A 140,879-nucleotide genomic window follows, 5' to 3' on the forward strand; every position below is an offset into this window, starting at 1 on the left:
TGGTTATACACAAAGATCAACAATTGATCCAGTACTTGTACCAGAAATACCTTGGTACCTTTTTTAATTGATCACTAATGTAATCTGCAGAAATCAGTGACACAAAAATAATTAATACAAATAATTTGATTCGAACTTTTAGTTTCATTTTCACTGTGTGTTTTTATTTTCAGCTTGAAACGACAACTGACAATATAATGTCGTTACTAATGGCTTTATTTGCATTATGCTTTGCATGCATACGTATAATTATTAAATATTTAATTTTTAATATAAAAAATTATCAATGCACTTAGTGAAATAATTTTATTTTTTTTTGTACTTATGCTGTATTGCATTGATTTATTTATATAGATTTAACTTGTGATAAAACCTTGAAAATCAATAATTTAATTATTCTTACGAGCAGTAGAAAAAAATAAATATTGCAAATTGTTTATTATTTTTGCTATATAACAAACATAAATCTATAATTCTAGTGAGTATTTTTGTTAGATAGAGTAATAAATCATTTTTTTAGTATTATGTCAATAAGCTACAAAAAAATCATCTAATTTTTTTTCTGGAACATTTGCCAAATATTTAATTTTAAACTATATAACTTACCAAAAAGTAATTACTTGAAAGATTTTGATGTTATTTCTTTACCAGCTATAAAACTGAAATACTAATTATTTTAAAAATTCACAAGATAATAACTTGTTCACATTCTAATCACTTGAGGCACAAATAGCACTGTATGAACTATGTCATTTTTTTTCGATTTCTATGTTATTCTATTTCTAGTAATCAAACGGTTCGAAGAATTGTCTCAGAAATTTACAGGATAACAAAGGGAAGGATTTCCGAATATTTAGGTACAAAAAGTTTCGAGAAATTAATTTTTTTCCGGAGTTATAAATTTTTCAAGCCAAATAACACTATTTGCACTAGTCATTTTTTTGATTTCAATGATGGTTTTTTTCTATAGTAATTGAAGGTCAAGAAGAATGGTTGCAAAAATTTACATGATAATAAGGAGTAGATTTTTCAAATTTTATCAATGCATTTACAATAATTTTCATTCGTATCATTTGATAGCTGATGAATCAATACCCATATTCCATTTCTACAAATGAAAACAAAATAATCATTACAAAATTTTATTAATCTGTTTTTTTTTTTTTATGTTTAATTTCTTTTTATTATCATTATATTATCAGAACTTTTCATTCTTCATTTGCTATACAAAATTTTCGTTTTCAATAAAAATGTTATACACATAGCGATGAAAAGCACGTAAGCATTAAAAAAAAAAAAAACTGTTTAATTTTTTTTCGTTTCAATTTAAAAAAAAAAAATAAAATAAAACTAACAATCGATTATAATTTACATGAAAAATTATTTAAACTTATTTTCGTGTGTGAGTATGAATTAATAGGGTTTCATTTAAAATTAACATTACTCTTTTAATTTGATTTTTTTTTTGTGTATGTGTGGATGATTATAGCATGCGTTAATATCAACCAACGACCGCAATACGTGCAAGAGTAATTATAATAAACGTTGTACAATTTACACTAAATATTTTCGATTAAAAAAAAAAACAAAAAAACTAGCCGTTCTGATTTATCTTTAAATAATTTGGATAACTTATTGGCTTGTTATTTTAATCATAATATACATGCTGAATTATTTTTATTAAACATTATAGCTTTCCCATTTCAATCATATATTTATTTTCAACAAGGTATATTTTAACAGCCTGCCAGCAGAGCAAAGACTTGTAAAAATTTATTAGTTTTTTTTTTTTTTTTTTAACTTCAAATGTCTCATCCATTCGCCCAAATAACTATTCAATTTTTCCAGAAGAAAATTTCGAAAAAAAATAACATAAAAGCATTTTTATTAATTACAAGATTTGAAAATTTTTATTTTATTTTTTCAGCTTCAAGCACACATATCTACTTGTCCAATGTTTTTTTTTTTTTTTTCTTCAACTATAATATGCTTATTATTAATGTTATTATTATTATTACTATATAATTTTGTTTTTTTTTTTTTTAATTAAAAAAAAGATTGCTCAATTGGCGTTTATTTGATTAAATTTTTTTTTTTTTTTTAACAAAAGGCATGTTTAACGTAATTCGGTCCGACAATACATAAATTTCGTAATTAATATTTTGTTTAAATTCATTCAGTCATCTGATGCATATAGCTATTTAATATTTTTTTATTTATAAATGTCAAGCATGGCTCTTGGCACCTTTGGAGAGTGCTCGACACGAGAGGCAGTCGATTGGCTAACCCAAATTAAATTTTGGCAATATCAATACCAAATATATCATTATTATTTTAATAAAATAAAAATATAAATTTTTTTTTTATTATTCATTTATAAAATTGAATTTAATAATTCAACAAATGTATATATTTTATTTATTAATTAAATTTTAATTTTAATTACCAAAAAAATAATAAGACTGAATTTTTTTTTTATGTTTTTTTTAAATTGAATTTATTTTAAACAACCCCATTTTATTTATATATATAAAAAAAAATTGTCTTACTAAACACATTGCATTGTTTGTCACAATCGTGGCAAAAAAAAAATGAAAAAAAAAACGCTATACATTTAGTCTTGTTGTTCGAAATTTCCAAACATACTTAACCATCATAATTTGCACCGTTTTATTATTTTTTTAAAAACTTCCGACATTTACTAATGAAAAAAATTATATTTATAATAAACATTATTGTATTTATTTTTTGTATATTTTAATATGTTTTTTTGCTTATTTATTTTTAGATTATTATTACACTCGAGAAAATGAAAAAAGAAAAAAAAAAATATATAGAAATAGATAACCTGCATCCGAATGAATAGTAAAATTTGCCGGCCTCTTTTTTTTTATGTTTTTTTGATGAGGCCCTGCCTCGATAGATGCGATTCCTCGATCCATATTATGTAAATTTTTTATTATCTTTTTTTAAGCATCAAAATAAAGGATATATCGGAAGTTAATTAGACAGGGACTAGCAATTATTCGGATCTGGTGGTGTTTCAAGGTATTCATCAGCACGTTTATGATCAGATAATGCACGCATTGTATATGAATCTTGTGGTAATTCACTTTTTCTTCGTAAAAGTGGTTTAACTTTGTTGACATTTGTTATTTTCTTAGCCTGTTTAAATAAAAATATTACATATTTATAATTTATTATTTATCAATAAATCAATGTTTGATAAATATAAAATAATATTAATACCTCATTTGCCTTGGCTTCAATTTTTTCCAGTGTCAAAGGAACAGTATCATTTTCACCATCATCATCTAATGGTGGACTGTCAAGTGTCATTGTTGAATTATTCAAATTATTTTGACTTCCATGTGGAACTATATTGTAATTTGGATGTTTCATTGCCAATGTTTCTACACGATTCCATGCTTCATCTCGATCTTTAACTAATCGTTTTTCTTTTTGTCGATCCTAAATTTTATTCAATTAATTAATTATTAAATAAATTGATAAATTTTTATAAATATTAATTACCTGTGTATATTGTTGGGTACATTCATCAAATACTTTTTGATTCATTTCCATTAAACGTTTTAATGCATTGTAAATTAATCCATGAATTGTTTTGTTCCAATGATTACGTGAATTTTTATACAATGCAGGATACATTATTGGCAAAATTGAAGAATAATTATCAGAAATTAAAGACATTATGTACTCATTATTCCAGTAATAAAGTGTTCTTTCAGCAACCTTTAAGAAAATATATAAATTATTGATTATTGATTTTGTTTTAACTTTGTTTGTGTTTTTTATTTTTATACCTGAAAATGTGGTGATGATACACATTTAGCTAGCTGTCTAAATAATGGATCCATTATTTTTTGAAATTCAGCTGGTTCAATGACATCAAGTATTTCTTCAAGTTCATTTAAAAACATAACTTCCTTGGGTGAATGAGTTTTTGGCCAAAATTTAAGTAAATTTTTAATAACTGGCTCAGTAAGACTTGGATCTTTTTCCAAAAATTGTACAACACAATAAGCAAGTTGTGGATGATAAACAGATAATGATTTTGCTTTATGTAATGGTAGTAGTACTTTTAATAAAAAAATTTTATGTTCTTCTTTTAATGGAAGAGCAAAACCATTGATAATACTGTTAAAATAAAAAAAAAACATTTTATTAATTTATTTTTTTATTAAATAATTATTTTATTAATTACCTTCCAAGTATTTCCAATAATTCTGAGATACCATTGTGATGTTCTGTTTCATAGATAAATCTATAAAATACATTATTTATTTGTTTTCTTATATAAGCACGAAGACCAAGAAATTTTCCATAAATTCTGTGTAATGTTGTCTTGAGAAAATCTCTTTCTCTTGGATCCTCAGAGTCAAATAGCTCCAGTAATTGTAAAACAAATTTATGATCAATATAACGTTTTGCAATTGATGGTTGAAAATCTGGTGATTCAAGAAGTCGAAGAAAAAATTCATAGACAAGCTGAAGATGTGGCCATGCTGCCTCCAATGTTGGCTCATCCTTAAAAATTAAATGAAACAAAAATCGTCATTATAAACAAGACAATTAAATTATTAATTTATAAAATAATTATTAAATAATTTAAACAACCTCTTCAGGATCAAATTCAGCACCATTTGGATTTGATGATGGTGGAAGAGTTCGAAATAAATTAACTGCAAACTAAAGAAATAACAAATTAGCTTTCATCTTTTTTTTTTTTAATGCAATTAATTATTTATATAATAATTTACCATATTAACAGCTTCTGGATAAATCAATTCAGTAATAACACCTTTATTTTTAGTAACATAATCAACCATTTCCATTAATGCACCACGTTTTACCTCTTTCCATTTTAAATCAGACAATGGATCAGCTTCAAAATCAAATAAAACACAGCATTGTCGAAGCTTTTGTATAAAAAGCTCTTCTCTTTCATTTGGCTGTTGAGCTTCTGCAAAAAAAAGGAGAAAAAAAGAGTCAATCAATAATAAATATCAAAGAAAACAAAGAAATTATTTAATGAAAAAAAATATATAAAATTGATTGTTAGTTTAATTGTTTTTGTTAGTTGAATTTTACCAAGAAGTAATGATTGAAGTGGTTGATATTGAAGAGCAGAAATAGGTTGACGTTGTTTATTATTCATATCATGAGGTAACACAGCAGCATATGCAAGACCCTGATGAAAACTTGGACTTTTAGGTAAACCACTACCCACTGAGGGATTCATACCACCACCAACATGAACCATCGTGTTGGAATATTACTTTTTTTTAAAATTCTCTGTCGGTCAATGACCTTTTTGTTATTCAATAATTCATTCAACCAAACAAACCCTAAGTTTTTTTTATTTTTGTATTTCAACTTTACCAATTTAACAATGAAAAAAAAATATATAAATATAAACAAGACAATTTTGTTTCTTTTGATTAACAAGTTTCGTCGTTTTTTTAATTATAATTTTTATTTTTAATATTTAATCAAGTTAAACCACAAATAATATCGCCAATATAACGCAACACTCAAGGTTGCCAACAAAACGTCAAAGTGCCATTTTCACTTGAATATCGATTGGACATTTGTCAATTATTTGTTGAGCGTGGAAAATGCCAAATGTTTATTTGCATTGATTATATTATTCAAAATAAAAATCAATGAATTTTCAAATAAAAAAATATATTTATTATAAATAATCGTTGTTTATTATTGAGCCACAATAACAATTGATATTGTTTTATTTAAATAAAGAGTAAAAATAACAAAAGTATTGGTCACTTTGAATATTGATATGATAATAATCTTGGTCAAGTAAATTTACGTTTTGTTATAAATTTTAAAAAGACATACACAATTATATATTATTATAAATATAGTAGTAAAAAATAAAAAATAATTAAAATTCAAGTAGTAATAACGATAGCAGACTTTTGGGGTAACTGTTTACTTGAAGAACCGAGGCCAGGGACCAGAAAATAAAACGAAATATACATCCGGCGTCTGCGCGACCCCATGTTCTTATAATCGATATTCTCTGACGTAGGTAGAAAATATATATTCATGTTGAAATAACACCAACATTAATCTACCAACTGGGAATTTGTTGATGGTATTATTTAAACGTTTATTTTTTTTATTTATTATCAAGTTACGTAAAAACATTGACAAAGGACAGGGATGAAAGCCCCAATCGAATTATCTATCACAATGAAATTTTGTTTCGTCGGTTTCGTCATTAATCAAATCGAAATAATTATCAATTCAATTAAAATTATTTCCATTGATATTATTGATAAATATAAATTTTATTTATGTTATTTAATTGAATGTCTATGAATGTTTTTTAATTGACAATGATTTTTTAATTGACACGTGGAGATAATAATTGTTTTTGTTTGGTTTTTCTTTTTCGAAAAAAAAAACTCACCGTTTAAACATGGCAATTTAGCCAGTTCACGATTCTTGGTAATGTTGAATCTTGAGCTGCTTTGACGTTTGTCTTTTTTGATAACAGGACCACCTGCTTGATACTTGATTTTGTTTATCAACGTTGGTGGTGGTGGTGTACTACCACCCGGTGATCCACCTGCGGCTTTGTTATTCTGCTGCTAAAAAAAGCCAATAAAAAATTTATAAAAATTATATCATCAATCTGTGTTAATTTTTATAAATTAAATTAACAATCCTTTTTTTTTGTTAAATTTTATGCGTAAATTTACACGTATAATCATTGATTTATCTTATCAATCACTAGCGTCACTTAAAAAGATTACAAATGATAAAAAAATTGAAAATTAAAATAAATCAAAAAAATATAAAGTCCAAATATAAATAATTAAAATTAATTATAAATATTTATATTTTTCTTCATTAATAATTATAAACACGTGCCTTTTTTTTGAAGACATTTCCAAATGCAAGATTAGTAAATGTTTGCATTTTCTTATTTTGCATAAACTTCACTTGATCAACAACACAGAAAAATAAATTTCTTTTTTAAAAAAATCAATAAACCTAAATTAAAAATAATTTATTGATTTTTTTTTTTTTTTAATCCAACAATGATTTATCATTTCAAATGAGCAGTATATTTTTTTAAATTTACCAATAAAACTATCAACTTCCATACAAAAATTTAAACTAAAAATAGAATAAAAATAAAAAACAAATTAAAAAAACAATAATATTGTTGAGTAAAAAGATATTAACACTCGCGTATAAAAATAAAAATAAAATAATAATATAATGTCAGTGTTAATCGTTAACAAATGAGTTAACAAGACCACCGCGTGATTGTTGTTGTTATTATTATTTTTGTGATTGTGATCAAGATCGTTGTACCCGGTAGAAATAATTGTTGCGTATTTGATGATGTTTAAACAACAACTGTCGTTGTATTAATTATTTATCATGATGATGTTGATGTGAATGATGAAGATGATGATGTTGTTGTTGATGTTGATGATGATGATGTCAATGTTGTTGTTGATATTGATGTTGATGATGATGATTATTATTGTCGTGGTCTTGATACAAGGTCGTCAAGTGGCACTGGTCAATTATAAAAATGACAATCACGCTCGTGACCGAGAATCGAATTACTTGCGACACGGTTTGGCGAGCAATCGGCCAGTGGCACGCTGTTGACGACGCGTTTGTCATTATATCCGTAATGAAAAAATTTTTTTTTACCGGAGACTATTCAACATCAGCCGACTTTCGTTGTCGTTGTATCGTTGGACAATATTATTCTCGATGAATACACATACAAACTTACATTTATTTTAAATACATATATATTTTTTTTTTATATTTATTAATATCACTTGAAAAACTATCTAATCGATTTAACCTGGATCAAAAATATATTTAATTTTTGCAGTGATTTTTATGTTCTCATTTATATAAATATTCCTTTTTCCTTTTTTTTTTGTATCAAGCTATTTACACGATGATATAATTATTGACAATTAATAAAATAAAATAATAAACAAATTAACTGTTTGATAATTTTTTTTTAAACAATGCTATTTTAAATTGTTGTAGTCAAATTGTCCCTGAGATGAAGAATTGCGTAGTATGTCAAAGATGATACTTGATAAAAAAAAAAAATTATACACGTAGATGATTTTTTTTTTTTTTTTTATTATATGCTGGAACAATCAGATTGAATGATTACATATCAAGTGTTATTCAAATTCATGAATTATTGTACGAGCTAATCACAGCAATTATTTGTTTTTTAATTTCATCGAAACTCTTTATATTCTTCATATTTTTTTTCTATTATTTACAACGTTTGCTAATCATTAATAATTAGTAGTTAAATGTAAAAAATTAAAAATTTAATATCATATTTTTGATGGATAAATCATTGTGTTTACAATTATCATTATTTGTTTTTATTTTTTTTTTTTATGATAAATACGAGTATGGTTCAATGTAAAAAAAAAAAATTGAAGAATCTGAGACGTGGGTGGGTTGGCATGCAATGGCATATATTATTGGCATGCTTTCTATCTGCAAAATACTCAAAATAGACTCGTCGCATTTTTTTTTTATTTTTTCAATTCAAACTGATCAAGTGGGGGATGATTTTCAGTCAAACACTCGTTCATATTTCTTGCTATTATTTTTTCAATCGAAATTTTTCTATTTAGTTTCGATTTGAGTTGGAATATATTATTTGTTTATTTATTATATCAGATTAATATTTATTTATAGATTTATTTATTAAGTTTATCATCAGGATTATCACTGTTTACTAAAAAAAAAAAATAATATTGTTATTAAAAATATAAATATGGTATTTTTTAACTGTAAAAATATTATTTTATTCTATTTGTTTTTATTGTTTACTCTTGGTCAATAAAATTCCATTTGAATTCGCGACTGTGCTGATATCTCACATGAATAATTTGAAACTTTTAATATAACTTTTGATTAATTAATTAATCTTTTTTTCAACTCGATTGATAACGTTGCTCGTATTGAATAAATTATTGGAGATTAAATTCAACTGATAATATTTGCAGTCATTTGTGAGCATCTACAATTATGACAAGCCATTACTTCAACAACTTTATTATGCAACTAACTGTGATAACAACAAAAACAACAACAACAATTATTTACAATATACATTCTCAATATTATTACCGCAAAACTTAAAACTGTATTAAATTTTAAATAATTAAATTCACCATAAATCAAATAAATCTAAAAATAAATAAACCTAAATATAATTGACAATTATTTATAATTATTAGGCATATTAATTAATTGTCAATTCGAAAAAAATAAATAAATAAACGAAAGAAACTGACAAGACCGACATTGGCTTGTCAAAACAAACCCTAACCTCAAAAATCACAGCGATAAAATAATGATATAAATAAACAATCCTCCTGTCAATATACTGCAAACAATTTTTTTATAAATAAATAAATTATTATCAGTATAATTATTTAAATAACAACTCCAATAATTGTACTGTACACAAATATAATTTTTAAAAACCGTACAACTTGTTGAAGCAATTGACAGTTTAAAAAATTCAACAAGCAAATTAACAATAATAGTAAATAATAATTCAACTAATAAACAAATTATTTAATTATTTAGTTTATTAATTAAATTAATTATCTCACCTCATCAGCAGTATCTGGATCCTTGCCATCCTTTGATTTTTCTTTGCTCTTAGCAGCATCCTAGAAATTATGAGCAATTAATTAATTTAATAATAAACCAAGTTATTCATTAACAATAAAATTAAATAATTAAATATCAATACACTCAATAAATAGCTAATTGAATATTTAAAAATTGAATGATTGTTGGAAAAAAAAAAAAACAAGTTGTAAAGAATTTAACAATACCATTATGTGGATGTGTCTATGTGAGTTTGTTGATTGAAGGTAAACTAATTATTATAAATAATAATAATATTTTTAAAAAAATAAATATAAAACTACTGGTTTATTATTGTTAATTATTTTGATATATTGACACCAACACTGGGACCCATTTTTAACACGGGTAAACGGGTAATCAAATATTACGTTGATTTTTTTTTCTTTTTTTTTTTTAAACGTGTATAGATAATATTGTGTGTGTATAAAGATGAGAGACCGCTAGGATTGTGTGTCGTTTCCCTCTTCCTCTCTCCGATTTCCTCTCTAGAGGCCCTCTTTTTTTGTATTTTTTTTTTCAATTTTTTATAACTTTTTTTTTCTCTTCCGCTTTAGAATCGCCGCCGTCGGTCGCCGCCGCCTCCGTCTCTTCCTCTTGTTACCCTCTCAGAGGGGGTTTAAGAGAGCACGAGAGAGTAAAAAAATTATTGTCAATATTGTCAAGAAAGAGAGAGAATTAATATTCAAAATATATATTAATTTTGTGTGTATTTATATTTGCAATCACAATGAGAGCAACTAAATAAAACACATTCTTAATTTTATCATATGCACCTTGTTATTTTTCTGGCTACTTAACATTATTTAATTTATATTGTTATTATTATTTCATTTTTGTAATAATTAATTTGTATATTAATATTGTTTTTTGGATTTATTCGGTTATTTTTTTTTTTTATTTATTGCTCATATTTTTTTTAATTTTAATCCTTTTTTTTATTTTGTTTTTACACAGACACTTTACGGACGGATATTTTTTTTTTTTTTTTAATTTTAATTGTTATTAATAATTGTTTATTGAAATTTTTTTTTAGAAATATATTTTGTAATAAAAACGAGTTGGCAGCCATACCAACACTTAACACACACACATGCACACACACACACAGTTTGCATTTGAGTTAAAAAAAAATTTAAAAAAAAATATATATTTTAGGTGGATTTTCAATTGTCGTTGGAGTTTTAATTGAACGATTTATTTATAACCGCGGGAAATTTGAATGAGAAATTTTTATATATTTTTGTAATTGTCTAATGAAAAATAAATAATTAAAATTTAATGAATAATTAGTTTTTTTTTAATAATTAAATTTAATTAATTGCAAAAATATATTTTAATTTTTTTGTTGTTGTTTTTTTTTTTATTAAATATTTATAAATTAAATAAATAATTTATTATTAAAAATTAAAATATTGTACCTATGTATTTTTTTATCTAATAAGAATTATAAATAATTAAACTAATAAATACTAAATAATTAAAATTTTGGCATTATTTTATTTTTTTGTTAAATTGTTTTTGTCTAATTATTTATATAAAAATTAATTTTAAAATTGAAAATATATATTTTATTCGGTTGTTTGTTGTGTTTTTTTTTTTTGAATATTATAAATAATTATTTATTAACAACAACAACTTGCTTTTTAATTAATAAATTATATAAAAAGAAAAAAAATATTTTTTATTTGGGCCGTTATGTTTTTTTATCTCTCTCGCTCTCTTTCAACTTTCAAGTGTCTCATATTTTTTTTCCGTGAAAAAAAAGAGGGCCCTTTGTTGCTTTTGTTTACATTTGTGTGATTTGGTGACTTAGTGTGATTCATTTAATTTTTTATGCCAGTTCAAGCAAGTCCACAGCCTAGGCAACACCAACCGCCGTCCGCCACCACAAACTGCGGTATTAAAAAAAAATTGGTTCTTTGTTTTTTATTTGTAATAAAAAGTTGTTAAAAAATTAACAAATTGTTAATCAATTCATCTTACTAATTAAAAGTAAATTAATTATTAATTTTATTTCAATTATTCTTATAAAATCAAACAATCAATTAAACTGTGTTCTTTTTTTTTTGATAAAAAATTTTCAGGATAAAATTAAATCTCATCAAAATGCCAACAGCCAGCCAATACGTGATTTGTCCACTTGATGAAAGTCATAGAATATTGAAGCACCGAATGCAACCACATCTTTTAAAATGTGAAAGACAACATGACATGTCCAAGAAGTCAAAGTGTCCATACAACATAACACACATCGTTGACACAATTGTCTTTCCTGTAAGTTTTTAATTTTATTTTTAAACAAATAGATTATTTTTTTTTTATTCATCTCCATCACAAGCCAATGTACCACTTGTTTTTTGTTGATTTTATTTATCAAGAACATTACTTGAATTGTTTTTACTTCAACAAACAAGTAGTTGGCTAATTATTTTCTTTTTAAATAATTCATTCATCAAGATGTATCGCTGTTTAATCATCTAACTAATGTTGCATTTATATTTTTATTATCAGCATCATCTTGAGACTTGTCCAGATGCAAAGAGTGTTCATGAATACGCTTACACTACTGATGAAAAACCATTGGCTGGTATACTTTCATTGGAAACCATCATGAAAGAACGAAAAAATATTGACTTTGGTGATGAAAATTGGGACACTGTAAGTACCACTTGAATTGAAATTTTTTTCATAAAATAATCATGTGTTGATTTATTTATTTTACAGAAAAGAGTTGGACCAGGTTACGATCCCAGTAAAACAATTGAGGATAAATCTGTATTTCGACATTTGGCTGTTGCATCAAAAAGTGAAAGAAAAGCTTTTCGTGAAGCTGAACGTAAACGTCATGCTAAATTAGAAGTTACAAATGTCGTTCCACCATCACGTCATCATTCAATGTTAAAATACAACAACAAATCTTCATCGTCTCTTGGTGGATCAGCTTTTCAAATAAATGAACCATTGAGACGTCCAATTTCCGAATCGAAAACAATGTCTTTGGAAAATTTATCAATGGGTGCAATCAGAAAACAAATGGTCTTGGCATCACAACAAAATTTACCAAGTACAACAAGTATTGCTGAAGAAGATCCACATCATGATAATCAATTAAAAAGCAATAATAACAGCACTATTAATATTATTGCTAAAAATTTACAAAGTATTAAATTGAATGATCAAAAAGCTAATGAAAAAAAATTTGATAATGATTTTCCAAGACTTGGACGTGTTACACAACATTTTGAAAATGATGCAAAACAATTTCCTGCTATTGGACGTGGAACTTCATTTAAAAGTTTGACCAGAATACCTGGTGATACATCATCAGCACGTGGTGTTTCTTCAGCTTGGTCATCAGCAAAAGTTATTAATTATTAAACTTTATTAACAACAATTTAACTTTGATATTATTTTTTAAAATTTGATTCTTCTTTTTTTTCGTTTTTTTTTTTTCTAATTATTGATTTTGAAACTTGTAAGTGTGTTTTTTCTTTTGTTTTTTTTTTTTCAATTATTGATCCATTTTTCTTTAATTTTCTTTTCGTTTTTTAATCAAGAAAACAATGGGGTTTTTTATTATTTTATAATAATTAAATTTAACGATAAAGCCATTATGCATGAGACAAAAAAAAATTTTTTTTAAATGTCTAATCAACACTAATGTTTAAATAAATAAAAAAAGCATGAAAAATAAATTTGTGTTATTTTTTTTTTTTCTATACGAAGCTGATGATAACTTGAATTATTTTATTTGTTTTTATATATTGATAAATTAATTATTATTTAATATTTCAAGTAGGAAAAATATCAACGTTTGAGGAAATAAATAGAAACAATATTTAACATGTGTCACTTGAGCTCCAACTGATCCAGTGTGTCATTGTCATTTAACTAACAAGTAGACAAGAGAAAAAGTTTGTCAATTATTTTCAGCCACACCCTGTTGGTATATTAATATTATTTAAAAAATTATTTATACTTCCACGCAGTGATAAGCTAAAAAATTATTTAAATTGTTAATTTGTGGTAAAAAATATGTCAGAATTTGGTGAAAAATATAATATCGTTACGAAATTTCGAACAACAAGTAAAATAGAAAATGATGCATTCGAGTGGTCGATTGAACATTTTACAGTGCATTTTAAACATGGCTTTGTTTTTATGTCACCTGAACTTATATCTGGCAACAAATCAGTAGGCATCTGGGGCTTGACAGTTGAATCAGTTAAACCAGAGAGTCATGATGATCCAGAGCCAGCTTGTATTAAAATAACTGTTGACAGCATAAGAAAATTTGGAAAACAGAATTTTACAGTCTCCTTGATCAATCAAGATAAAGATAAAAAATATACATATTCTAATGAGTATATCAATAAAATATCTGTCGGTGGTATCATTGATGAATCCATGAAACTTTTGCCAAATGATACTTTGACAATTTTATTTGAAGTCTGTACACTTATTGAGCCTGTTTTAATATCTGAAAATGGAACAGAAGAAATACCGTGGAGAATGCTGAATAACATTTCGGAGACTTCTCTCTGAGAGATAGAAAATATTATCAGTGAATTTTCAATACTTAAAACTTGAATTAAAAATAAAAATTTTGCGTAATAAATAATTGAAATTTAATTTTATATTTGAAGGCATATTGTATATGAATTAAAATTCAAAATGAGCAAATGTGTATATGATTTGTTTTCGTTTCGTTTTTTTTTTTTTTTTTTTTTTTGCACTATTATTCTGTAATAATATTATTATTTAAATAAAATAATTATTAAATTATTTTGTTCGGTAAAACTGTATACTCGGTTCTTTGTTTTATTGGATTATGTATAATTTTTTTTTCGTCACCGTTTCCTTCACTCAGTCAAGTCATCATAACATTTATCATTTTTTTTTTTTTTTTTGATATAAAATTATCCTGGACTTGGTGATGAATCATTTTCAATAAATATCCATATTTTCGTTGCCTCTTTTCCGTCTTTTTTTTTAAATTGATTAACAGAGAAAATATTCATGTTTTCTTCGTCTTTTTTTTTGCCAATAAAAATATAATTTTCATATAAAAAAATATTCCTTTAAAATTTTTATTAATTAAAATAAATAAGATAAATATTTTTTATAAATTGCTGTTATAAACATAACGTGGCGAACACGTTGGTAACATATGATAACTTTTGTTCTAAATAAATTTGGACTTTAAATTGTAATTTAAAAACTATTGACACAATTTTACCTGAAATACTGAAAAAAATCACGCGATGCTATTATAAAATACAAATTGTTGGACTTTCATCTGAACGTATGATTTTTTAACTACCAAATTTTAGTTTCTCACAGTTTCTTAAAGCATCTAGTCAATGATGGATTTAAAAATATTCTTGGTATTTTTTTTACTGATGAATCTTTTTTACCAGGTACGTAAATAATATTTTCAAATATCAAAAATATATAATATTATTTAACAAAACTATGCTATCAATCAGCAGGTTCATGGTGACACACTTGAATATTTATATGAAAATCAAATGAAATATTTATCAACCTCAATGTCAACTCAATGGAACAATTTAGAAAATTTTTATTCAAACATTGTTGAAGAATTTGATAAATCAATTAAAAATAACAAAAAAAATTTAACTGAATGTCTTGAGGAACCAAAAAAACAAGTAGTGGAGAAAATAATTAGTGCTTGGGATCAAAATAACAGATGTCAAAATGAAAGGAAATTTAAATATGAAGATTATATCATCACAATGATGAATGTAAGTATTAAAAAAAAATTATTTTAAAAGTATTGTATTTAAAATGATTAATTTTAATTATTGTTTAGAGTTTTAAAAAATCACCAATGTTTCAATCTTGCTATGATCAAAAATATTCAACACAAAAATCTTTAAAATGCATTGATGAAAAGACTTCAATTATGGATAAAGAAATGATGAAAAAATATGAAATTATTCAAAAATATTTGTATGATTTTAATGGAATATTGTCAACTGAAATTAACATGTGTTGGAATACTTTTAATAGTACAATAGAAAATTTATTTATTAATTCAAAAAATAAATATATTGCATGTGTTGAAAAAGTAAATATATTATTAAAATTATAATTTAATAATATTGTTTGTAATTAACTTTAATTTTAATTGTTCCAGGTAAATAGTGTAATTGATTTGATAAATTCAAATCGTTATACTAATTATACAACATTTAGAAATTTATTTATTTTTCGTGATCATTTATTAAACGACATGAAAAAAATAAGTATCCAAAAAATACAACAATTTGCTGCAATAAATGACAACAGTCCAGCCATGAAAATTTTTCAAAATATTAATTCAAAAGAACATACAACTTGTTGTTTAGAGCTATCAAAACAACGAGTTGATATTGCAACGAAAGCTGCATTAAATCAGACAAACACTTGCTTCGAAGATCAAAGAACAAAACTTGAAAATATTTTAAATGAAACTGTTGAGGTAAACATATAAAAAATACTTTTAAAATTTGATTTTAGTTATTAATTAATTAATTTTTTTTTTCAGAGTGATAACGTTAAAGAAGTATTTTCAACTTGTTACCAAGAAAATCCACCATTAAAAGTGGTACTTTTATGTTTCGATTGGAATTTATTAACACAAATAGAACAAGTTAAAACAACACATAAAAATATTTCAGATAATATTAAAAAACAAAATGAATTATTGCCATCATTATTATATCATTGTTTATTCAATACAATGGATAATTTAAATGCGTTTATTGTAAATTCAAACAAACACCTTGATAATTGCATAAAAAAAAAAAAAATTATTGGAAATTGTACTGATGATTTTATGGAAAATAAATATTCATCAAATAATAATAATAATAATAATAATATTAGTGATATTGTCAAAGAAATTATTAATGTACATTAAAAAAAATATCATTTATTGTATCAAGAATTAAATAAAAATTTTCGAAGGGATTAGCTTAATTATAAAAATATTTTTAAATTTAATTTTCCTTGTTTGGTAAATGTCTAGTAAAAATTATTTTTACATTTTGCTTGATTTATTTGTCGATTTAAATTGTCAACAAAATAAAAATAAAAAACATTTTTAATTCATCGAAACAAAGTAACGCTGATAATTTTATTGATTTATTAATTTATGAATTTATCATCAATAAATATTAATATTCAAAAATATTTTAAGTTGGTTTTTTTATCTATCAATTTTTTATTACACGAAATTTTTATTATTAATTTATTATATAAGAAAAAAAAAAATATATCGTCATAATAAAATTTTTAAAAAATTAATTTTATTATTTTTCAAAAAATAAATAACATATCACAGTTGACAAATTTAAAAATTAATTTGATAAATAAAATTTTTAATTCATGGTAATCATGATTATGTATTTAATATTGTTTGATTTTTTTTTTTAATTGGAATAAATTTAAAAATAAAATATTCTTTTAAAAATAAATATGAAAAAAAAATTTATTAACTAATATCATTTTTTATAAATTTATTTAATTATACTGTTATAATATTTTATTTATTTATTTATTTATTTGCATAAGCCCGTGGTGTGAAACCATGATAGGACTTCAGTACATTTTGTTTCGAATTTTTTATTATTATTAAATGTTGATCACGTTGGCAACATATGATTAATAAATTTGGATTTTAAATTGTAATTTAAAAACTATTAACACAATTTTATCTAAAATACTGAGAAAAATCACGCGATGCTATTATAAAATACAAATCGTTGGACTTTCATCTGAACGTATGATTTTTTAAATTAAATAGATAAATTTGTCATTTTAAATTGTCAACAAAATAAAAATAGAAAACATTTTTAATTCATCGAAACAAAGTACTGCTAATAATTTTATTGATTTATTAATTTATGAAAAAATGCATCAAAAATATATTATTAATATTATCAATAAATATTAATATTCAGAAATATTTTGTGTTGTTTTTTTTATTTATCAGTTTTTTATTACACGAAATTATTATCATTAATTTATTACAAAAAAAAAAGATCTAAATGAAAAATAAAATATGTCGTCATAATGAAATAAAAAAAAAATTTGATTTTATTATTTTTCAAAAAATGGCATATCACAGTTGACAAATTTAATAATTAATTTAAATAATAAAAATTATTAATTCATGGTAATCATGATTATGTATTTAATATTGTTGGATTTTTGTTAATTGGAATAAATTTAGAAAAAAAAATATTCCTTCCAAAGTACATATGACAAAAAATTTATTTACTAATATAAAATATTTCTTATAAATTTATTTAATGGCTGTTTTAATATTTTATTTATTAATTTATTTATCTCTTTGCATAAGCCCAGGGTGTAAAACCATGATAGGACTACATTTTTTTGAATTTTAATTTTAAATGGAACATTGGGCAACGTATGGTTAATAAATTTGGACTTTAAATTGTAATTTATAATCAATTAACACAGTTTTACTGACAACACTGGGAAAAAAGCTAGCTGTGGAATTTTTTTTTTAGTTTTATAACATCTTCTAAAATCACGCGATGCTGTTATAAAATACAAGTCGTTAGACTTTGATATAAACCCTGAGGTATATAAGGTGATGTTATTGAATATTAACTATATACCAAATTCAAGTCTCTCACAGTTTGTTGAAGCATCTAGTCAATGATGGATTTAAAAATATTCTTGGTATTTTTTTTGCTGATGAATCTTTCATACCAGGTACGTAAATAATATTTTTAAATATCAAGAATATATCATATTATTTAAAAAAAAAACTATGCTATCAATCAACAGGTTCATGGTAACTCACTTGAATATATATATGAAGATCAAATGAAATATTTATCAACCTCAATGTCAAATCAATGGAACAATGTAAAAAATTTTTATTCATACATTGTTGAAGAATTTGATGAATTAATTGAAAATAATAAACAAAAAAATATAACTGAATGTATTGAAGAACCAAAAAAACAATTAGCGGCAAAAATAATTAGTGCTTGGGATGAAAATACCAGATGTCGAAGTGAAAAGAAATTTAATTATGACGAATTTATCATCACAATGATCAAGGTAATTAAAAAAAAAAATCTATTTAGTTAATAATAATAAGCAAAAATCTATCAAAGTATTATGTTAAAAATAATTAATTTTCTTTATTTTTTAGACTTATAAAAGTTCGCCATTGGTTCAATCTTGCTATGATGAAAAATATTCAACACAAAAATTATTAAAATGTATTGATGAAAAAACTTCAATTATGGATAAAGAAATGATGAAAAAATATGAAATTATTCAAAAGTATTTGTATGATTTTAATGGAATATTGTCAACTGAAATTAATATGTGTTGGAATACTTTAAATAGTACAATACAAAATATATTTATTAATTCCAAAAATAAATTTAATGCATGTGCTAAAAAAGTAAATATTATTAAAATTACAACTGAATAATATTGTTTGTAATTTAATTAAATTTAATTGTTTTTTTTTTTTCAGATAAGCACTCCGCTGGTAACTTTGATAACTCCAAATCAGTATATGAATTATACAACATTTAGAGATTTATTTATTTTTCGTGATAATTTATTGGACAACATGAAGAAAATAAGTATCAAAAAAATACAACAATTTGCTTTCATAAATAGTAATGCTCAAGTAATTAATATTTTTAAAAATATTGATCCAAAAGATAATGCAACTTGTTGTTTAGAGCTATTAAAACAACGAGTTGATATTGCAACGAAAATTGCATTTAATCAGACAAACACTTGCTTTGGCAATCAAACAACAAAACTTGAAAATATTTTAGATGAAACTATTGAGGTAAATATAAATACTACTCTTAAAATTTCATAACTAAATTATTAATTAATTTAATTAATTTTTTTTTTACAGGGAGATAATATTAAAGAAGAATTTTTTATTTGTTACGAAAAAAATTTACCATTAAAAGTTGTACTTTCATGTTTTGATTGGAATTTATCAACAGACATAGAAAAAGTTCAAATACCACATGAAAATATTTCAGATTATATTGAAAAAAAAAATGAATTATTGTCATCATTAATTTCTGATTGTTTACTCAATGCAATGAATAGTTTTAATGAATTTATTATAAAGTCAAACAAACACTTTGATAATTGCATTGAAAAAAAAAAATTTATTGGAAATTGTGTTGATGATATATAAATGATGATTTTATAGTGAAAAATAAATCATCATCAAGTACTAATAATACTATTATTGGTATTGTCAAAGAAATAATCAATGTACATTAAATATTTTATTTTAAAAAACGTCATGATTTTTATAAATTTTGTTTTAATATTTTTCATGATGAAAAATTAATATTTTAATTTAAATTTCAATTTATTTTTATAAAAATTATCGCATTTATTGTATCGAGAATTAAATAAAATTATTCAGAGTGTTCAACTGAATTATAAAAATATTTTAAAATATTATTTTAAATTTAATTTTCATGTTTACTAAACTGTACCTATTTTTAGGATAGTTTGGTTTATTTTTCCTGTTCAAGAATATTTTCCAGTCAGTTGAATTGAAAGCGTTGTTTGTAAACAAGATGACTGAATATACTCCAGTTGAACATATGTACATTAAAAAAAATATCATTTATTGTATCAAGAATTAAATAAAAATTTTCAGAGGGATTAGCTTAATTATAAAAATATTTTTAAATTTAATTTTCCTTGTTTGGTAAATGTCTAGTAAAAATTATTTTTACATTTTGCTTGATTTATTTGTCGATTTAAATTGTCAACAAAATAAAAATAGAAAACATTTTTAATTCATCGAAACAAAGTAACGCTGATAATTTTATTGATTTATTAATTTATGAATTTATCATCAATAATAAATATTAATATTCAAAAATATTTTAAGTTGGTTTTTTTATCTATCAATTTTTTATTACACGAAATTTTTATTATTAATTCATCACAAAAATAAAAGATCTAAATTAAAAAAAAAATGTGTCGTCATAATAAAATTTAAAAAAAATTAATTTTATTATTTTTCAAAAAATAACATATCACAGTTGACAAATTTAAAAATTAATTTGATAAATAAAATTTTTAATTCATGGTAACCATGATTATGTATTTAATATTGTTTGATTTTTTTTTTTATTCGGAATAAATTTAAAAATAAATATGAAAAAAAAATTTATTAACTAATATCATTTTTTATAAATTTATTTAATTACTGTTTTAATATTTTATTTATTTATTTATTTATTTGCATAAGCCCAGGGTGTAAAACCATGATAGGACTCCAGTACATTTTGTTTCGAATTTTTTATTATTATTAAATTTTGATCACGTTGGCAACGTATGATTAATAAATTTGGACTTTAAATTTTAATTTATAAACAATTAACACAGTTTTACTGACAACGCTAGAAAAAATCTAGCTGTGGAATTTTTTTTTTTTTAGTTTTATAACATCTTTTAAAATCACGCGATGATATTATAAAAATACAAATCGTTGGACTTTGATATAAACTCTGAGGTATATAAGGTGATGTGCGAATACTAATTATAAAAATTAGGTCTCTCACAGTTTGTTGAAGCATCTAGTCAATGATGGATTTAAAAATATTCTTGGTATTTTTTTTGCTGATGAATCTTTCATACCAGGTACGTAAATAATATTTTTAAATATCAAAAATATATCATATTATTTAAAAAAAAACTATGCTATCAATCAACAGGTTCATGGTAACACCCTTGAATATATATATGAAGATCAAATGAAATATTTATCAACCTCAATGTCAACTCAATGGAACAATTTAGAAAATTTTTATTCAAACATTGTTGAAGAATTTGATAAATTAATTAAAAATAATAAACAAAAAAATATAACTAAATGTCTTGAGGAACCAAAAAATCAAGTAATGGAAAATATAATTAGAGCTTGGGATCAAAATACCAGATGTCGAAGTGAAAAGAAATTTAAATATGAAGAATTTATCATCACAATGATCAATGTAAATATAAAAAAAAATTATTTCCAAAGTATTTTGTTAAAAATAATCAATTTTTTTTATTGTTTAGACTTATAAAAATTCACCATTAATTCAATCTTGCTATGATCAAAAATATTCAATACAAAAATCATTAAAATGTATTGATGGAAAAACTTTGATTATGGATGAAGAAATGATAAAAAAATATGAAATGATGCAAACGTATTTATATAATTTAAATGGAATATTGTCAACTGAAATTAATTTGTGTTGGGATACTTTTAATAGTACAGCAGAAAATTTATTTATTAATTCAAAAAATAAATATAATGCATGTGTTAAAAAAGTAAATATGAAAATTTTAATTGAAAAATATTGTTTGTAATTTAATTAACTCTAATTGTTTTTTTTTTTTTTTTCAGATAAACACTCAGTTGCTACCTTTGATAACTCCAAATCAGTACATGAATTATACAACATTCAGAGATTTATTTATTTCTCGTGATACTTTATTGAACAATATAAAGAAAATAAGTATTCAAAAAATACAACAATTTGCTTTCATAAATAGTAATGCTCAAGCAATTAATATTTTTCAAAATATTAATCCAAAAGATAATGCAACTTGTTGTTTAGAGCTATCAAAACAACGAGTTGATAATGCAACGAAAGCTGCATTAAATCAGACAAACACTTGCTTTGATGATCAAAGAACAAATCTTGAAAATATTTTAAATGAAACTGTTGAGGTAAATATAAATAATACTCTTAAAAATTGATAACTAAATTATTATTAAATTTAATTAATTTTTTTCTACAGAGAGATTATTTTAAAAAAGAATTTTCGATTTGTTACGACAAAAATTTACCATTTAAAGTGCTACTTTTATGTTTCGATTGGAATTTATTAACAGGCATAAAAAAAGTTGAAACAACACATAAAAATATATTAGATAATATTAAAAAACAAAATGAATTATTGCCATCATTAATTTATAATTGTTTACTCAATGCAATGAATAATTTCAATGAACTTATTATAAATTCAAACAAACACTTTGATAATTGCATTGAGAAAAAAAAATTTATTGGAAATTGTGCTGATAATATAAATGCTGATTTTATTGCAAAAAATAAATCATCATCAAGTGCTAATAATACTATTATTAACATTGTCAAAGAAATGATTAATGCAAATTAAATATTTTATTTTAAAAAGTATCATGATTTTTATAAATTTTGTTTTAATATTTTTCATGATGAAAAATTTAATTTAAATTTCAATTTATTTTTATAAAAATTATCGCATTTATTGTATCGAGAATTAAATAAAATTATTCAGAGTGTTCAACTGAATTATAAAAATATTTTAAAATATTATTTTAAATTTAATTTTCATGTTTACTAAACTGTACCTATTTTTAGGATAGTTTTGTTTATTTTTCCTGTTCAAGAATATTTTAGCTTTTAGTGTGTATTTTCCAGTCAGTTGAATTGAAAGCGTTGTTTGTAAACAAGATGACTGAATATACTCCAGTTGGTAAAAATAATAAAAACATATTAACAAGTACACCATCACCAAATGATCTTTCTCATAAATTGTCTTGGTCAAGTGAACTTTCTTCAATTAAAAAATCAATAAGTGATAAACAAGCTGCTCGATTTATTAAATATATTCGACAAGAAGATATAGAAAATGATTCATCAACTCTTCATCCATCATCAACTGATTCTCCACAAGATGGTAAGTCTATCTAGAATTTTAAATAAATCATAATCAAGTTAAAATTTATTTTTACATTTAGCTTGATTTATTTGTCATTTTAAATTGTCAATAAAATAAAAACAGAAAACATTTTTACCTCATCATTAATTTATGTTTTAGATAATAATTTTAAACAGCATCATTATGGAAGTGGTGACTCTGATCAATCTGAAGCATCAGGTACCAGTTATAGTTTTGATAGACAAATAATTATCACAAGAAAATATAATGAAAATAAAAGCAAAAGAAAACGAAGATATGTTGGTATGTCAACATGTCTACCAGATGATTTTGATCAACAACAACAAAAACATCATCAAGAAAGTCATGAAGGTGATAAAAATTCTGAAACATTAGTTACCAATCATATTTCTGATGATGAAATAACACTCAACAAAGAATCTAATAAAAGAAAATACAAAAAAATACGTCGCGTGTCATCACCAAGACGTGAAATTTCACCACCAAAAAATATACCTGAATGCTTATCACCAATAAATGTATATCATAAAATTAAAATTGATCTAATGTTTGAAAAAATAAATGCTCTAAAAAATAAAAACAAAAAATCTCTAATTAAACATAAAAAAAAGGAAACAAAGTTTAATAAAAAGTTATCAGGAAATGGATTGCTAGGTTTTTTATCAAAAAATGGTAAATAATTTTTTTTTTTATCTAGCTATTATCATTTTTAATTTGTTAATAACATAATGATTGTAATTTTTTTTTTACTGTAGGTTTATACAGAGAGCCAATATCTGAAATTGCATTGAACAAAGTTATAAAAGGTTTGTAAAATAATAAAAATTCTAATAATGAATTTTAAATTTAAAAATATTAAACAATAATTAAATTTAATTATAAAATTATCAATTAAATATTTTGGTATTGTTACAGAGTATCAGGGTAGATACAAAAACAGTGGACAACGTCAGAAGAGATTAAACTTGAAAAAAAAAAATGAAATATTGAAAAAAAAAATCAGTAAGTTTATAAAATAATTAAATTAATTTGTATTTTCATTTTATAAATTATTTTTATTTGTTTAGGAGAAGCTTATGATGGATCTGATGACAGTGCAAGTGAATTGTTTGATGCATTTGTTGAAAAAAATCCAAATTATTTTCATCAAGAAAAAAAAAATACTAGACAAGTAATTTTAAAAACAGCTGATAGTAATAGTGAGTTAAATTATTTTTTGTTTATAGCTTGTATAATTAATTTGTTGGTGTTATTTAATATAACATTTGTTAATTTTCTAGACACCACTGAGTTATCAGAGGCCAGTCAAAGTGATGAAGAAACCAATGAAGCCAGTGAAGCATCCAACGTCTCTTTGGATTCATCAAAAAATCGAGTTACAAGTTCAAATACAACTCAGAGTGATGCTGGTACATTAAATTCTTCAACTGGAATTTCTACAAGTCGTAAAGAACAATCCAGCTCACCAGATCCATCACAAAGTTTATCCCAGGTTGATGAAATGACAACAAGTCATCAACACCAAATAATTCAACATGAAAAATCTGAATCTTGTGTTGATAAATCAGAGAATCATCACAGCAAAAGTCTACCAACTATTAGATCTGTTGCTATAGTTAACATGATTTTACACAACTTCAAAAAACAACAAGCATCAACAAATTAAATTATAAATTTACAATAATTTTTGTAAGCTTGAATTATTTATTTTTAATTGTTTTTTTGTTTGTTTACTATTTGTTAATTTATTTACAAGTTATAATGAGAAAAGAAAATTAATTTATTTTGTTAAAAATTAAAGAGAAAATTAATTTATTTATTAATATTTTTTTGTTGATAATGTTTGATCGATAATAAAAAATATCCAAGGTAACATTATAGCACAATATAAAACTGTTGAAATTAATTTTTGTTTATTGCTAAATTTAAATAAAAAAAAAAAATATATCAGCAAAATATATCATTTGTTTTTTCTTTAAAAAATAAATAAAGATTAGTTAATTGAATAAAAATGGTAAAAAGACTAGATAAATAATTTTAAAAAAGTTTAATAATTAAATTGTTGTTGAATTAGGCAAAAGCAACAACTTGTCGTGAGGCAATACAAAAATGGGAAGAAGAAAATGGAAAACCAGCAAAAGAACAAACTGAAATGATACTGTCATTTCGTTGGCCACCAATTGACAAAATGGACAATGGTTTATCTCTTCTATCAAAAGTCGAGTAGGTTATTAAATAATCAATCAAAATGTCAATCTTGTTGAATAATAAATAATTAATTTTAGAAAACTATCTTTATCAACAAACATGATTGAAAAAATATCTGGTCTTGATTCCCTCAAGAATTTACGAATCATATCATTGGGAAGAAATTATATAAAAACTTTCTCAGGACTAGAAGTTGTTGGTGGACATCTTGAAGAGCTTTGGATATCCTACAATTTAATTGAAAAAATAAAAGGAGTCAATGCCTTTAAAGCTCTCAAAGTACTCTACATGGGAAATAATCTTGTAAAAGATTGGTCAGAACTTAGCAGACTCCAGGAAATTCCAAACCTTGAAGAGCTCATGTTTATAAATAATCCAATATGTGAAAATTTAGATAACGAATCATGGAGAACTCAGGTTATTCGTAGACTTCCAAAACTTAAAAAACTTGATGGTGTACCAATTGTGTAAGTAATCAACTTGCTTAACATAAATTATTTCTAAAAAGAAAATATCTATTAATTGAATTATAATTATTTTTCTAGACATGCTGAAGAATAATTTACAAAGAAAAAAAACCAAATAAATTTAATTAATAATATATTTATCAATCAAATATTAAAAAAAACAATTTAATTGTTGATTATTTACAATTAAAAAATGAAAATAAAGTTTTAATAATTTTCAACTTTCATGTCATTCAATCCAAGCTCTTCATTTTGATCATAATTTCTTATGTAACGTGTTATTTTTAGCCTGTCATCACATCCAGAATCAGCTAAACTTTGAATATAACTATTACCAGCTGGATCATCAAGTACAAGTGTAATTGAACGTTTACTATCAAGTATTTCATCAAGAATTTTTGTAAATTTATCTAATCTTTTACCAGCAGATATATCGGCACTATCACCATCAAATGTTGAGCTTGATATTAATTGATCTTTTGTTGCTGTTAATAAACCTTCAACTGTTGTAAATCTACCACCAAGTGCACCAGAACCAACTTCAAAATCTAATTCTGGTATTTCCATAGCACATGTTTCAGATTTTAATACATCACGACTAAAATCTTCTCTGTCATTTATTTTAACTTCAATTTTAATACCTTCTGGTTCAATACCACTGCCACTTTTAACTTCATTTGTTCTGTGTCCACATATATCACAAACAGTTGCCATTATAACGACTTCTTTAAAATGTGGTATGTTTGTCATTTTCATGTTTGTCGAGCATGGATTATTACACTCTGGACAATTTGTTGGGAATGTCAATACTTCACCTTCTAGCTGTTCAAGTGTAAATGTACCTGGTGCTATTGGTTTTAATAATTCATCATTATTTGCTTCAAATATTCCAAGCATTTTATTTTGTTCTTCAGATCTAACAAAATGACTTATTTTAACGTGATGATCTCTTTGAGGTGAATTTGGATTTTCAACATGACATTCACCAGTTATATCCTCAAATATTATTTTATATGGTTCATCAATGATTTTTAATGCTTTTAATTTTATTATAAATAAATCAATTTCAGCAGCAATGTCAGGATTTTCTTCACGACGTTTCGATTGATCTTGAATCAAACCAGCTATTACACGATCAATAATTCCCTCGACAGTTGTTACCTCTGTTAAAAATATAAATTAAATTAATACTTGTTAATTTTTTTTGATTGATTTGATTTAATTATACCTCCTTTTTGTGATTGTGGTGGTATTTCAAAATCAATACTTGGAATTTTAACACAAGTATAATCAGACTTGACAATTTGACGATTTAAATCATTTTCATTTGTCATTTCAAGCTCAATTTTAATTCCATTTTCATTTATTTTACCACCATTTTGTATTTCATTATTTTGAAAACCACAATGTTCACAATCGAATGACATAAGAATGACATCCTTGTAGTGTGGTATTTTAGTTAATAATAACTTTGTTGTACCCTGTCAAAAAAAAAAAACTGTCAGTCAATATTTTTGAGTAATTATTATTGTTTACATTTTGAAACTTACATTTTTTTCACAATTCATACACATGCTCTCAATAACTGTAGCTTCAGCATCAGGATCATCAGCAGTTAGTTCTTGAAATATTGGTTTTTTAACAGATTCAATTTGTTGACTCATTTTTAATTGTAATATTGTTCAAGTTGTTTAACGTGGATCCAACCTGATCGAATGTTCTAGAATGTTTTTTAATTTTTTTTTTTAGGTTATAATGCCGGTTGACAAACAATTCAATCCTGATTTTGAGTGAACGATTTTTTTATAAAGGTTTGTTTTCACTCAATCATATGTTGACGACTTAAAAAAAAAAAAAAAAATACACACACATGTTGTCAGTTGTTTATAAATTAATTGACATTAGAAATGAGCGGGAAATTTTTACAGGTGTGTAGTCAATAAAAACAACAACATTAAATAAACAACAACAATAAAAAACAACTGTTTATTTATTCAAGTAAGTAATATATTATTTGGAACAATGAGTAATCTTCTCAAGACAGTGCAAAGCACATTTTCCATGTATGGTTTCATAATAAGAAGGTGAGTAATTATCTAATGTTAAACAAAAACATAAATAAACAATAAATAATAATAACAAAAATTTCTAGAGACTTGAGTAATTATGTTGTTGGACAATTACAATGTGTTGATGAAGATGAACGAGATACATGGTTAACAAAAATAACAGATCAATTAACAAGTCTAAATCTTACTGATCCCCACATCACCAAGGAACACATTGATCAAGCAATAAGAGAATGCATAAGACCAGATACAAATTTAAATGAAAATGAAAAAATATTTAATGTCATTTCAATAATTGACATACCAAAAATAACATATGATATTGTTAGAAAAAAATTTCAACTTGAAAAAATAAAACCAGATTATTATTCAGATGCTGATTGTAAAACAAATTTATATAAAAATAGATTAAATCTTTTGAAATACAGGACACTTAGACATGAAGCATTTGAGCCAAAAAAATTTGGTGAAACAGATGTTGATAAATTTAATCTTGTTCCTGTTGAATATTTATTAACAAATACTAAAAATGGTGAAGTTTATGTTATGGGTTTATTATCACAACTTGTTGAGGGAAAATATTTTTTAGAAGATCAAGGTGGTGCTGTACAATTGGATCTTAAAAAAGCAATATCCTTTTTATAAAAATTTAAATGATAGCTTTTATATTTTTGTTATATGTTAAATATTATTTCTTAATTGTTTTTTATTTATAAATTTTTGAAGCAGGTGTTATAACTGAAGGTACTATTGTCATTGTAAATGGATTATATGAAGATGGAATATTGGAAGTTAAAAAAATTGGTTTACCACCAGCAGAACCATCAGAAGTATCAAGAGCACCATTTGGTACTGAAAATACATTTGGTGGAACAAGTAAAATATCATTAAAGCTATCAGAAAAATTAAAAAATCATGAAGAAAGTCGTATATCAGAAATGATGGTAATTTTATCAGATGTTTGGCTTGATGATCCAGTTATTCTTAGTAAATTAAGAATAATATTTGATGGTTATTCTGATGATGCACCAATAGCATTTATATTGTGTGGTAATTTTTTGTCATTTGCACCAAATGTAACAAGTGCTGATAAACTTAAAGAAGGTTTTAATAAATTAGCTGATATAATACAAGATTATCCTGATATTAAAAAATATTCAAAATTTGTATTTGTACCTGGACCACAGGATATATTTGCTCCAAAAATTTTACCAAAAGCTCCATTACCAGAATATCTGCTGGATACATTTATAAAATCTATACCAGGTACATTTCTTGCTTATAATCCATGCAGGATTCAATATTGTACAAAAGAAATTGTTGTTTTTCGTGAAGATATGATTGCCAAGTTATCAAGAAACACACTTAAATTTCCTGAGAAAGGACAACTCTATGAACATGTAAGTTTAGCTACATAATATCTAGCAATTATTGTGTAAATTTTAATATAATATTTTATATTTTAGTATGCAAGAACAATGGTTTGTCAATCACATCTAGCTCCAATGACACTTCCAGTTGTACCAGTCTACTGGAAACATGATCATGCACTTCAATTATTTCCAACACCAGATCTAATTGTTGTTGCTGATAGTTCACAATCTTATACAACAAGTTATGCTGATTGTAAAGTCATCAATCCAGGCTCATTTCCTAAAAATAAATTTTCATTTAAAGTCTACAAACCAGGTATGGATGAAATTGAAGACTGTGAACTTCCTGATGATAATGATGACTGAATTAAAATTAATAATAAAAGGATGATAAAAAAATTAATATACTATTTTGTAAATATATTTATTTATACCAGCATTTTATTGAATTTAAAAAGTTTTTTTATAATATTTTAAATGAGCTGTGTTATTATTTTTAAATTAAAATTAACATATTGAGGTAAATTGTTCTTTTTTTGAATTTAATTCAAATTTTCATCCAAGTTTATTGGCTTTTTATAAAAATAATAATTAAAGTACGTGAGATTGTTTTTTTTTGAATTTTAGAAGTTAAATTATTTATCAAAAACGAAGCATTTTTAATTATTAATTAATTGTTATTTAAAAAAAGCACTCAAATTTCATTGAGCCCAACAAAATCCATTAAATTAATTATTATTTTAAAAAAATATAGCTACAGATTTATATATAATTTAATTATTTTTTTTCCTCTCATAATTTTCTTTGTATAAATAAATAGATCAATTAATAAAATTTTCTTTTTTTTTATTCAATTTCATTTATACCTTATTTAATAATTAATCAATACATTCTTTACAATTTTTTTTTTTCTTTTCATTTCATCTCGTTCACACATAATTTAAAAAAAGAAAAATTAATTTACAATTTTACAGGTAATTTAAAAAAATCTTTTTACCTTGTAAAATATTTAACTAAAAATATAGTTATTATTTTTATTTATAAATTATTTCGTGCATAATTTATAACAAAGAAAATTTATTTTTAAAATAAATTCAAGATTTATATGAAAAAGAATATAAAATATTCAATTTTTTTTTTTTTTTTAATATCATTATAAATTCTGGCAGACAAATTTTTATTTATAAATTTTAAGATATATTATAATTATAAAAATCATGTGGATTTTTGATAAATATATTTTCCACTTAAATCAACAATTTCCACTAATTTTGCGCCAAAAATTCATTGCACTTGTGGTTTGTTATTATTTAACAGTTTTAATAATTTGTTGAATTTTTTTTTCTTTCTTTTTTTTAATACATACACAATAATACATGAAATACAGGTGCTCTCATTTACAAATGCCTCATTAATGAAACGGAGAAATTAATATAACATGAATATATTTATAAAAAAAAATATGAGGATTTATCAGACACAATTGTCCACTGTAATATTATTATTAATTAATTTAACTATTATTATTATAATTATTATTTGATTTTATTTGTCCGAGATGATGGTGTTTTAATAATGTGATTGTCAATTTTTTTTTTTGCCTCATTTTGATATCTTTTACATGCTTGACTTCTTTCTTCAGCATCAAAATACCATAGTGTTATGGCATATCTTGTTTCAAATGCTGGCTGTACCTCGTGAGGATTTCTTCTGTCTGACCAGAAAAATAATATTCTATCAAATAAAGGCTCAATATCCGCTACTTGGTCCCGCCAACCTTCCGGAAATATCCTTAATAATCCACCATTTTTCTGTAAATTAAATTATAAATTATTTGAGAAATATTATTAATAGTTTTAATTGTTTAACTAATATTAAATTAATTTATGGTAGAAAAAAATGTAGAAAAATTTTTGTTGTTGAATTTATTTTTTTCATATTAATTTATTAATAACTTATTCATTGTTTAAACAATTAAATTCAATTTTTAAAAATTGAAAATTTACACTAAATAAATTTTAAATTAATGAAATTATTCAAATTGATATTTTAAATTGTTTAAAGGCAAAAATTTATTAATCGAAATTTGCTTGTGGTGAAGAAAAAAAAAATCTATTTATTTTTTTTATATTAATTTATTATTCATTGTTTAAACAATTAAATTTAATTTTTAAAAATCATAAACTTACATAAACGATATGTAAAATTAATAAAATTATTAAAAATAATATTGTAAATTGTTTAAAAGTAAAAAAATTTAATTTATGATGAAAATGATGAACAACTTTTGTCAATTAATTTTTTTGAGACATAAAATTGACATAAATTAAAATGAACTTGTAAAAATATTGATTTAAAAATGATAAAAAATAAATTACCTTGATATCCCAATTAATGTTTAAATAATAAATAGCTGTTATACATCTTCCATCACGATTTGGATTGTCAACATGTTTAACGTAGTGTGATCCATGTCCAGGGTAACACGCCACCATTGCCTGTAAAATAAATAAAAAAAAAATATTATTAAACAAACGAATAACAAATTAATAAACCGAAACTAATTAACTATAAACTATAAAATTATAAATATCATCAAGACAATAGACTCGATGGTAACATGAATCTTTATTCATAAAAATTTATCATCAAAAAGTCACGTGTGTCGGTGACAACGTCCTCATTGAACTTGAGTCTTGACAAGTATGTAGCAGTGTAATTTAAAAAAACCAGCTAATGACACAGATACTAAAAATTTATAAATATAATTATCAGGGACAAGATATCATAATGATAACATATTTAATTTTAGTTACATTTGTCAATTTCTTTTTAAATACGTTAAATTCGTCACGTAAGCTTTAATATCAATTTCTTTTTGTTGTTATTTAACAATAAACATGAATCATTTATTCTTATCAAATTTCCAGTTTAAAAATAGATATTTTTAGAATCGAATATTTATTCTAATGAACTTTTTTATTTTTTTTAATTTTATCACCGGTATTGATAACCCTGGCAATTCCAAGATTAAAATATGATAAAAAAAAAAATAAAAAATTTCATAGAAATATATTTTTATAATACTTCAAGTAGGTATTTATAATATAATTTTTTAAAGAAAAATTTATAAACTATGTTTTACTCAATTTATATATTCTATTTTTAACAAATAATATCCATTTTTTTTTTTTTTTATATATTTAAAATTAGATAAAATAAATTTTAATTTATCAAAATTTTTTTTTTTTTCTTTTTCATTAAATAAACAATTTAAAAATATTTAAATTAACATTTAATAATAAATATAAATTAATATCTATTATTTGACAATGTCACCTTGGCCGAATAAAAAATTTATAAATTTATTAAATAAACAAACAATAAAAATCAACAAAAGAAAAAGAGAAAAAAAAAATTATTGATTTCATAATTTTTTGTTCAGCATATTTCCGCGTTTCAATAACAAAATAGTTAAAAAAAAATTAGCCTATCAAATAATTAAATAACATGGTTTAAAATTTGATTAGGTAAATTATTAATTAATAAAATTAATAATTATTAATAAATCATGACCATGACCTAGTTGATCAATCATCAAATTATTCATTTTAAATTTTCTAAAAACTCCAGTATAAACAAATAAATTTCCATTGATTCTTGAATGATGAATCATTCAATCATTGGTGGTTCAAATTGCAATGGATCATCATCTTGGTAGATCCACATGTAAACTATTTTTAAAATAGACACTGTTAAATTGGCGTGGCAAATATGTCTGGGTTGCATGAACATCCTCCATGCCAAAATAATTTCGTTCCTGGTATTTTTTTTTTTCCTACACAATAAACTCAATTAACTATTATTTTTTTTTTTCTTCAATTAATAACTTACTGAGAATATTTTACAAACAACCGGATGTTAGTTATAAAATTAATTCAATAATAAATTAAATAATATTCTAGAAATTTCAATTTAAAAATAAAATTATTATTTCTTTTTTTTTATCAACACAACATTGTGTTGTTTAATTTAACAAATATTATGATTCGAATATTTATCATTACAACAAAGCCTAATCATTTTTAATTCTTATCTAAAAAATATATATTTACACATACCAAAAATGTTAAATTTTAACACACTGTAATATTTATTTGTACAACACAAAAAAAAAAAAAAATATTTGATAATTTATTTTTCTATTTTATCTCACAAATCAATGCTACTTTATTTATTGATTTTAAAAATCATTTATACGTTTCACCTTGTTGAAGGTTACACGAGTTAATAGCACAATTTATTTATTTATATTTATCAACAATAAATATTACTTTGTCGTTGCTGTTGTTTGTGTAGTTTTTCTAAATTTTTTAAATATAAAAAGCAGCTGTGATAGGTGAAATGAGAAAAAACGGTGGGAGAAAAAGGCGTACGTGACTCGAAGCACTTGGTGATTTGAGTTTTTTTTTTTTCTCTACATAATTGGTAAATTATATTTTTAAAAACAACATGTGTGTCGATATAATGACACACTTGATTTAAAAAAAATATATATTAATCAATGAAAGAAAAATGTGACAATTAAATGAATTTTATTGTTGATAATGATTTAATGATTAAAAAATAAACTTTACCTTTGTTCTTCCATTGATTGTATAATTTCCCATTTTTCCATTATTTTTCATTTTATTAGCTCTCATAATAATAGCATCAACTTGTGATATAAGCATACCAATATTAATACATTGTTTTTCTTTACCATCAATCCAAGTTATTTGATCACCACGAATTGTTTTTAAATCATTAACACTTGCTTTATTTGATACCAATTGTCCATCTTTAAACATACCAGCACTATACATATCAAGTACTTCATTTAACACTGTACAACCTCTATCAATACCAAGAAAATTATCAACAACACAAACACCAAATTCATCCATGTCTTTAATAACATTACGGCATATATCATCAATAATAAATTCATCAATATTTAAACGATTACGATGTAAAAATGGTGGTAAATAATCATCATCATCATTACCATCACAATTATCAACAAATTTTATTTCTGGAAATGTTTTCATTTCGTCGTGATGTTGTTGTAATGATGTATCAGATACAATTATATTATTTTTATTATTATTATCTTGTATTGGATTTAATAATTCAGCTCTAGTACCAAGTATTATATCTTCAGAACTTCCTTCATATGTTATTGGTGTTATCCAATTATTATTTATTTTTAATTTTGATGTTTTTGTATCTTTGTCAATTGATGTTGCACCAGTATTAACAATTTTTGTTTCTGTAAATTAATTAATCAAGTACAATTAAATAAAGGAATAAATTGAAGAGATATTATTATATATTTATCTTACCAGTGTGACGTTGTGAGTTTGTCACTGGACTAGATGATGCCTCAATATTTTCTAATTCAGTTGCAATATTATTTTTACTTAAATTAGAAAGTGGATCAATTCTTTTGTTAAGATATAATGATGTATTCAATACATTTATCTGATTATTAATATCACTAGAATTTTTAATATCATTTTTTTTTACAGTTAATGATGATGAAGATGACGATGATGATGAGGAAGATGATGATGATGATGAGGATGATAATAATAACTTTTGTTCACGACAATATTTTTTATGATTTTTCCAGTCTAATTTTTGATGTTCTTTGGTACAATATACAACTTTTTTACAACGTGAACATCTTAATAAATTATCAACTCTTTTACAAATTACACATTTTTGATTATTCAAGTCAGACACACCACTAACACTGAGTGACTGCGCAAGACTGACGTTGACTAATGGGACGGACAACGGAGTAGTAGACATATTTCTTTTCTTTTTTTTTTTTTTTTTTTTCAGTTTTTATACACTGAGTTGGACGACATCTTTTTATATATCACTATTTTTAATTTAGAAAATAAAAACACACACGGAAATTAAACTACGTCTTTATTAATTGTTGAATATTTTAAAATGAAAATTTTTATTTTTGCACAGAAAATATAAATATCTATTGTTGTTATTATTTTTTTTTTTTTGTTTAATTTTTTTTAGGTTTTTATCACTTTTGTATTTTTAAAGAGACATGATTGTTTACCTCGATTCTTTGACGAATTTATTATTAATAATGTAAATATTTTTAAAATGTGTTTTTTTATTGAGACGATTATTATTTTTAATTATTTGCATTGTTGTTTATGTGTATTGATATTATTTACTTGACGTACGTGTGCAATTAGAAGAAAAATAATTCAGCATTTCTATTAAACGACCTTGCGATTATTTGTCTCTCTTTCTCTCTCTCTTTGATACATATATTTTTTGTTTTTAACCCGTTTACTATTTTACGCAGGCGCAATAACTAATTAAAATTATTGTTGTTATTTTGCATTTTTTTTTTTTTGAGAGAGGAGAAGAGCGAGATAAGAAGGAGATTTATTTAACCGACATTTTTTTTTAAATTTAAAAAAACTGTAAATATTTTTATTCTAATTTGGATTACGGTAAAATTCGGGGAAATATTTTTATTATTAATTTAAAAAATAATTATTTTCTCTTTTGAATTTCTTTATGTTTTTTTTGTATATAATGTTTAGAAGAAGAATGAATTTACGAGTTTTTCAAATAAATCGCACTGAGAGCGACAGAATTAATCAGCAAACTGAATGTGAAGTTGACTTGTATTCTAAAAATTGACCGTTGTTTAAAATAAATATATGTGCTTGATCGTCTTCTTCCATAAAGTTCACGTGTATTAAAACTGGTTTATTTTATCATGTTTATCACGTATATTGTTTGAATTTAACGCATCATTTTATCAATATTTTTTAATTGATATTTTTCCTAGCAAATGATAGCCACATATTTATAATTTTGAATTTTTTTACATAAAATAATTCTCCATTATTTATTTAAATTACAATTAAATTTTTACTTGAACATTACTTAATATAACAATAAAATAATTATAAAAACTAGGAAACCAAAAAAAAAAACATATTTTATTTAGATCATTGAACAAAATTCATAAAATTTTTTATTTAATTTTAATTAGACCTGTTAATTGATAATAATAACATTGTACATTTTTAAGCATAGCAGAGTTTTTTTCATCAAATTAATATACTGTTCAAGCCATAATTTAAATAGTATTATCTTCAAAATATCGTCATAAATAGTACAAGATAAATAGAGTGAGTATTTCACAATTTAGACGTTAATATTTATATAAATATAACAAAAAAATAATAAAAATTTTATGGAAAAAAACTTTGTTAAATTTATTTTTTTGATGTCACATTAATGATTTATAGTGATTAATTATTCATTTAATTTTACAGCATTTAAAGAATTTTTTCAATACTTACTTGGTTTTATTATTATATTCAAAATATCATCATAAATTGATTTATATACGCGTAAATCTTTCAATAAATATATCATTTGATTTAAAAGCACGAAATAATCTTGAATAAAAATTAAAAAAGAAATGATTTCAGCTTATAAAATAATTAAGGAATTATAGAATGAAAATTATTTTTTATTTATTAATTTCAATATGACATGAAAATAAAATTAATGAATCATGTTTAATTGTAAATTAAATGATGAAAATATTTTATGATGGTAAATTATAATAGAACAATTAAAGATCAATAAAATAATATTTTATTATTATTATTATTATTATTACATGTTTATTCATTAAAAACAATAACATTTTTTTTCGATTTCAATTAAACAGATGAATTGCATTGTTGATTTCAAAATATAATAGATGTTTAGAAATAGAATGATTTACGAGTGAGAAACATTAAAAAAATATTCGGCTATTTTATCTTCTTTGCAAACAGTTGGTATATTCGAGGCTACAGTACAAGTTTTTGTACAAGGATGACAAACTAAATCGCCACAACAAACTCTTAAACCTTGACACTGAAAAAATAAAAAAATTCATAGTATTAAATAATTTATTAATGTAATTGTTACAAAAAAAATCATTGTATGATGATGATTAATTTTTAATAATACTTACTGACTGATTGCTCAATTCGCAAAGTGAAGAATATTGCACTCCATTAAGTGGATAAACAAAATTATTAATATTAAAAATAATAATAATAAATATTATCCATTTGCAGCAATTTTTTATTGTCATTTTAAATAATTATATAACTTTATTTACTTGATAAAGAAAAAATTCTGTAATTAAAATAAAATATTAATATCAATTCATTGATATTTATTAAAAATTTAAGAATAAATATTTTCATATTTATATTTTGAATAAATAAATTTAATAATTAAAATTTTCTATGTGATTTTTTTTACCTTCTGTATATATGGAGCTATTTGAATTGACTTGTGGGCACAGCTCTGACATAAATTCAAATGGGATAAATTTAAAAAATTATAAAATAGTTATTAAAATAAAAATTATTGTTCATGTTGATTAACTTGATCGTCTTATCTTATCTTTAAAATATCGCCATAAATAGTACAAGATAAATAGAGTGAGTATTTTACAATTTAGACGTTAACATTTGTATAAATATAACAAAAAAATAATGAAAATTTTATAGAAAAAAAGATTGTTAAATTTTATTTTTTTGGTGATTTATAGTGATCAAATATTTATTTAATTTAACAGCATTCAAAGAATTTTTTCAAGGACTAAACGAGTAACTATAATAAATATAAATTATTATCATTTATACTTACTTAAAAAAATTAAAATTTTAAAAATTATTTTTTATTTCAATCCAATTTAATATGGTATGAAAAAAAAAAACTAATAAATCATATTTCATTGTAAATTAAATGATAAAAATATTTTTTGATGGTAAATTATAATAGAACAATTAAAAATTAATAAAATAATATATTATTATTATTATTATTATTATTATATGGTTATTCAATAAAAACAATAAATTTTTTCTTTCAATTTCAGTTAAACAGATGAAATACATTGTTAATTTAAAAATATAAATAATGTTTAGAAGAAGAATGAATTTACGAGTGAGCAATTTTACCAAAGTGTTGGTATATTTTATCTCCTTTGCAAAAAAGATAAAATATACGATTATTTGAGTAAAGTTGCTGGCATCGCGTCAGATAAACACATTCAAATTTAACACTCGCGTAATAATACAAAAAAATAATATTAATAATAAAAAAAAATAATACAAAAATTTACACAAAAAAAATACAAAAAAAATGAAATATTATAATAATAAAATTTAGCTTAGAAAATTTGTAAGGGATTTCAACGCGTTTTCGGCGACAAATTATTCCGTGTGGGCAGCTGAGTTACCAATAAATTATTTAATCTAAAGTCAAAATAAAATAATTAATAATAATAATCAATATAAATTAAAATCAGAACAAAATCAAAAAAAGAAATAATATATAACAAGAAAATTCATTCTACATCGCTGAGAAACCTTGGATAGTAAAATATTAACAATCAATAAATTTTCAATAATTAAAAATAAAAATAATATTTTTTTTTTTTAAACAATAAACAAAAAAAAAACGATAAATTTAATATTATTATAAATAATTATTACAATTAATAATTATTATAGAATAAATAATTTATATACAGTTTGTGAAACAAATAACAATAGATGAAAATTTTTTTTTTTTTTCAAATTTTAATTACATATTTTTAAAATAAAATTTACATAAATTTATTTTTTAATAAAAAAGAAAATTTATTTACTGTTGATAGTTATGCTTATGTGACCAGAGAATATTCCAGTCTGATTCATCAGTTCCACGATGAAGGCCCAGTCTGTCCAGGACAATGATTCACTTTTGAACTAGAAAAAAAAAAGAAGTTATTAAAATAATTAGAAGTAATTATTGTTGTTTTTTTCTTTGATGATAATTTATATTAGTTATATTTTAAAAACTGCTCTAGTTTTTGTAGATAAAAAAAAAATGGCAATTAATTATGTGTTATTAAACTCAAGGATACAATAGAAAAAAAAAAAAAAATTATTAATTGTTTGTTGAATTATTTATTTTTACCATTGAGTAATTAATTTTTGTTTTTTTTTGATAAACTAAATTAATATTATTTAATTTATGAAAAAAAATTCAAAATTTACATCATTATTTATTCAAATGATATAAATAATTAATTTCTTGGAAAAAAAAAATTTTCAAATATTTATAATAATAAAAATAATAATAATTGAAAATTCAGTAAATTTTTTTTTTTATCAAAAAATAAATTCAAGTAAATTTTATTTAAATAATAAGTAATTTAAATTTTTTTTAAAAAAAAGCTTTATCTATATTGTTACACAAATTGTATATAAATTATTTATTTTTTTGAAAAACCAAAAAAAATATATTAATCATAAAAATTAAAAATTAAGAAATTATGATTTTTTTTTCTTATCATGTAAATAAATTGAGTTAAAATTTTTTTATTTAAAATAATAATTATTATTATTACATTGCGTTTGATAATTATTTTATTGTAATTTTTAATATATATTTTTTTTTTTCAAATAAATCGCACTGAGAGCGACAGAATTAATCAGCAAACTGAATGTGAAGTTGACTTGTATTTTAAAAATTGACCGTTGTTTAAAATAAATATATGTGCTTGATCGTCTACTTCCATAAAGTTCACGTGTATTAAAACTGGTTTATTTTATCATGTTTATCACGTATATTGTTTGAATTTAACGCATCATTTTATCAATATTTTTTAATTGATATTTTTCCTAGCAAATGATAGCCACATATTTATAGTTTTGAATTTTTTTACATAAAATAATTCTCCATTATTTATTGAAATTACAATTAAATTTTTACTTGAACATTACTTAATATAACAATAAAATAATTATAAAAACTAGGAAACCAAAAAAAAAAACATATTTTATTTAGATCATTGAACAAAATTCACAAAAATTTTGATTTAATTTTAATTAGACCTGTTAATTGATAATAATTACATTGTACATTTTTAACCATAGCAGAGTTTTTTTTCATCAAATTAATATACTGTTCAAGCCATAATTTAAATAGTATTATCTTCAAAATATCGTCATAAATAGTACAAGATAAATAGAGTGAGTATTTCACAATTTAGACGTTAATATTTATATAAATATAACAAAAAAATAATGAAAATTTTATGGAAAAAAACTTTGTTAAATTTATTTTTTTGATGTCACATTAATGATTTATAGTGATTAATTATTCATTTAATTTTACAGCATTTTAAGAATTTTTTCAAGGACTAAACCAGTAACTAAAATAAAAATTCTTATCATTTATACTTACTTGGTATTATTATTATATTCAAAATATCATCATAAATTGATTTAAGTATATACGCGTAAATCTTTCAATAAATATATCATTTGATTTAAAAGCACGAAATAATCTTGAATAAAAATTAAAAAAGAAATGATTTCAGCTTATAAAATAATTAAGGAACTATAGAATGAAAATTATTTTTTATTTATTAATTTCAATATGACATGAAAATAAAATTAATGAATCATATTTAATTGTAAATTAAATGATAAAAATATTTTATGATGGTAAATTATAATAGAACAATTAAAAATCAATAAAATAATATTTTATTATTATTATTATTATTATTATTATTACATGTTTATTCATTAAAAACAATAACATTTTTTTTCGATTTCAATTAAACAGATGAATTGCATTGTTGATTTCAAAATATAATAGATGTTTAGAAATAGAATGATTTACGAGTGAGAAACATTAAAAAAATATTCGGCTATTTTATCTTCTTTGCAAACAGTTGGTATATTCGAGGCTACAGTACAAGTTTTTGTACAAGGATGACAAACTAAATCGCCACAACAAACTCTTAAACCTTGACACTGAAAAAATAAAAAAATTCATAGTATTAAATAATTTATTAATGTAATTGTTACAAAAAAAATCATTGTATGATGATGATTAATTTTTAATAATACTTACTGACTGATTGCTCAATTCGCAAAGTGAAGAATATTGCACTCCATTAAGTGGATAAACAAAATTATTAATATTAAAAATAATAATAATAAATATTATCCATTTGCAGCAATTTTTTATTGTCATTTTAAATAATTATATAACTTTATTTACTTGATAAAGAAAAAATTCTGTAATTAAAATAAAATATTAATATCAATTCATTAATAATTATTAAAAATTTAAAAATAAATATTTTCATATTTATATTTTGAATAAATAAATTGAATAATTAAAATTTTCCATGTGATTTTTTTTACCTTCTGTATATTCGGAGCTATTTGAATTGACTTGTGGGCACAGCTCTGACATAAATTCAAATGGGATAAATTTAAAAAATTATAAAATAGTTATTAAAATAAAAATTATTGTTCATGTTGATTAACTTGATCGTCTTATCTTATCTTTAAAATATCGCCATAAATAGTACAAGATAAATAGAGTGAGTATTTTACAATTTAGACGTTAACATTTGTATAAATATAACAAAAAAATGATGAAAATTTTATAGAAAAAAAGATTGTTAAATTTTATTTTTTTGGTGATTTATAGTGATCAAATATTTATTTAATTTAACAGCATTCAAAGAATTTTTTCAAGGACTAAACGAGTAACTATAATAAATATAAATTATTATCATTTATACTTACTTAAAAAAATTAAAATTTTAAAAATTATTTTTTATTTCAATCCAATTTAATATGGTATGAAAAAAAAAACTAATAAATCATATTTCATTGTAAATTAAATGATAAAAATATTTTTTGATGGTAAATTATAATAGAACAATTAAAAATTAATAAAATAATATATTATTATTATTATTATTATTATTATATGGTTATTCAATAAAAACAATAAATTTTTTTTTTCAATTTCAATTAAACAGATGAAGTACATTGTTAATTTAAAAATACAATTATATTTACGGGAAAATATTTTCTAGAATTTTTTTTTGTATTTTTATGGGAAAAAATTTAAATTTTTATTTTTTAATATTTTTATTAAATAAAAAATTTTATTTATAAAAATTATAAATTAATTTTAATTCAGAAAAATTAAATGAAATTTTCAATAGTTTTTTTTGATATATTTTATGGAAATTATAATTATTGGTAAAATTAATCTAAATAAATTAATTAAAACGTCAACAAAATCAAATTTATAATTTAATTAAATATCTGTCAATTATTTTCCAAAAATTTGAATAAAAATTTCTTTACGAAATAAATTTCCCATCACACAAAAATAATCCATAAAAAAAATTGCATAAATTATAATTTTTATAATAATAATTTAATAATAAATAAATAAATTCAATGTCAATTTCAAAATCAACAATAAATAAATATTAAAAAACTGTAAAAAAATATTTTAAAAAATTGATTAAAATTATAATTTATTTAATAAGTAAATTTAATTTGTCAAAGTATACTGTTCAGTGCTGTCAAATGTCAATCATTTTTTCAACACGAAATATCATGAAAATATATCAGGAGTACACGACGACAAGCAACATGCGAAATCTTCAATCAAAAAAAAAAAGGAAATAGATAATGGTCATGTTGTACTTTCTTGTCTATTTGTATTGCTTGATACAATATACCGTTAAAAATTTTCCTAGAACAAATCATACAAATAATAATATCAACTAAATAATTATTGACCAATCCAACATCATGTCATCATCATGCTGAACCAAGTAATCTCAAAATAAAAAAATCACAAGTCAATGAAGATAATGAACAAGAATTACATTTTTTTTTTTTTTTTTTCTACAAAATCATCTGCCCGACAATATTATCTAAGTCATATATTATTATTATTAATACCCTTGTCTCTTTTTATCACTCTTTCACAGCTACGCCTCAAAAGCAAAAATAAAATGAACAAAAAAAAAATACTTAAATAAATTCTGCGAGTCATGATTAACGTATATATGTATATGCAATTATTATATACATACAAGTATACAGCTAAACACACAGTCAAGATGAACTCAACTTGTAATACCCTTCATCAAGGTCTTGGTTGATTTTATATATTTTTAAAACAACGACACAACATCGGAATAAAACTAACCGGTTATATTAATTTTTTATTTTTACTGTTTGAGTTTGTTGATCATTATCAAACTGGTCATTTCATCTATTTTAAAAAGATGATTTTTTGAGACGATATAAGACGCTGCATCGTATTCCAAGACTTCATTCGTGTATAAAACTTTGACAAGTCTTGTATATTTATTTAAGTTTTAACATTTAAAATGCAGAGTAAGTATTAATTAATAAATAATATTAATATAAACAATGTAATTAATGTAAATTTTATATTTTTCTAGAATTAACAATTGTTTTATTGTCAATTGTGGTGGTTGCATCAGCTGGACCATGTGAAAATGGTAAAGACAGCCATTGCATGTCACAAGATAGTCCATTTAATCAAGACACTGATTGGGAAAAAGCAACAGATATTTATCAATTTCATGCAAAAGATATAATGGGAAATGATGTGTCACTTGATAAATATCGTGATAATGTATTAATTGTTGTTAATGTTGCTAGTGAATGTGGCTTGACTGATACAAATTATAAACAACTAGTTGAATTATTTGATAAATATGAAAAAGATGGTTTAAGAATATTAGCATTTCCATGTAATCAATTTAATGGACAAGAACCTGGTACACCACAACAAATTATGGACTTTGTTAAAGGTTATAAGGTTAGATTTGATATGTTTGAAAAAATTGATGTTAATGGTGATAATGCACATCCACTTTATAAATGGCTCAAGAGCAAACAAGGTGGTACTCTTTTTGATCTTATCAAATGGAATTTTACTAAATTTATTATCAACAAAAAAGGACAAGCTTTTGAACGTGTTGGACCATTTTTTGAGTAATTATTTTATTATTTATTTTTTTAATTATTTATTACAACTATTGTTGATAATTTTTTTGTTTTTTTTTCTAGACCAAAAAGTATGGAAACTACTATTCAACTTGCTCTTCAAGGGAAAATGGACTAACTAAAATAACAAATACATTTTTTTTTTTTTTTTCAAAGCAAATACAGTCTCTCTATTTAAATAATAATTTTTTTATTTGTATCATGTAATCAGAGATCAAATAAAAAACATTTTAAATAAATCTACTTGATTTTTTTATTTTTTTTTATTTTATTATTAAATTTATTTTTATTTTACTTGTTAATACATACATTCTGTACAATTTTAATTTCATCTACCCACTAAGGAAGACAATGAAAAAAAAAAAAAAAAATTATATAAAACTTAAAATATGTAAAATATATAAATGTATTTTTTATTTTTTAATTTTTAATATTTAAATTGAGAACACTTAGAATAATAGTAACTCGACTTGAAAATAAAAATTATATTTTTTTTTTTCGAAAGAAAAAAAAAAAAACAAGCTGCCATTATTTCTATAGAAATTTTTTTATAGAAATTTTTTTTCGTAATTTTTCAGTCACTCAATAAAATGTGCCTAATATAAAAAAAAATAAAAAAAAAATATTTATTGCACATGAATCGTATATACAGGCAAACATTTATTCATTAAATTTAAAAAATAAAAAATAATTTGATAAAAATAATATAATGCATGAAAAATATGACGAGTCGTTAATATCCAGTAATAAAATTCGAATGTCACAATGTAATAAATGATTATTAAATTTGTTTTTTTTTTTTTTTTAATAAATGGCAGTATTAATCAAGAATAATTTGATTTTCCTCAACTTCCTCAATTGTTGACATGATTTGCATATCATGGACGGATTATTAATAATAGTCATATAATTTTATTGATTATTATTTTAAAAAATAATAATTGACTTATATAATTTGTTAAATAAATTAATATCAATGCAATTTATCATGCACTTTCCTTGGCATCGGCGTTGTTTGAATTAATTGTTGACAATTCATGTTCAGTCACTTTGTTGTGTCCATTTGTTATTGTCACTGCATCTTCACAAGTCTTGAATAAAAAAAAAAAAAAAAAATACATTATAAATAATTGAATAAACAAATTGACAAGTACAAGACAAGTAGAAAGATGTTGAAAATAATGAAATGAAATTAGTTTTAACAACAAGAAGAGGAGAGACAGATCAAAGTTTGAAGGAAGAATTAATTACCCATAGTTTCTTGTTGTATTTCTACCTTGTAGGATGGATTGTCATATGCCGATGTTGTTTTTCTTGGTGATATATCAGCTTTACTACTTGATCGTCTTTTCATAAGCATCATTAATAATATCAATGTTGATAGTATTGATAATGATGCAACAATAGCAACAATAACAAGTGGTCCATAATAATCACCATCATGAATTTGTACTGATGCTAATTTACCTTGTGCACCAATACCAGCAGATAATATTGTACCTGGTTTTGTAACAAAATCTTTAACATTACTTTGTAATGTTTTACCATTTTTTAAATAAACCATTAACCATAAACTATATCTTGTTGCTGGTTTAAGACCAGATATTATTGTTTTAGCTGGTGAATCTCTTTTAGCTATTTTAAATGTACTTGTATCTTCAGTACCTCTATCACTTTTACATATTGCACGATAAATATTAACATAACGATCTTCTGGATATGGTATACCACTCCATGATATTTCAACTTCTTGACTTTTAACTGTTTTAATATCAAAATCAATTTCAAAAGCCCATGGATTTGTTTCAATTGTCGTTGTAACAAGTATCTAGAAAAATAATTTTAATTATAAATTTGTATTATATTTATGTTAGAGTTTTTAATTAATAATGTTAACTTACTGTTTTTGGTGTTTTTAATTCAGTTTTTTGTCCTGGAAATGGAATAATTGATATACCAATTTCATATGTTGTACTTGGTGCTAAATTTTCAATGACATATGATGTTATTGCACGATGAATAAGTGGTGTTCTAACAAATGTACTTGCATTTAATAATCTATATCTCAATTGTACACCATCAATAAATCTTGTTTCATTATCAGAAAATTTACGCCATATCATTTGTATTAAACTTGAATTTGTTTGTTCAACTTGTAATTCAGCATCAATTAATATTTCTGGTGGTTCATATGTTTTAACAGTATAAATTTGACTACTTGGATGATTTGTAAGATCACGAACATTAACAATAACTTTAACTTTGTATATTGTTGCTATTTCAAGATTATCAAGTTCAACTTCCATTTTTTGTGTTGATATTAATTCATCTGGTGGTAAATATAATTGTGAGCTCCATGTTGATGGATCAGTATTTGTTTGATTACTTGTATAACGTAATTCAAAACGTGCTTGAAGACCAATTAATACTGCTGGTACTGTAAATACAACACGTACATTTCTTGGTACAAGTGCTTCAAGTTCTTTAATAACAACTTCATCAGATGGTGATTGTCCAATAACTTGATTTGGAAAACCAGGTGGAAAATTATCACGATTTCCTATAAAAAAAAAATCAAACAATTATAACAATAATTTAAAAAATAAACAAAAAACTAATTAAAATTAATAATAATAATTTATAAAAATATGATAAAATGATATGTGATATTATAATTATTGTTTTTATTTTTTTGGTAATTCAGGAACGAACCTGACTGATTGGGTGTTGGTATTGCAAACGGATGGTTCAAATATGTATCTCCGTTATTTTCTATCCTAGGTGGTGGTGGAGGTGGTCCGTTTGGATAATTATTATTAATTTGTTGTTGTTGTTGTCTATTTGGATATTGTTGTTGATAAGGGCCTTGTTTTGAATTTTGTTCAACAGCACTAATATGTGCTAATAATTCTTCTAAATGTGATTGGGAATTTTGTATATCTGGTGCATGTATATGATATGTCGTTTGACCATCTTCATTTTCTTGTGCAATTATTTGTGGTCTTGGTTTTTTTGATGAAGACGCTGATGATGCTGATGATGATGATGGCGGTGGTGGTGGTGGTGGATTGAAAAAACCATTTGATATTCCATTAATTGGTACGTCTTTTTGATTTGATATTTGTTGATGAAATTCATATAGACCAGGATGTCCTTGAGCTGGTGGAAGATCTAATTGTGTTAATCCTGGATGTTGATTATGAAATATATTAAGTAAATCACCTGGTAATATTTCTTGTTCTGGTTTACGTTGATTTTGTTTTATTTTACCAGGTAAACTTGGTTTTATTTTTATATTTTCATCATTATTATATATATCAATTGGTGGTGTTTTTTTCTTTGAATATGATGTGCCAATATCTGTATTTTCAAAAGTATTTGGATCAAATCTTGTTGGTGGTATATTATCACCATTATTTGGTGAAAATTGTGAAAAACCTGAATTATCATGTTGATTATTAAATGGTACATATTGTTGTTCATTATTATTCACTTTTTTAGATGGTGTTGAATGTTTATTTGGATATTTACTTGATGGAACATGTGATCCATCTGTTTCTTTACCATTTGGATAATTTTGATTAATTGGAAATTTATTTGGTGCAATTGGACCAGGAAAAGATTGAGAATTTATTGGTAATTCTTTATCATCACTTTCATTTTCATCCTCATCATCTTCATCATCAATATTATGGTTGTTATCAAGTTGTTGTTGATGATGATGATGATGATTATAGTGATCATGAGGTGTTAATTGTTGTTCAATAATTTCTTTATGTTGTTTAAATGGTTCAATTGGTTTTTTCATATCAGTTTTTGATTTTGATTTATCTTTTAATGGTGGTGCCATTTTTTCTGGATTACGTTCAGGTAAATGGAATAATTCCTCAACACTTGATTCAGTTGGTTTGTAATCTGGATTATATGGACCATTATAATTATTCAAATGTTCCATTGGATTATTTGTTATTTCAGATATAACTGGATGTAAATTTGACATGACATTGTCATTTGATGTTGTTGATGATGATAATTCTTTTTTATTTTTATTCATCTGATGATCAATTGGCATGTTGTTGTTAGTTGTATCATTTGCTGTATCAATACTTGGATGAATATTCATGTCATTTAAATATTGACCGGGATTCGCGCTTGTTTTGTTCATTCCTGAAAACGCAAAGTAAAGTCCATTGTCACAGGAATAATTGTCTGTCTTTTTTCTATTAAACTAAGTATTTTTTATTTTTTTTATTTTAGCTGTTTATATGTCTGATAGTCCATGCATAATATTTACATTAAACGCATCCGTTGGCTATACACACGCAAGCATCAAAAAATATATATTTAAAACATGCATACAGACTCAATTTTATTTCTTCAACAACACCTTGTTACTGTTATTATAATTATACACTACTATTATTATTATTTATGTTATTATATTGATAATTATTCACGTCACGAAATTTTAAAAACGATAAACGAATAAGAGAATTACAAAAAAATAAGAAACGCTTTGATGAAAGGGTTTTTTTTTTTTTTTACTTGAAACAACATCCCAATACCAAATGATAAGTATAAATAAAATTAACTGTCACCATGAATAACTGGTATTTATTAGTAATTAAATATACCAGAAAAATAAGTGTTAGGTATTATTAAATAAAAAATTAATGAGGATGAGAATGAGGATGAAGATGATAGTAAAAAAAGAAAAAAAAATTTACCATTTGTTTTATGAATAGTACGATCACACATCCATTCCTTGCAACATTCATGATGTGGAAGTGAAACAAGTACTGCTTGATATGCTGGACAATTAAGTGTTGATGGTGGTAATGCTGTTACTGTTGGACAAGTTGGTGTACAATTAATTTTACCAAATTCACATGAACATGTTGTTTCACATCCAGTTTTATTTTTTGGTATTGTTGACCAATTTTCATATGTTGAACCTTCATATTCACATGATCCATTATTTCTACATCTCATTTCCTAATTAAATTTTAATAATATATTAATTTTATATATGTATTGATAAATTGATTAATTTTTTTATTACCTTTGGACAACAATCTGGTGCTTTAGCTGTAAAATCAGATGGTACTGGTTCCCAATCAAGACAAGTTGGATCTAATACGTCAAGACCAAATTCAGTTGGACATTGGATTGTTGCACATTCAATTTTAGCACTATTATTACATACACAAAATGATATACACTCATCATACCATTCATCACCAATTTTGTATAATTTACCACGATGATTACAAGTGTTTTTATCAAATTTATAATCCGTTATATTTGTTTTTATCACTTCCGCTGGTAAGATCACACGAAGTGATGGTCCCGTTCGACCTCCTTCTGTTATTCGCACATGATAACTATGTGCTGGCTCAAGATTTGATAAAATACCATCTGTTAAATCAATAAATTAATTAATTTTCTATTTTATTTATTTAATTTTACATTTTACAACTTACTATTGTCAATTTTTCGTTGCATCCAAATGCGATTATCTTCTGATACTTCAATAACAGCATCACTTGATAATTCAGATGATAATTTTAATTTTATTGCTGTTGAATTTATAACTTTTACGTCTGTTAAATTAACAGTTAAATCAGATATATTTTCTGATTTTATTTCATGCTCACCAAGGCTAACATCACACAGTGTTATTGTACAGCATGAATCCCTTTTTAAAAGAAAAATATTTAATTTGTTTAAACTGTCTAAATTTGTTGTATATATTAATTTAAAAAATAAAAATTACCGTGGATCAGGAAGAGCAACACATCGATCATGTTGTTTCATTCCAGTTGCTGTTTCATTTGGTGGACATCTTGGTTGGCATTTTAATGTACCACCAGTTTCACAAATACAAACACGTGAACAACCATCCTCAACACGTTGTCCTCTATTTATTGTTTTATTTTCAAATACACAAGTTTCTTCTGCCTCAGTAGCTATTTAATAATAAATTTATAAAACATTAATAATACCTGTATTATATTGAACAAGAAAAAGTACTAAAAAGTAAATTAAATTTACCAGAATCAGAGCATTCAAGAACAGCACAACATCCATCAGTTCCAACAATAGCTTCATGACAAAATGGATCAGTATTTTCACCTCTTCCAGCTCGTACATATGGTGACATACATATTGGTTCACATCTTGTAATAATTCCATCATCACCGCAAATACATTTTTCATCACAACCATGTATTATTCTTTCACCAGGATTGTAAGTTTTATTTCCATCGTGACATATAATTGGTGGTAATAATGTTATTGGTAACACTGTTGTTGTTGTTGTTGTTGTTGTTGTTTCGTTATGCTTGACGACATACTCAACTCCTATTTATTCATTAAATTCATGTAATAAAAATTATGATAAAAAATAAAAAATAAATCTATATACAATATAAGTGAAAGAGAAACATCAATGCAAAAAATTATACAATAATGTATTTTAGCATTAGAAAGTTGTGCTCTTTTTATTATATAAAATTTTTTTATTTTAAAATGATTTTTTCTACTGACCTTCAGGTTCCTTGTTTTCATCATTATCCATACTGACATCACTGAGATCCGTTATATTTGCTTGTAATGAATTGGTTGGTTCAGATGCTGAGATATTTAGTGCACGTGCACGTGACATAGTTTCATCTTCCATTGCTACTTGACTTGTTGGTGGTAATTCAGTTGTTGATGTTGTTGTTGTTGTTGTTAGGTCAACAATTGGTTCACCATCAAGTAATAACGGTGAATAAACATCTTCATTTGTTGTTTGACTATTATTTTGATGAACACTCAATGTTGGAATTATAAATGTTGATGAATCATTCATCATTGTATCAATTGGTAATTCAGTTGAAGCTTCATCAACAGATGGTATTGTTGATGATATTAAATCAACAATTGTTGTCATTGTTTTAATTGTTGTTTCTGGTATTATTGTTGTTTTAACTGTGTCATCTGTTGGCATCATTGATGGCATTGTTGTTATTGGAATTGTTAATGTTGTTGTTTCATAATTATCTTTATCAGCTATTAATTCTTTATCATCTTTATCTTTTTTTGTTAATTGATATTTTGTTATATTTTTATATTTATCATTATTTATTGTTAATTTTTTTTTAATATCTGTATCTTTTGATGGTTTTTGTTGATCAATCATCAGTGTTGAATTTTTAACATCATCATTATTAATGACCTTGGGAGTGATCGTTTCAATTGACAGCACTTGAGGAACTATTCCATCTGGAAAAAAAAATATACCGTTTTATTTAGTAATCAAAGTTTTATTATTATTTTTTTATGTGTTTTATCAACAGGATATTGTGATAAGTTTATCATCTAAAAATTGAGGTGACCTTATGGAATGTCCTCAAAAATAAATATATACAAGTGGGAAATACCAAAGATATATGTAGACACTTTTTTATTTTTTATTTTAAAAAATGTTTCTTTTCAATTTAACGCCACGCAAACGAAATTTAACGGTACAATTTTTTGAATCATTTGGTCATGCGTAAGAAGACACGCTATTTGAATTAAATATTTTTATTTGTCATTTTATTTAAAATGTTTATTGATTTTTATTATTATGTATATAGTTTTTTTTTTTTTGTTGTTGTATGAATTTGTTTGGGTTTTTTTTATATCAAATTGTTGGATTTCACGCTGGCAGAAGACACTGTGCAGTACGTCATGGTTTTACACTTGCGGTAATGTTAATTGGAAAATTGTGCAGGCATAAAACAGGAAATCCTTCCTCTTTGATAAATATAAAAAAAAATATATTGTAAATTTTTTATTTTTTTGTGGTTTGTTTACCTTTTTTTATCACTATAATTTTTGTTTAAATTTTATGGCAATTTTTTAGATAATCATTTTTCAATGACCTTTTATATATTAGTTTTTATTGAAAATTAAAATTATTAATATGTAATTTTTAATTGAGCTGTTTGCTAAAATGCCAACTTGTTTTTTTCATTTTTTTTTTCAACAATTTAATTTCCATGACTTTTATTTCGAATCGAAAAATAATTTCGATTTGACATTTTTTTTTTAAATTTAAATTTCTACTTGTTTATTTATTAATTAATTATTTAATCAATTTATTTATTGTCTAATTGATCAAATAAATGAATGAATAAATAAATAAAAATATTATTTTATTGATTTTTTTTATAATAAATTTTAAATAAATATTTCATTAAATTTTTTAAGAAATTATATAACAATTTTTCTGTAACTGTTTGAATAGTTTAAAATAAAAAATAATAAATTCATATAAATAATATATAATTAGAAATTTAAAAAATTTAAATTTATAATTAATAAATATTTGAAATGAAAAAAAAATTATGTTAAATTTAAAAAGTACAAGTGTTTTGATAAAAAATATTAAATTCCCTTTCGACACCAACGCAGTAAATATCCGTTAAATAATAACACACGCATAAAATAGCCTCCAACTAAAATTATAAAATAAATACATAAATAAATAAATAAGAAAAATAAAAAAAATAAAAAGATTCTAATCTATGTTGCTGGCAAACTTGGTTCTCAACAAATCCTTCTACTTTTTATTTATTTTTTCTTCTTTCATTTTCTTCTCCTCTTTTTATAATATAATATTTTTTTTTTTAAATATTTTATTTCATCTTATTACAGTAGGCATTGGTATATACCAGTTGCTGTTTTCTGTTTTGTCTGATTCTCAAGGTTTGTGGTGGTACTATAGACATATATAAAAACCCTGCGGTGCGTTGATCTTTTGCAATATAATAATACTAACTTGTTGGGTATACATACATATACCACAATCATCATCAATAATAAAATTTACATAGTTTTCTATAACATGCATGTATTACTTATTTATCCAACTAAATATTTTGTTTCATTTTTTATTTATTTATCAAGGTATATTAACAATTATTTAAAATTAATATCAAATTTATTTTTTAGTTCTTTTTACAGTATAAATACATTTATTATTTTATATTATTTATACTATTTTAATTTCAATTTGAAAAATATTTTTTTATCCATTTATTAATAAAATAACATTAAAAATAATTTTATGGTTTTTGTTTTTTTTTTTTCGATAGAAAAAAAGCATATTTCTATATCGAAAAAATTTGGAGAAATTACAAATCGAAATTTTTTTCGATTAATATTTCTAAAGCTATTTTTTTTTGTAGAAAAAAAAGAATATTTCTATGGAAAAAATTCGGAGAATTAATAAATCGAAATTTTCGTAATTAAAATTTCTATATAGAAATATTTTTCTTTTCATATTGAATTATTGGTTTATATTTTAAGTTTTAAATTTTGCATTTTATATACTGTGATATATTTATCAGGATGAATATAATCCTTGTCCTCCGAAATTCTCTTTCATATTATTTTATTTTTTTTATCATGAAAACAGGTATCTCATATATATCTACCTGCCAACAAAGTAGACACCACGAGAATTTATATTTTGATATTTATTTTTATTATTTTTGCAAGGACAAACTGTGGTTCTAAACTAAATTCCAAATTCCAATTCAAAACCTCTAAACACAGTGCATTTTTCAGACATAAAAAAATTAAAAATAAATTAAAAAAAGGTAGGTCGAGGTATCATTATTATTTACACTACAATCATCGAAATAAAAAGTACATTATTTTTACGATTAGATTTATTTTAGCTAGATTTTATGACAAGGATATTCGCTCAGTTTGCCATAAAGAAAATTAAAAATAAAAAAAAGTAAATAAATAATAATTATTGGTTAAATAATCTAAATAAGTTATACAATTTTTCAATCAATTTATCAATAATAATTATTGTTCAAATAATAATATTCTAATTATTATTGTTTTCTCTAAAAAAAAATTAATTTATAAATTATTTTTTAAATATTTTTTTGTCTCTATATTAACAGTTTATTAAAAAAAAAAATAATTATTGGTTTTATAAATAATTTAAATAAATAGTACAATTGTTTAATTAATTGTTTAAATAATGCTATAACTTTAAAGAATATTTAAAAAAAAACCAAAATTAAAAATACAATTATTAAATTAATTTTAACTCTAGAAAAAATTTAAAAAATTTAATTTAAATTAATTTTTTAATGTATCTTATTTTATAAATAAAAAAATTAATAAAAAAAAATCATTTTTATAAATACAATTAAACAATATTTTAATTTAAAAAAAAAAATTCTGTTGAAATTACTCCAAATTTTATTGATAAAAAATACTCCAAATTTTTACTCAACAAATTTTTTTTCATCAATAATTAACAATATTTATTATTTATAATATTATAAATTAATATTTTTTTTTTGTGTAATAATTAATCATTGTTTGAATAAATAACATTTTTCAAATTTAAAACAAATAATTCAATTTAATTATTCAAATATTTATTTACTCAAAATAATTAAATTAATAGAAATGAAATTATAAAATAATTCAAATGAGTAACACGGTAAATAAAAAATTACCTCCGTATAAACTTTAAAAATAACAATAAAAAAATCAAACAATATTACCCTAAAAAAGTAAATTTTAAATAATTTTCACTATTAGATTTATTTTTGGCTAGATTTCATGACAAGGATATTCGCTCGGTTAGCCATAATGTAAATTAAGAATTTTTATACAAAATCAAGAATTGTTTCAAGCCGGAAGTCGATATCTTACATGTATTTTTTCTACCTGCGTTAAAATCACCACACTATGACGTCAGCCATTCAAATGATGAAATTATGCAAAAAAAAAAAAAGAAAAAAAAATCATTCGTTTATTTTTATTTTCGACTATATTACTCACGTTTGTGAATGACCAATCTTTATGAGTCTATTGTACCCTTGTAAATTCCATTTTATTATTATTAAATAAAATTATTATAAGAAACATTTTTAATTTCTCGTTGCGGATACAAGGCAAACACCAATTACAATACATATTTTATATCATAAATTTAATTTATTCCACCCAGTTAAAATAATAATAATAATAATAATTTTTTATCTAGTTTGATAAAGACTGGTATTTATCTAGCAGCTTGCTCTTACTCTCATGGTTAATGTGCGTTTGTTTGTGTATATTATAATCCAGAATATCCAGCTTCACATAACCGGATCGTTACGTTTCATCGATCAGCAGCCAACACTTGGTTGACCACATAAATTTAAACAACAACAACAACAACATATATAAAATAAATAAACCAACTATTTCATGTCACCAAAGTGAACGCAAAATTGCAATTTATATATATTCTCTCTCGTTTGATATATAAAAGTTGTACGAAATATTTTCACTTGAAGAAAGTAACACAATTTTTTTTTCAACAAAATTTTCTTTTATCGAAATTAATTTCTTGTGACCAATATGGCATTGTTCGATGATGGAAATTGAATGTGGCAATGATAAATAAATATGAAAGTTGATTTAAATTTTGTTTTAAATAAATATAAAAATATATCAAAGCCTCCAAGGGATTGTGTGGGTGTACTTGCAACAATATAATATAAAGTCAAGTTTATGTATTTATATTGTACTAGAAGGGTTTTGTATACACGCTGTGATTTTTGTATATTATTTCTCGTGGGACAACACACGATTGCTACTTCCATCATCATCATCATGATTTTTATTTTCCTTTTCTTATTATGTTTTTTTTTTTTTTCAAAGATGATGATGGTACTTCCTTCTCGCCCTGTTGAACATGTATAATACCAAAGGTATGCCAGCTAGCTTCTTGTATATATAGTTCGACGAGTTTACTGGTCAGTAAGCAGTATCGGGGAATCATACGCTTCGAGGAACAGTCGTGAAGATGCTCATGGTTAGTATCAACTTGTGTATAATCCTCGTGAGGTAGGTGGATATATAAAACTCCAAAAAAAAAAAAAAAAAAAAAGTAACAAGTGGAAGACGAAAAAAAAGAAATATAAAAAAATATATACGAGAGAGAACTTGAAAGAAAAAAAGGGAGGAGGAGGATGAGGAGGAGATGGAGCAGAAAGAGAAGAACAAGAAGGGATATATTGAAAAAAAAAATAAACGGATTTTTAATACTTCTGGAATTCAAGATGAAGAAAAAAAATAAAAAATTCCAAAGCCCTTTCAATATCTTGATTATACTGCGTGTATAGCCAATCACCATAGCGATAATAATTTCCATTTGAAAATGAGGAAGAAATAAAAAATTCGATATTTCTAAACTGATGAAGAATGATGATGTTGATGTTGATGATGGTGGTGATGATGATGGTAGTGGAATTATAAATTTAACAATTCATACACATACACAATTTCTGACGTTTCTCCATTGTTTAAAATACCGCCAATCAACTTTTACCACTTTATATTCACCTTTGTTTTATTATTAATATATAATAATAATAATAATCATAATAATAATACAATTATTATTCTCATTAGGTCTGATTTCATGAGACACTAACGAGCATTGTACATTTCCGTCAACCAGGTTTCATGTTTTTTTTTTTTTTTTTCCTTTTTTTTATATTTTTTTTTATACAAATATATAATTTTATAATATTAAATTGTATGTAGTAGATTGTTATTATTTTTAATTATCACTGTGAATTATTTCTTTGAGATTATTTTCGAAATCTTTCTATCGAAATTTTTTTCGATTATGGAAAAAATTTTTCGAATGTAATTTTGGATATTTTTTGTGAATGAAAATGTTATTTGTAAAAAAAAATAAAAATATGGAAATTTATTATAAATAATAAACATTTAATAATAGTATTTTAATTTTTTATTTAATTATTAATTATTAATTTTTAATGATTTATAATTAATTTATAAAAAAATCGAAAAATTTTTTTTTTATTTTTTTTAATTATTAATAATAAAAGTTGTTTAAAAAAATAATAAAAAATAATTTCATTTGTTTATTTATGTATTGAATAATACTGTTGATGAATTTAAATAATTAATTAATAAATTGTTATTATATGAATTAATTAATAAAAATAATGAAAATAATTTGAAGAAAAAAAAAAACTGAAATTAATTTTGTTTATATATTAATCAATGTTGTTAATTAATTAATTGACGGAATTAATGTAATTGTATATTGTTGAACAATTGTTGAATGAATAACATTGTTCATTACTTAAAAATTAAATTAATTACAAGTTAAATAAAGAAAGGGTTAGAGCTAAAATCACATGTGTGTGTTATGACTAAGAAATAAAAGTAAGTCAAGACTCAAGAATATAATTCCCAAATGAAATTCCCACGGGTTAAATATAAATTATCTGTTTGTTATAAGTATCCTCTCTTGAACGACACGAAAAATAATTTAAAAAATAAAAAAAAAATACACACATATTTAAACCAACAAACTTTCTTCATATAATTTTTAAAAAATATTTTTCTTTTTTATTATCATTTATTTATTTTTTTCATTATTATATATTTATTTATTTTATTTTTCCGTTATTTTATAAAAATTTAAAAGAGATCACGAGATGAGTAGAGAATCAAATGAAAAAAAAAAAAAAAAGGGAAAAGGAATGCAAAATGATGATGATGATGATGAGAAGAGGAAGACACAAAAACAAGTCTGCGTGCATGAATAAACTGCAGATTGAAGAGGCCATCGAAAATTGGTTATTTTGTGAGTGTGATGGTTTTTAAAAAATAAAATGAGATGAAAAAAGATGAGGATATATTAAATTGAGTGATAATGAAAAAGATAAAAAATACTTTCGTATTTTTCTGAGTCATTCTCACCCATCAGACAAATCCATCAGACAGATATATATTTTTTATTTTTTTTATTCACAGTAGACCTTGGCCATCAGGGACGATGCAAATAATCATTATAATAATATATATAAAATTAACAAAAAAGAAACCATGCAAGTCTGAAATTCCATTAGTAATAAAAAAGTAAAAAAAAAACAAAAAAAAATCATATTGTCTATACATGGTAGTTTTATTTTTTTTTTGAAATAAAATAGCCAATTTTTTAGAATAGATTGAATTAAAAAATATAGATATTATTTTTATAAATAATTTAATTATTTCATTGGTTTATTGATAATTATTATTCAATTAATTTATCAGTAAGAATTATTGTTTTTTCTGAAGAAAATTAATTTAATTCAGTTTTCTAACATTTTTTTTTCTGTATAAACAAATTGAACAGAATGAATAAATAATAATTATTGGTTTTATAAATAATCTAAATAAGTTATACAATTTTTCAATCAATTTATCAATAATAATTAGTGTTTAAATAATAGTATTCTAATTATTATTGTTTTCTCTAAAAAAAAATTAATTTAAATTATTTTTTAAATGTTTTTTTTTCTCTATATTAACAGTTTAATGAAAAAAAAAATAATTATTGGTTTTATAAATAATTTAAATAAATAATACAATTGTTTAATTAATTGTTTAAATAATGCTATAACTTTAAAGAATATTTAAAAAAAACCAAAATTGAAAATACAATTATTAAATTAATTTTAACTCTAGAAAAAATTTAAAAAATTAAATTTAAATTAATTTTTTAATGTATCTTATTTTATAAATAAACAAATTAATAAAAAAAAAATAACAAAAAATCATTTTTATAAATACAATTAAACAATATTTTAATTTTAAAAAATAAATTCTGTTAAAATTACTCCAAATTTTATTGAAAAAAAATACTCCAAATTTTTACTCAACAAATTTTTTTTCATCAATAATTAACAATATTTATTATTTATAATATTATAAATTAATATTTTTTTTTAGTGTAATAATTAATCATTGTTTGAATAAATAACATTTTTCAAATTTAAAACAAATTCAATTAAATTTTTCAAATATTTATTTACTCAAAATAATTAAATTAATAGAAATGAAATTATAAAAGTTGAAATATTCTTTTATAAATAATTCAAATGAATAACACGATAAATAAATAATTACCTACGTAATACTCTACTCCATAAAACCTATTTAAATTAAATTTTTCTAATTTAAACAATACTTAAATAAATTAAACACTTGTTATCTTCAAATAATCAAAAAATAAAAAAAACTCCTCAACATTAAAATTCTAATAAAATGAAATTAATATTAAAAAAAAAAATTAGTTTCGCTGATTATCGATGATAAAGCATACTTTCCTTATAAAATTTCACGGTGCTAAAATTTTTAGTTATTTAAAAAGAAAAAAAATAATATTCGCATGACTGAATCACGATTATTATTCAGTGATCAAATACAGGAAAAGTATACGTATACATATTACGAGTGTTTTAATAAAAAGGCAGTTGACCTTTTTTTTTTATTTTACATTGTAAAAAGTAAAAAAAATAATAACAAATTATGTATTATATAAATTCCTGACGATGGGATTTTATATGTGCGTCATCAACCAGCGTGGGTTAAATATTTATAAAATCAAATTTGAAAAACATCGCACCTACAAATGTGAAACACGCGATTGCGTTTATAATATTGTTGCGCAAAATGGTTTAACCCATTCAATGGAAATCGATCGTTGCGTAAAAAAAAAATATTTAATAAAAAAACAACAACATACATGTACTCGTCCCGGAAGTCGCGTTTTTCGATTAAATCTTTTCTTATTCTTTGCAATTTTATTTTTCTCTACCAATATCCTCTTTTTTTCTTTGACCAGTGTTTTTTAAAAATTTTTTTTCATTTCTTTTTTTACCTGTATGAAGCTGTGAAATATAATAATAATCATTTAAAAAAAAAAACCGGTAATTTTGTGTCATCGAGAAGGAAGTGCTTTCTATAAGTCACAAAAAAACTATTAAAAATCTTGTTTAGATGAAATTCAATGTGGTATAATGTCCACTATATTTTATTTTTTTATTTTTTCATAAATTTTATGATACAATTAAAAAAATCAATGCGAAATTCAATTGATTATAATGAAATGGGTTTGTTGGTTTAATAGTTGGTTAAAGATCAATATTATTATACAACACATTATTTACTTTTTTTAAATGTTAACAGTTGACAAAGTGAGATTCGATTTCCCCTGTGAAATTTAAACCATCATACGTTGTCGTCGTTATTTTTATAAACTTTCCACACCGGTATACTTATTTGTATATGCCCATGAAATCATTGAAAAATCATTTTGTAAAAAGTAAATGATATCAATGTGAAAAGTGATCGATAAATTATGGAAAATATCCAGAAAATTATGGAGAAAAATTTATAAAAGTTAAAAATTTCTCTAGTTTAGAAAAAAATAGGTTTATATGGAAAAAATTCAGGTAAATTATGGAGAATAATTTGGAGAAAAATTAAGATATTTCTCTGATAGAAAAAAAATAATTTAACTCACGAAAAATCCATCAAAATTATGAAAAAAAATTTAAAAATTTCTCTGGATTTTTTTATTCTAAAAAAATACAATTTTATTCGAAAAATTATGAAGAATTTACGGAGAAAAATCCAGATATAATTCCAGGAAAATTCTCCGTATTTTTTTGAGTAAAAAAAAAATTTTTAAGTCTAAAAATCTTTGACTTTTTCTATTTTTCTAAAAAAAATAAAACGTCAATAAAAAAAAAAAAAAAAAGATAAATCAATAAAATAGATAAATAAAAAAAAAAAATAAATTAAATTAAAACTGTATTTTCAATTATCATATAAATTGATAAATAAAAAACTTGTTCAAGTATAAAATAAAAAAATAAAGTGAATGTATGATTTCTTGAGGAATTTATAATATTTATTATATTTATTATTTGCTATGTCTTACCAGATTTGTCGGCTGTTGGTGTTGGTCGATGAAGACTTGTTACCTGGGTGAATGCCGAAGCATATACATCCCCGCCTAGGAGGCTAAATGCCACCAGGGCAAGGTACGTGATTCGTATTTCCTGGCTTTGCATCCTACCGCATTATTTAATACCAAAAAATAAAAAACTAAATTTAACAATTCTAAAAAAATATTTTAAACAAATACACCACTTGTCACAATTCTCAATAAAATTATAGTCAACTAATAAACTAACTAATTTCACATATAAAAATAAGAGACTACAGCTAAATCCTCAGCCAATATTTTTTTTTAATTTTTTTCATAAATGATTTATAAAAAACAAGTTCAACACACACTATAAAATTCAAGATTCAATTAAATTTATCTCACAATTATTGCAAAATTAATACAATCACCGTTTTAAATATTTCGAAACATTTTTTTTTTTATATATCCACCAATGTGTGTTATCGAAACACTGATTCGAAATAAAAAAAAAATATCATAAAAATGATATTATCTAAACGAAAAACAAGTTTTTTAAATTAATTTTTTTTTCGCAATTTAAATACGAAAAAAAAAAATAATTAATAAATAAATAAATAAAAATATTGTGCGAGAGCAGTGAAAGAAGGTGCAATGCCGATGAATGTCGACGACTAAAAGCGGGACTTAATTTTTCCTGCTCACTAGTGGTTTGCCACACACAACCACCGTCATCGTCTTGCTGGACGATCATGGTGAGAGGGATATATCTCTTCTGGCAAGACTATCATGTGCTTGAGCAAGAAAACAACATTAAAAAGAAAGACATAATATAAAAAAAAAAAGTCTTGAATAAATTGTTAAGGTGTATATACCTGAGTTTAGTCCAATACCTCTCTCAGCAACCAAGCCAGGAGAAAACTTTTTATTTTTATTATTTTTCAAACCATCCATTTTATTCTTTAGTCTACCTTTCGGTTTTTTTCTTTTTTGCATCTTTTTTATCATCTCCTTCTTTGCAATGTGTTCCCCTCTTTTCTATTTATATTATAAAACAACAACAACAACAACAACAACAACAGCTTAGTCCTTTTTTTTTTGCAACAAAGATGATCATATATTTTTTTTATTTTACTGCAACACACACAGAGACCACCAGTTTTAGATTTAATACTTGTTATCCCACTCTGGCATTTAACTTTTTTTTCAAATCTATCCTTTTCTGTTTTTAATGCGGTGTTTTTTTTATTTATTTTTTATTTATTTTTAAATCAGGTACTTCTCCCCTTTCACTTTGTGTGTTTTGTTGTGTGCATATATGTGCAACCTGATGAAGCACTGGAGGGCACGTTCTTCAGGGGAATCATTTGAAAATAATATACAAGAAGATGAAGTAAAATATGATGAAGGATTTCTAGATGATGATGATGATGATGACGGTGATGGAGGTAGTGGTAGTGGTGGTGATGAATCACCAATGATGAGCTTTAGAAAAGAAAAAAAAATTTTTTTAAATTTATTTTCATATATAGGAGCCAGTTGAATCCTGGTCAAAGCAGAAAGTGGATTATATTCCTGGCAACAAGTGTGTATTGTCTGTTTTGTGTTGCATTTTTTTTTTTTTTTTTTTTTATTTAGGATCATTGTGTATTGTTACTTTTAGAGCGAGATGAGTTTGCAGCACTCTTTGTAATTTTTAAAAGGAGATTAAGAGTGCTAGATCCTTCGCTCGAATGAACTTTTCAAATTCCAATTTATACTTTTTTTTATATTGCATAATGTTGGATATTTTTTTTGAAATTTTATTTCATTTAAATAATGTATGATTCATTCATGAAAACTGTCACTTTGGTTACCCGATCATTGACCTACTTTCATAATGTTATACTTGTTATTATTTTAATTATTATTATTTATGAAAATTTATTATTATTTTAACAACAAGAATTATTAGTCAGTCGTTATTTTAAATTTATAAATTTTTTTATTTTCTTTACTTCAGTTTTTTTTTTTTTAACACAGATGGCATGACGATGACCTTATCCTTGCTTATCCTGTTTTGAGACCTTATCCTTAAAATTTTTTGACAGGTACAGGTTGACACCTGACAGATTGTAAATTGCTCATTTTTTTTTAGAAAACAATAAAAATAAAATCATTTCAACAAAAACAAAAAAAATTAAGTAATTGATAATTTTAAAAAAGGAATGGTGCTTATGGTGAACACCCTGCTCATATTAGACAAACAGGTATTAAATTTGACAACATAAATTATTTATATAGGTATATGTACTAATAGTAAAATTATTTTTTAGATAATAAATAATATATAAAATGGAGCATCAACGTGAAATTTTAGGTCATTCTCTTTTTATAGAAAATCCAACACTATTAGAATCAAGTCAACTACGTCCTTGTTCAGTAATTGCTCAAGGTTCAACACCAGCACCAATTGAACATGTTGTTAATAATGATAAGACTGAATGTTCAAAAAGTCGTGGAAAAATTAGACTAGCAAAACCGACACGTATGAATGTGAGACAATTAAGAAAAAATCTTGCTGAAGGCAAAAAGCTACTGAATAAACAAGAAAAAAAAAACGAAAAAAATATTACAACACAGATGATAATGAAGCGTGTTAATGATGATTGCTTAGCTGAAATATTCATGTATGTGCCAGTATGTGAGAGACCAAAAATTGCACAGGGTATGATAATTATAAATTATTTCATTATATAAAACTATTTATTTATTTATGGTATATTAATTTATTCTTTTAGTATGCAAAAAATGGAAAAGAGCCCTTAATTATTCTTGGTTTAATGTAAAAAAACTTGAATTAACTTGGCGATATCAGGGATTGCCAAATTGTTTAAAAAAATATCAAACAGTTGATGGAAAATTAAATTTTTTAAAGTCACTGCTTGATAAATGTGGTCGTTATTTAACAATATTAGACTTGACAGCTTATGGTTATTGTAACATTGTGCCAATTATCAATGATTGTTGTCCAAACCTCGTGAAACTTCGATTGAGATTCATCGATACTGACGACACAACGTTATCCAATGCATTTACACGTCTATCTAAACTAAAATCTTTGTCAATTATATTTGAAGTTATGAAAAATTAAATCAAATGACGGTGTAGTAGCACTTTCAATGATGAATTATTTACAAATTCTTTATTTAAACGGTCATAATAACGTCATTGATTCTTCAATAAAATTGCTCAGAAATATAGTAAAATTATCTTTACCACGAAGCAATAAAATTAGAGATGTTTCAGTCACGAAACTTCTTGAAAATTCACGAAAAATTGAGTACCTTCTTCTACACTACACAAGTTTGACTGCTAATTTTGTCAAAAAAGCAGCAAAAATATCAAGTTAACGCGAAGACAACTTTTGAAAATCACCATTCATTCATTAATACCTGATGTAAAACAATATGAAACACCGTATTTTAAAATAGATATTATTGAAAATAAAGAAAAATAAAAAAAACATAGTATATTTGCATACACATGCCCACGTTGGATTGCATTTATATATGGATTTTTAAAAATGATAAAATGATGCATTAGAATATTAATTTATTATAATAATTAAATAATAAAAAATTTACAAATTTTAATTGATAATTTGAGCAATTTATAATAAAAAAAAAAGAAAATATTTTTAAATGATAATAATAGCTTGAATTGATTATTTAAATAACGAAACTTTTTATAACTTAAATATTAAAAACAATTATTATTTTATAATTTCAATTTTTAACAATTATTTTATAAAATAAAACAAAAAAATTTACATTTAAATTTTTTTTTATTATTAATAATGACTACCAAAAATAATTTTATAATTAAAAATAAAAAAATTATTTTTTTTTATAAAATAGATATTTAACAAATTCATTATTGTTAATTATTTTTAAACAATAGTAATTTGTTTAATTAATCATTTAAAATAATAAATTTTCATAATTATCATTAGCATAATCACAATTAATTAATTCGAACACATTTAGAGAGATTTTTTTCAGATTGACTATTTTTTTTTTTTTTTTTTTTTTTGGAAAAAATCATGGCTTTTTGGATTTACAGTGGGGGTATAAACAAGTTATATGTTATTATATTTCAGTCATGTTTTGTATATTTATTAAAAAATGATTGTTTATTAGGAAAGTGATATTGATATACCAATTAAAAGTTCAAGTGATCAAAAACAATTTAAAGTATAAAAAAAAAATTCTTGTTCATTTTGAAAATACAACAACAGACAATTATTCATCAATTACAAATTGCTAATAAACATAACCATCAAACAGGTATTAAATTTGACAACATAAATTATTTATATATATGTACTAATAGTAAAATTATTTTTTAGATAATAGAAAATTCCTATATAAAGTTAGGCATCGTCAAAGTAAAATGGGACGTCTGCGTTCAGTAATTGCTCAAGGTTCAACACCAGAACCAGCACCAATTCGTAGATCACTCAGGCTATCAAGCAAAACACGTAGAGATGGTATTGCTAAATGCATGAAGCTAAATACACAAAATAAAAAAAATATAAAAAATGCAATACTATTAGAATCAAGTCCACTACGTCCTCGTTCAGTAATTGCTCAAAGTTCAACACCAGCACCAATCGACCATGTTGTTAATGATGATAAGACTGAATGTTCAAAAAGTCGTGGAAAAATTAAAATATTAAGATGGAAACGTATGAGTATGAGACAAATAAATAAAGATCTTGCTGAAGGCATAAAGCTACTAAATAAACAAATAAAACAAAATAAAAAAAATATTAAAATTGCAGCACAGATAATAATGAAGCGTGTTAATGATGATTGCCTGGCTGAAATATTCATGTATGTGCCAGCATGTGAGAGACCAAAAATTGCAATGGGTATGATAATTATAACATATAAATTATTTCATTATAAAAAACTATTTATTTATTTATGGTATATTAATTTATTCTTTTAGTATGCAAAAAATGGAAAAGAGCCCTTGATTATTCTTGGTTTAATGTCAAAAAACTTGAATTAACTTACTGGCGATATCATGAACTTCCATGTTGTTTAAAAAAATATCAAACAGTTGATGGAAAATTAAATTTTTTAAAGTCACTGCTTGATAAATGTGGTCGTTATTTAAAAACATTAGACTTGACAGCTTATGATCGTTGTAACATAGTGCCAATTATCAATGATTATTGTCCAAACCTCGAGAAACTTCGAGTGAGATTCATCGATATTGACGATACAATGTTATCCAATACATTTACACGTCTATCTAAACTAAAATCGTTGACAATTATATTTGAAAATATGAAAGGTAAATCAATACCTGTGACTTTAATAAATTCATTGAAAAACGTTGCTGGTACATTGACTGAACTGAATTTGTTGAATTTTGTCAATCACTTGGATGAAAGCTGTGATTATCCAAAAGAATTTGATTGTGTAAGTTGTAACTTTTAATCTATTATATAAAAAATCAAAAGTTTTTTTTTTATTTTTTTAAAATACTTATTTATAATTATTGTTTTCTCAGGTGATTCGTGAACTGAAAGTCATGAAAAAATTTGAAGTTGCTGGTGTACGAGATTCCAAAAATTCATTCAAGTATTTCAATAATAATGAAATGTCATTTTATTTCAACCATAATGAATATCTTAAAAAACCTCCTTATCTGGGAGATTGGTTTAAAAATATTAAGTCATTAGATTTAACAAGTTACTTTATTAAAGATGATACTTTGTATACTATTGCCAATACCATCAAAGAATTAGAAGTGTTAACTATTAATTGTGCTCAGATAACCGATAACGGTGTAGTAGCACTTTCAAAGATGAATAATTTACAAATTATTTATTTAAATGGTCACAGTAACATCACTGATTCTTCAATAAAATTGCTCAAAAATATAGTAAAATTATCTTTGCCACGAAGCAATAAAATTACTGATGTTTCAGTCACGAAACTTCTTGAAAATTCACGAAAAATTGAGCAACTTATTCTTGACTTAGCAACAAGTTTGACTGCTAATTTTGTCAAAAAAGCAGCAAAAATATCAAGTCAACGAAGACAACTTTTGAAAATCAGCATTCATTCATTAATACCTGATGTAAAACAATATGAAACACCGTATTTTAAAATAAATATTATTGAAAATAAAGAAAAATAAAAAAAACATATTGTATTTGCATACACATGCTCAGGTTGGATTGTATTTATATATGGATTTTTAAAAATGATAAAATGATGCATTGGAATATTAATTTATTATAATAATTAAATAATAAATTAAAATTTGATAGTTTTTAGAATTATTTTTCTAATGATATAGATTTGCTAAAAAATCTTTGGAAACGTCAAATATTTTTAATTTATGTTTATTTATGATAATGATGATGATGATGAGTATATGTACAACGGAATGAATGGGTTTTTTTTTAAAAAAAAACAGAAAATCTATATAAGTAGATATATTAAAATCGAAAAAGATTATCAGACATTTTCTTCGTCCTGTTTAACTCGGTCGAAAAAAATAAAAAAATATTAACGAAATTACTATTTCTTTATTTTTCACGACAAAGAAAGAAAAAATATTTTTTGAAAATCATGAAGGTTGAGTTAATTTTGTGTGTATAATTGGTCAAGAAAGAAGATTATTAAGGCGTGGCTTCAAAATTTCATATATTATTTTGAAAATTTTAAATAGTAAATTAAAAAAATGAGAAAAATCATATAATTGCCTGTTGTATTTTCAAAATGAACAATAATTTTTTACGTTACGTTCTATGAGCAATTTTTTTTTTACCGGGAGTTGGATACTTGCATGACATCTTCAGGTTTTCATTGGAACATATTTTATTTTGTATTTTATTTTATCAAGTGCTGTTTCTATTTTATCTTTAAAAAATTTATAATATATCGAAATATATTTTTTTTTTAATAATTATGTTTAAAAAAATCAAATTGAGGAAAAAAATAAGAATGAAATCTCGACAATTTTAACAGCTTTAAAAAAATATATATTTAAAAAATTTAAATTTTTTTTATATAGACAGTTGGTTTGGCCACTTGTGGCCTCTTTTAAATGTACTGTAAATAATTAAAATTAAATATTTAATCAGTTTTAAAAGTACGCTAAATAAAAAATCAAATCATATAAATTTTTTTCCCATATTTTTATTTGTTATTTTAAAATATGATAAAAATAGAATAAAAAGAATATATTTTTTTTTTTTTGTCACAATATATTAATTATTTATTATTATTTATAATAAATTAAAAAAATTTATAATTATTTATTATTATAAATATAAAATACTATTTATTATTATAAATTTTAATTTATATTTTATTTACTTTTTTTAAAAAAATAATTCCACTAATTATTTTTACAATTAATGAATAATAATTTGTTTAAATTGAATGAGTAATGTGTTATTTCCAGATTGACAAATGCAAATATTAAAAAAATTGAAAAGTGATAGTGATGATGAGAATGATCATAGTGGGGGGATATCCAGTTGACCCTGATGATGTTAACACTCGTCTTCCTCACTTATTACCACTAAATGATTAAACCATAATTCCCAACAGTCTTACATTTGCTCTTGACTATCAACTACTCATCCCAAAATTCAATAAAAATTCTCAATAATCATTTAAAATGATTTTAACAAATTGCCAGCTGTTAATCGTACTGTTGGCATTTTTATTTAAAAATACATCATCACGTAAGTATAAAAAAAAAAAAATTAATTAAAAATCCAATATCTTTTCAAAGCTTATAATTAATTTTCATTTTAATTTATAATATTTTAACAGAAAATTGGTCAGATTCATGTATAAATCCCGAAGGTAACAATGGTATTTGTATACCAATTCGTCAATGTGCACCATTAGTCAACATATTATTAACTCAATCTGGATCTGAAAGAGCAATGCAGTTTGTACGTTCATCGAAATGTGGTTTTGATGGTAATAATCCACTTGTTTGTTGTGTCAATAACAACAACAATAATTTACCAAATAATGGACAAACATCTGGTGGTAATAATAATGGTTTTAATGTACCTGGTAATGGTGGTTTTAATAATCAACAAGTTCCAAATAATAATGGATTCAATGATGGATTTAATTTTAATAATGGATTTAACAATCAACAAAGACCAAATGATAACGGATTTAATAATGGTAATGGTTTTAATAATGGCAATGGTTTTAATAATGGTAATGGTTTTAATAATGGTAATGGCTTTAATAATGGCAATGGATTCAACAATCAACAAAGACCATTTGATAATGGATTTAATAGTAATAATGATGCTGATAGTGGAATATTTAATGACAATAATAACAATGGTTTTAATAATAATGATGGTAGAAAAAATAAACCAAATGGATTTTTTAATGGACCAGATAATTATGGTCAAATAGTACAAGAAACAAATAATGAAAATTTATTACCAACTGAATGTGGACGTGATTTATCATTGAGAATTGTTGGCGGTGAAAAAACTCAACTTGATGAATTTCCATGGATGGCATTGTTGGAATATACAAAACGTAATTATTTTATTTTTTATTATTTATGATTTTTTAATTAATTTATTAATTTATTTGTTTTTTGTTTTATTAGCTACTGGAAAAACATTGAGCTGTGGTGGAGCATTAATAAGTAGTCGTTATGTAATGACAGCAGCACATTGTATTGTTGGTAAAGATTTACCAAAAAGTTGGAGTTTAAAATCAGTTAGACTTGGTGAATATGATACATCTACAAATCCAGATTGTATATCAGATGGTTATAATTCAGTTGTATGTGCACCACCAGTTGTTAATGTTGATATTGAAAAAACAGTTGTACATGAAAATTATTCTCCAACAAATAAACATCAAATGAATGATATTGCGCTATTAAGATTATCACAAGATGTAAAATTTACTGATTATATTAAACCAATTTGTTTGCCGACAAGTGATAATATTGCATCAACATTGTGGGTTGCTGGTTGGGGCAAAACTGAAAATCGTAGTGAATCAAATATTAAATTAAAAGTATCATTACCATTAAGTTCACGTGATAAATGTGAAAGAGTTTATGGTGCACATGGTATTAATTTACGTAATAGTCAAATTTGTGCTGGTAGTGAAAAAGGTAAAGACACATGTCGTGGTGATTCTGGTGGTCCACTTATGTCTGTTGAAAGAACAGCTGATAATATTGCTAGATGGACGGCTGTTGGAATTGTTTCATTTGGACCACATCCATGTGGAATGCCAGACTTTAGTGGTAATTATTTTACATATCTTTTTAGCAATTTATTTTATTATTTATTCAATTTTTTTTATTTCTATTTTTTTTTTTTTTTTTTTTGCAGGTGTGTATACTAAAGTCTGGGATTTTACCGAATGGATACGCAGAAATATGAGACCATAAATTTCACATCACATGTATTATTATTATTGAAACAATATTTTTTTCTAAAAATTATGTAACATTTTTTTTTTTTTTTTAAATGCTTATTTAAATAAAAAATAATGAATTTTAAAAATAATTTTATCGGTACGTTTTTTTTTTTATTCGTTTTATTATTTCGCTGGTGAAATTTTTCTCCGATATTTCTTGATTTTATCGGATATTTTTTTCGAATTTCTCCGAGGTTGTAAAATCGAAAAAAAATCGAAGAAAAACGGAGCCAGGGTGTTTAAATAATTATTACAATTTCATTCGTTTTGTGTTTTTTTAAAAATTGTTTATTTAAATGAAAAACAATTAATTTCTAAAACAGCATAATAGAATTTTTTTTAAATAATTAAAAAATAATAAATTAAATTAATTTTTTTTTCCTTCGTGACATAGTTTAGATAAGGGACTGCAGCATTATATATAAATCTATCCAATGTTTTAGTATTCGATAAAACAAGGGATCTTATAAGTGTATATTTTTATATAAATTGATTTGTGATAGTTTCATTCGATACATTAGCGTCTAAAGACCTCATAGAAACCACGAAAAACCACCAAATGCACATCAAATGTCAAATGCTTATAAAAAAAAAAATAATATCAATGAAATTTGATGTGCGTTTGGATTTTGGACGTTTTCAGTGGTTTCTATGAGATTTTTTTAATGAGGGGCATAATAAAAAAATGTATTGTCTGTAAGCAAGCCCATTTTTTCAATTAAACATAATTTAATTTGCGTAATATTATTGCATCCTGCAGTAGCACAGTATCTCCAAAATTTTCGTTCATGATGAAGGTTTTTATGATCAAGAAAAAATATTAAAGGCATTGGCTGTTTATTTTTTTATTTTCTGTTGGTCAAGAGTTGGAGAGGTCAAGGTTTTTCATCATCTTGTTTTTATCAGTCTATTTTGTAATTTTTAAATGAAAAATTGCGATAGTTTTTATTATCATTGGCACAGTTTTCCGTAATTATTGATATATTTAAAACGAGTAATCGAAAAAAGAATATAAATATACATTTTATTTTGATAAAAAAAAGTTGATAAATCATCAGTATTATTCGACATTCGACCTTATTTATTTGATAAATATTTTTAAATGGAATTTTTATAAAACAAACAATTTTTCAATTATTTATTTACAAGATAATTATCAAAAGAAAACAGCATTATATTTAAAAAAAAAATATACATTTCCGGGTTTAATATTTAATTATAAAAAAATAATAATCATGAGACAATAATAAAAATATAATTTTTAATAAGACACATGATTTATCAAGGACAAGTTGCAGATGGCAGTGTAAAAAAATATTATTCTTTAATCTCATCAGAACCGGTATCTAAAACTTGATATGTTGCAACTTGCAACGCATCATATAAAATTATTTTCACAAACAACTATACTGTATGTTTAAAATATTAAATGAAAAAACCACAATTGTTTATAATAAACAAATAATTAATATGTTGATAAATAAATAAACCACAAAATAATAAAATTAAAAAATTTATCAAAGAAAATAACTATACCACTGTGTTTGATTTAAAAATGAATTTAATAATAATAATTGGAATTATTTTTACAAGTGTTGTCGATGCACGTAAGTATGATTTTTTAAAATAAATAATTTACAATTAAATAAATACCTTGAAAACATTATAATAATATTAAAAATAATAATTTAAAAACAAAAAATATAGTTGATAAATTTTTTTCAAGTTAACAGTGTTTAAATCATGAAATAAATTTTTAATTCTAGAAGAAACTTGTAAGACACCATGTAATCAACCAGGTGAATGTATAAACTTGCGAATTTGTCCAGCTTTAATGGAAGTACTGACAAAACCAGGTCCACGTATTGAAAGTGAACTACAACTTTTGCGTCAATCACAGTGTGGATTTGATGGTGCAACACCAAAAGTATGCTGTCCATTAAAAAAGGTAAAAATAATAAAATTATATTTACTTTACAATCATCAATTGATGCCAATTAATTTTTTATACATAAATTAATAGACTTGGCAAGCATCAACATCAACAACAGAAGAGCCAACAACATCAAATTACTACCCACCATTGCCACTTGATACATCAGCATCACCAGATGTAACAGGACATAAAAATCTTCGTCTTCTTGATCATCAATTATGTGGTCATATAAATCAACCAAAAATTGTCGGTGGAAATAAAACTGGTGTATTTGATTATCCATGGATGGCACTATTAGCTTATCGTATTGGAAGTAAAACTGATTTTCGTTGTGGTGGTACAATAATTAATAAAAAATATATTATAACTGCTGCACATTGTGTAACTCAACTACCCTCAAGTAATTAAAATATTTATAAAATAAAATAATTATTATTCTATTATTTAATAATAATTAAATTAATTTTAGATGCTGAATTGATTGGTGTTAGAGTTGGTGAACATGATCTCAGTACAGAACGTGATTGTGATCATGATCCTGATGGTCTAGAAGATATATGTGCTGAAAAATATCAAGATTTTGGTATTGAAAATATTGCATATCATCCAGGCTATGTCAAAACAAAATTACAAAATGATATTGGTATTATTCGTGTTGATGGTGAGATTGATTTTCGTCCATTAAATGTCCGGCCAATATGTCTACCAATTGGTACAGCATCACGTATTAGCCAAAAAAAATTAACAGTTACTGGATGGGGTAGAACAGAATACAATACTGGTAGTCTTGATTTATTGAAAATAAATATTCCACTTGTTGATAATGAACAATGTGCAATAATGTATCAAAATAAAACACAAATATGGCATAAACAACTGTGTGCTGGTGGAGCAAGTGGTATTGATTCTTGTAATGGTGACAGTGGTGGTCCATTACAATCACCATCATTATATCAAAATAATCCACGTTTTGTTTTACATGGAATTGTCAGTTTTGGTACACGTAATTGTGGTGCTGGTTTACCTGGTGTCTATACAAAAGTATCTGAATACACTGATTTTATATTAAACACAATTAAAGAATAGACTGTACGGAGAATAGATGGTGTTTCATTTTTTCTTGTATTATTATTTTTGTCATAAAAAAATTAAAATTTATTTAAAAAATAAATTGAATACTAAATCTTCATTTTCTGGTCCATGTAATATCTCCTAGTTGTAGATGTACCTGCATACGTACTTTTCTATACGCCAGATTAAACCTTCAACATCAATACTTATAGATTTATAAATAAATGCCAATTAAACAGATATATTTAGAATAATCAATAAAATTAAATTTAAAAATGAATGAACCCGAGATTATTTATATTCATGAATAATAATAACCTTTTTAATTAATGTTTCAATAGTAAATTACATAGTGATATTTTTATATAATCAATTGAGTGTTTTTTTTTCCATTGAATTATATTTAATTATCCTTTGTTTTAATTTTGCAAGTTATGATATTTTTTTGAATCATGTAGTATTGTTATTAAATATTGTTGAACTTTTTTCATCACTTGGACATGTGTATCGATCATCATCATCATCATCATCATCATCATCATCATCATCATCTTCGTCATCTTGAATTAACTCAGCTTTTTCATTGATTGATACTCTCAATCCTCCACGTGTACTTTTAATTTTATTTCTTTCGGGTGTTTGTGATGATGATGATGGAAATTTATTTACAACTGAACCAGATGACTTTGATGATTGTCCCGGTGATACTCGGATCATTTGTTCATCAGGTAAATTCAACAAATTCGAATGACAATCATCAGATTCTAAACTACTTGAATTATCAATTTTCTTTTTACGTTTTTTTTTTTTACGTTCTAATTTTAATACTCGTGATTGTAATTGACGCATTGTTTGATAACCCTGATTAATTTTATTATAAAAAAAATTAGTATATATTTTATATGAATGTAATTTTAATTGTTATTATTTCACTGGAGAAATAATCTCTTTGGATTTTCTCTGGATTTTTTTGGATAAAAATTTCTCTTTAGAGTCTCAATCACGTAGAAATCTGGAGAAACTCGGAGAAATTCAGAGAAAATCCGGAGAAATTTTTTCCACCAGGGTTATTATTTACCTGAGAATGACGTTCAAATAGAGTTGGAATTTGTGTAACTCTAGTCAACATCATTTCCATTTCTAGACGATGACGTTCAGCTTGTTCTCTTGCTTCATCTCTACGTAATGATACTCGAAAATCAAGTTCTCTTGAATGTTCATTCCTTTAATTTTTATAAAATAATAATAATTATTAATATAATAATTTTATTAATATATTTTTTATAATTTAATTTATATACTTTGCAGCTGTTCTCATTTCTTTCCAAGCTGGTTTACGACTTATCAAAGTTTTTCTCATTTTCATTGCATATTCCTTGGCCTTCTCCTCCATTCTTTCTCTAATTTCACGTTCAAATTTATCTCTAAATAAATAAATAAACAATAATTAAATGTACTATTAACAGATAAAATAAAAATAATATTTATACCTTGTTGCTTGACACCTTAAAATAGCAGCTAAATTACTTCCTCTTGTTGATAAATCTGTCATAGCAGATCTTGATCTTTCAGATATGGCTGGTGTTAAACTACACAGTCTACTTGATGATTCATCATCAGCATTTATTTGAAATTCATTATTTGTACAATTACGTGATCGTGGACCACTTGATGTTGCTGATTTTATTCTTTCTCGTCGAGCCATTGATGGTGGTAATGATGATGATTTCATAAGCTCAGCTGCTCTTATTTTTTTTTGTAATTGTCTAAAATATTCATCCTCAAGCATACGATCATATATCTCAGTGCCAAATAAATTTTTTGGTACTGGTTTAGCTTTAAATCTTGAGCTACATCTACTGCTTGATAATTTTTTTGTTCGTAATTCAGGACTTGAACGACTCATTATTTTAACAGCTCGACGATCACACTCAAGTCTAAATGGCTTGACCTGTGACATCAGACTCCAAGCAGACTCTTCACGTATTATTCTAGATCTTTCTTCTTTAGCTGCTATCAATTTATCATACAATGGTATTCTCGATGTCAATGGTATTGGTCTCACTCGTTTTTTTTTTTTAAAACCACATTTTTCTTTTAATTTTTCCTCAGTCTCTGTTTCAGTTTGAGTCATGTATTTTTCAGCTTCATCTCTAGAAATATAATCATTATTAATTTTTAAAAATTACAGTAGAAATATTTAATTACCTCAATGCAAATGTAAATGGTTTTGGAACAGTTGGATGCCATCTTTTTGGACTTCTTGATGGTAAACTTCTTGTCTCAACTGTGTTATCTGTATCACTATTGTCACTGTTACTTTTTGATTCACTCCAATTACTCCAACTTTTACCAGCAGAATATATTTCTTTATTACGAGCTGTTTTACTTGCTTTATCTTTGGACCTTTTGAATCATAAAAAAATACATATTTATTTTAAATTAATTATTATTTTTTAAATTTACCTGTAAGTTAGGAGATCTTGATCTTCTGCAAGACCAGCAAATGTATTTGATGAGCATAACCATGGACTTTCAGCTCTTGAATCTTCAAGATAACATTTTTTACCAAAAAGTTTTAAGCCACTATTTTCATTGTCATATTTTTTGTATGATGATTTATCAGGTATACTTGGTGTTGATGTTGTTGGTAATAATATTGTTGATTTGTTATCAATAGTATTAATTTTTTCATCAACATCAAGATCATCATTGTCATTGTCAAAACAATTTTTTAAATTTTTTAATAATAAACGTTGTTTTCTTTTTAAGTAATCTAATTTTTGTTTAAATTGTTCATTTGATAAATGATTAACTTGACCATAGTCTGGTATACTTTCAAGAAAATCAATAAATGTATCTACATTACTGTCGTCTGAGCTTGTTGTTTCAATACGATTTGAGTCTTGTTGATGTTGTCTCGATGATTGAATTTGTGAGGTAAAATTAATTTTACGATTACTAGATTTATCAAGTTTTTGTATTCTTGGTCTTTCATATGATGGTGTTGGTTGACGACTAAATGGATCCAATGGTACTTTAACACAAGAATGAACAAATGATGAACCACGATGTTCAGTCATATTTTTTAATATTAATTTTACAATAAAAATATTGTTTATTATTTTCTATAGGTTGATGACTTTTTGATATAGTGGCAGTGACCTCTCCCTCTTTCCCTCTCTCTTTCATACTCCTTTACATGGTGATTGATTTGTTGTTGTCCAGAGGGTAGATCTATCACCACCGGTTACTAGGCCAACGGTGTGTTTTGAACAGAAACTCGGCGTGAGTCGATTTATTTTTTTTCTACGTCGAAACTGCGCATGAATCTATTCAATAAATGAAATTTCTATAAATTTAAAATTTCGAATTTTCGATCGTGGTAGAAATAATCTCTCCGGATTTTTTCTGGATTTTCTCTGGATGGTCTCAGGATTTCTATATACGTAATTGAGACTTCCGGAGATATTTATCCGGAGTTTTTTCGGATTTCTTTTCTTTTCCTTTCTTTTATTTTTCGTATGTAAACTCCGCAAGTCTCAATTACGTAGAAACCCGAAGACCATCCGGAGAAATCTGGAGAGATTTTTTCCACCAGGGGATATTTAAACTAAAAAATGGATATTTTGTAATGAAAATTATGCTAGAAAAATTAAGCAATTCATCAATTCTACATTTTGATTTTTTTTCTTCATGATCAATAAATTATCTCCGGACATTTGATATACCAGTTGCACATTGTAAAAAAAAAAAAGTTAATAAACAACTACAGTATAAACTATAGCAGTAAAATAATATTCCTTTGACATCCCGTTTCTATTTGACTATATTGTTGAGCCTTGCGGGGTAGAAACTATATTGCGAGCCTTGGGGGGTAGAAAAAAAAAATAACAATTATAGGCAGTTTCTATGTGTGGTGATGGTTAACCACGGCAGAGCTGGTAGAGGATTATTTTTTTTTTTTTCTCAAGACAACCAGACAACCAGACTAAATACCAGGACTGCCAGGCTCACTTGTTGTTGAGCTTTCGCCGAGTAAACTTGCTCCCTGACACAAGTATTACTGTAATATATTTGTTAATATTTATACTGACTTTAATAATTATTTTTTTGTGTATAATAATATTCAGTTAATAAATTATAAAGTTTAATATGGGTCTAATGTTTATCAACTTGTCTGAAATTGAAAAAAAGGGCGAATGTTATTATAAAAAAAAGGACACTCGTACTAGACAGCTGAAAGATTGTTACTCAAAAATGTTTGAGTACACGTGGTTCAATGATCTTCTGTCATCTTTGGACTCACAAGATGTCGACAAACTAAAAACAGGTATTTTTATACTCCATTTATTTTAATTCTCAAGCATATTTAAATAAAAAATTTCTATCATATTTGAATATTAATTTCTGTTATTTATATTTATTTACAGAATGCAGCAAAATAGATGTAACAGTGAAAAAAGGTATCTTAAAATATCTCAAGACATGCAATCGAAATGACCGTCATATTAAAAAACAAATGGATCCCTGTTTAATTCAGCAAATTATGATTGAAAAGACTCTATTATTATTCGGAAGTAGAATAAAAAGCTTAACACTAGATTCATCTTATGATTCTGAAATTCTTCCAGTGTTGCGTAAAAACTGTGAAAATTTAAGAACCATAAAACTCGAATTAAAAAATTATAATAAAAAAAATTGCTACAATGTTTTTAAAGAAATGTTTAAATTGAAAGAAATTGAAATTTTAAATTATCCACGTGATGCTGGGAGTTTTAAATTATTAAAAAATCTTCCATTTGGAGTTAAAAATTTAACACTAATTCCAAATGATTTTGGGCTACTTTTGTCTGACAAATTTTCTACTGTAAGTATATATAATTATTTTTTAAAATCATGTTTCTAGCTGTTTTATTTTTTTTTATTAATAATAATTAATTTTTTTTTTTAGATTATAAATGACTTGAGTGATCGTTTGACTAGTTTGACAATTGAAAATTGTGTAATTGATAAAAAAGTATTTAAAAGTATAGCTCACTGTTGTCGTTTGACTCGTTTGAGTCTTGAAGGTTGTCATTTACCAGAAAATCAGTCATCAATTTCATGTCTCATGGGCTTGGAGTATGTCAACTTGAGTCGTACAATAAATATAAAAAATTGTATATTTATTTCAATGGCACTTTATTGTACAAGAATAAAATGTCTTAAATTGAATTACCTAAATTCTAGTCAACTATCAAAATGTGCTATTCAACAGCTTTCATTAATAAGAAATTTAGAAGATTTTTCAGTCATTGGATTGACTCATTTTGACAATGATTTTACTTGTAGATTGGTCAATCTTAAAAGACTTGATTGTCAAGGATGTGATAAAATTAATGATGCTTGTGTTAAAAATATTCTTCGTAAAAATTATGATATTGAGCATTTAAATGTCATTGGAACTAGTGTAACAAAACACATAAAAAATTTTACAATTAATCATGTAAAAAATCGACAAACAAAAATGACACTTTTTGTTAATGATGAATTGTTTGATAAATATTTTGGATTTGCAAATCCATCACCTGAAAAACATGGAAACGTTATAATAGCATCAAAAAAATTATAATTTTGTTTTTATATAAATTTTATAAAAATAATTGTAAATATAAATAATTTAAATTTTTTTTTTTTTTTTTTTAAATAATTAAATCAATTATTGTACATATTTTAATATGTATGTGTGGGTGTCTAATCATTTTTTTTTATTATTTGTAAAAATTAATTAAAAACAGATTGTAAAATTAATTAATAATAAATTGTAAAATTAATTAAAAATAAATTGTAAAATTAAATAAAAATAATTTTTTTTATTTCAATATTTTTTGTTTTTAATTATTTCTCTTTTAATTTGATTTAAGAATTTATTTTTCTACTAAATTATTTAAATAATTATTTATTATTGAATATTAAGTTTCAAATTTCACCGCCAAGAAGTGAGTGTAGCACCATCTGTCAAACAAAAAGTGCATTTTTAGGTCAACCATATTAAACATGGCGTTCTCCATAAAAAATTAAAAAAAAATAAATGGCTGCCATGTCAGTATTAATTAAAAAATATTAATTTAATTATATCAATTAAATAATAAATGTTCATGTTGTTTTAGATAATAAAATATTTTTGTGTCAATAAGGTATTTTATAATTAATTTTAAAAGTTTTTTTATAATTTATTTATTCAAAAAATCAAAGTTTTGGAGGGAACTACAGATGCCTTGTTTTTTTTTTTTTTTATTAATTTTTTTGTCATCTGTTGAATATTTGAAATATATTTGTCCGTTAAAGTGTGTGTTGTTGTTTATCAAATTGTATCAAATGTTCCATTAATTAATTGATATAATTAATTAAAAGTATTTGTTTTTAATTCGACTCAAATTATTTTTAGTTAATCAACAACAAACCTGACAATTATTGGAGTCCAAAAACATAATTTTTTGCTCAAGTTTATAAACAATAACAATTGTTGTAAGCTTTGTCAAAATAATAAAATAATTTGTTGATTAAAAGCTGTATAAATAAAATTAAAATGACAACAGCTCTTGGAAGGTTTCAAATACCAAAAATTGTATCAGATCAACATCGTCCTGGTGTTGTCAAAATAATGAATGCCATGGAGGAACACATTGAAGGTTCTGGTGGCAGGTAAATAAATAAATAAACGCATATGATTTATCAACAAAATAATTAAATATACTACTGATTTTTAGTTATACATGGAGTCTTGATGATTTTGAAATTGGTGCACCACTTGGTCGTGGTAAATTTGGACGTGTTTATTTAGCTCGTGAAAAAACAACTCACTACATGGTGGCATTGAAGACTCTATACAAATCAGAATTAGTCAATGGACGTGTAGAAAAACAAGCACTACGTGAAATTGAAATTCAATCACATTTAAGACATCCAAATATTCTTCAGCTATTAACGTATTTTCATGATGAAAAAAAAATTTTTTTAGTACTTGAATTTGCTGCAAATGGTGAACTGTATAAAGAAATGAAACGACAACCTAATGAAAGATTCAATGAGCATTTGTTAGTATTTAAATATCCACTTAAATTAAAGTAATATTTTTATTTTTTTTCTAATTTTATTAACGTTATTATTTAGGTCAGCAAAGTACACTTATCAAGTTGCTGATGCTCTTATTTTTTGTCACAAAAATAATGTTATTCATCGAGATATTAAACCAGAAAATTTGTTGATTGATGCTGATGGTAATATCAAGCTTGCTGATTTTGGTTGGTCTGTTCATGCACCATCATCAAAGTAAGTTTAATATTTTCGAAATTTATTTATCTAGTTGTCATGTTGATTGTTCGTGTTAATTTTTTTTATTAGACGTAATACATTATGTGGAACACTTGATTACCTGCCACCAGAAATTGTTCAAGGTCAAACTTATAATATTTTTATTGATCATTGGTGTCTGGGAATTTTATGCTATGAATTTCTCGTTGGACGTCCACCATTTTTGAGTGATTCTCAACAAGAAACATATTCTAAAATAAAAAGTGTTCAAATTAAATGGCCAATTCAAATAACACCTGGTGCTAAAGATCTCATATCAAAGGTAAAAATATAACAACACATTAATTAATTATTCTAAATATTAAATTTATTTATTTTTCGATATTTTTAGCTCATTAAAAAACACAGCCACGAGAGAATTCCTCTTCCTGCTGTTAAAAAACATTACTGGATCGTTGAAAATAAAGATAAACCAGCTTAAATTTTAATATAAAACATTTTTTTTATTATAAATAAACTAGTAATAACAATGTGAAAGATTAATTTTTCTTTTTTATTAAATAATACACATTCAATTTTTTAATCAATTAATTAACTTGATTATATTTTCTGTTTTTTTTTATATATAAAAAAAAATGACCTGTAATTTATTCAATTGTAATTTATTTAATTGGAATTATTAATAAACAATTTAATTTAATAATCAAAAAATTAAGTTTGAAAGGTTTCATTTAATTTTTTTTTGAGTTAATAATAATTGTTAATTAAATTTTTGGAATTAAAATTAAATGGAAATGTTAACATGAACATATCAACATGTTTGCATGTGTGTTGGTCGATGGACTATTGGAGTACTGGCCAGTGCTGCCAACAAGCTCAAATAAATTTGTTGTTGTTTGTTTTTTATTCATTTATAAACAACTAGTTTATTTTCAATAAAAAAAATAATGATAACTCAATAATAACAAGTTGTTTTATTTGACAAATAAACATGTAAAAAAAATTAACTGTAATGATATTAATTAAATAATAAACAAAATATATTTTGGATAATAATTGTCAACAAACTGGCAGATAAAAACAAGAGTAATTATAATTTATAAATATATATTTATAAATGTTATTGATAATAAATTGTTGGTTATTATTTTTGTTGATTTTTTAAAGATAAACATGGCAGAATCATTGTTGACACTTGATGAAGGTCCCCAATCACCAGATATATTTTCTGATCATGATCAAACATTAGATTCAATTCCATCACCAAATTATGATGAAGGTAATAAATCAAGTGTTAATTAAAAATATAAATTTATATAATTATTAAAATTATCATTTGAAGCATTTGATGTTGATCAAAATGAGCCAGAATTATCAGACAACACACCAGAATGGAAAGGCATTAGTATGGATGAAATTCACAAAGGTCTTGGACCTTTTGGTTTGCAACAACATCCACCAATTGTACCATCAAACACTCATGCTGTTTTATTTCGTGTAAATATCAATACATCATCGAAATTTGATAAAACAAAAATATTAATAATTACATTTTTAGTTACCACTTGATAATCGAGGACCACCGAAACCATATCCAACAAATCCAATTGACAAATGGTCTGTAAATTATGTCAGAATGCCAAATTCAAAACACAGTCTTTATCCAATTGAACATGTAAGTTTATCATCATCAAATTTAATCAACAACTAGCTATTTCTTATGTTAATAATTTCGTTTAACAACAGGAAAATAAACCACGTGAATTTCGATTGAGATGGGAAGTAATTCAAGAAGCATTATTACAAAATTTTGTTTCTGTTTCACAACTAGAAACAGCAATATTTTCTTACAATGATAAATATGCCCTGAGATGGGATTTTAAAGCACTACATAATTTTTTTTTTGATGTAATGGAAGAAGGTGAAACTGAAATATTTTTTCAACATTTACTTCCAAAAATAATACAACTTGCATTACAATTACCAAGGCTTATAACTGGTCCAATACCATTATTAAAATGTCATATTAATGCATCAATTAGCTTGAGTCAGTTACAAGTTGCTTCATTAATTGCAAATGCATTTTTTTGTACATTTCCAAGAAGAAATTCAACAAATCCACAATCAGAATATTCACATTATCCATCAATTAATTTTAACAGGTTAATAAATTATACAAAAATATAAATTAATTAATCCAAATTACTATGATATTTATTGAAAAATAATAATGTATTTTAATTTTCTAGATTATTTTCATGTTTCAATGAAGAAAGACCAGACAGATCATCAGCTGTTGTTGAAAAATTAAAAGCAATTTGTCACTATTTTCGTCGTGTAACAGCTTCAAGTACGTTTAATTTTTCTATTAAAATTATCAGTTGTTTATTATTAAAAAAAAATGTTTTTTAATTGTTAATTATTATTTTATATATATGTTTAGCTCCAGAAGGAACAATAACAATTCAACGTCGTTATATACCAAAAGAAAATTGTCCAAGATGGGATAAATTAACAGATCAATTGAGTCAACTTCATATTACAAGTAAAGGAACAATTGAAGCTGAAGGTGCTGGTCTTCTTCAAGTTGATTTTGCCAATAAGTATGTTGTTTTATTATTTTAATTTGATATTATATTTACTGTATACTTTGATATTAATTTGTTATTGATTTTTTAGATATTTGGGAGGTGGTGTATTGGGTTGGGGATGTGTACAAGAAGAAATAAGATTTGTTATTTGTCCAGAATTAATGGTGACAATGCTGGTAACAGAGGCACTTGATGATACTGAAGCATTAATTATAACTGGTGTTGAACAATATAGTAAATATAAAGGCTATAGTAGTACATTTAAATGGGCTGGTGATTTTATTGATGAAACACCACGTGATAATTGTGGAAGACGTAGAACATCTGTTCTTGCTATTGATGCATTATGTTTTTCACAAGCTGAAGCACAATTTAAAAGTAGAAATATTATTCGTGAACTTAACAAGGTTTGTTATAATTCAAATAATATTAATTGGTAATGGATTCATCAGCCTGAATGAATAATTTTTTAAAAGAAGATTAAATTAATGACCAGTTGATGAGGATATTTATTAATTTTCTTTGCAGGCTTATGTTGGATTTAGTTCTTCAGAAATGCATCATGATGATTTATCAGCAATTGCAACTGGTAATTGGGGATGTGGTGCATTTCGTGGTAATCCACAGTTAAAAGTACTGATACAATTAATGGCTGCTGCTGTTGCTAAAAGACCTATGGTTTATTTTACATTTGGTGATAAAAAATTACGTGATAGTGTTGCTGAAATGTACTGGCATCTTGTTGATCGCAATATCGAAATTGGTATAATAATTTTTTCTTGTATTATTATTGTTGAAAGATACATTTTAATTATTGTGGGTTTTTTTTTTTTAGGCAATTTATTTTGTTTACTGAGACAGTATGAAGATGAATCATCAACGACAAATCATTTGGATTTTTATCGTTTCTTGTTTAATAGAAGTAAAATTAAACCGTTGACAAAATATTTTAATATTTTACAAAAACCAAAAAGTCCTGAAATCTATGAAGTACCAATTGAAACGAAAAATTTAAAAGAAATTAATAATTTAAAAAAACCAACTGTTAAAAATACCAGTGAAGTAATTGTTTTAAAAGAAGTTGATAATTTAAAAAAACCAATTGATAAAAATACCAGTGAAGTACTTGAAATTAAAAATTTTGATGAAGAAGAAAATTCAAAAGTACGAGATTTAATTGATAATTATTGTCATGAATTTGATGCTGTTTTTGATAAAGATAAAAAACAAAATGATAAATTAATAACTCCAGTAGTTAAGAAAAAAGAACGATCACTTTGGAATGTCATTGCTGAAAATGAATCAGTTGAAGACAGAGTTGATAACAAGCCAACAAACCAACGTTACTCTAGTTTAAATTTATTTGTCAAAAAATCACCATCAACAATAACAAGCCCAGAAAATAAACAAATAAATTTCGAAAAACCATCATCACATAAAAAGAAAAATCCATTTAAAAAAAATTCAATTGTACAAAAAAGTCCAGCTGTTTATAAAAAAGGTCAAACAAAAATAATTGATTTTTTTACATTAAAAAATGTTAATAATTAAATTAATTTTGAGTTACTATTAGTTTTTAAAAAAATAATTAAATATACTTATTTATTTTGGAGTTTAATTGTTATTATTTCAGCCAATTCAATTATTTTTTTTTAATTAAAATTAAGGACATTCATAGCTACGTTCCAACAATCCTAAAAGCATTTCTTAAAATTTATTCAGTAGATAGTTGATATATATTATAAACCTTTTTTTTTTAATAATTTTAAAAGTTGACTACTTTTAGAGAGGGGCTATACATCGGCTAGGTTGATGAGAGGCTATGCTTGAGCTTTCTTCAAATATATAACTATTTTTTATTTTTAACAAACACTTTTGTTGCAAAAACTAATTAATAATAATATAAATAATAAGGAATTTATTAATGCTTGGGGTTTTAATACTGCTCTTCGAGCTATATGAGAAAAATAAATCTCTAAAAGGGACCACAGGGGAACAAGTACATGGCAAAAATACACTTGGTGTTATGTTTACGTATTCATGTTGTATCTATGTACCATCACATTGTAAATATATATATTTTATATTTTTTTTCAAGTAATAATTAAAATTATCTATCACAAACACTGTTTTTACTTTTTTTTTTTAATGAGAAGCCATGATAACTGGACAATAATTAAACTTGCATAAAAGAAACACAGTTACGAAATATTGGAGCATCATAAATACAAGTGTTAATCAAAATATTATTAAAAATGGTTTTATCAACTAAATAAAATTGATATTAATTGGAATTAAATATAACACTTGATACCAGTGCTATGAAAGTGCCTTAAATATATGTAAGGATGTAAAAAAATAAAAATTTTTGATATTTTTTTATAATTTTTTTGTTTAATTAATCAAAACATAATGTTGTACAATTTGGATTAAATAATATTGAATAATCAATTAGTCCAGCTGAAAGTATATAAAAAAACAAAAATTAGTATGTTTATATTAGCAAATAATTGATAATTTAATTTTTACCTTCTTGAAGCCAATATCAGTGGCGTATTCTCTGAAGCATTGACGACAGATGTTCAAGCCATATTTACGGATGATACCATGTTTATTGGCACATGAACGGCTACAAGTAAAAAAAAAACAATACACAAAATTAAAATAAATTCACCAGGTTGTTGAGAAAATTAAATAAACCATTCCAACAAATTAACCACATGAAGTTGCATGAGTTAATTGAGGTTATGAAAACCGGGTTATTTTTTAATTGACAAAAAAAAACAATTAATAAACATTTGCAGGTAATTAACAAAACTCACCATGATCTTGATCCTTGGCCGTATTTACGTGGGTGGCTGTACCAAATATTTTCAAAGCCCATTTTAATTAATTATTGTTTTTTAATTTTTTTTTTAACGAAAAAATAAACGTGTATTGAGACTTTGGGAGTCGTGACAGAAAAGAAAGTTGGCCAGAGTTGCCAACCAATTATTTTTTTTTTTTTTGGAAGCCTTTTATCGGTCAGTAGGAAAACTTTTTTTTCGATTGCTTTTAAAAATATTTAAATATTTAATTATTATTTTAATTTAATTAAATGTTAAGCATTTATAATATAATTTTTAAGCCTTTAATAAATTCACAAATATAATGCAAATTATTAGAAAAAGAAAAGGATCATGTTTAGAATAAAGAATTTATTGTTATGAGTTGCTAATAAATACTGTTCATTCGGCAATTATTTTATGTTGATATAATTTATATAATTACATGTAATTACATATTACGTTAATTATATGTAGCCCAAAAGCACAACAGTCAAGGTCGTATATTTAAATACAAAAATAAATAAAGCTTGAAAAACTTTTATTTGATATTTTATTAAAAATTTATGCAATAAAAAAATATTCGAAATTTTTTTTCCACCAAAAAAAAAACTTGTTAAATTTTTATACATTTTTTTTAATAGAAAACGATTTTGAATATTTTATTATTGCATGAATTTTTCGTCCGATTTTCCGTATCAAAATTTATTTTCAATTGCAAAATTGTGAAATAAAATGATGGCTATAAAAAAAATGATGGAAGATCAAATAAATCATTTCTTTGTTTGAAATATTGGATAAAATGCAATCATACAGAGAGAAAACTCTTTGAATTATATGACAAAATTGAGGAATCTTGTGAATTTTTTTTTTAAAACTTGAACCTTACCTTATCGAAAACATAGACATATCATAACCACACACAAAAATATTTAACCAATAACTTAATTAAGATTAAATATTTGTTTATAAAAATAGCTTATATCAACAAATTATTATTCGAAATATATTTATTATTTTTCTCCGACTTTTCTTCGACTTTCTCCGTTTTTTCTCCACATTTTTCTGAAAATTACCCATACTGGCGGAGAAATTTCTCTTCACCATTTTTTCAACTGAAAATTTCTCCGCCAAAGCAGTATACCGTGATAAAAAAAATATTGAAAAATAAATTGACCCCAAATATTCAACTACTTTATTATTAATTAATTTCATATATTTAATAATAAAAAAATACACATTTAAAATATATTTTATCTATATCGAATATTAATTATCGAGCGAAACGATGTATCGAAAGCCGCCTACTCTAATTAAACGAGAATCGAAAAATTCAGACAGCCACCTGGGCCATACCTGTCAAAATGTTGAAAAATAAAAAACATAAATAAATAACAAAAATAAAATTATTAAAATTATTTCCATAGACAAAACAATAAACATGAAAATAACAATAATAAATTAAATTATTAGAAAAAAAAGTTTCCAAGCTAATTAATATACCTAATTAAATTAAAAAAAAAAAAAAATTAGATAAAAAATGGAGTTTGTTGACTTGATAACAGTACCAAAGGTTGACAGTGTAATATTGACAGAAAAAACAAATGACAATGTTCCAAGTCAAGAAGGAACACTGTGTTTAAGTGGTCATCATTTGCTTTTGTCATCTAGACAAGATCACAGAGAAGAACTATGGGTAAGTGTCTTCACCATCTGTTACATCAATCATCAACAAAAAAAAAATTAATTGTCTTGTATTTTAATAGTTACTCTATCGAAATATTGATGTCATTGAGAAAAAAATTAACAATCAAATACCAGGTGGAAGTATAATATTAAAATGTAAAGATTTTCGTATATTTCAACTTGAAATTCCATCAACAGATCAGCTATTATCAGTTGTCACTTCATTAGAAAAATTATCAAATCTAGGTAAGATAAAATGATGTTAAAAAATATCAGAGTAAATTGTATAATTAACACTGCTAATTAAATTACAGATCAAATATATCAATATCCATTTTTTTATCGTCCACAATCACAAGGATTAAACAACAAAAATGAAGATGGTTGGTCAGCCTATACACCAGTATCAGAGTGGTCAAGTTTATTAGCATCACACGGTGATGAATGGCGTATAAGTTATTTAAATCGTGATTACAAAGTATGCTCATCATATCCATCAACAATAATTGTACCACGTATTATTGATGACAATGTTATAATATCATCAGCAAATTTTCGTGATAATGGAAGATTTCCAATTCTATGCTATCGTCATGATGGTGGTAGTATATTATTTAGAAGTGGACAACCATTATGTGGACCAAATGGTAAACGTTGTAAGGAAGATGAAAGATTATTAAATAGTGTATTGGGTGCTGGTAGACGTGGTTATATTATTGATACAAGAACATTAAATCAAGCACAAAATTCAAAAACTAAAAATAGCGGTGGTGGTGGTACTGAAATTGATTCAGCATATGCACAATGGAGAAAAGTTTATAAAAATGTACCACGTAATGCTGAATTAAATGATTCATTATGTAAATTAATTGAAGCATGTAATGATTGTTGTTCATCAACTGGACAATGGTTATCACGTCTTGATAATTCTGGTTGGCTTACTGCTGTACAAAGTGCAATGAATGCATCATGTGTTGTTGCACAATGTATACATCAAGAATTATCAGCTGTTTTGGTACATGGTAATAGTGGACGTGATTCAACATTAATTGTAACAAGTCTTGCACAAATAATATTAAATCCAAATTGTCGTACAATACATGGTTTACAATCATTATTAGAACGTGAATGGTTACAAGCTGGACATCCATTTTTTACAAGAACACGTCATTCAGCATATTATCAATCAAATCAAAATAATTCATCACCAACATTTTTATTATTTCTTGATTGTCTTTATCAATTGCATTATCAATTTCAATATAGTTTCGAGTATACAACTGATATGCTTATTGAATTATTTAAACATGCATATTGTTCAGAGTATGGTACATTTTTAGGTGATACAGAAGCTGAAAGAATAAATATACGTCTTGCTGAACGTACGTCAAGTCTTTGGTCATACATAAATAGACCAGATGTTTTGGAAAAATTTATAAATCCATTATACGAACCAAATCAACAAGTTATATGGCCAAGTGTTGCACCAATATCTTTAAATTTATGGAAACAGCTATATTTATCACATACAAACTCATCAATATGGAATGATTTTAATTCATGTGTTAAAGATATTAAAAAAAATTATTCAGCAATACAAAAATTTACTGGACAACTTAGACAACAAGTACAAAATATTCTCAATGAAGCTGATCAACATGAGAGCAATTCTAGCCTACTTGACAACAACATGGATCCACTTCAAGCATTATGTTTATCACAATTAAATTTAGATAAAAAAATATCATCATAATATTGTTTTTTATTTTATAATTTTATGTACAGTGTAATTTTAATTTATTTTTTTTTTTTTGTTGGTCTAGGCTCACAATGGAATGTCAATAAATTGTAGACATAATAAATATTAATTACGTAAGATAGATAAATACAAGTATCATTATTAATAATGTTATAATTATACCAATAATTAATATATAACCATCTTGATGTCCACGATTTTCAATTAATCTCATTGTTGTATTTGATAAACCCAATGTGTTACCAATATCAATAATACGTTTTTTAGCACCTTTTAATGTCATACGTTGTGATCTTAAATTTTCAATAATATTTGAACCATGTTGAAGTAAATTATCAATACCTTGGTTGGCATTTTTAACTTGATTATTGTGCTGATAATTATGATCAATCATTATGTCAACATGATCGTTAGTTGTAAATTTTTGTGATAATAAAGCTTCACGTTCATCTTCAGCTTGTTTTTGACGTAATTTTTGATTTTTCCAGGTGTTAAATGCTGATGTTAAATGACGACTGTCATATTTTAATTGATCAACACGCATTTTTGCATTTTGTCTTTGGGTTATTGGTCCTTTCATACAATAAATGTCCAATTTTTCACAATTGCTAGATTAAAAAATTAACAATTATTAGATTATTAATGAATTTTAAATTTATTTTTTGGTTGATTATTGTTTACTTGCCTGTTTATTTGATTGATCTTTGACAATATGTCATTTTCAATTGCATCTTGATCATAATTTACTCCTCTTTTGTCCAGCTGGGTACACAAATATTGTGTTTCCTGGACCAATTTATTTGTTTGATGATACAATGTTTCCATTTTTATTTTTTTTTTAAATTAAAACAATATGATATTGATATTTATTTTTATTATCATTTTAAGCTGGTGCAATCATTTCAAGTATTTATTTATGAACAATGTTGAATTGTTGATCAATGAATGACGTGTAGCCAGTATTTATTTATTTTTTTTTTTCTGATTTTCATGCCATCTAGGTTAATAAACCCAAACTTTTGAGGATTGTTTATTGTTGAACAACAAAAAAGTGTCAGTGTTGTTTTTTTTATAAAAAATTAATTTAATTATAAACAATAAGTTTATTTGACAATTAAAAATGGATATTGGTGAATTGTTGTCATACAAAGTAAGTGATAAATAAATAAATTGTTAAATTAAACAAAAAAAAATAATAATTTTTGTATTCTAGCCTTCAAATACTCCAAAACGTTCACTTCCTGGTGATGAAGATGACGAAGACGAATGGGAAAATACAAAACGTATGAAAAATGTAATAAAAACTCCATATCATGCACGTCAAAGATATCCATCACATCAACCAGATGGTACACCAGCAAGAAATGCAAATGAAATAATAACTGATAAAAAAAATAACAAACCAGCAACAAATGAAGTTATTGAGCCAGAATTAACTGATAAAGAAAAAGAAGAAATATTAAAATATGTTGAAACTGAGGCTGCTGAAGTTGAACCACTTGATGATGCCAGTTTAAAAAGAATGATATTATTATTTGAAAAACGTGCATTGAGAAATCAAGAAATGAGAGTTAAATTTCCAGATCAACCAGAAAAATTTATGGAATCAGAGGTGGAGCTACATGAGGCACTTCAAGAACTTCATGTTGTTGCAACAAATCCAGAGTTATATCCAACTGTTGTTGAACTTGGTGCAATACCATCACTTCTTGATTTATTATCACATGAAAATTCTGATATTGCTGTTGGTATTGTTGATCTTATACAAGAGCTAACAGATGTTGATATACTTAATGAGAGTGAAGATGGTGCTGATGCACTTATTGATGCTCTATTGGAACAACAAATTTGTGCATTATTGGTACAAAATCTTGATAGGCTTGATGAGTCTGTCAAAGAAGAAAGTGATGGTGTTTTTAATACACTTGGTAACTCGAAATACATCATTTAATTAACATTAATTTGTTGTTTATCATTTAATTAATCATCTTTTTTCATTGTTGTTTTAGCTATATTTGAAAATTTACTGGAATTTAGACCAGAGCTTTGTGTTGATGCTGGAAAACAGGGACTTTTACAGTGGTTATTGCGTAGATTGAAAGCTAAAATACCATTTGATGCTAATAAATTATATGCCAGTGAATTATTATCAATTTTACTACAACAAACACAAGAAAATAAACTACTTCTTGGTGATATTGATGGCATTGATGTTCTTCTTCAACAATTATCTGTAATATTTTTATTTAATTTTCATGATTTTCATAGTTATTTTAATCTAATTCATGTTTATTTTTTTGTAGCATTACAAGAGACATGATCCACAATCAGCTGAAGAACAAGAAATGATGGAAAATCTTTTTAATGTATTGATATCAAGTTTAATTGTACCAGTTAACAGAGAAAAATTTTTAAAAGGAGAAGGCTTGCAGCTGATGAATTTAATGCTTCGTGAAAAAAAAATGTCTAGAAATGGATCACTAAAAGTAAATTAAAAAATAATTACAAAAAATCATTTTATCAAATGATTAATTAATGATATTTTGTTTACTTTATATTTTAGGTATTGGATCATGCTATGAATGGTCCAGATGGAAAAGACAATTGTATGAAATTTGTTGATATTCTTGGCTTGAGAACAATATTCCCTTTGTTCATGAAAACACCATCAAAAAATCGTAAAAAAGTATTTACAACTGATGAACATGAAGAGCATGTTGTGTCAATTGTTGCTAGTATGTTGAGAAATTGTAAAGGTCAACAACGTCAACGTTTATTGAGTAAATTTACTGAAAATGATTATGAAAAAGTTGATAGATTAATGGAGTTACATTTTAAATATCTTGAAAAAGTTGAACAAGTTGAAAGTAATACCAAGGTTTGTTTAATTATAAATGTAAATTGAATCAATGATTATTGTATATTATAATAAATGATTTTTTTTTAACTTTAGGAAGATGAAGAAGAAGAAGAATCATATTTAAAAAGACTTGATGGTGGATTATTTACATTACAATTGGTTGATTTTATTCTTCTTGAAGCTTGTGCTGGTTGTCCACCAGCTGTTAAACAGAGAGTCACCAGGATACTTTCACAAAGAAGAGCTTCATTAAAAACTATTCGTCATATTATGAGAGGTAATAATCAACAATAATCATGTTCAATTGTAAATGATAATAAAAAATTTTAACTTTAATTTAATACTCATCTAAATTTTTTACAGAATACGCTGGTAATTTGGGAGATGCTGGTGATTCAGAATGGCGAGAGGCTGAACAACAACACATACTTCAATTAATTGATAAATTTTAATTAAAAAAAATAGTTTTGAATTTACTTTTTATTTCTTTAAATTAATCATGATTAAATGTTAAATTAAAATTTTTTTTTTTTCACACAAGGTGTTTAAAAAAATACATATTATTGAAAACATTATTAACAGCTTCAACAACAATATAATTATTAATAAAATTTAACAAAAAAAATTTTAAAAAGTTGAATTTTTAAATGAATTTTTTATTTTTTCCCCCTGCAATATTTGAACCAATGACAAACAATAGATGCGTTTTTTTATGGCAGATTTTTCTATCGGATTTCTACTTCCACAATTTATCTTTTCTTCACATATATGTAAACTGCTTAATCCGCAAAATTTTAGTTTCTGTGCCGGTAGGTTTGAGTATAACAAGTAAAGAGATTGTAAAAAGAAGAAGGGGCAAATTGCGGAAGTAGGAATCCGACAGAAAATTCGGCATGAGAAAAAGCACCTATTATTTCATATAAATTGAAATAAAGTGTACCAAGCCGGAAAGTGAATAAAAACGGTCGTGGCACTGTCCTGCTCCCTCTCCGAAGTTGCTCCGGAATATCTCCGGATTACTCCGGATTATTCCAAAATTGCTCTGGATTATTCCGAAATTGCTCCGGGTTATTCCGAATTACTCCGGATTATTCCAGAATTGCTCTGGATTATTCCGAAATTGCTCCGGATTATTCCGGAATTGGCTCATTTATTCCTGTGTAAAATGAAGGAAAATAAATGACTAAAAAATTTTAATGGGCCAATTCCTACTGAGCGATACGGAGTATTTCCGGAATTTTTCGGAATTTTACGGAGTTTTTCCGGAGTTTTACGGAGAAATTATTTCTACCAGGCGATGCCAATTCGTCGGAAATTCTATGCGATGAGTGGAGTAAAAGCACAAATTAATTTGGGTGGGTAGCAACCGGGAACACAATTAATGTAAATTCAAGTCCAATACAACACACATGTCACTCAATAAACCTAGACAATCAATATTACAAAAATTTTGGACTTTAGAAGAAGTCATAGTTAATAAACCTAAGTCTTTTGGAGACACAGAATGCGAAAATCATTTCTTAAAACATGTTCAAAGAAAGAAGGACGGCAGGTATGTTGTTCACCTACCCAAATTATAACAAAACCTTTGGTTAAAGACAAAAGTTCAATTGCCACTGAATTTACATATAAAAACAACACCCACGCATCATGTCTTCAGCTATCGTCTAACATGGTCATCTTGCGTGGCAAGCAAAGTTATCTGCTTATAAACGTCTTCCAAACAATAAAAAAACGCAAACGAAACAACAGCTGATTTTATTCAATCAGTATTCAGTGATACTACTATTGTCAATTGCAAGGTGCAACTAAAATCACTTCAAACAATGTCTTGTTGATGTTACGATTGAGCTTTGAAATGCAAAAGGATGATATTACAAAAAAATGTCATGAATATATTATCAATTAATTTAACAACATGGAGCGTGAACTTTCCCTGGTAGAAATAATCTCACCCGATTTTCTCCGGATTTTTTGAGAAAAAATTTCTTTTTTATTTTTCGTATACGACATACATAGGTAAACTCTTATTTCTACTTTTTCTTATTAATTTTTCCATTTTTTTATGTTTGTTTTTTTATTTATTTATTTATTTATTTATTTATTTATTTAATTAATTAAAATGCCCTTAACAATCCTTTTTTAACAATTTTAAGTCAAAATTCTGGAAAAAACCCGGAGATATTATAGAAATAGTCTGGAGATTACTCCGTAAATATCTCCGAAAGTCTTACGTAAAAAATTCGGAGAAATCCGGAGAGATCTAGAAAAATCCGAAGAGATCCGGAGAAATCTGGAAAAATCATGAGAAAACCATGAATAATCTTGTATTTAAAAATGTTACTACATTACTTTTTATTTCTTTAAATAAATCATGATTAAATGTTAAATCGATATTATTTTTTTCATAACAATAAAATAACTAACTTTATTTTAATATTCATCTAAATTTTTTACAATATACGCTGGTAATTTAGGTGATGCTGATGATTCACAATGACGAGAGGCTAAGCAGCAACATATACTCCAATTAATTGATAAATTTGGATTAAAAATATGTCTTTGAATTTATTCTTTATTTCTTTAAATAAATCCTGATTAAATGTTGAATCAAAATCATTTTTTTGTCACATAAAGTGTTCAAAAAAATACATATTATTGAAAAATTTATTAATAGCTTCAACAACAATATAATAATTATTAATAAATTTAAAAAAAAAATGGAAAAAAGTTAAAATTTTTAATAAATTGTTTATATTTTCCCGCTGAGATATTTAAACCAATGATCAGTCAGCTTTATAAAAACATGGTGGATCATTTGAACCAATAGCAAACCATCTCTCCACACCCAGAAAAAAACACAATTATAATATTTATTATTATTATCAACACACAAAAGAATGACAGTGTGTGTCGAAATAAGTCACATCCAGTGTTTTATCTGTTTCTCTGTCGATCGGTTTGTTTAATTATTATTTTTAATTTTAACGTCAAATATTTTATATTTTATTTTTTTATTAATTATAATTTATTATTCAACAAGCACATATTATTTTCGTCTTTTGTGTTGACAAATAATTTCGTGGAAATAGTTAAAAATTGATTAAATAATAAATGATATAACGAGAAAAAGAAAAAAAAAAAAAAACTAAACAAATATTGATCAAGACAAAAATGAGTGAATTGGTTTAATTTTTATAAATTTTTTATAGTGTAAATAATGGAGTGAATTGTTTAAAATAAATAAATAAAGTGAATATATTAATAATTAATTTGAGCAAAAAATTAAAGTGAATATTTCAATGGAAAATAAAAAATATAAAAAATAAATTCTACTTGATGCTTGGTAAGACTTCAATTAACTTTGTAATTTATCATTTACACGCTCAATTAAATAACAACCACATTGCTCAGCCTTAAACATAATTAATTTAATATTTTTTATTATGAAATTTAATTCAATGTGGTTAAAATTAATATTAAATAATAATATTGTAACCAGAGTGGAGAGAGAAATATTTACGTCTCGTCTGTAGCATCGATTTTCTCTTTTTCTCTCTTTTTTTTTTTTTCTCTTTTCTCTCATAGTTACCTCCATTTTTACAAAAAAAAAATAACAAATATCACCATCACCTGGATCATATTCTTCCCTTCAAATATCATTTATTATTTTTTTTAAATAATGTAATTTTGAAAGTTTATTTATTATTAATCTTGGTAAGAAAGTAGGAGAAATTTTTTTGCCGACATTTGGCCAAGGGATTTTGTAAATTCATGAGCTAAAAGATTTGGATATTTGCCAATGAGATAAAATGAATTTTCCAAGAAGAAATACCCGGAAAAACCAATTTTATTTTTTATCCAACTGCAACATGTTACTCCAAAATAAAAATTCTATAAAATAGTAAAAATAGTTTGATGAAAAAAAAAGGCTCTATCTGATTTATTTTGTCTACGAAAAAAAGGTGAATTAAATTCTAAAAAATTTATTCAATGACAGTTTGATTGTTTATCAAATAAATAATGTATAAATAAAATAAATAGAGCTTATAATGATGATCATGATAATGATGATGACAATAAATAAAAATAGATAAAAATAAATAAAAATAAAGAGAGCAGATATAATGGTCTCAATGACTATCGATCGATTGATGGATGAGAAGGTGGGTGCGACCCTCGACTTACATTTATTCTTCATCATCATCATTATCATCAAAAGATTTATTATCACGTGTTGAAATTTTTTATTTACAGTGGGCTTGTTTCGAGGTCAATTTTTAAATTTTTATTTCATCAATAATCATAAATTCATATTTGTAAATTAAAAAGTAATAGAAAAAAAATTTTTTTTCTATTTTATCTATTTTGTTGTTAATAGGTTTTTGTATTTTATTTTTAAATTTTTAAATCTTATCTTGATACAAGTGTTTTATTTTTTTTTTTTTATCAATAGTATATTTTTTTTTACTTTTCTAGATAATTTTTTTGATTAAATTAATTTTGTTTTGTAGAAAAAAATTAAATTAAAAATGATGATTTATTTGTATTATATTTTTTTAATATTTTTTGAGTAGCTTAGAAAAAAATGAAAATTATAAATATAATATATAAATTCTATATTTAAAGCAGGAAGTTGAAAGAGAAATTTTTATTTTAAAAAAAAGTTGTCATTTCTCGAGAGTCATTATAATATTTTTGATGGGTTTGATGTCGGCAGCTGGGGTGAAGATGATGTGATCGATGATGAACTGAATGATGTTTTTTAAATTGAATGATAATTAATAGATTAATTAATTTATTTACTTTTTATGTGCCATCAGAAAAATTTAACAGCCTCGACCATTGCCAAATATGGCTGCTTGGTGTGTTTTATTCTTAGATCGACGACACGATGCGAGTATAAACGAATCACAGTCGAGGCTCAACCAGAGACGATTATATATTATTATGTATATCTTAATAAATAAAATTTAACACACAATAATATATATATTGTTGATATTCAAAATTTGGATAACCAAAAGTACCATCAATGTCAGGAAGAAGAAAAAAAATTTCATCAAATCGAAACCCACTCACTCATTCACCTTGTTTGTTTTTTTTTTTTCAACTAGATTTTTTTTATTTATTTTTTTTTTCTAATCTAGAATATTAGATCTTGTTAAATTATTAACTAGTTTTTTTTTTTTTTTTTTTATTGATATATTTAAATTATATTTGTAAATTTTTTTTTCGATTTATTTTTTTCGATTTTTTTGTTCAGCTGTATTCTAATTTCTATCATGTTTTTTTTTTTTTTTTTCGATTATAAATTTTGTTATTGATGTATTTACATTTTAATCGAGTTGATGAATTAATTTATAACGGTGAATAAATTTTTTTATTTATTTTATTACGTGCTGATTAGAAAATAAAAGTCACTTTTGATTTTATAAAAATTTTTTTTTTCTTATTTGTCTATTCTTGTAAATCTAGTTTCAATCTAGTTTTTTTTTCTTAAATTCAAGATATACGTTATTGATTTTTTATTATTATTAAATTATGGATTTATTAAACTTAATTAAATTTGTAGAAAAAAAAATATTTCTCTAGTAATTATTTAAAAATTAAAAATTAATTTCGATTTCAATTCTTTTTCGATTTTATAATTTTTTTCTATTAAATCATAATAATAATCATTATTATTATAAAAAATTAACCAATTTACTAAGTTAAATTTTTTTCAACCTTAATTTACATTTACTTTCAATAATAAAAAATTTAAATTTCGATTTTTAAATTAAAAAAAAATGATTTCTTTTTTTTACTACAAAAATTTTTTCTTCAATTTTAATTTCCATTATTATTTCTATGTCAATAAATTATCATCTGCTAAAATAAATTTATAAATCAATACATTTCCCATCTAATTAAAAGACTAAAATCTAATTTCAATTATTTTTTTTTCTTTTTAATTAAAAAAAAATCGAATATACGCGTAAAAAATTATTATATAAACAAATCATCAAATTAAATTTGTAAATAAATGTTTATTTATTTCATTAACCGTGTTGTTAAAAAGAATGAAATGAAAAAAAAAATAACCCACGTAGAAATAAGACACGTTTCGCAAAAATAAAAAAAAAACTTGTTGCGTTATGGAATTTCAATGAGGCATGTTTAACCATACCTTTTATGACACATTTTCTAGACATACGAGTATGCATACACCCGCCCCCACAATACCTGTCATTTTATTTTGATTTTTATAAATTTATTATTATTTATTTTTTCATATGACCATTCAATAATCAAAGCCCAAACATTTTTCTTTTATTCAGCAAAAAAAAAATTATTTCTTTTATGTCTTTTTAACATTTTATTCTTTTCTCAATTTTATTATATTTTTTTTATTCTAAATTATTATACAACTACTTTTTTACCTGTTATTTTATGACTTGGTTTAAATGAAAAAAAATAATTTTTTATTAGACCAAAAGACCTTGTATTTATTTCATTTGGCAAACTGTCGTAATTGACAATGATCATTGACATCATCACTGACCATGTTTAGCAATAAAAATAAACAATGACATACAATTCAAAAAAAGAATCAAAAAAATATAAATAAATAAACCTACATTAACATAAAATAACTTGTTTTTTTTTACACACAAATGACAATTTTTAATTTGGCACTTTGTATAAGCTTATTAAAAAAAAATATTTCCTTATTTTAAAACACACAAAATGACTATTTTTAAACAACTTGGCAAGTGTTTAAAATATTGTATAAACTTAAATGAACTTTTATTTAACAACCACAAAAATAATTAGCATCAAAAACAATAAATAAATAAATCCAACAATCAAAATTTTAAAAGTAATTATTTTTTTAAAATATTGAAAAATAAAAATACTCAATAGACAAGATTATTAATAAAATATTTGAATTTTATTTTTAGATAAAGATAAATATTTTTCTTTAACTTGTTTTTACACCATAACAATCTTCCTATAAATAAAATTTAAATAAAAAAAATAAAAAAACACGTTTAAAACGACAACTCGTAATATTTTCAAGTAGTATAAAAATAACACAAAGTAATTTTTATTTTATCTCTTTCAGATCCTGCAATGCGGAAATGAAACGTGAATTTCACTGCGACATAGATGTCTAAGCATATAATAATAATAATATAAATAATAAATAATTTTAAAGAATGATTGTTGGATCATTATTACTGATAAAATCATCGAGTGACTGGCCGTGTCAGCCAGTTACTCGAAACCAGTCCAACTGATTTTTAATAACAACCCAAAAAAGCATCATTAAAAATAAATAAATTAAAAATCAAGATCAATGAAGAAATGGCAGCAACAGCAAAACATGAAATGCGTCAAAAATTTACTGATGATAACACGGGTGAGGAGGATATTGCTGCAATTGCTAAACAAATAAGTGATCATGCTGAGGCAATATATCAAACATGGAAAAGTCGTGGTTTAGCACCAACTGAAATATTAAATTGTCACAGTAATGATACAGCTGTTGATAAATTTGGTAGTGCATTAACACCAACAATTCAATTGACAAAACAACAACAACAACAACAACAACAAAATTTTAATAATAATAGCAATATTATTGAACCACTTGAATGTTTATTAAATAATAATAATAATGGTAATGAAAATGATGATGATGATGTAGATGAAAAAAATGATTTATTAAATGATGATAAAAATAAACTTGTAAAATTTGTTAATAATTTTGTTGTTGAAGATCGTGCTAGACAACAAAAATCATCATATTTAAATAAAAATTTACCCTCGTCAATTCAATTTGCCCTTGAAAAATTTGAAAAAAATACTGATATTATTAAATCACAAATTAAAATAAGACCAAAAATAAAAAAATCACAATCGACATTATCAAATTTGAGTGATAAAATTGATGATATATTTATTGACAAGCCAAAAAGGCCAATGAGTGTATTGGTTGGTTCACCAACCAAAATTATTACAGTGGATAATATAAATAATAATGGTGGTCAGTCCTCTGGACTAACAACATGGCCATTAAAAATAAATTATTAAATGATACATCAACAAAACAACATCATCATCATTATCAATAACATCAGAAGCATCAAAATCAACAAGTCGTACAACACAAATAGCAGCATCATATTTAGATGAAGTTGCACGTGAAGAAGAAAGATTAATAAATGCATTAAAACTGGTTCAATTATAAGTGAAGATACAACATTACCAATTGATAATATTATTATTAAAAACAAAACCAGAAAAACAAAACCAATATTAATTGGTACAAATGGTTTAATAAGTGAACAAGCTGTTAATTTTTTTAATAAAAAAAAACAACTTGAAGATAAAAAAAATAATCAAACAACAACAACAATTGATCAAGTTGATAATATACAAAAAATTGATACTACACAATTACCAACAACAACGACAACAACAAAATGGGGACCGAGAATTAATTCACCACGTACAAGATTAGAACAAGTACCACATCCTGAATTAACAAATCAACAAAAACAACATATTAGAGCTGCAGCAGCAGCAGCAGCTGCAAATGACACGACAAATTCATCATCAACAAATATTAATAATCCAGTAAGACCATTGGTAACGCGTGGATCAGTTGCTGAAAGAGTACTTATATTTGAAAAATGTCCAAGTGATTTATTACTAGATAAACGTGGACCAAGACAATCATCAATTGGTACAAATAGATTAAATAATAATACTAATACAAATAATGATGTAAATAATACACAAAAATCACAGGTAAGTTATTTGGTTTAATTTATAATTAATTGATTAGTTTGATTGTTATTTATTTTATTTTTTGTAGTCTTATGTACGTGAGAGAATACTGCAGCAACAATCAAGAGCTCTGCCACCGCATACAACTCTTCAGAGACATGTTAAAGCCAATAAAAATGTTCGAATACCAAGGTAATAATAAAAAATATATAATAATAATAATTGATAAATAATAATTGTATTTATTTATTGTGTAGATTTTATTATCCGGGTGGTAAACCAACATCACTGTCACAACTTGAAGCAACAATATGTAAAATAACAAAAGCATTTGAAAGTTTACCAGGTTGTCGTTCAACAAAATCACAATTTAATATTATAACAAAAGCTTGTGATTTACCATTATACTGGAAGATACCATTATTTATGGCATGTGGTGGTGATAAAAATTCAACAATTGAATTAACAAATTTTTTGGATTATTGGAAAGAATTAAATAAAAATTCACATGATAAAGCTAGTAAATTTATAAATATAAATACACGTGGTAAAAGTGATAAATTATTACCAGAAGATCTTGTATGTTTAGTGCAAGATGTTGTTGAAACACATCCTGGTTTAACATTTTTAAAAGAAGCAACTGAATTTCATTCACGTTATGTACACACTGTTATTGCTAGAATTTTTTATTGTGTTAATCGTTGTTGGTCTGGTAAAATAAGTATAACTGAAATACGTAAATCAAATATACTTGATATTATTGATTTACTTGAACATGAAGAAGACATTAATCAAGTAACATCATACTTTAGTTATGAACATTTTTATGTTATTTATTGTAAATTTTGGGAACTTGATCGTGATCATGATTTATTAATTGATAAAATGGATTTAACACGTCATAATGATCATGCATTATCAACACGTTTAATTGAACGTGTATTTAGTGGTGCTGTAACACGTGGTGGTATTAATGGTGCACAACAACATTCAGATAAAATGAGTTATACTGAATTTGTATGGTTTTTATTATCTGAAGAAGATAAAAATCATCCAACAGCAATTGAATATTGGTTTAGATGTATGGATCTTGATGGTGATGGTTATTTATCAATGTATGAATTGGAATATTTTTATGAAGAGCAATTGGATCGTATGGAAGCAATTGGTATGGAAACATTACCATTTGAAGATTGTTTATGTCAAATGCTTGATATGATACATCCATCAATACCAAGAAAAATATCATTGAGTGATTTAAAAATGTAAAATGACATCAATATTTTTTGATACATTTTTTAATCTTGAAAAATATCTAGATCATGAACAAAGAGATCCATTTGCTTCAACAAGAGATCATGATGCTGATGGACATGAGGTAATTAATTCAATATAATTTATATTACTTAATTGTTTTTTTTATTCAAAATTTTATTTTGTTTATTTTAATAGCTTTCTGATTGGGATCGTTTTGCTGGTGATGATTATTAACTTCTAGTAGTTGAAGAAAGTGGAAATGATCAGAATGATCAGATGTATGTATTTATAAATTAAATTATTCTATTTATTTTTTATTTATAAATTTATTTTCTTATCTTGAAGGCTTTATGATCGCGGTATTGTAGATGATACATATCAACAAAATTTAGATGCCATTAAAAGTGACAAAGAAGCCAGCAAAACACGACAATGTTTTGCCAAAGATTATCCAGAAGATGGACGTCATGATAAATCACTAAACTTTGACAGTGGTGATAGTGATGATTACGCTGAAAGTGACAACTAATTTTCATTAAGATTAATAATCAACAAATAAGATATATCAACGTTAAACATTTAAAAAAATAATATTATTTTTTTTCTCATTTTGTTTATCCAAAGTATTAGTGTAGTGTAAATATATATATATATTTTCATTTTTTTCAATCAGTTTATTGGCATAATAAATGCCAAGTAAAAAAAAAGCTATTCTAAATTTGAAATTTTTCTCAAATCGTAACTATTAATTAAACAAAATTTAATTATTTATAACGAGTTAATTTGTTAGTTTTTTTTTTTTAAATTTATTTAGTTTTATGAATTTTTTATTACAACATTTTTTCTACATTTTTTCAGTAATATCATACCTTTTTTTTTTTTCGTAATAAATAATATGTAAAACTCAATTCTAGTCCGGCAATAAATGCGCACGCTAAATCGACTTTTTTTTTTTCTTTTTATATTGACGAAAAATAATAATAAGAAAAGAAAAAATTATCAGCGAGAAAATAAAATACGTGATTGTCGAATTAATAATGATATATTTAAAAAAATATATATATTTAATATAACATTAATAATTAATATAGAAAAAAGAAAAGAAAAAGAAAAAAAAAATTGAATATATTTGGAGGATCGTTGTGACAAACCACGGTAGCCGTAAATATATATCTATTATTAATTATAAATAATTATATTCGCAGTTTATTGTCTTTCCAAAGATGTAATTTTAATGGTAATTAATTATTATTACGTAATTAATTAATTATATAAACAAATGCTTGTTAATTAATTTGTTTTTTTAAGTAAACATGACAACGAGTTTAGTCTCTTTTGTTAATCAAAAATTAAAGTAATAATTTAATAATCACAATTATAGTAAAATAATTTATATAATTGTGATAATATTTTGTTGCATTTGATAATTTTTATTATTCATTAAAATTGTTATTTCATATTTATCAATTTATTATATATATTTCGATAGATTTATCAAATGTTCCCGAGTATCAATTTAAAAAAGGTGCTCAATATTTAATTTTTTTATTTCATTTCAATTTTAAAGTTTAAAAAAATTATATATCTATCAAAAGGCAATTAAACAGTTTAATATTTAACAAAAAAAAACATAAAATTCCTCCATAAATTTAAAAAAATAACAACAAAATAAAAAAAGGAAATTTTTTATTTTTAAAATTTAAAATTTCTATCAAATTGAGATTTAATATTTCGAAAATTAAATGTTCAACTTTAAAATTTGTACTTTTTATTTAATTGTATATTTTTAGAATATACTTTAAACAATAATAATAATAATATTGATAAATTTCGAAGAGAAAAAAAAGAGTAAACACAAATGATTATTAAAAAAAATTCAGTGTATTTTGTTCGTACATAAAAAATTGTCAAATAATAATTTTGAAGGTCAAGTATGTATGTTTTTTTCATGCAAAACTGTGTTCGAACTAATTTAAGCTAGTCATACATAATATCTATGTCAGTGAAATTATTACAAACGATATATAATAATAATCTGAGAAAAAAAAAAACCACATAATACGTTTCACGAATAAATTTGTTTAGATCATTCCTCGTCGTAAATTAACATGTTTTTCAAAAGAAAAAAAAAATATACAAATATATTATTAATTATAAAAAAGTACACTTAAAATTATGTGTCATTGACATTTGATATTTATAATAATTAATAAATATATTTAATAATAATTATTATAAAAACAATTTGAATACAATAGTAAACATTGGCTTTATTTTATCGTCGATTAATTTACCTTAATTAACATTAATATTAATCAGAATTATTTTTTTAATATCAATCAACTATCAATACAATCATCTAGACAAAAAAAAAAATTCTCCTAAACATATCACTTTAATATTTATTTAATTATTTGAACAAAAAAATTATTCGAAAAAAAATTTCGATTTTTTTTTCTTTTTCGAAATGATAATTTTTCATGCTTTTTTATTTGAGAAAAAATTTAAAAAAATAAAATGATATTCAAGTTGTAAGGTGAATGATCTCTCTTTTGCAAAAGTTAACGGTTAATTTGAATTAAATGTATAAAATTAATTTAAAATTTTCGAAATGATAATTAAATTTTGCTAAAAAAATTTATTATTTTGATAATTATTCATTATTATCTAAGAATGATGGTTGATTTTTATAATGAAGATGATGACGATGAAGATGAAGATGATGGGTGTGGTCGAGAAAAAAAAAAACATCATCTTGGTTTTTATAATTCAGGTCCGGTTTGTAAATAAAACTAAACAGGGCAATATAAAATATCAGCAAAAAAATAAGTGGTGTTACCAGCTCTACCACATTTAAAAAAAAAAAAAAAGGAAATATTATTTATTCATATTTTCCACATCATTATAATATTCATTTTTTTTCATTTTTAAATTGTTATTTTGTTTTTTATAAATAAAAATATCATGTATTGTTTTGATTTTTTTTGTTCATTCATCGATCACTGATATTATCTTCACCGTTATTATTTATTCATGCTTGCTAACACAAATAATTTCGTGAGAAATTTGCCAGAAGAAATAATAGCATATTCTTTAGGTCAACAACCAGACATTTATCATTGATGAATGATGAGTTGATGACACAAAAAAGACGAGCATATTAATCATTTTTCTGAGTAAAAAAAAATTATTAAAACACACACACAAAAAGTTCACTGGCTTGTTTGGAATGTTTTTAATTATTTAAAAAAATTATATCAACTAATTTTTGTTGTTTTTAATATTTATTATTGTTTAAATAATTTATTTTTTTAATTAATTTAGTTGTTTTTTTAATTAATTTCATGAAAGATTTGGGACTAGGGGAGTTTCCGGTGAATTATTTGATGAGGGTGATGAATTTTTTGGTTTACAAACACAACCACTTTCAACTAGTACATAGTCTTGACCAGTTAGTGTTACTGGACCAAGTGGTATTACCAAAAATAAATAAGGCACATATGTTTGTGTACATTCACCACGTATCACATCACACGATTTGGATCTGCAAACAAATCAATTAAAAAAAAATTGTTAATTCAACTATTTTTAGGAAGAAATTATCTACAAAAAAAAACGAGACTTTGTGAATGATCATTTAAATAAATCCAGTTTGTTATTTTAATTTAAAGTTTGAAAATTATTTTTAAAAAAGAGAAGGTAAAATATTTAAAAGGTGGATTTTTCTTTTTTTTCTGTTGAATGTCTACGTCAATTTTTTAAAGCTTTAAACAAATTAATATTTGCAACAAATGTTAAACAATTTAGGTAATTTATTGACTTAATTAATTTATCATTTTTTAAACTATAAATTTTCAAAATATTTAATTTTAAAATTCAAGCTAAATGATAAAATTTTCTTTCAGCTAACAATGTCTATCCACCTTTTAAATTTCAAAAAAATAATATAAAAATAATGTCAATTGATGCTATTAAATAATAATAAAAACAACAACATACTCGCAAACTTCAAAGACAACTTGTTGCAGTAGGTCAGGAAACTTTTGAACAATTGTTACTGGTTGTCCGCTAGTCAAGCTGACCCCATACATTGGTGCTGTTGTGTTGTAGCGGGTTTTGCAAAGTCGAGCTGGTGATCCGCATGTCTCCTTTGAACTGTAACTACGACCTAAAAAAAAAAATTTTTTAAAAATAATAAATAATAACATGTACTCAATGTCATTACTCATTAGTTATTCACTCAATGAGACAGCAACAGTTAGTTTTCAATTTTCAACATAATAAATTATAAATATTTTTAAATATATTTAACAACTACTTCAACTTTAACAACAACTGTACCATTCAATTATTATTTATTATTTTTAAAACAATTATTGGCATGTGTATATTTTAAAATAATATCAATCTTTTCTTATTTATATTTTTTTTCATTTACAAATCAACAATACCGTTATAAAATGTATATATATATTTTTTATGTTCAAGTTGTTAGTGTAAGATAATAACTGTATTACTAGCTTCTATCATGGATCCAACAATTTAACAAGAATTTACAACAATATTTATTATTTGGCAATACCGTTATGTTTTTAAAATTTAATAATAATATATTATTTTTAAAATAATTATTACAATTTAAAACTTACTGTTTCTTGTATTTGATATTGTAACTTCGCCTTTTGATATTTGGTAGTTATGAAGAAGTGTTTTTCTCGTTGATTCTGGATCATTTATTCTTTGATTATTATGAGAACGTGCTGTTCTACTATTACCTCCCCATAAATTTTTAAAACTTCTCGTAATAGCTGCTCTAAAAAATTTAAAAACCATCAAACATTTATTAATTTTTTCAATGTATTTTTTAATTTATGCAAATGTGGTGGGTATTATTTAAACTTACGATGGATATTGCATGTTATTGGGTCCAATGCAATCAGGTGAATCTGTCATAGCATCACCCCATACATATTTAAGATCCAAACCATTACCCGCACATTTTTTACTACCAACTGTTGTTTGTGTTAATACAAAAATAATTATAATAATACCAAGAAATATTGTTGTCGAATGACTCTGCATCTAGAAAAAAAAATAATTAAAAATATAGTTTTAATAAACATCCTGAGATAGTTGGAGTCTTGGAGATCATTGAAGATTAAAAATTATTTTAGATGATTACAAAATACTGGCTTGATTTTTTTTGAATAATTTATATGGAATTTAGCTTGGTGATGTCACGTGTGTATTAATCCATGTATATTATTTTATAAAAATATATGTAGGTTTTAAAGTAAAACGACTAACGGTACGACCTTCGGTTCGTCATCTTGACTCAAAGGCAACGGGTCATTCGTTTCCTCCTAACGGTATGTCGACAAAATTCATCATCAAAAATTCTTTTTAATATTTTTTAAATAAATTATAAATTGTATCAATTTTTTAAGTGTTTAAAATTTTTATTTAAACTTTATTTTTAAATGATTATTATTAATATTATAAACTTGCAAAATTATAGAATTGAAATTTTTTTTTTTTCTATTTTAAATACTAGTCGAAAAAAAAAAATCAAATCGAAATTTATTTCATTTATATTTATTGCTTTTCGATATAGTAATTCAACTGCAAAAAAATTTTTTAAAAAGAAATTTATTTTCCCTCATTTTAAGCATATAAATTTGTGGTGGAAAAAAATTTATTCAAATAATTTCGATCGAAATATTTTCGAAATGAAATTTAAATTTTTTTAAATTTCAAGAAAAAAAAATATAAAATTACATAAATTTTTATTTTCTAATATTTAAAAATTGAAATATATATTTTTTTCTCAAAATTAATTATCAAATTATGGAAATTTCTAAGGGTTTTTTTCCTTTTTTGTTCAAATTATTATTATTGACAGAGGATGCAGGTGCAAAAGATGCGTTTGAAAAGATAAAATATATATATTTTTCATTTCTCCATATAAAAAGGGTCCAGTGAGTTTATATTTTTTTTTTTTTTTAATCTTGAAACGTCTACCTATATTTCATTCATTGCCCCGCATTCCAAGAACCCCAAAATCATGTCTGCATCTCAAAAAAATAGGGGTTTATTATAAATCCTCTCAAATGAAAAAAAGCAAAATAAAAAAAAATCTAAATTGCTAGTAAAATAAATTCATAATTTTTTAAAATAAATTTGTAATAAATTACTTACCCTTTTTTGTTGCATTTTAATCATCTTGTTTGTAAAAATAAATACCAGATAAATGTAAAAATAAAAAAACCAGCTTTTTTTCTTTCTTAAATAAAATAAAAAGTTTTTACAATTACAAATTCAAAAAAAAAACAATATAAATACTGTAGCAATAAATTAAAAATATTCAAAATAAAAAAAAAAAAAGTTTAATTAATTAAAATAATAAATAAATAAATAAAATAAATTCACAAAAGTGGGTACATGACACTGAGATGATATTAAATATTTGTTTGAGGTCGAGCACCTCCGTCCGCACAGATGGATGCTCAGAGGTTGACTACTGTGGAAACTTGGTGTGTTTGTAAGAAAGAGGGATACTACACTCTTTTTCTGGTTTCATTATTGTGGCTAACGAGGTGGAAACAGAGGACAGGATAGCAAGCAATCCAAACGAATAAAAATGGAATAAAACAGAGCAAATAAAATAAATAAAATACTCAAGAAAACAAGCTATAAAATTATTCCAACTCAACAAAAAACTATTTAAAATAAATAGACAATAAATAAACAAATTGTTATTATTTTGTAATAATTATATTTTTATTGTTATATTTCATTCATTCATTTTTTTTTTTTTTTTTTCTAAATCATTTTCGTGCATTAAAAAAAAAAAATGCACCAGGATGTTCACAAATCATACTTATTACAATAGTCACAGTAATAATAATTATAAAAATTATTAATTCGTCAAATTTCTTTTTTGTTTTTTTTTTTTTCAATTAAGGACAATTATTATTAATAGATAATTTACAAAATTAAAAATTAAAAAAAAAAAAAAAAACAAATTAACGTGTAAATCAAGTCAAAATTATATAATTTGTTTTTTTTTTTCTTTCTTTTCTCTCATACAATTGATTTTAGTTGTGATAAAATCAAACATGTAATTAGTTGTAAAACAAAAAAAAAATGTTTTTTTTTGTTTTTTGTAAATGAGGTGTTGATTGGTAATGTACAGTTATAAATTAGTCGCAAAATTTAATGGAATTAACAGATACTGAATCAATTTGTCCACCTTTATAACTACCACGTTTTTTTTTAGTTTTTTCATGTCTAAATGATTTACCTCTGGTGTGTTTTAAATCCAAATTTGCTCTTTCACCCCAAGAACCTCTAGCTCCTCTCTGTATTATAATTAAACAATTAAAAAATATAATTATTATTAAATATATTTAAAATTATAACATTGAAATACTAATAGTGATGAAAATGTTGGTTTCAAATCCAGAGGTGTTTTTCTTATAGAGAAAGACATTTAACCAACAATTATTTATTTTCAAAAATGAACAAAAAAAAAAAAAGAAAAAAAAAAAGATCCTATGATTAATTAATTAATTAATTGATAATTTTGTCTATTCGTCAAATGTAATTTTTTTGTTTTGTGGTGCTGCATCAATTGAGCCAATTGAATTTCTATTTCCATTGAATGAATTTCTGTTGTTAAAATTTCCACCTCCACGTTTGTCATTACCACCAAATGAACTTCTGTTATTATCAAATCCACCACGTCCACGTCCTCCACGTCCGCCACGGAAGCCACCACGATCACCACCACCACCACCATTGCGATCACCAAAGCTACCACGATCACCACCATTGCGATCGCCAAAGCTTCCACGATCACCACCACCACCTCTACCACCAAATCCACCTCTTCCTCCACGTCCTCTACCACCAAAACCTCCACGATCACCACCTCCTCTACCACCAAAACCACCTCTTCCTCCACGTGAATTACCTCCACGTCCCCCTCTATTACCACCATCATGTTTTTTGAAACCATTTTCATTTTCTTCAGCAGGCTGTAACAAAAATAACAGGTCAAAATACGCTTTAGTACAATCATGGAAGCTGATTATTATTTAACAATTATAAATAGGCAAAAGTATTTTCATTTATTATTAATTATTTGGTATTCATAACACCTTCAACAATATAATGCTATTATAAAAACAACATGGAATTAATATTTTCAACTTCCAACATGACCTGCGAATGACCTGCCATTTTTGAAACTGTAAATTTTAATTATTTATTTTTACCTTAGCTTCAAATGAATTATTACACAACTCAGCTTTTATTGGCTCGATCTCTTCATCCCTTACTCGTCGAAATGGCGAATTTTTTGGTGTTGACTATGAAAATATTTTTTTATGATTTTAATTTTGAATTTAAATAAATAAATACTTTTGCCTATTTTTTTTTTTTCTTATAATTAAGGATTTGCCATAATTGATAAAAAAATAAAAAATGTTAAATAAAGATGAAGCATGATTTAGCTTACCTTGTCACCATTGAAGCCACCTTTTACAAAATTGTCATAATTATTTTTAGCAACTTTGTTTGGTGTTGCTTCAGCTGCAATTTCATCTGCATCCTCTTCACGTTTTCTTTTTTCAGCTGGTTTTGGTTTGGCTGGTTCTTCATCTTCATCGTCATCATCATCTGATGATGATGATTCTTCAGTTTTTTTAGCAACAGCAGCTTTAACTGGTGTTTTGGCTTTTGGTTTTTCTTCTTCATCACTATCATCAGATGAATCTTCACTTGATTCTTCTTTTTTAGCTGCTACATTATTTGTTTTTGCAACTGGTTTTTTAGCTGGTTTTTCTTCTTCATCAGATGAATCTTCACTTGATGATGAATCAGCTTTTTTAGCTGCTGGAGCAGCTGCTTTAGCTTTTTGTGGTGGTTTTGTAACATCTTCATCTTCTGAGTCACTTGAATCACTTGAGCTATCTTTTTTCTTGGCTGGTACAGCAGCTGGTTTTTTTTCTTCTTCATCAGATGAATCTTCACTTGATGATGATTCAGCTTTTTTAGCAACTGGTGCTTTTTTGGCTGGTGTAGCAGCTGGTTTTTTTGCTTCTTCTTCATCAGATGAATCTTCACTTGATGATTCAGCTTTTTTAGCAACTGGTGCTTTTTTAGCTGGTGTAGCAGCTGGTTTTTTAGCTTCTTCTTCATCAGATGAATCTTCACTTGATGATGATTCAGCTTTTTTAGCTGCTGGTGCAGCAGCAACTACTTTTTTAGCAGCTGGTTTTTTTTCTTCCTCTTCATCAGATGAATCTTCACTTGATGATGAATCTGCTTTTTTAGCAACAACTGCTGCTTTTTTAGCTGGTGCTGCAACTGCTTTTTTTGCTGGTGCAACTGGTTTTTTTTCTTCTTCTTCATCAGATGAATCTTCACTTGATGATTCAGCTTTTTTAGCAACAACTGGTGCTTTTTTGGCTGGAGCAGCAGCAACTACTTTTTTAGCAACTGGTTTTTTTGCTTCTTCTTCATCAGATGAATCGTCACTTGATGATGATTCAGCTTTTTTTGTTGGAACAACTTTAGCTGGTGCTGGTGCAGCTTTTGTTTTTTGTGCTGGTTTTTCATCTTCACTGCTATCATCAGAACTTGAATCTGACTTTTTACCATTTGCTTTAATTAATAACTTTTTTGGTGTTGTTTTTTGCCATTGTTGAAATATTTCTAATAATGTTGGTGAACCTTTTGGCAATGCTGGCTGTAATTAAAATAATTGAGCAATTAATTTTCAACTTGTTTAACAAAATAAAGTTTGGTTAGGATGACCACGAACACGTGAAGTATAAACAAAATTAAAATTAATTTTAATTAAATTATAAACATTATCAAACACATGATTTTGCATTAATTAAATTAATTATTATTATTGTTGATAAAATTAACATGGTATTGCAGGTGTAAATGAGTATAAATGTAAATTATTAAACAATGAGTAAATATAATTTACACACGTGGGCAATGGCGATGCACCGGTGTTCATTTTTCATCGGTGATAATTTAATTAATTAAATATTGGTACTTACGGATTTTGTTTTAGTTTGAAATACTTTTGCTAATGAAGCATCAACTTTTAATAAACTATTGTGAATAAGTGCAGCAACTGTTAATTCGTCGGTGGATGCCATGATCAACGCGGGTAATTAAACTTATTTTTTTTTCTTTTTTTTATTTTTGGAGCTCCGCGTGTGCTCGTGTGTGTGAATGGATGGCTTGGTGATGTTTTTTTTTTTCTCTTTTTTTCTCGCTGCCGGGTGATGGTAGCGCACATAATTGTGAACTAAAACTGTCGGTAAAAAAGAATTCATTCTTGGTGATGACAAATGGCCGCTGTTTGAATTTAAATTTAATATATTTTTTTACTTTTTCTTGGTATGAATTAATTTATTTCTGTGTATATATATAGCTCCTGAGATTGTTTTTTTTTATTCTATAAATTTTTAAAATTTTTTCGTTGCATTTATTACTAAAAAAAATTGTGAAATCGTAAATGACTCTGTATAGTGTTAATTGGCTTGCAAATTTATAATTAAAAAATATTTTTCCGTAATTTGTACACAAATTATTGAAATAAAATTTTGAAATCAATTCTTCGAACCGTTTATTTAAAAAAAAAAAAATAAGATCGGAATCGTGAAAATGACACAGTGCATTTAGTGCTACTTGGCTTATTAAATTTATATCTTCACGAAAAAAATATATCTATCAAAATTTTTATATCTAAATTGTTTTAAATTCTTCTCTCTGTTATTTTGTAAATTTTTAGAATAATCCTTCGAACTGTTTATTTGCTAGAAAAAAAATAAGATCGGAATCGTGAAAATGACTCCATATAGTGTTAATTGGCTTGTTAAATTTATAATTTTAGAAAAAAATATATTTCCCGTAATTTTTTGTACGCAAATTATTGAGGAACTGTCCTTCTATTATCCTGTAAATTTTTTAATCAATTCTTCGAACTGTTTATTTTCTAGAAAATAAATAAGATTGGGATCGTGAAAATGACACAGTGCATACTTGGCTTATTAAATTTATATCTTCACAAAAAAAATATATTTCTCGAAACTTTTTATACCTAAATTGTTTAAAATTTTTCTCTCTATTATCTTGTAAATTTTTAGAATAATTCTTCGAACCGTTTAATTACTAGAAAAAAAATAACATCGAAATCGAGAAAATATCATAATGCATAAAGTGGATTTGAATTGTTTAATTTTTAATTTTCGAAAAATTATTCCACCCAGGATATTTTGTGCTTGAATTATTGAGAAACCTTCCCTCTATGATTTTGTAAATTTTTAAGACGATCCTTCGAACCGTTTAATTACTGGAAAAAAAATGACATCGAAATTCTTCGACTAAGTAAGTTTTGGCAAGTGTATATATTTTAAAAATAAATATCTAGCAAATGCGTCAGAAAAAAAACGAAAAAAAAAAAAATATGTCATGTTTTTAATTTAAATTTACCTTTCTAGATTAAATCGTAGAGCATAGAAATATTTTTTAGCATGAACTCTTATCTAAGAATATGATAATTAAATTATTTTTTTGTAACTTATTGACATAATAATAAAAATATTATTTATTTTTCTGTTCAACAAGGGTACTCACTAGAATCATAGATCTATGTTTACAATTTGCAATATTTATTTTTTTTTACTGCTTCCAGGAATAATTTGGCTATTGATTTTATATTTCAAGTGTACCACTGTTTTTATCGCTAGTCAAATCTAGAATCAATAGAAAAAATAATAAAACTATGTTAGCAATAAGTGCAGTTGCAATATTTTAAATAAATTAAATTAAATAATATATTCAATACTTATACGTATCTGCATGCAGGACAGAAACAAAGTCGTCACCAAGGATATTGTCAGTTGTCGGTCAAAGCTGAAAAAGAGAACATCTTGTGAAAATGAAATTAGTTCGAATAAAATTATTTGTATTTATTATTTTTGTGTCATTGATTTCTGCAAATTTCATTATGATCATTTAAAAAATTTAACTAATGTAAATGGTCGAGTTCGATGCAGCTATTGATACAATTAAATTTTGTTTTCAAATGAGGCAAAATATGGAACAGTCTTTGTTGGTAGCGTTGAAAATTTTAACATTGATTTACTCATGAATTATGGACCAGTTATTATTTTGACAATAAATCAATAACAGCTGATGATAAATTATTGAATAAAAATTACAAATTAAATATTTTCATTGTAACACTTGAGCCTGATTTTGAAATGAATATTCGACAATTGAAGAAATCACCATGGTGGAATCACGAGGGATTTTTTATCATCATTAACAATGGCTTATCTGCAAATACAACAAAGTGCAAGGGTGCTAGAAATATTTTACAAAAAGCTTGGAAAATGGATGTTTTACGAGGAATATTTATTTGTACTGGTGGTGAAAATAATCGTGTTAATTTTTACACATTTAATCCATTTACAAATAGAGCTGCACCTTTGTTTTGGAAAAAATCAAGATATGTTAAAAAAAAAAGTACAGAAGATGATTGGACTCTTTATCGCCGAGAATACAATCCAAGTAAGTAATAAATATAATTAATATATTTAATTGATAATTTTATACATACACTGTTTTTTTATTTTTAGAAATATTAAACTGCAAGTCTCTTGATTACGACAAAACTCGTCATTTGGATGGTTATCAAGGAATAAAAGCGGCTTTCGTGGTATTTATTTGCATGAAAACACAAAGCATTTATTACATTTTTGTATCAACAACTAAATGTAACATTATCATATATAAAAATGGACGATTTTTAAATATCAATGGTCAAGGAATAGCAAACACCTATATTGGAAATTTATTAGTCAACGGGTCAATTGATATGAGTTTTCGGATTCTACCAAGTGTCTACACGAGAGATTTTGTAATTTCCAGTATAATTTATTCGGCTGGTTATACTTTTATAAGTCAAGATCGAGGTAAAAAAAGTATGTTTGTTCAAATTTACGAATTATTTGGCTGGCGATTGATTTTGATTATGTTATTTTTTTCGGCTACAACTGTTTTTATGTTTAAAATTTGTATGAAAATGGATATTGATCTTGGAATTTTAGAAATAATTAGAATGTGGGGAAATGCAGGTTTTTTTAAACAACCAACTGATTCACCATCGAGAATTTATTTATTTGGTATTTTCCTTTTAGCTCTAATTTTATGTTCAGTTTTTCAAGGTAAAATTCTCGGTTTTCAATTAAATCCAAATTCAGAGAAAAATATTGATACCATGGACGATTTAATTGTACAATTTAAAAATTACAAAATTTATGGAATAAAAATCTCACTTAATTTTTTGGGATGAAAAGTTGACTGACCGATTTATATTAGTAAAAAATGTTGATTCTTGTGTTGAACACGTTATTAATGATTATCATCAAGTGTTTGTGTGTATGGAATGTTATTGTTGAGAGATAAAGCCTTACAATATCCACAATTGTATTTGACAAAAGAGCCATTTATTAAACTCTATGGAGTTTTGGCAATGCGAAAAAACTGGCCTCTTACAAAGCGTGTTAATAAAATTTTCACTAAAAGTTTTGAACATGAACTACTTAAATATAAATTATTGCTCGTAAATAAAATACGAAATAATAATGGTACATCTGATAAGCCAAGACCACTCAAACGTGAGCATATTTATTTTGCACTTAAATTTCTAGCAACAGGATTGACTGCTGCATTTTTTATATTTATTGTTGAACTATTTTGGCATGACAGAACAAGATCAATCATTTCACAAATGTCCATTCGTCATTTTATAAGGAACATGAAAAAAAAACTTAGAATATAAAGACTCGCTTTAATTGTTATTTTAAATTACTATAATAAATATATATTAGCGACTTGATCAATAGATTTATGTTTTGAATTTCGATGTGTATTCAAAAATTGTATATTCAATGTAATGATTAATTCACATATCAATTAATCATTTTGTTTATTAAAAGCACAAAAATAAAAAAAATAAATTGTTATTCTTAGTAGAATTAAATATAAGTAAAAAGTATTTTCATAGTGATAACTTTTTTTCCTCTTGAAATATTTCTAATGAAAAAATTCACAATTCTTCTTTGTGTTCCTCTTCTAGAAAAAAAAATATAGGATTAAAATTGTAAAAATCACAAACCACAGCAACCTCTTGAGGGATAAAAAAAAAAAATATACCTATCATGTTTTCAATTAAAATTTATTTTTCACATTAAATCATAGACAGTAAATATTCCATTTTTTAGTATGATGTCTTATCTATTATAAGAAGATGATAATTAGATTTTTTTTTGTTTGTAAGTTATTGACATATAATAATAAAAATGATACTTATTTTTCTATTCAACAAGAGTTCTCACTAGAATCATAGATTTATGTTTATTATAAAGTAAATATAATAAACAATTTGCAGTATTTATTTTTTTCCACTGCTTGTAGAAATAATTTCATTATTGATTTTATTTCAAGTGTTTTTATCACAAGTTGAATCTATGAAATAAATCTATGCTATAGCATAAGTATATAATAAAACTATTTCACTAAGTGCATTGGTAATTTTTTATATTAAAAATTAAATATTTAATAATTATACATAGGCATGCAAGGCATAATGCAAATAAAGCCATTATTGTCAGTTGTCGTTTCAAGCAGAAAAGAAAAACACATAGTGCACAAAATGAAGCTAAAAGTACGAATAAAATTATTTGTATCAATTATTTTTGTGTCATTGATTTCTGCAAATTACATGAGTGATCATTTAAAAAATTTAACTAATGTAAATGCTCGAGTTGATGCTGCAGCTGTTGATACAATTAAATTTTGTTTTTCAAATGAGGCAAAACATGGAACAGTCTTTGTTGGTAGTGTTGAAAATTTTAACATTGATTTACTCATGAATTATGGACCAGTTATTATTTTTGACAATAAATCAATGTTAACAGTTGATGATGAATTATTGAATGAAAATTACAAATTAAATATTTTCATTGTGACAATTGAGCCTGATTTTGAAATTAATATTCGGCAATTAAAGAAATCACCATGGTGGAATCACGAAGGATTTTTCATCATCATTAACAATGGCCTATCTGCAAATACAACAAAGTGCAAGGGTGCTAGAAATATTTTACAAAAAGCTTGGAAGGCAGATATATTACGAGGAATATTTATTTGCACTGGTGGTGAAAATAATCGTGTTAATTTTTACACATTTAATCCATTTACAAGTAGAGCTGCACCGTCTTTTTGGAAAAACTCAAGATATGTTAAAAAAAAAAGTACAGAAGATCAATGGACTCTTTATCGCCGAGAATACAATCCAAGTGAGTTATTGATTAATTAATTAATTAATAATGATTTTATATAAACATTATTTTTTATTTTTAGAATTATTAAACTGCAAGTCTCTTGATTACGACAAAACTCGTCATTTAGATGGATATCAAGGAATAAAAGCGGTTTCGATTGGCACTTATATGCATGAAGAACATAAAGCATTTATTACATTTTTGTATGAACAACTAAATGTAACATTATCATATACAAAAATAAACGATATTGTAGATATCGAAAGTCGAGGAATAATAAACAGCCATATGGGAAATTCATTAGCCAACGGTTCAATTGATATAAGACTATGGTTTCTTCCAAGAGCCTATATGAAAAATATTGCAACTTCCGATATAATTTGGCAAACTGGTTTAACTTTTATAAGTCAAGATCGAGGTAAAAAAGATATGTTTGATCAAATTTACGAATTATTCGGTTGGCGATTAATTTTGATTATGTTATTTTTTTCGGCAACAACTATTTTAATGTTTAAAATTTCTATGAAAATGAATATTTATCTTGGAATTATGGAAATAATTAGAATGTGGGGAAATACAAGTTTTGTAAAACAACCAACTGATTCACCATCAAGAATTTATTTATTTGGTATTTTATTGCTAGCTCTAATTTTATGTTCAGTTTTTCAAGGTAAAATTCTTGGTTTTCAGTTAAATCCAAATTCCGAAAAAAATATTGATACCGTGGAAGATTTAATTGTAAAATTTAAAAATCACAAAATTTACTCAACTCAATTGATGCTTAATTATTTAGATAAAAAGTTGATTAATCGGTTTATACCAGTAAAAAATTATGACACTTGTGTTGAACACGTTCTTAATGATTCATCAAGTATTTGTGCGCATGCAATTTTATTTTTAAGAAATAAAGCCGTACAATATCCACAATTGTATTTAGCAAAAGAGCCATTTATTAAATTTTATCCAGTTTTAGTAATGCGAAAAAATTGGCCTCTAAAAAAGCGTGTTAATGATATTATAAAAAAATACTTGGAGCATGAACTACTTAAATATAAATTATTGCATGTAAATAAAATACGAAATAATAATGGTACGTCTGATAAACCAAGGCCACTAAAACGTCAACATATAAATTTTGCACTTAAATTTTTAGCAACAGGATTGACTGCTGGATTTTTCATTTTTATTGTTGAACTATTTTGGCATGACAGAACAAGATCAATTATTTCACAAATGTCAATTCGTCATTTTATTAAAAACATGAAAATAAAGCTAAGAATATAAAGACTCGCTTTAATTGATATTTGAAATTATTATAATAATATATATATATATGAGTGACCTCATCAATAGATTAATGTTTTGAATAATTTCGGTGTGTATTTAAAAATTGTATATTCAATGTAATAATTGATTCACATATCATTAATCATTTTGTTTAGTAAAAGCGTAAAAATGAATTTTATTCGTTGTAAAATTAAATATAAGCAAAAAGTATTTTCATAGTGATATTTTTTTTTTCACTTGACAAAAATTAATTAGCAATAAAATATGTTACTTGAAATATTTCCAATTTATATTTTAATAATAAAAAAAATCACAATTTGCTTTCCTCTTCTAGAAAAAAAAATAAGCTTGAAATCGTAAAGATCCCAAACCACAGCAACTTCTTGATAGAAAAAAAAAAAAAAAATACACATCATTTTTTCAATTAAAATTTATTTTTCAGATTAAATCAAAGACAGTAAATATTTCATTTTTTAGTATGAAGTCTTATCTAAGAAAATTGCAGTTAGATTTTTTTTTGTAGCTTATATTGACATATATAATAATAAAAATGTTATTCATTTTTTTAATCAACAAAGGTACTCACTAGAATCATAGATTTATGTTCATTATAAAGCAAAAATAATAAACAATTTGAAATATATATTTTTTTTTCTATAACTGGTTGCAGGAATAATTTCATTATTGATTTTATTTCGAGTGTACCACTGTAGGTTTTATCAAAAGTTGAATCTATATAAATAAATCTATGCAATACAGCATAAGTACAAAAAAATAATAAAACTATTTCACTAAGTGCATTGGTAATTTTTTATATTAAAAATTAAATATTTAATGATTATACGTGTGCATGCAAGGCATAATGCAAATAAAGCCATTAGTAAAGACATTATTGTCAGTTGTCGTTTCAAGCTGAAAAGAAAAACACACAGTAAAAATGAAATTAAAAGTTCGAATAAAATTATTTGTATCAATTATTTTTGTGTCATTAACTTCTGCAAATTACATTAGTGATCATTTAAAAAATTTAACTAATGTAAATGCTCGAGTTGATGCTGCAGCTGTTGATACAATTAAATTTTGTTTTTCAAATGAGGCAAGACATGGAACAGTCTTTGTTGGTAGTGTTGAAAATTTTAACATTGATTTACTGATGAATTATGGACCAGTTATTGTTTTTGACAATAAATCAATATCGACAGCTGATGATGGATTATTATTACAAATTAAATATTTTCATAGTAACACTTGAGCCTGATTTTAAAATGAATATTCGACAATTAAAGAAATCACCATGGTGGAATCACGAAGGATTTTTTATCATCATTAACAATGGCCTATCTGCAAATACAACAAAATGCAAGGGTGCTAGAAATATTTTACAAAAAGCCTGGAAAGCAGATATATTACGAGGAATATTTATTTGTACTGGTGGTGAAAATAATCGTGTTAATTTTTACACATTTAATCCATTTACAAATAGAGCTGCACCGTCTTTTTGGAATAAATCAAGATATGTTAAAAAACAAACTACATCAGCAGAAGATCAATGGACTCTTTATCGTCGACAATACAATCCAAGTGAGTTATTAATTATAATTAATTAATCATTAATAAATTTATACATACATTTTTTTTTTATATTTTTAGAATTATTAAACTGCAAGTCTCTTGATTACGACAAAACTCGTCATTTGGATGGATATCGAGGAATAAAAGTGGGTTTTCGGGGCATATATGCTCATGAAGAACACAAAGCATTTATTACATTTTTGTATGAACAACTGAATGTAACATTATCATATTTAAAAATGGACGACAATATAGATATCAATGGTCAAGGAGTATCAATTAATACCCATATAGGAAATTTATTAACTAACGGTTCAATTGATGTCGGTCTACAGTTTCTACCAAGAGTTTACATGAGAGATATTGCGGCTTCTGATATAATTTATTCGGCCGGTTATACATTTATAAGTCAAGATCGAGGTAAAAAAGATATGTTTGATCAAATTTACGAATTATTTGACTGGCGATTAATTTTGATTATGTTATTTTTTTCGGCAACAACCGTGTTAATGTTTAAAATTTGTATGAAAATGGATGTTGATCTTGCAATTTTAGAAATAATCAGAATGTGGAGCAATGCAGGTTTTTTAAAACCCCCAACTGATTCACCATCGAGAATTTATTTATTTGGTATTTTCTTGCTAGCTATAATTTTATGTTCAGTTTTTCAAGGTAAAATTCTTGGTTTCCAATTAAATCCAAATCCAGAAAAAAATATTGATACTATGGATGATTTAATTGGTAAATTTGAAAATTACAAAATTTATGGATCAACAATCGCACCTAACTTTTTGGAAGAAAAGTTGATTAATCGGTTCATACCAGTAAAAAATTATGACACTTGTGTTGAACACGTTCTTAATGATTCATCAAGTGTTTGTGTGCATGGAATGTTAGTGTTAAGAGATAAAGCCTTACAATATCCACAATTGTATTTGGCAAAAGAGCCGTTTGTTAAATTTTATACAGTTTTGGCAATGCGAAAAAATTGGCCTCTGAAAAAACGTATTAATGATATTGTAAAAAATCATTTTGAGCACGAACTAATGAAATATAAATTATTGCTTGCAAATAAATTACGAAATAATAATGGTACATCTGATGAACCGAGACCACTCAAACGTGAAAATATAAATTTTGTACTTAAATTTTTAGCAACAGGATTGACTGCTGGATTTTTTATTTTTATTATTGAGCTGTTTTGGCATGAGAGAACAAGATCAATTATTTCACAAATGTCTATTCGTCATTTTATTAGAAACATGAAAAGAAAGCTAAGAATATAAAGACTACCTTTAATTGGTATTTGAAATAATTATTATAATAATATATATATGAGTGACTTAATCAATAGATCAATGCGTATTTCAATTTTAGTGTGTATTTAAAAATTGTATATTAAATGTGATAATTGATAAAAAGTATCACAGTAATAATTTTTTTTTTTTCTCTTTACATAAACTAATAAATGATATAAAAAATATTTATTTGTGTATTTGAAATCACTTATTTGTTTTTGCATGTTACTAAAAAAAATTAAATTATTTCATTCTGTTTTAAATATAAAATAGTTGCCAAGATATTTTGTCGTTGTATTTTCATTATTATTTATTTTATTATTATTAATGATTCATTAATTAAAAAATTGTAAATAGAAATTTGAAAAAAAAAACAAACATCCCATTAAATAAATTAATTAGAATGTTTTGACAAATTTGGATATTTAAAAAATTTTTTTTATAATTATTATATTAAGTATGCTACATTTATTATTTACCCAAATAGTTTTTTTTTTTTTTTATTTTCATTCTTGTTGTTTGTTTTAATAATTACAAATTTCGTTGATCAGCATAATTTGAATTAGCATTATCTTTTCCTTTATTTAATTCAGAAATACATGTCCATTGTCCTTCTGAATTTTCACGCCACAATGATACTTTATTATCACCACCACTAACTGCTAAAATTCCACCAGTCAATGACCAGCTTACATTCCATATAACATCATCAAATAATTGAAAATTTTTGAATAAAATAACACTTATCAAATTATTTCAAAAATATTAATATAATAATTGTAAAAAAAAAAAAAAAAAAAAAGTATACCCAAATAATATTATATACTAAATAATTATTAATAATATTAATAATAAAAAAAAAAACATAACTTTATATTTAATAATATTTATAACTTCTTGAAGATCTCAAAATAAAATATAAGTATATAATAATTCTCTTTTTTTTTTTTTTTTTGTTCTTTTGGATGTATCTTCAGTTCTTCCATGGTGAAAATATTTCTCCGCGTTTTCTCCTGAATTTCTACGCAATTACTCCGCGATTACTCCGAATTTCTCCCAAATTGACCCATGCGGAGAAATGGGTGGAAAAATTGTCTCCTCATTGTTGATTTCGGAAGAATTTCTCTGCGGTCAAATTATTTTTTAAATAATTAGCAAAAATCCAGCATTGATCTCATGTCAGAGTAATTTCTCCGGCATTGATCTTATACTCTTAGATTCCTATAAATATTGTTGATTCAGTTTATGAATATATAATGATGATCATGTTGAACGACTCATCACTGAGACAAATGACAATGAATCAGTAACACCATCAATTGATCCAAATAAACGTGTTGATCCAGATATTGATCAAGCTGAAGATTCGAATGATATTGATCGTCCAACTACAAATCCAACTAAAAAACCACCTCAAAAAAAAGAATTATTTGATAATGAATATTCATCAGCAAATGCTGACCAGGCTGAAAAAAACTACGCAACGTCAAAAAGAGCTGATACCAACAAAATTAAAAATGTAGATGATTGGAGAATTACAGCTGTTATAACAGTGTGTTATCTAAAAAATGCGCTTTAGATAATTCATAGCATGTATTGATATGCGGCATGCGACAAGAAAAATATTCAACTACAATGATGCTTCATGAAGTTCCAATATACACTGGAAATATAAACAAATGATAACATCCCTGGTGAAAATAATTGTCCGAATAGATATGGTGAGATCCGTACAGATCTGCCGAGGTCTGAGAAATTTTGCTATAGTTCTGTTAGTACGCGTAGACCCAAAGACCTGTCTAGATACTTTTAGATCATGCAGTGTCGGGGATCTATAGCCTGATCTGGCAAAACAGATCCAAACAGACCCCGAAAATTTTTTCCCGGGGAATTTCTCCGAATTTCTCCGTGATTACTGAGAATTTCTCCGAAATTGACCCATGCGGAGAAATTAGTGGAAAAATTTTCTCCTCGTCGTTGATTCCGGAAGAATTTCTCCGCGGTAAAATTTTTTTTTTCACATATGTGTTTTTCTCGCGGAAAAATATTTCCGAAAGTTCCCTTACTCAAGTTGATTCGGAGAAACGACGAAAAAATTTCTCCTCGTCGTTGATTTTATATATATATAAAAAAACTCTGACACTTATTCTTAATTTTTATATCCAAAAGAAACTTATTTTTTTTCCTTTTTAATAAACAAAATATGTGAAATAAAAAATATGAATAAAAAAAATTATGTGGTTATATCTTACGATAGTTTGTAAATTTGATTTTGTAATTTTGAAAGGTGGGTAGCATGTGCTAAGTTTTAAATTAAATTTATATACAATCAATGATGTACCATTTTGTCTTGATAAACAATTGAAATTTAAAATAAAAATAACTCAATTTTTGATAGATGTATAATTGTATTGTATATATATACAGTACAATAGTTATAACTATTATATAAATAACAATATAAATAACTATACAAATAAAATTTTGTAATCAAAAAACTAAATAAATAATAAATGTATTGCACAAATAACGATAATAATAAAATTAATCATCATTAATTATAATAATTTTTAGAAAATAAGTATAATATAAAATTCAGCTTGTACAGAAAGCTAATCGATTTGTAATTGAAAATAATTTATAATTTAAATAATAAAAAAATAGAATCTTGATTAATAAATAAATAATATGTACCATATATTTTTCATCAAAAAAACAACATTCACCTGCAATTTTCACCTGAAAAGTAAACAATTTTCATAGTTTACAATTCTTTTGTCTATGATCAAAAAGAATAATTATTTTTTCCTAGAAAATAAAAGAAAACCATAAAATATTTACTATACACATATAGATACATCTAACAATTTTCAGAAAAATAAATAATTAATAATAAATAACTTTTATTAAATTAACTCAAGTAATATTACATTATTGTTAAAAATAATAATTCATTTCACAACACAAATTAGCCTGTTACTTTAAAACAAAAAAAAAAAAACCCTATCAGCATTTAAATTATTATTAATTTTTCATTTTTCAATTATATTTTTCAACTATACATAATAAATTTGAGTCATTTATAAATAAATATAATTAATAATATTATTCATTTATTTATTTAATTTATTTGTTTTTTATTTTATTTTCACAACGCCCACAATATAATTACAAGTTATTTATGATAACGATTTTATTTTCAATTTAAATTTCAAAAAAAAAAAAAATATTGTAATTATATTATTATTAATTAATAATAATTATATTTAAAAAATTATAATAATTGAGATTAATTTAATAATAAATCAATAATTGTGATTAATTGAGGAAGAAGCATCAACAGCCAACAAGAGACATAGTATTTACAGCATCACTTTATACACAAGATTAATCATCATCATCATCATTTATTTTATCATTAATTGAAAAATTGTAAATTGAAAATTAAAAAAAAAAAAAAACAAACATCACATTAAATAAATCAATAAAAATGTTTTGACAAATTTGTATATTTAAAAAATTTTTTTTATAATTATTATATTAAGTATGCTACATTTATTATTAACCCAAATAATTTTTTTTTTTTATTTTCATTCTTGTTGTTTGTTTGTTGGTTTTAATAATTACAAATTTCGTTGATCAGCATTATTTGAATTGGCATTATCTTGTCCTTTATTTAATTCAGAAATACATGTCCATTGTCCTTCTGAATTTTCACGCCACAATGATACTTTATTATCACCACCACTAACTGCTAAGATTCCACCAGTCAATGACCAGCTTACATTCCAAATAACATCATCAAATACATTTAATATATTTGGTCCAGCGAATAATCATTTGATGTCCATATAACAACACGACGATCTTGTGAACATGATGCAAGTGCAGCACGTGGTGGACCAACTGCTGGTGCCCATGCAACATCTCTGACCTGATTAAAAATAATAAATTATAATACATTGATTAATTATTTATATACCTATAGGTATATTTTAAATAAAATATTTACCCAATCACTGTGTGCTTCCAATTTATTTTCTTCAATCCATCTGTCACCATCTTCTCTCCATATTTTAACCAAATTATCACAACCACCAGTTGCTAAACGTTTAACTGGACCGCCACGTTGATTTGATATTGCATCAAATGATGGCTCAACAATTGGACACCAACTAACAGCATTACATCCAATTGAATGGGCACTTTGTATTTTTTGTGAATCCCAAGTGTCACCATTATTTGTTATAATTGATATTGAACCATCTGAACTTCCACATGCTAATATTAAACCCAGCTCATGTGGTGCCCATGCTACTGAATTGACTGATGAATCATGACTAGAGTATTCATACCATTTTGTCCATTCACCAAGTTCTTTCCATATTATTACTTTCCTATTCAATTAAATAATAACAAATATATAAATATAATCAACACAAACAAAGTATAAATATTTTTCAATATGTTGTAATGTTAATAATGTAAACAACGATGATGATGTATTACCTGTCATAACTGCAAGATGCAATAATGTTACCAAATTTTGGATGTGCGTACAACTTGCCATACTGGACCACCATGTCCTTTTAAATCAGCAACAAGACTCTGTGAGCCATTTTTTAAATCAAATACTTTGACTGAATTGTCACTTGAACATGTTGCTAAACGCAATCCATAATAATCCATTTCAGCATCATGTATCATATCCTCATGACATGTATCAACACTATTTAATACAGAAACCATTATTTCAATAATTTATTTGAATAAAATAATAAATTATCAATATACACAAACGTGCTAAGGTTATAAAAATTTATATTTCTTTTTTTTAATTAAAAATCATCAACGAATGTCAGACAACAATACGTGGAAGACACACAACGCATGCGCTTTAATTATTATTATTTTTTCACTCAATTGGTATTGATGTTATTTACTTGACCAATAAATAGAAATTATAATTAAACAAATATATTTCTATAGAAATAAATAATTGAAATAAATACACAATAAATTCACCACATTTTTAATATTTAAAAAATAATAGCTAAATTTAATTTTATTTATAAAATAAAAAAATTTAAAAAATGTTAAATAATTGTTATATTTATTTGTTAAATTATAATTATATTATGTTTTCATAAACCCTTGATATATCTTATTCCCAACAATTTTGTTCAATTTTGTTTGAATAAAAATTAATAAATAATAATAATTAAAATTATATTAACAAAATTTTTATATAAAAAAATTCAAATTCTTCGCGCTAATATATGAAAATGTAGGTAGCCATGACACTTGCTCCTTGAAATCTCATTGGCTTAATTCATTTATGCGTATTGTGTGTACATGTGAGCACCGAGAGAGCTGAAAAGAGAGCAAGCCTGAGTGTATGTTAAAGGATATTTTTGATAATTGAAAGAGACCGATAATAATATATTGGAAATATTAAAAAAATATTAAATATCGGCCGATATATATTTTTAAAAATATCGAATATTAATAATATAAATAAAAATATTATCAATATTTATATTATAATATATCGTTGAAATAAAAATAACAATTTCTTTTTTTTAAAATTAATATCTTATTATTATTAATCTATTATATTATATTATTAGAATTAAATTTGATATCAAAACTAAAATTCACAGTTGATGCTGTTTAAATATTTTATCTTTTCTTAATGCTTGTCCTTAGTCATTTTATTTACATTTTGACAAATAAAATACATGTCATTTTATTTTTATTAATTTAGAAAACCAGGACAAGCACTAGCTAAGAAAAAGATAAAAACTAAGAATTAATGTCAGCCCAAAATTATGTGGAAATTAATTCATTAAAATTATTATTATTTGGCAAAATAATAATTTTTAATAAATTAATTTCTCAGAAAATTGACATTTAGTACCATCATTCCTTAGACCTGCAATTACCATGAGTTAATATTTTTTTTTTAACAAAATAAAGCTATCAACAAAATGGGCCAAAAGGAATGGATGTTGTCAAATGTTAATTTCTTTGGAGAATGTGTATTCTCAAAAATTAACATTTCACAACATTGGCCCGTTTGTTGATAAAACTTTATTTGTTTAAAAAAAATATTAACTCATAACAATACAACAAAATGGATGTTATACCAAATGTCAATTTCTCATGAGAAAATAAATTTAAAAATTATTATTCTGCCAAATAATAATTTTTATGAATCATTTCCACAAAATTTTAAAGCTACGATAATACCTTAAATAACTGCTTAACTACTGCTACAATCCTTAATTTTCTATTTTAAATAAATTATAGGAATAATACAGACTTTGAAATAAATAAATAAAAAATAAGGAAAAGCAGCAGCTAAAAATTTATGTAACAAAGAAATTAGGTGGTAAGCAACATTAATTTTTTCCCGAAATAATGTCATTAATTGACATTAATAATTTTTAAACATTTATTAATTTAACGATTGTTATTTTATTTGTTTTAAACGATTTTTAATAATCAATAAAAAAATTTTATGTCATTTTTGTAAAGTATTTTCTAGAAAAAAAATATACCCGATATTTGTTAGAAAAAATATCGGATATCAATATATCAGGGTTAAAAAATATCGGCGTCAATATATCGATATAATATCGGCAATTAAATATATCGGTGACTATCGCACATCCCTAGTGTGTGTGAAAGAGAGTATTAAACAAATAAATTCCACGGTCCACGTTGTGATATTTAACATTGGAAAAAAATAAATAAATAAATTAAAACAGGTAAATATTATTTATTAAAAAAAAATAAGAATATTAATATAAATAAATAAATATAACAATTGTTATATTTACTGTGTTTATTATTGTGTTAAAAAATTGTGATAATTATTAGAATAGGTATATATTAACCTCCAAAGTGAACGTAAAAACATGTGCGTGCCGGTATATTTATAATAAATAAATAAATAAGTAAAAAAAAACTTAAATATATTTTTCAGATATCAACATGTCATTTGGTGGCGGTCGTGGTGGTCGTGGCGGCGGTTTTGGCCGAGGAGGTGCTGGTGGAGGAGGTCGAGGACGAGGTGCTGGTGGTTTTGGCGGTCGAGGAGGTAGCTTTGGTGGACGAGGTGGCCGAGGAGGTGGTGGTGACAGAGGTCGAGGGTAAATATTTCTTATTTATTTATTATAAATAAATTTTATTTTATTTATCTATTTATTTATTGTTCAAATAATAATTATGATATATGAATTAAATTTTAGATTTGATCAAGGACCACCAGATCATGTTGAACCTCTTGGACGTTTTGAATGGACTGTACAAGATGATCTTGTTGCTAAAGTTGATATTGAACAAGTACCATATTTCAATGCACCAATTTACACAGAAAGTAAACAGCAAATTGGCAAGATAGATGAAATTTTTGGAAATATCAGAGATTATTACGTGTCAATAAAGTTGTCTGACAATGTCAAAGCAAGCAGCTTTGAAAAAAACACCACAGTAAGTTGATCATCATCATTATCACCACAAATCAATACTTATTTATTTTGTAAATTAAACCAATCATCTTGATAATAATTTTTTTTTTATCAATTCCAGTTGTTCATAGATCCAGCTAAATTATTGCCATTGCAAAGGTTCTTGCCAAAAGCACCAGGCTCTGTAACCAAAGGTGCTGGACGAGGCAGAGGTGGTGGCAGAGGAGCTGGTGGTCGTGGGGGTGGTGGTGGCTTTGGCGGTCGCGGAGGAGGTCGCGGAGGGGGAGGTAGAGGAGGTGGCGGGTTTGGAGGTGGGCGTGGGGGTGGTGGTAACCGATTTAGTGGCGGAGGTGGTAGAGGGGGTGGCGGTGGACGAGGCAGGTGGTAAAAATATTATTATTAAAATGAACAATTTTAATTTTATTTTTACGACTTTAATTGTAATTATTATTAATAATAAAAGAAGAAAAATAATAAAATAAACAAATGACTTTATTATACATCATCAAATCAAATTTTTGTGCTCTATCTTGATCTATTTCATCCCAATATAATATTTCTTCATGATCACTATTTAATTTTGTTACTTTTTTTTCATCAAAATATTTTTCAACCAACTCATTTGTTTCTTCTGGTGTATCACAATTCACAACGTACATAAATTATATTTGTCCCATTATTACGAAATTTATTTTTTAGACTTTTTACATCGAGTACAATGATTCTCATCAATTTTTATTTTAACAATTGAACTCCCAACAAATGTAAATTGTGGTTGTAATTATTGTTTTGGTTTTGTATTTTTTATTTTATTATTTAGTGATCCATCATCAGTTTCTGGTGGTCGTGGTGATGGAAGAGGATTTGGACAAGGAAGGTGGTAAAAATAATATCAATAATTTTGTTTTAAATTTATTCTTGAATTTAATTGTAATTTTATTAATTTTATTAATAATTAAAGAAAAAAAAAATAAATGAATTTATTATACATCATCAAATCTAATATGTTTTCCCAATTCTTTTTCAGCTTTTTTAAGTAATTTATCTCTTCCTCGTTGTTTATTTTCTTTACGATTTTTTTTCTCAAATTTTTGTGCTCTATCTTTATTCATTTTATCCCAGTACAATTTTTCTTCATCACCACTCAATACTGTTACTGTTTTTTCATCAGAATATTTTTCAACAAATTTATTTGTTCCTTCTGGTGTATCACAACGTACATAAATTATATTTGTACCATCATGAATATCAATGTACTTGACATTAGTATCATTACGAAATTCACTTTTTAAACTTTTTGCATCAGTACAATGATGCTCATCAAGTTCTATCTTGACAATTAAACCTTCAGTAAATGTAAATTTTGGTTGTAATTCTTGTTTTGGTTTTTTTAATGATCCATCATCAGTTGCTGGTGGTCGTTGTCGTGGTGCAGGTGATGGTATATCACTTGTTGCTACTGTTGCTATTGTTGATGATGTTGATGTAGCATCACGTTGATCATATGAATATGGACTCATACGTGTTTTTTTTAAATCTTGTTTCAATTGCTTCATTCTCTCACGTTGCATATTTAAATATTTATTTCTCAATATTCTCCAATCTGTCTTGGACATGATTCTCAAACCATAATCTTCAATATACGGCTGTTCATTTCTATCTCTACGTTTTCTATTTTTTTTCTTTTGTTTTTTTTTATCCTCATCTTGATCTTTACTTTGAGTAACAACTTCATTTGTTGTTTCTTCTTCTTCATCAACATAACCATCATCATTATCATCATCATTCATTAAACGTGCTTTTTTTATTTCTGATGGTTTACAATCATCTTCAGTATCAGCACCATTGTCTAATGGTCTTTTTGTTGTTGTTGTTGTTGTTGTTGCTGATGTGGATGAAGATGATGATGCAGCCAATTCTTGTGACGTTTCAATTTTAACAACAGTATTTTTTGTTGGTTGATCATCATCACTAAATGTTTTAATACTCATTAAATCATGTGGTGCTATTTGTGATGGTAATGTACAATTTTGATCAGTAAATTCTTTTAAACATTTTTTAGCATCTTCAGCTTTAGCAAATTCAACAAATGCATAACCTTTTATTTTTTTAGTATTATTATATCTTGGTATTGACACATAATCAACTGGTCCATATCTTGAAAATACACTTGATAACCAGTCATGATCAGTATCAATTGATAAACCTTCAACATAAATCATGCAATCTTCAATGTTCTGCTTTTGACATATTGGTGTTGATCTTTTAACACGTTTTTTGTCATCTGACAATTCAAGTATTGTTGAATTACTTAGTGCCTTGGCAATTCTACTCGTTTCATCAGTTAAATTACGTATTTTATTGAATTTTAAAAATACAGATAGATCAACGTATGGATTTGCTTCAATGAGTTTATTTAAAAATCTATCTTTATTTAAATTAGCATCACTAAAATAAAATTCCATTAATTTTAATATTGATGCATGTAGTGCTTTTTTACGATGACGTGATTTACCAACACGTTTGACATCTCCATTATTGTCATCAAGACTTTTATGATTTGGAGCCAATGTGTCTGATGCCAGACCAGATGGATTTTCTTGCTCTTCAACCATCTTTCGACAATCTAATATCAAAAAATATATATTATAATTAATTATTATTATTAATTGTTGATTTTTTAAATTAATTATACTTACATTAATTGTTTGTTTTTAATATTACTCCAAAATTTTAATGCTGTTGTCAGCTGTTGTTGTCAATTTGTATACAAGCAAGCCAAACAAGTGCAATCAACATCAAGTTGTGTGTATGTAATTGTGTATAATTACACACATTGATACATATTACATACCAATACATACACAAATGCTACGCGGCCATTTTTCCCTCTTATAATTGGTACGACTGATAAAAGTATCAAAAAACAAAAATTCGAAACGAAGGTAAGGACGAACTGATTGTAAATGATTAGCGTAAAAATTAGATTTTTGATGTATAGCAAACTTATAAAAAAAGGAAGGAAATAATTATTAATTTAACAAAATAGGTATCTATTTCTAGAATTTTATTTTTGATGGACATAGATGAGTACCAAATATCAAAAAACATGGAATGTGGAATAATCGATTATGATTTATGCGTATAATTATTGATTTATTATTAAATTAATCTCAATTATTGTAATTTTTTAAATATGATTATTAATAATCATTACAATAAATAATTTTTTCTTTGATATTTAAATTGAAAATAAAATCGTTACCATAAATAGCTTGTAATTATATTGTGGGCGTTGTGAAAATAAAATAAATAAAAATAAATTGAATTAATAAATAAATAATATTAATGATTATATTTATTTATAAATGAGTCAAATTTATTATGTATAGTTGAAAAATATTATTGAAAAATGAAAAATTAATAATAATTTAAATGCTGATAGGGTTTTTTTTTTTGTTTTAAATTAACCCCATGGTAGGAGTCAGTAGGACTGTAGGAGTAGATACCTCTACCATCACTAGCAATACAATCAAATATCTCAAAAGATATGATAAAAAAAAAAAGTTGTCTCTATCAATAAAAATAAAAATAGAATAGTTCATTTATCATAAATAAATTAAAAAACTCAACAGATGATACAGACAGAAGTTTAACGATGATAATACAATTGTTATATGCAATTTGACATGAAGATGAATTAAATAAACCAAATATTTAAAATGATGAAATAATCGATGAATCGTTAGAACACAAGGTTGATTATTATAAATTTTGATGGTAAATTTAAATTAAATAAATATAATTTATATATAAAATATAAAAAAAAATTGATTTATTTATTTATTTAATCAACTCTTTTTATTCTTTACAGGAATGCTAAATAAAAATAATTGTCTTAGACAATAGAAATAAATCAAATTTTATAATAAAACAATGATCATTTGCAAACTTGTTTTTTTTTTTCAACGAGTAAATAAACCATAAAAAGATATGAATGAATTTATTCTTAATTTATAGGTATACATAAGATTTTGATATTAATGATCAAAAGAATTCAATTAAATTCAATTAAATTAAATGTACCAAGTATTTAATTAAATTCAATTATTAAACTTTTTTTTTTTATTTGAATTATTGTATAATAATTATTTTTGAATAATTAAATTCAATTAAATACTTAGCACATGCACCCCATCAGCAGTCCATGAGTTTTATCATCGTATTCTTCTGCTGACCCTACTTTAATGGGTTGATGAAATTGTTTTTTCCTGTACAATGAATAACTGAAACAAAAAAAAAACAACAAAAAACAATTAATATATATATATATAGTATCACTGGGAAAAAAGTATGCAATTATGATTTTTTTCTTATACCCTTTTTCGTGGGACTTCTTCTCCAGCCACCAATAGACTTGTGAGTAGACTCTAAAATTTTTTATATCTCGAGACAAATCTCCATAAATAAGTTCAATGTTATTTGGGCTGCTTTAAAAAACTGCAATCTGAAAAAAAAATTGATTATACATGTATTAAAATTTATAATATATAATAAAATAAAACTTATATACAATTAACACTTTGCTACGATTAAATAAAATCATTAAATTATATAAATACAGATTCACAAGTCTTTATAAAAAAAAGAAAAACATATGTGCACAAAAACGAGAATAAAAAATTATATGTAGAATGAAAAAACAAAATAATATTCCTTGCCAGTACACATGGTAACTTGGAGTAAATAAATAGACATTAATCAATAAAATTAATTGATGATCAATTTATAATATGAAAATAAATAAAAAAAAAAATGAAGGAAAATTTCTTTCTTTCCTTTTAAAAAATAATTAAAAGAAAAAAATGAAGTATGAATGCAAGCAAGTGGTCAAAACATTTTATATGTTACTATGGTTATTGTATAATTACTTCTTACCGTTATCCTTCGAATAATTTATTTAGCAAGAAAATAAAAAAATAAATGTAAAAATAAAATTTTGTATATAATGTAAATAATGCTTTGTACATGTTGAATACTGGTAAATGTAAATCGGTGATCATAAAATGCATGTTGATATAAGTGCGAAAATATTTTTAAAAAAAAAATATCAATAAAACAAACATGTGGAGAAAGAAAGTATGAAAGAACAAAATAAATAATGGTTCAAATAAAATTATTCCCAATGAAATTATTGATGTGAGGAATGTAACTTAAGTCTCTATAGGAATGTAAATAAATTAAGAAACAACAAAAAAAAAAAACAAAAAATAAATAACTAAAATTCCCAACTAATAATTATTGATTTTGGCTGATCCAATTTTTTTATTATCAAATAAAAATGCATTTAAAAAAAGAAATTAATTTATTATTTTTATTTATATATAAATCCTTTGTTTGTATTTTTTTTTTTTTCTAAATATCTATTACGATGCTGTTAACCGCAGCAGTTTCATTTGATGATGACTGTTGTTAACACCATGATAATGGAATAAATTGTAAAATTTGAAGAAATAAATTTGATACTTTTTTTTTAAATTCATTTTGGATCCAGCTAGCCTTATTCTATCCTTAATAGGGATAGCCTGATCCATTCTGGATCAAATCTTGATCAAGAAAAAATTATTTGAATATTATAATAACACATAATCAACTGGTCCATATGGATTTAAATTTACCACAACAATATAATTCTTCTTCACCAAATTTATCATTTTCACGTGCTATCCAAAATTCTTCAACTGATTTATCTGTTACATATTTACTTGAATAAATTTTTTAAATAATATACTATCATTTTCTTTTGGATTTAATTGATTCTGTTGATGAATCACAAAACCAGGATGCCGGCAATATGTTTCACGTCCACCTGGTGTATAATCCTGACGAAAAAAAAATTTATTTATGTTTTTTAAAAGATGCTAAATTAAATTTTCATTATAACTTTTAATTAATTAATTTATTTCTTATATTAAATATTGATTTTTTTTTTTTTTTACCTGTGGATCTGAGGCAGCCATCATTTTTTCCTAATCTTTTTATCCAGATTTGCTGAATTTCTTTAAAATTATAATTCCTAATTACTCAATTGAATTACTTTTTTATTTTATTGTTTTTAATTATTTATTTTCTTTATTTTGCCACAAAGAATTTTTTAATAAATAATGTCAATATATATTTTTTCAAATGAATATTTAGCAAATTGTAAAAATAAAAAACTCAACGAGTAAATTCGATTTGCCACTTCATCAGATGCATCATCATTCATCATCATCACGTGATGCACCAGCATCTAAGTTTTTTTCCAAATGACCAATGAACACTCATAAATCAATTTCTAGTGGATCTTTTTTCCCAATTAATCAATAATTCCACCATTCGTTTAGATGAATATCATGCTGTTTTATAACTGATTCAGATTTCAGACAGATGTCAGACAAACATGAAGAAAGCATTTGAAATGGAACATGATGTAATTTTGTTTCCCTTTTGCTTGTCTTATTGCCTCAATGAAACCAGCATCAACTCCAATGTTATTAGTTGAAAAGATAGTACTTGTTCAGCAATCTAAAACATCATAAAAATAATTTAGTATTTTTAAAATACATGTATGTTGACAAAGCATGATAGCCACAGCTATTTAAATTACCTTTTCTGGTTTATTATTATTGATTTGATTATCAATTATTATTGCAATAAGCATGCTGATTTTATTTCAATTATTTTGGGTTGTTGATCTTGTTTTTTTTGTTGTTCAACTATTGTTGGTTGTTTATCTCTTGAATTTAGTTATTACTAGATATTACAGCCAATCAACAGTCGACGTACTCGGCAGTTTTATTTTTTAAATTATTTATTATTTCCTTTTGTTTTTAATTCATTTGCTTAATATATTTATTTTTTTTTTTTTTGTGCCCCCATGAAAAAATATACATCCTGGATAAATGCAATTCGAATATATCTTGGATACATCCTGAATATATATCCAAGATATTATTGATATCCAAGATTTATTTGATATAATGCCAATAATGCTGATAATTATTTATTACCGTTTAATAATTAAATTTGCTCCAATAATTAGCATACGCGTCGCATTATTATTCCATGAATTTTATCTAAGTCGTATCCTTGTATTGCAACCATGGTTTGAATTTATGTACGCGGAAATTTTTGATGTCCTGAGACAACTTCCCATAAATGAGTTCAACGTTGTGCGGACTGTCCAAAAAAATACAATCTGTTTTTTATTTTTTTATTTTTTCATATACCTAAATTTTATAATTTTAAATATAATCATTTTTTTTTTATAATCAGATTGTAGTTTTTTCAACAGCCTGCATAACATTGAACTCATCCATGAGAAGTTGTCTCAGAAAAAAGGAAAAAAAATGACAATATTAAATAGTCTATAAATTAATAGTAGACTAAAGATTAACATATGAATCAATGATAAAAACGAGGAAATAGGATGAGTATTAAATAAAAGAAGAGATTTTTCGATGGGCGAGTCACTATATAATCTGGATGGTTCACTGGTTTTTAATTATGAAAGATTAGTCATATCTAAAAACGATTAAGCTGGTGGGCCAGCACAGTCAAATGCCACAAAGGTAAATTTAGTAACAGCTAAACTTTTGATGATGGAGGGTCAAGTAAAAAAAAAGTATCAACAGGTCAGGGGGGATGAAATTGAAATTAAAACTGAAAAATCAAAAAATGGGTGTTGGTGCTTCGAAAGGACGCCATAGATACGACTTAAATAAACTCATGGAATAATAATGGGACAAGTATGCTAACGATTGAAATAAATTTAATTATCAAACAATAATGAATAATTATGACAATATTTATAAGAAAAAAAATTAAGGCAAATCATAAAAGTCAATGAATAAAAAAAATAATCTTGAAACAATAATATCCGAGAAATGTTAAATCACAATGTTAAATCATGAAAAAAATTGTTGAATATTATATGATATAATTATCCTAATTTTTTAACATTTTTTTTTCCATGGTTTAACATTGTAATTTAACATTTCTAAAATAAATTTTGTTGAAATAAATGTTCGAGCCTATATACCTTATTATCACGCGTAAAAAAAAATCAAAAAATATAAAGGAAATAATAAAAATTTAAAAATTTAAACTAACCCGATTTTTTTTCAAGATTCTGTAAAAATGAAAATAAAAAAATTATAACATAGCAAAAAACAAAAAAAAAAAATTAAAAATGATGACGAAAAAGGTGACGTGATAAAAACAGAAAAAAAAGAAATGTTTAAAATTATAAAAAGAAAAAAAAAAAACAAAAATTTGAATGAATAAAAAAAGAGACTTGAAATTGAAATGAATAAATGAAAAAATGTGGCTGATAATAAAAAAAGGAAAAGGCGTTTAAAATTATATAAAAAAAAAAAAAATAAAAATTTAAATGTATGAAAAAAAGGAGATTTTAAATTATTTAATTAAAAAAAAAATATATTAATCAATATTAAAAAAATAAGAAAATTATGACGCGTCAAAAAAAAATGGAAAATAATGACAAAAAAAAAAAGAAACTTGGCTGATAAAAAAAAGTAAAAAGTGTTTAAAATTATATATAAAAAAAAAAAAAAAAATGAAAATTTAAATGAATAGCAAAAAAGGGTTCTAAATTATATAATAAAAAAAAAAATAAATAAATGACGAAAATAAAAATAAAAATAAAAAAACTATGAAGTGAAAAAGAAAGAAAGAAAAAAAATTTAATTAAACATGATATAAGTAATAAAAAAAAAACTTACCAGTGTTTAGCCCATGTCAGTTGCTTGTGGAGCGCAAAGTGCAACTGACAATCCATCGGGGAAAGCTCGGTTGCTCGGTTGAGCTAGCCCTGAGCTAGCCCGACGTTTCCATCGACTCCTAGATAACGCATTATCACATATGACTAATAGGTTTTTTTTAAGTATTTTTTTGAAACGTGTCCAACAATTTTATTTTATTTTTTTTTTTATAAAAATACAAATTGATTAACTTTATTTAAAATTTAAGAAAAAATTTATTTATTTATTATTATGTTTTTAACATTGTTGTCAAATTGAAATTATACAAAAGAAATCAGGAATTATGCGTTGAATTGATAAAAAAATATATGGGGTTGTTATTGAAAATAAAAAAACCATAGATGCAAAAAATAAATTAATTTATAATAATATCAATAATTTAAAAAAGTATATATCAGTTTTAAATAATATTCATTTTTATTTATTTATTTTTTAAATAATATTTGAGTGTTAATAGATGAATAATTTTATTTTTCAAGTTATTTTTATCATTATACAGATAATAAAAAAAAAAAATAATAAAAAAAAACCAATTACGTGTTTAGTTTCCAAGTCGAAATAGAAAGCTACTGATATGGCACTCAAATTGTAGATAAAAAAATAATACTAATCTTTTTTTAAAAATATTTTATCATTATCTTCAACGATACTAAATATGGTAATATTCAAAAAAGCAAATAAATCAAAAGGAATTTTTTTTATTTAAATGAATTTATTTTTTTCTCTTTTTGATTATATTTATATTAGTTATTTGTTGAAAAAATATTATTATTAAATAAAAAATGGCAGATGAATAAATACAATGTAACTTTTAAATTTTAATGATATAAATTCCTTCAGTCCTTTAATTTGTTATACGTTGAACTTTCAACCATCCCATGTCCGGAAAATACGAAAAAGTTCCATTTTCAAATGATGTTATTTGATTATCATCATTTAAAACAAGTGCATAAAAATCACCAAGATCTTCAAATGAAATACTCACTAAGTATATGCATCCAAATATAATTTTCCAGATAAATAAAATATTTTAAATTTAAAAAATCAATTCAATTTATTCTAAGCCTAAAAATAATTATAATTTTGTATATTTATTTTTTAAATTTTATTTTTCATCATCAACAATTTTATAACAAAACAAAAAAAATTAAAAAAAATACACAATTTATATATCATTATATTAACAATATAAATTAGAAATAATTTGAATGCAAAAAAAAAATCACAATTATAATAATATACATATTTACTTGACAATATTTTTTTATTAATGCAAAAATATATTATCTGAAAAAATTAAAATAATAAAAATAGTAAAAAAATATATATATATTATATACAAAATATTTATAGTTATATATATCAATAAAACTAAGTCAATGATGATAACACTGGATGTCAAATGTAATCAAATGAAAGATCAACTTGATAAATGAATTTCAAGTAGATAGAAAAACAGATATAGTTTGATGATTGATTGATAGTCTATTATCTATTTATAATAAATAAAATTAATTAAATGGTGATGTTGGTAGCTAGGTTGGTGAAATGAATAACAACATAATGCATTTAATGAGCGATTGTTTATTATGCTCTTATGCCCACTTGTCATACAGGTAACGATGCTTTATTTATTTTTATTTCAATAATTTTTTGTTTATTTATTATTCTTTTTTTTCATGAATGAAAATAGTTGATATATTATTTATATTATAATTATTTAACATTTAATGAAGAGAGAAAAAAGACGAATGCAGTGAAAGAATAACAATTTGTGGATTTAAATTAACGTGGTTAGAATGTTTCTTTAATTAATTCTAGATTAAAATGTTTTTTTTTTTTTTTCTTTTCTATTATTATTATTGTTTTTTCTTTTAATAATTAATTACAATTTTAATTTAAATAACAATAAGCAATACCCCAAATTTATTGATATTTTAAAAATGATTTAGATAAAAATTGATTAAAGAAAAAAAGCAATTGTGATATTATTAAAAATATATATATAAATTGTAAATAAATAAAAGTTGATGATGTTTTTTTTTTTTTTCGTTTTAAAATAATATTTATACAAATTTTGGCAAGTCGTGTGTATGTTTGTGTGATGCATGA

General features: G+C 24.3%; 24 protein-coding genes, 1 long non-coding RNA gene and 2 pseudogenes across 33 annotated transcripts; 15 read left to right on the plus strand and 12 right to left on the minus strand.

Annotated features, from left to right (window-relative positions):
• Positions 1-1,757: 1,757 nt before the first annotated feature.
• LOC122855884 (serine/threonine-protein phosphatase 2A 56 kDa regulatory subunit gamma isoform-like) lies at positions 1,758-10,821 on the minus strand. Of its 4 annotated transcripts, none has more exons than XM_044157558.1 (10): positions 9,909-10,821; positions 9,681-9,740; positions 6,458-6,635; positions 4,782-4,984; positions 4,639-4,710; positions 4,226-4,548; positions 3,825-4,158; positions 3,535-3,753; positions 3,250-3,471; positions 1,758-3,165 (listed from the first exon to the last, which is right to left on the minus strand). In XM_044157558.1, the coding sequence occupies exons 1-10, from the start codon at positions 9,909-9,911 to the stop codon at positions 3,016-3,018; spliced, it is 1,764 nt and encodes a 587-aa protein (XP_044013493.1). In that variant the 5' UTR covers positions 9,912-10,821; the 3' UTR covers positions 1,758-3,015. The 4 variants fall into 4 exon arrangements, with proteins under 4 accessions (XP_044013493.1, XP_044013491.1, XP_044013492.1 ...); XM_044157556.1 differs by having other exon boundaries at positions 6,458-6,638; XM_044157557.1 differs by lacking the exons at positions 9,681-9,740; positions 9,909-10,821 and adding an exon at positions 6,922-7,025 and having other exon boundaries at positions 6,458-6,638.
• A 700-nt stretch (positions 10,822-11,521) lies between these two features.
• Positions 11,522-13,106, plus strand: LOC122855885. Of its 2 annotated transcripts, none has more exons than XM_044157561.1 (4): positions 11,522-11,620; positions 11,808-11,997; positions 12,235-12,381; positions 12,448-13,106. In XM_044157561.1, exons 2-4 carry the CDS (start codon positions 11,830-11,832, stop codon positions 13,099-13,101), a joined length of 969 nt encoding a protein of 322 aa, XP_044013496.1. In that variant the 5' UTR covers positions 11,522-11,620; positions 11,808-11,829; the 3' UTR covers positions 13,102-13,106. The 2 variants fall into 2 exon arrangements, with proteins under 2 accessions (XP_044013496.1, XP_044013495.1); XM_044157560.1 differs by having other exon boundaries at positions 11,581-11,715.
• Positions 13,107-21,497: 8,391 nt separating this feature from the next.
• On the plus strand, positions 21,498-23,116 carry LOC122855887. The gene is made up of 4 exons (XM_044157562.1): positions 21,498-21,770; positions 21,838-22,095; positions 22,172-22,498; positions 22,570-23,116. The coding sequence occupies exons 1-4, from the start codon at positions 21,531-21,533 to the stop codon at positions 22,948-22,950; spliced, it is 1,206 nt and encodes a 401-aa protein (XP_044013497.1). The 5' UTR covers positions 21,498-21,530; the 3' UTR covers positions 22,951-23,116.
• Positions 23,117-23,243: 127 nt separating this feature from the next.
• On the plus strand, positions 23,244-25,172 carry LOC122855888. The gene is made up of 6 exons (XM_044157563.1): positions 23,244-23,493; positions 23,635-24,168; positions 24,252-24,302; positions 24,412-24,498; positions 24,564-24,695; positions 24,777-25,172. The coding sequence occupies exons 1-6, from the start codon at positions 23,268-23,270 to the stop codon at positions 25,160-25,162; spliced, it is 1,416 nt and encodes a 471-aa protein (XP_044013498.1). The 5' UTR covers positions 23,244-23,267; the 3' UTR covers positions 25,163-25,172.
• A 290-nt stretch (positions 25,173-25,462) lies between these two features.
• Positions 25,463-26,287, plus strand: LOC122855889 (dynein axonemal light chain 1-like). The gene is made up of 4 exons (XM_044157565.1): positions 25,463-25,510; positions 25,571-25,719; positions 25,782-26,171; positions 26,250-26,287. Exons 1-4 carry the CDS (start codon positions 25,508-25,510, stop codon positions 26,263-26,265), a joined length of 558 nt encoding a protein of 185 aa, XP_044013500.1. The 5' UTR covers positions 25,463-25,507; the 3' UTR covers positions 26,266-26,287.
• Positions 26,288-26,290: 3 nt separating this feature from the next.
• Positions 26,291-27,950, minus strand: LOC122855892 (zinc finger protein ZPR1). Its single transcript, XM_044157568.1, has 3 exons — positions 27,722-27,950; positions 27,400-27,652; positions 26,291-27,334 (listed from the first exon to the last, which is right to left on the minus strand). Exons 1-3 carry the CDS (start codon positions 27,833-27,835, stop codon positions 26,379-26,381), a joined length of 1,323 nt encoding a protein of 440 aa, XP_044013503.1. The 5' UTR covers positions 27,836-27,950; the 3' UTR covers positions 26,291-26,378.
• An 80-nt stretch (positions 27,951-28,030) lies between these two features.
• Positions 28,031-30,032, plus strand: LOC122855890 (DNA polymerase epsilon subunit 2). Its single transcript, XM_044157566.1, has 4 exons — positions 28,031-28,255; positions 28,324-28,872; positions 28,959-29,640; positions 29,707-30,032. The coding sequence occupies exons 1-4, from the start codon at positions 28,194-28,196 to the stop codon at positions 29,977-29,979; spliced, it is 1,566 nt and encodes a 521-aa protein (XP_044013501.1). The 5' UTR covers positions 28,031-28,193; the 3' UTR covers positions 29,980-30,032.
• A 1,037-nt stretch (positions 30,033-31,069) lies between these two features.
• Positions 31,070-35,945, minus strand: LOC122855891. The gene is made up of 4 exons (XM_044157567.1): positions 34,998-35,945; positions 34,251-34,924; positions 31,992-32,111; positions 31,070-31,424 (listed from the first exon to the last, which is right to left on the minus strand). Exons 1-4 carry the CDS (start codon positions 35,467-35,469, stop codon positions 31,149-31,151), a joined length of 1,542 nt encoding a protein of 513 aa, XP_044013502.1. The 5' UTR covers positions 35,470-35,945; the 3' UTR covers positions 31,070-31,148.
• A 7,686-nt stretch (positions 35,946-43,631) lies between these two features.
• Positions 43,632-44,736, plus strand: LOC122855894 (glutathione peroxidase 1-like). Its single transcript, XM_044157571.1, has 3 exons — positions 43,632-43,940; positions 44,009-44,567; positions 44,643-44,736. Exons 1-3 carry the CDS (start codon positions 43,934-43,936, stop codon positions 44,695-44,697), a joined length of 621 nt encoding a protein of 206 aa, XP_044013506.1. The 5' UTR covers positions 43,632-43,933; the 3' UTR covers positions 44,698-44,736.
• Positions 44,737-45,118: 382 nt separating this feature from the next.
• Positions 45,119-62,090, minus strand: LOC122855893 (putative epidermal cell surface receptor). Of its 2 annotated transcripts, none has more exons than XM_044157569.1 (11): positions 61,387-62,090; positions 51,129-51,848; positions 50,634-50,942; positions 50,356-50,548; positions 50,063-50,277; positions 49,642-49,997; positions 49,307-49,574; positions 47,292-48,746; positions 46,481-47,139; positions 45,856-46,407; positions 45,119-45,670 (listed from the first exon to the last, which is right to left on the minus strand). In XM_044157569.1, exons 1-11 carry the CDS (start codon positions 61,517-61,519, stop codon positions 45,566-45,568), a joined length of 4,965 nt encoding a protein of 1,654 aa, XP_044013504.1. In that variant the 5' UTR covers positions 61,520-62,090; the 3' UTR covers positions 45,119-45,565. The 2 variants fall into 2 exon arrangements, with proteins under 2 accessions (XP_044013504.1, XP_044013505.1); XM_044157570.1 differs by having other exon boundaries at positions 45,831-46,407.
• Positions 62,091-65,520: 3,430 nt separating this feature from the next.
• Positions 65,521-68,884, plus strand: LOC122854094. The gene is made up of 5 exons (XM_044154506.1): positions 65,521-65,702; positions 65,765-66,289; positions 66,370-66,848; positions 66,940-67,010; positions 68,848-68,884. Exons 2-5 carry the CDS (start codon positions 65,809-65,811, stop codon positions 68,882-68,884), a joined length of 1,068 nt encoding a protein of 355 aa, XP_044010441.1. The 5' UTR covers positions 65,521-65,702; positions 65,765-65,808.
• LOC122855925 (serine protease easter-like) lies at positions 68,254-70,957 on the plus strand. Of its 2 annotated transcripts, XM_044157617.1 has the most exons (5): positions 68,942-69,133; positions 69,225-69,617; positions 69,672-69,965; positions 70,039-70,692; positions 70,781-70,957. In XM_044157617.1, exons 1-5 carry the CDS (start codon positions 69,067-69,069, stop codon positions 70,837-70,839), a joined length of 1,467 nt encoding a protein of 488 aa, XP_044013552.1. In that variant the 5' UTR covers positions 68,942-69,066; the 3' UTR covers positions 70,840-70,957. The 2 variants fall into 2 exon arrangements, with proteins under 2 accessions (XP_044013551.1, XP_044013552.1); XM_044157616.1 differs by having other exon boundaries at positions 68,254-69,133; positions 69,225-69,965.
• Positions 70,958-72,190: 1,233 nt separating this feature from the next.
• Positions 72,191-73,993, plus strand: LOC122855933 (melanization protease 1-like). Its single transcript, XM_044157638.1, has 4 exons — positions 72,191-72,475; positions 72,635-72,816; positions 72,892-73,204; positions 73,274-73,993. Exons 1-4 carry the CDS (start codon positions 72,424-72,426, stop codon positions 73,888-73,890), a joined length of 1,164 nt encoding a protein of 387 aa, XP_044013573.1. The 5' UTR covers positions 72,191-72,423; the 3' UTR covers positions 73,891-73,993.
• Positions 73,994-74,175: 182 nt separating this feature from the next.
• On the minus strand, positions 74,176-77,231 carry LOC122855905 (protein FAM161A). Its single transcript, XM_044157593.1, has 6 exons — positions 76,342-77,231; positions 76,084-76,281; positions 75,366-76,028; positions 75,177-75,299; positions 74,954-75,098; positions 74,176-74,736 (listed from the first exon to the last, which is right to left on the minus strand). Exons 1-6 carry the CDS (start codon positions 76,956-76,958, stop codon positions 74,326-74,328), a joined length of 2,157 nt encoding a protein of 718 aa, XP_044013528.1. The 5' UTR covers positions 76,959-77,231; the 3' UTR covers positions 74,176-74,325.
• A 2,775-nt stretch (positions 77,232-80,006) lies between these two features.
• Positions 80,007-81,727, plus strand: LOC122855945 (aurora kinase B). 2 transcript variants are annotated; one of them, XM_044157652.1, is made up of 6 exons: positions 80,007-80,054; positions 80,306-80,562; positions 80,628-80,954; positions 81,031-81,189; positions 81,262-81,493; positions 81,563-81,727. In XM_044157652.1, exons 2-6 carry the CDS (start codon positions 80,447-80,449, stop codon positions 81,650-81,652), a joined length of 924 nt encoding a protein of 307 aa, XP_044013587.1. In that variant the 5' UTR covers positions 80,007-80,054; positions 80,306-80,446; the 3' UTR covers positions 81,653-81,727. The 2 variants fall into 2 exon arrangements, with proteins under 2 accessions (XP_044013587.1, XP_044013586.1); XM_044157651.1 differs by lacking the exon at positions 80,007-80,054 and having other exon boundaries at positions 80,200-80,562.
• Positions 81,728-82,020: 293 nt separating this feature from the next.
• Positions 82,021-85,369, plus strand: LOC122855903 (poly(ADP-ribose) glycohydrolase-like). The gene is made up of 10 exons (XM_044157589.1): positions 82,021-82,257; positions 82,339-82,450; positions 82,514-82,668; positions 82,730-82,846; positions 82,918-83,333; positions 83,421-83,521; positions 83,615-83,774; positions 83,851-84,169; positions 84,291-84,525; positions 84,598-85,369. The coding sequence occupies exons 2-10, from the start codon at positions 82,345-82,347 to the stop codon at positions 85,311-85,313; spliced, it is 2,325 nt and encodes a 774-aa protein (XP_044013524.1). The 5' UTR covers positions 82,021-82,257; positions 82,339-82,344; the 3' UTR covers positions 85,314-85,369.
• Positions 85,370-86,131: 762 nt separating this feature from the next.
• On the minus strand, positions 86,132-86,738 carry LOC122855964 (40S ribosomal protein S29). Its single transcript, XM_044157676.1, has 3 exons — positions 86,585-86,738; positions 86,292-86,391; positions 86,132-86,222 (listed from the first exon to the last, which is right to left on the minus strand). The coding sequence occupies exons 1-3, from the start codon at positions 86,644-86,646 to the stop codon at positions 86,214-86,216; spliced, it is 171 nt and encodes a 56-aa protein (XP_044013611.1). The 5' UTR covers positions 86,647-86,738; the 3' UTR covers positions 86,132-86,213.
• A 1,195-nt stretch (positions 86,739-87,933) lies between these two features.
• On the plus strand, positions 87,934-90,039 carry LOC122855914 (myotubularin-related protein 9-like). Its single transcript, XM_044157603.1, has 3 exons — positions 87,934-88,283; positions 88,354-88,519; positions 88,588-90,039. The coding sequence occupies exons 1-3, from the start codon at positions 88,128-88,130 to the stop codon at positions 90,024-90,026; spliced, it is 1,761 nt and encodes a 586-aa protein (XP_044013538.1). The 5' UTR covers positions 87,934-88,127; the 3' UTR covers positions 90,027-90,039.
• Positions 90,040-90,141: 102 nt separating this feature from the next.
• On the minus strand, positions 90,142-90,986 carry LOC122855953 (Golgi SNAP receptor complex member 2-like). Its single transcript, XM_044157661.1, has 2 exons — positions 90,718-90,986; positions 90,142-90,640 (listed from the first exon to the last, which is right to left on the minus strand). The coding sequence occupies exons 1-2, from the start codon at positions 90,855-90,857 to the stop codon at positions 90,142-90,144; spliced, it is 639 nt and encodes a 212-aa protein (XP_044013596.1). The 5' UTR covers positions 90,858-90,986.
• A 29-nt stretch (positions 90,987-91,015) lies between these two features.
• Positions 91,016-93,526, plus strand: LOC122855915 (beta-catenin-like protein 1). The gene is made up of 7 exons (XM_044157604.1): positions 91,016-91,182; positions 91,246-91,960; positions 92,042-92,265; positions 92,336-92,518; positions 92,596-92,910; positions 92,986-93,169; positions 93,256-93,526. Exons 1-7 carry the CDS (start codon positions 91,153-91,155, stop codon positions 93,342-93,344), a joined length of 1,740 nt encoding a protein of 579 aa, XP_044013539.1. The 5' UTR covers positions 91,016-91,152; the 3' UTR covers positions 93,345-93,526.
• Positions 93,527-100,190: 6,664 nt separating this feature from the next.
• On the plus strand, positions 100,191-104,955 carry LOC122855966 (annotated as a pseudogene).
• Positions 104,956-105,897: 942 nt separating this feature from the next.
• On the minus strand, positions 105,898-109,254 carry LOC122855949. The gene is made up of 5 exons (XM_044157656.1): positions 109,129-109,254; positions 107,834-108,012; positions 107,580-107,743; positions 106,930-107,098; positions 105,898-106,474 (listed from the first exon to the last, which is right to left on the minus strand). Exons 1-5 carry the CDS (start codon positions 109,150-109,152, stop codon positions 106,273-106,275), a joined length of 738 nt encoding a protein of 245 aa, XP_044013591.1. The 5' UTR covers positions 109,153-109,254; the 3' UTR covers positions 105,898-106,272.
• Positions 109,255-110,073: 819 nt separating this feature from the next.
• Positions 110,074-113,198, minus strand: LOC122855911 (nucleolar protein dao-5-like). Of its 2 annotated transcripts, XM_044157600.1 has the most exons (4): positions 113,010-113,182; positions 111,452-112,684; positions 111,210-111,302; positions 110,074-110,291 (listed from the first exon to the last, which is right to left on the minus strand). In XM_044157600.1, the coding sequence occupies exons 1-4, from the start codon at positions 113,109-113,111 to the stop codon at positions 110,133-110,135; spliced, it is 1,587 nt and encodes a 528-aa protein (XP_044013535.1). In that variant the 5' UTR covers positions 113,112-113,182; the 3' UTR covers positions 110,074-110,132. The 2 variants fall into 2 exon arrangements, with proteins under 2 accessions (XP_044013535.1, XP_044013534.1); XM_044157599.1 differs by lacking the exon at positions 111,210-111,302 and having other exon boundaries at positions 110,264-110,969; positions 113,010-113,198.
• A 12,821-nt stretch (positions 113,199-126,019) lies between these two features.
• On the minus strand, positions 126,020-127,334 carry LOC122855944 (annotated as a pseudogene).
• Positions 127,335-129,146: 1,812 nt separating this feature from the next.
• On the plus strand, positions 129,147-130,345 carry LOC122855950 (probable H/ACA ribonucleoprotein complex subunit 1). The gene is made up of 4 exons (XM_044157657.1): positions 129,147-129,240; positions 129,459-129,624; positions 129,724-129,964; positions 130,064-130,345. Exons 2-4 carry the CDS (start codon positions 129,467-129,469, stop codon positions 130,328-130,330), a joined length of 666 nt encoding a protein of 221 aa, XP_044013592.1. The 5' UTR covers positions 129,147-129,240; positions 129,459-129,466; the 3' UTR covers positions 130,331-130,345.
• A 580-nt stretch (positions 130,346-130,925) lies between these two features.
• LOC122855918 (la-related protein 7-like) lies at positions 130,926-132,745 on the minus strand. Its single transcript, XM_044157607.1, has 2 exons — positions 132,642-132,745; positions 130,926-132,568 (listed from the first exon to the last, which is right to left on the minus strand). The coding sequence occupies exon 2, from the start codon at positions 132,555-132,557 to the stop codon at positions 130,926-130,928; it is 1,632 nt and encodes a 543-aa protein (XP_044013542.1). The 5' UTR covers positions 132,558-132,568; positions 132,642-132,745.
• Positions 132,746-135,047: 2,302 nt separating this feature from the next.
• LOC122855968 lies at positions 135,048-137,867 on the minus strand. Its single transcript, XR_006374103.1, has 3 exons — positions 136,592-137,867; positions 135,942-136,509; positions 135,048-135,824 (listed from the first exon to the last, which is right to left on the minus strand). It is a non-coding gene; the product is annotated as an uncharacterized LOC122855968 (long non-coding RNA).
• Between the last annotated feature and the right edge of the window lie 3,012 nt (positions 137,868-140,879).

This window comes from Aphidius gifuensis, linkage group LG4 (genome assembly GCF_014905175.1).
Source record: "Aphidius gifuensis isolate YNYX2018 linkage group LG4, ASM1490517v1, whole genome shotgun sequence".
Taxonomy (NCBI): Eukaryota; Metazoa; Arthropoda; class Insecta; order Hymenoptera; family Braconidae; genus Aphidius; species Aphidius gifuensis.

Excerpts from the sequence above, each read along its gene's own strand:
- LOC122855915 (XM_044157604.1), top strand. The coding sequence starts at position 91,153 with ATGGATATTGGTGAATTGTTGTCATACAAA. Across the intron at positions 91,961-92,041 it reads TGGTGTTTTTAATACACTTG|CTATATTTGAAAATTTACTG; the intron begins GTAACTCGAAAT and ends TTGTTGTTTTAG. Across the intron at positions 93,170-93,255 it reads TATTCGTCATATTATGAGAG|AATACGCTGGTAATTTGGGA; the intron begins GTAATAATCAAC and ends AATTTTTTACAG.
- LOC122855918 (XM_044157607.1), bottom strand. The coding sequence starts at position 132,557 with ATGGTTGAAGAGCAAGAAAATCCATCTGGTCTGGCATCAGACACATTG.
- LOC122854094 (XM_044154506.1), top strand. The coding sequence starts at position 65,809 with ATGGGACGTCTGCGTTCAGTAATTGCTCAAGGTTCAACACCAGAACCA. Across the intron at positions 66,849-66,939 it reads ATCCAAAAGAATTTGATTGT|GTGATTCGTGAACTGAAAGT; the intron begins GTAAGTTGTAAC and ends TTGTTTTCTCAG. Across the intron at positions 67,011-68,847 it reads GATTCCAAAAATTCATTCAA|ATTGACAAATGCAAATATTA; the intron begins GTATTTCAATAA and ends TGTTATTTCCAG.
- LOC122855914 (XM_044157603.1), top strand. The coding sequence starts at position 88,128 with ATGGAGTTTGTTGACTTGATAACAGTACCAAAGGTTGACAGTGTAATA. Across the intron at positions 88,284-88,353 it reads ATCACAGAGAAGAACTATGG|TTACTCTATCGAAATATTGA; the intron begins GTAAGTGTCTTC and ends GTATTTTAATAG. Across the intron at positions 88,520-88,587 it reads AGAAAAATTATCAAATCTAG|ATCAAATATATCAATATCCA; the intron begins GTAAGATAAAAT and ends ATTAAATTACAG.
- LOC122855945 (XM_044157652.1), top strand. The coding sequence starts at position 80,447 with ATGACAACAGCTCTTGGAAGGTTTCAAATACCAAAAATTGTATCAGAT. Across the intron at positions 81,190-81,261 it reads GTTCATGCACCATCATCAAA|ACGTAATACATTATGTGGAA; the intron begins GTAAGTTTAATA and ends TTTTTTTATTAG. Across the intron at positions 81,494-81,562 it reads CTAAAGATCTCATATCAAAG|CTCATTAAAAAACACAGCCA; the intron begins GTAAAAATATAA and ends CGATATTTTTAG.
- LOC122855888 (XM_044157563.1), top strand. The coding sequence starts at position 23,268 with ATGACTGAATATACTCCAGTTGGTAAAAATAATAAAAACATATTAACA. Across the intron at positions 23,494-23,634 it reads AACTGATTCTCCACAAGATG|ATAATAATTTTAAACAGCAT; the intron begins GTAAGTCTATCT and ends TTTATGTTTTAG. Across the intron at positions 24,696-24,776 it reads AAAAACAGCTGATAGTAATA|ACACCACTGAGTTATCAGAG; the intron begins GTGAGTTAAATT and ends TTAATTTTCTAG.
- LOC122855950 (XM_044157657.1), top strand. The coding sequence starts at position 129,467 with ATGTCATTTGGTGGCGGTCGTGGTGGTCGTGGCGGCGGTTTTGGCCGA. Across the intron at positions 129,625-129,723 it reads GGTGGTGACAGAGGTCGAGG|ATTTGATCAAGGACCACCAG; the intron begins GTAAATATTTCT and ends ATTAAATTTTAG. Across the intron at positions 129,965-130,063 it reads GCTTTGAAAAAAACACCACA|TTGTTCATAGATCCAGCTAA; the intron begins GTAAGTTGATCA and ends TATCAATTCCAG.
- LOC122855889 (XM_044157565.1), top strand. Across the intron at positions 25,720-25,781 it reads TCTCTTCTATCAAAAGTCGA|AAAACTATCTTTATCAACAA; the intron begins GTAGGTTATTAA and ends AATTAATTTTAG.
- LOC122855953 (XM_044157661.1), bottom strand. The coding sequence starts at position 90,857 with ATGGAAACATTGTATCATCAAACAAATAAATTGGTCCAGGAAACACAA. Across the intron at positions 90,641-90,717 it reads AAGATCAATCAAATAAACAG|CAATTGTGAAAAATTGGACA; the intron begins GCAAGTAAACAA and ends TTTTTAATCTAG.
- LOC122855885 (XM_044157561.1), top strand. The coding sequence starts at position 11,830 with ATGCCAACAGCCAGCCAATACGTGATTTGTCCACTTGATGAAAGTCAT. Across the intron at positions 11,998-12,234 it reads TTGACACAATTGTCTTTCCT|CATCATCTTGAGACTTGTCC; the intron begins GTAAGTTTTTAA and ends TTTTATTATCAG. Across the intron at positions 12,382-12,447 it reads GTGATGAAAATTGGGACACT|AAAAGAGTTGGACCAGGTTA; the intron begins GTAAGTACCACT and ends TTTATTTTACAG.
- LOC122855903 (XM_044157589.1), top strand. The coding sequence starts at position 82,345 with ATGGCAGAATCATTGTTGACACTTGATGAAGGTCCCCAATCACCAGAT. Across the intron at positions 83,334-83,420 it reads CCATCAATTAATTTTAACAG|ATTATTTTCATGTTTCAATG; the intron begins GTTAATAAATTA and ends TTAATTTTCTAG. Across the intron at positions 83,522-83,614 it reads TCGTCGTGTAACAGCTTCAA|CTCCAGAAGGAACAATAACA; the intron begins GTACGTTTAATT and ends ATATATGTTTAG.
- LOC122855911 (XM_044157599.1), bottom strand. The coding sequence starts at position 113,111 with ATGGCATCCACCGACGAATTAACAGTTGCTGCACTTATTCACAATAGT. Across the intron at positions 112,685-113,009 it reads TTCAAACTAAAACAAAATCC|CCAGCATTGCCAAAAGGTTC; the intron begins GTAAGTACCAAT and ends TTTTAATTACAG. Across the intron at positions 110,970-111,451 it reads GTGGCTTCAATGGTGACAAG|CCTGCTGAAGAAAATGAAAA; the intron begins GTAAGCTAAATC and ends TTTTTGTTACAG.
- LOC122855890 (XM_044157566.1), top strand. The coding sequence starts at position 28,194 with ATGAGTAATCTTCTCAAGACAGTGCAAAGCACATTTTCCATGTATGGT. Across the intron at positions 28,873-28,958 it reads TTGGATCTTAAAAAAGCAAT|TTTTGAAGCAGGTGTTATAA; the intron begins ATCCTTTTTATA and ends TTATTTATAAAT. Across the intron at positions 29,641-29,706 it reads AAGGACAACTCTATGAACAT|TATGCAAGAACAATGGTTTG; the intron begins GTAAGTTTAGCT and ends TTTATATTTTAG.
- LOC122855905 (XM_044157593.1), bottom strand. The coding sequence starts at position 76,958 with ATGACTGAACATCGTGGTTCATCATTTGTTCATTCTTGTGTTAAAGTA. Across the intron at positions 76,029-76,083 it reads CCATTTACATTTGCATTGAG|AGATGAAGCTGAAAAATACA; the intron begins GTAATTAAATAT and ends TTATATTTCTAG. Across the intron at positions 74,737-74,953 it reads TATTTGAACGTCATTCTCAG|GGTTATCAAACAATGCGTCA; the intron begins GTAAATAATAAC and ends AAAATTAATCAG.
- LOC122855892 (XM_044157568.1), bottom strand. The coding sequence starts at position 27,835 with ATGAGTCAACAAATTGAATCTGTTAAAAAACCAATATTTCAAGAACTA. Across the intron at positions 27,653-27,721 it reads GTATGAATTGTGAAAAAAAT|GGTACAACAAAGTTATTATT; the intron begins GTAAGTTTCAAA and ends TTTTTTTGACAG. Across the intron at positions 27,335-27,399 it reads ACCACAATCACAAAAAGGAG|AGGTAACAACTGTCGAGGGA; the intron begins GTATAATTAAAT and ends TATTTTTAACAG.
- LOC122855894 (XM_044157571.1), top strand. Across the intron at positions 44,568-44,642 it reads CGTGTTGGACCATTTTTTGA|ACCAAAAAGTATGGAAACTA; the intron begins GTAATTATTTTA and ends TTTTTTTTCTAG.
- LOC122855949 (XM_044157656.1), bottom strand. The coding sequence starts at position 109,152 with ATGATTAAAATGCAACAAAAAAGG. Across the intron at positions 107,744-107,833 it reads AATAACATGCAATATCCATC|AGCAGCTATTACGAGAAGTT; the intron begins GTAAGTTTAAAT and ends TAAATTTTTTAG. Across the intron at positions 106,475-106,929 it reads GTTGTCTTTGAAGTTTGCGA|ATCCAAATCGTGTGATGTGA; the intron begins GTATGTTGTTGT and ends ATTTGTTTGCAG.
- LOC122855925 (XM_044157616.1), top strand. The coding sequence starts at position 69,067 with ATGATTTTAACAAATTGCCAGCTGTTAATCGTACTGTTGGCATTTTTA. Across the intron at positions 69,134-69,224 it reads ATTTAAAAATACATCATCAC|AAAATTGGTCAGATTCATGT; the intron begins GTAAGTATAAAA and ends ATATTTTAACAG. Across the intron at positions 70,693-70,780 it reads TGGAATGCCAGACTTTAGTG|GTGTGTATACTAAAGTCTGG; the intron begins GTAATTATTTTA and ends TTTTTTTTGCAG.
- LOC122855933 (XM_044157638.1), top strand. The coding sequence starts at position 72,424 with ATGAATTTAATAATAATAATTGGAATTATTTTTACAAGTGTTGTCGAT. Across the intron at positions 72,476-72,634 it reads TACAAGTGTTGTCGATGCAC|AAGAAACTTGTAAGACACCA; the intron begins GTAAGTATGATT and ends TTTTAATTCTAG. Across the intron at positions 73,205-73,273 it reads TGTAACTCAACTACCCTCAA|ATGCTGAATTGATTGGTGTT; the intron begins GTAATTAAAATA and ends AATTAATTTTAG.
- LOC122855887 (XM_044157562.1), top strand. The coding sequence starts at position 21,531 with ATGAAATATTTATCAACCTCAATGTCAACTCAATGGAACAATTTAGAA. Across the intron at positions 21,771-21,837 it reads TTATCATCACAATGATCAAT|ACTTATAAAAATTCACCATT; the intron begins GTAAATATAAAA and ends TTTATTGTTTAG. Across the intron at positions 22,499-22,569 it reads TTTTAAATGAAACTGTTGAG|AGAGATTATTTTAAAAAAGA; the intron begins GTAAATATAAAT and ends TTTTTTCTACAG.
- LOC122855891 (XM_044157567.1), bottom strand. The coding sequence starts at position 35,469 with ATGTCTACTACTCCGTTGTCCGTCCCATTAGTCAACGTCAGTCTTGCG. Across the intron at positions 34,925-34,997 it reads AAACTCACAACGTCACACTG|AAACAAAAATTGTTAATACT; the intron begins GTAAGATAAATA and ends ATTAATTTACAG. Across the intron at positions 32,112-34,250 it reads CAATCAATGGAAGAACAAAG|GCAATGGTGGCGTGTTACCC; the intron begins GTAAAGTTTATT and ends TTTATTTTACAG.
- LOC122855884 (XM_044157556.1), bottom strand. Across the intron at positions 4,549-4,638 it reads CTGAATTTGATCCTGAAGAG|GATGAGCCAACATTGGAGGC; the intron begins GTTGTTTAAATT and ends TTAATTTTTAAG. Across the intron at positions 4,159-4,225 it reads TTATTGGAAATACTTGGAAG|TATTATCAATGGTTTTGCTC; the intron begins GTAATTAATAAA and ends TTATTTTAACAG.
- LOC122855893 (XM_044157569.1), bottom strand. The coding sequence starts at position 61,519 with ATGCAAAGCCAGGAAATACGAATCACGTACCTTGCCCTGGTGGCATTT. Across the intron at positions 50,549-50,633 it reads TCTTGAATGCTCTGATTCTG|CTACTGAGGCAGAAGAAACT; the intron begins GTAAATTTAATT and ends ATTATTAAATAG. Across the intron at positions 46,408-46,480 it reads AATTAAAAACACCAAAAACA|ATACTTGTTACAACGACAAT; the intron begins GTAAGTTAACAT and ends TTATTTTTCTAG.
- LOC122855964 (XM_044157676.1), bottom strand. The coding sequence starts at position 86,646 with ATGGGCTTTGAAAATATTTGGTACAGCCACCCACGTAAATACGGCCAA. Across the intron at positions 86,392-86,584 it reads GGCCAAGGATCAAGATCATG|CCGTTCATGTGCCAATAAAC; the intron begins GTGAGTTTTGTT and ends TTTTACTTGTAG.